This window comes from Anastrepha ludens, chromosome 4 (genome assembly GCF_028408465.1).
Source record: "Anastrepha ludens isolate Willacy chromosome 4, idAnaLude1.1, whole genome shotgun sequence".
Lineage (NCBI taxonomy): Eukaryota > Metazoa > Arthropoda > Insecta > Diptera > Tephritidae > Anastrepha > Anastrepha ludens.
Genome location: NC_071500.1, coordinates 50,682,293 through 50,826,471, shown reverse-complemented (window position 1 = coordinate 50,826,471; position 144,179 = coordinate 50,682,293). Strand labels below are relative to the sequence as shown.

General features: G+C 35.7%; 1 protein-coding gene across 2 annotated transcripts; it reads right to left on the bottom strand.

Moving 5' to 3' along the window:
- Positions 1-36,992: 36,992 nt before the first annotated feature.
- Positions 36,993-132,298, bottom strand: LOC128862263 (LIM/homeobox protein Awh). 2 transcript variants are annotated; one of them, XM_054100795.1, is made up of 6 exons: positions 131,278-132,298; positions 72,745-72,926; positions 68,680-68,897; positions 55,796-56,029; positions 41,397-41,522; positions 36,993-38,586 (listed from the first exon to the last, which is right to left on the bottom strand). In XM_054100795.1, exons 1-6 carry the CDS (start codon positions 131,281-131,283, stop codon positions 38,525-38,527), a joined length of 828 nt encoding a protein of 275 aa, XP_053956770.1. In that variant the 5' UTR covers positions 131,284-132,298; the 3' UTR covers positions 36,993-38,524. The 2 variants fall into 2 exon arrangements, with proteins under 2 accessions (XP_053956770.1, XP_053956772.1); XM_054100797.1 differs by having other exon boundaries at positions 55,808-56,029.
- Between the last annotated feature and the right edge of the window lie 11,881 nt (positions 132,299-144,179).

Below are 144,179 nucleotides of genomic sequence, written 5' to 3'. Positions count from 1 at the left end.
GGATCTTGGCTGTTGAGCTTAAAAGTGTGAATGGCTATAGGTTAGGTGTCCATCGTAAGACTTGTTAAAAGCGATATTTTCCCGGTGCTATGCTGATTTTTATTTTTCAATTTATGTGTTTATTTTTTTTTACTTACATTGTCATTGCTTCTGTTGCCGCCACATTCATATGCTGCAACAATGCTTATGGCATTTGCTCTTAAGTAAAATTTAAGACATTTTATTCTATGCCAAAGTTGCATCTTTTCAACCTTCCATCGCGCGAGCTGTTGCCCATTACTTTTGTTCCGTTGAGTGTGTGTAGTGTTGGTTGTATGCACTTTAAGATGATTCGCTACGCTGTATAATTCATTTATTTGGATTTATGGCAAACAGTAACCGCAGCGTGCCTACATGCTTGTGCTATGGTCTTTAGATATAGTCAAAAAAAAAAAGAAGCTGTACTCGTATATTGCAAGTCGCTCCATATTACTTACCTGAATTTGCATATGTATGTGCATATTTCATTTGTTGCTGTACTTGCTATTGTTGCCGTTTATAAATGGCGAATGCAATAATTTAAGGATTTCAATGATAAACGTCATCTTCGTTGAATGTCAACTCGCGCCAAAGTGCAAAAGCAGCATTGCATACTGGCAAGATAAGCGGCAAGTTATAGGTTGAAGAGAGCTTGTGTTCATCTTTGTTGGCTGAAGGTGGTTAAGGTCAGTGCATTTGAAAGTTTGTACAATTTCAATGGGCTCGGTTGGGCGGATACATTTCGGGTTAGTCCAATTTTAGTTGTGCTATGAGAGAAATGCACTCAAAGGTTTGAAATTACTTAACGAGGCGTGACCACTAAAGGAAAAATCTGCCTCCATAACATAGTAAGTCATGCCCACAGTTGGCATCGAAGTCGGAGCTAACCGAATGGTAGTCACGCATAAACACATTTGGCTGCAACGGCTGCAAACTCAGACTCAAAATACATATATCGGGGTTTTTTTTTAGTTGCATTAGAACTATAGCGGCCAGCTGCTGTAGCCGAATGGGTTGGTGTGTGACTACTATTCGGAATTCGGAGAGAACGAAAGTTCGAATCTCAGTGAAACACCAAAATGAAGTACAATTTTTTTCTAATAGCGGTCGCCCTCGGGAGTCAATGACAAACCTCCGTGTGTATTTCTATTATAGAACTATATTAGGACTATGAATAAGTTCGTTTCGGTTTTACAACAGATGGCGTAACTTGATTATTATTCCATCGATCCACATTTCCAAACATTCATTGGAGAGCTACTGTCGTAAGGCACAAACGTCAGTATAAGTTTTTTATTTGAAGCGTAAACAACAATATTTTTACCACACTTGAAAATGTCGAATTTCGTGCCAAATAATGTGTTTTTGCGGGGAATTCTTCTTCATTATTTTAATATGAAGAAAAAAGCAGCCGAAAGTCATCCTATCTTGGTGGAAGTTTATGGTGAGCATGCTCTATCTGAGCGAACGTGCCAGAAGTGGTTTGCACGCTTTAAAAGTGGTGATTTTGGCTTGGAAGACGAAGAACGCGAGGGTGCGCCGCCAAAGTTCATGGATACCGAATTGGAGGAATTGCTCGATCAAGATCCGGCTCAAACGCAAGAAGAGGTTGCAAAAACTTTGGGAGTTGATCAATCAACCATTTCCAAACGTTTAAAAGCCATGGGAATGATCCGAAAGGTAGGCCATTGGGTGCCGTATGAATTGAAGCCAAGAGACGTTGAACGCCGTTTTATGGCATGCGAACAACTGCTTCAACGGCACAAAAGAAAGGGTTTTTTGCATCGAATTGTGACTGGCGATGAAAAGTGGGTCCATTACGACAATCCAAAACGTCGGGCAACGTATGGATACCCTGGCCATGCTTCAACATCGACGTCGGCGCAGAATATTCATGGCCTGAAGGTTATGCTGTGTATCTGGTGGGACCAGCTGGGTGTTGTGTATTATGAGCTACTGAAACCGAATGAAACGATTACGGGGGATGTCTACCGACGACAATTGATGCGTTTGAGCCGAGCACTGTGAGAAAAACGGCCGCAATACGCCGATAGACACGACAAAGTTATTTTGCAACATGACAATGCTCGGCCACATGTTGCACAAGTGGTCAAAACATACTTAGAAACGCTCAAATGGGATGTCCTACCCCACCCGCCGTATAGTCCAGACCTTGCGCCATCCGATTACTATCTCTTCCGATCGATGCAACATGGCCTGGCTGACCAGCACTTCCGTAATTACGATGAAGTCAAAAAATGGATCGATTCGTGGATTGCGGCAAAACCGACCGAATTTTTCACAAAGGGAATCCGTGAATTGCCAGAAAGATGGGAAAAAGTAGTAGTAAGCGATGGACAATATTTTGAATATTAAATTTGTAACCATTTTACGTCAATAAAGTTTCAAATTTCGAAAAAAAACCGCACGAACTTATTCATAGTCCTTATAGATATCAATAATTATGGTTTGAAATCTGGTAATGACAAACTTTTGAAAAGTCATCATGGATCATTTATCGCCAAAACAACGCTTCCAATTTGTGGAAATTTACTTTCAAGAAAATTGAACCTCTCGCGAAGCTCATGGAGCTCTAGCGGCATATCGGTCCTTATTTTTTTCGAAATGAGGAAAGAGCTGATGTCACTGTGAATGACGAGCACCATCGACCCAAGCTGACTGAATTTTCGTTTCTAATAATCAAACAGCTAAATATCGACGACATTTGGTTCTAACAATGGTAAATACAGCGCGCAATCTGGCCAGCTTTATTGAGAAAGTAGTCAAATATTGGGTTGATCAAATTAACCTGATCTTTAATTAACCTAAACCGCATGTTTTTGCTACTGACTCCCCTGCAGCAACTAATCTTCGTGGTTTTAGTGAATTCTGTATGTCATTGTTTTTCTAAGGACACAAGGCTGAGTGCGTTTACACTGACTTTTGCGTTTACAAAGGCATTTTACAAGTAAGACTTGTTGGAGTATTATCGAAAGCTTTGTTGCTACTTCAGGTGTCTCCAAGGGAACCTCTTAGGACCACTTCTTTTTAATATTTTTATCAAAGACATAAGCAAATGCTGTTCCTTTTCGAATTACTTGCTCTTCGTGGATGATTTAAAAATTTTCTCATCTATTAGCATCTCAGTGGATGCTCTGAAGCTCCTGGGCTTGAACAGTCTTCATAGATGGTGCATGAAGTCGCGTCCGTTTTTGAAAATTAAAAAATGTTTTCATTTCATATTTCAAGCCATCAGTACGTTTTTAACACATTCTGCACCATTTCTAATATTGCACTAAAAAGTGTAACACAGTTTAAGGGTTTTAGAGTTTTATTCGGTACGAAATTTTCCTTCAGTAACCACACCGCTTCCTGGTTTCATTTGCCACAATGCAACTGAATTTTCTGATCCGTATACCTATAAACAGCTGTTTGCGGCTATTGTTCGTTCTTACTGTTATCATTTGGAGAAGATATTTCTAAGCAGGCATTACGTCCCGTACGATTTGAGCCCCCCTTTTCATCCTATGTATAATTCCCGGTTAAAGTTAATTAATCGAGAATCTTTAGAAAAGAGAAGGACAGTCCTTTCACTTTCGTTTACTTTCAGTGATGTTAACGGCATCGTCGACTATCCAGTTCTACTTGAGCGGATAAGCTTTAATATTCTTCAAAGAAGACTTGGCAATTTTTACTATTTTTATGAGGAAAATTTTAAAGCTAAATTTGCGAGTAACCCATTCCTTGCGCATGTAGATACTATGATTTTTTATTCAATTCCTGCCTGATTGATTTCGCTTTATTACTTTATTATAGTTAGTTACTTATTATAATGTTGAATTCATTTTCTTTGCTAATATTTCAGTTTCAAATTTGGCTTCTTTTTCTTTAAATTTTTGTATAGTCTGTACGGTAATTTGAACTGCAGATTATTAAAATAAAATAAATAAACCAATATCAATTACTTCCAATTCCAATGTTCGGCAGAAAAAATATAAACCTTTTGTAATTCTCTGAAAAATTAGTAGTTTATTTCAATAGCCCTTTTCACACAAACAAACAATAGAGGTATCCTTTCTATGCACATAAGAAAAAATAAAAAAACTTTGTAGTAAATTAAAGAACATTTCACACATAAATTATTATTATTAGTAATAATAGTGTATATAATATTTCTTTTTCGAAAATTGAAAAAAAAATTACAATTAATTTTGCTTATAATATAAGACTTGACAATTTGTCATCCGCCATTTTCTTTATATGTACATATAACTATAAATAAAATAACCGATTATTAAACTCTGCTATCAAATAATTTCTATAGCGTAAAGCTGAATACAAAAAAACTAAGTTTTTTCTCCAATTTTCACCGTTTTCTCCATTTAATGTTCTTATAGTTTCTCTTTGTAAACTCAACGAGTACAGGACATCTTCTTCAGAAATGCAGAGGTTGCACATTTTTGACATGTTTCCGAATTTATTTGCACTTAACATAAGCAGCCCATATCGTGTTTTGAAAATCATTGAGATATGTTCAACCCGCATTCCTTTTTTTATATAGGTTGAACCCTTTGTTTGATCTTAGTAGTTGGATATGCGTGTCGCATTTTCGAGTACCTTTTCGCTATGTTCTCTAATTCTGTCAGCAACTGTCTGCAAAAGCTGTTGCACTGCGTTCGTCGAAAGTTAATCTGAATTCTGATCCCAATTCATTTTTCGTATCACATACTGCGACAATTAATGCGGAAGCCTGCTTTCTTTATATTCATATAAAGTTTTAGAAATAACATATATTTCATGTGATGACCCAATGTGAAGAAGTGGCTTTATTCAGCTGCTGTTTCCAGCGCTATTGCATAGTTTAGAATAAATTATTATTATGTCTTTTATATTCATACCACTCGTCATATTTAGTATTCGTGCAATTAATAGAAAACCGTTAGCTGCAACCCATACACTTTGAATTATCATATTCCGAACACTTAAAGCGAGTTCGTTCGTAGCAATTAGCATTTTCAGAATCATTATTATTATATATTTCAACCTCTTTCACTTCAATCCTTTAAAAACTGTGCACTTCTCTTGCAATAAATGTTCGGTCCATTTCCTTTTCAGTCTCCATTTCAGTAATTTCAGAGTTACTGTCACATAAATTTCGTCATCGTGAAACTCATCAGCTTCTTCCAATATTTTGATAATATCCTGTATGCTCCTGTTTTTTAATGTGCTGTTTGTTTTCTATATAAGGCATTGAAAGATTACATAAAAAATACCAAAATGCAAAAAATATCTTCTGAAAGACTGTTTAAAAAAAAAAAAAAAAAAAATTTGTAAATAATCTGATCTATTAAAGATGCACTAATGTGAAGTAATTGTACATTAGTGCATCTTTAATAGATCAGATTATTTACAAATTTTTTTTTTTTTTAAACAGTTTTTCAGAAGATATTCTTCTTCTTCTTGATTGGCGCGATAACCGCTTACGCGACTTTGGTCAATTTTTACAAATCACGCCAGTCGTTTCTTTTTCGTGCTAACCGGCACCTGTTGTAAACATCTAGGGAAGCCAAGCCCTTCCTTCTCCATCTGATCTTCCTCTGCTAGCACCAGCTGGTACTGCATCGAATACTTTCAAAGCGGGAGCGACATGACGCAGCTAACGTAGCCGCTGGATCTTTATTCGTTATGTCTATGTCGTCGTAGATCGCATTTCGAATTACAACGAAACATCGCCGAATTGAACGTTTATATCATATCATTCGCCAAATTTACCGTCGCCGAAAAATCATGGACAGTAACGATGACAAAGAGAAAATTTAATGTATTAGTAAAAGGTGTGAATGTAATGATATTGGCTTTGCAAAACTATCCCGTGTAAACGCCAAGTAAGTAAAAGGTTAATAATTACATTCTGCAAAGTTTGTACTGGATATCTCAATACCAAATATTAGTCTAAAAAATAGTGACTGTTATTGACTTCACAATAAAATCCTCCGATTTGATTTTATTGTACAATATATAATTTGAAAACTTGCTAATGACGAATGATATGCTGATACCCTCCTATGCTAAGAGTAAAATATTAATTTTGCTTACTTTGGCGTGGGAATGTGCTTACCGATAAACATAATTTGTTTTTGTCATAGCGAAGCTAAGATATTTATGAGCCGAAAATGGTTCTAGCAAACGAGTAGTGAACAGTAGAAATCTTCAACATTTGCGAAAACATTCAGCAGCCAGCAATAAATACGCACAAGTAGCATTTATCTTGTTGCAACAACAACTGATTTATAGGCCTTTTGCATTTAGCAAGTGTCGAATTTGCAACGAATGCAGCATACAGAATGAGTGGGCGCTCCACATGTAGCAAGCACCAGCATGAACACTTTCAGAGAACAGAAAAGCTGTTGAAGTTGGCTGAGGGGTCAATTGAGCGGTTAGGTAGCTACATCATGTCAAAAAGGTGTAACACTGGCAGAAATCGAATTGTAATGTCTGCAACAGTTTGTTTAACTGTTTAACTGGATGAGTAGCTGAGCAACTCAGTAACTGGCATGTTGCAATTGTCGGCTGTAGACACAATGACAGGTTGTGGTAACTTAAGTGTGAGTAGCGCAAAGTCCGTGGCATGTCCTTGGTGTTGCTGGTGCCTGCTGTGCCGCTCCAACTGTCGATTGCACGGAACCAGAGTGATCAAAGTGTGTATATAGGCACAGGCACAGGCATAGACATTCGATGGGCCTCTTGTTTTACTGCTAGCAACGATTCTTTTCGCCCTGTGCTAGTTTGTATGCATGCTGATACATACAATATCTGTTCTGTTTATGCGAGTGTGTGTGCAAGTGTATGGATGAGTGATATTTGCGCATCATTCGCATGCATGTCGTTCGCAGTTTGTACGCGTTGACACGCACACGGTGGCAGCAACACCACAAAACAACAGCAACATAAACATCAACAGCAACACTTTAGGCAACAGCTTTCCAACTTCTGATTTTATTCGCTAACTTTTGGTCACTGCATACACTTGCTATGTGCGCAACAATCGCCAGTGCGTCAAAACTAACACCGAAACCGCCGCCACCACCACCACCGCCAGCAACATAAACAGCCAAAGCAACACCAACATTTGCATAATGCTCACATATTGCTGGCAACTTGGCGTAAGAGCAGAGCAAGGTAGTCAACAAGGCAGCAAACAGCGGACAAATAAAATAACAATTTTCATAAACTACGATGCTAAGAGTAACAACTACTCCTACAACAACATCAACGCTGTAAACCGTACATCAACAACAGTAGCAGTGATCATCGCAAGTACATAAACAGCAACCCGAAGGAAGAGCAACCTAGCAACAGCAGGAGTAGGCCCACAGAAGACTTTTAGATGATGAAGGTGAAGTAGTAATGTTTTGAAGGATTTTAACACGAATCAGTTTCTTGTGTCAATTTGACCAAAACATAGGCTCAATTTCGTGTAAAAAATGTGAAGCACAATGAATATTTTTTTCAAATTTTTAATTATTTTTCAATATACGTACTTTGGTTTGTTTTCTATAAGCGTACAGAGCTCTGTTACTCTTCCGTTTTTTATTACTTAAATCTGTTTTTTTTTTTTATGTTGAGTTAAAATCACTTTTTTTGCTAGGGACAGATACGTTTTCAACTTATGAGCTAGAGTGAACTAAAAATAAAGTAATACGTGCAGACATTTGGAAAAATGGTTGTAGCATTGAAATTGGCCATGTTACATTTAGGTGATTTTGTAAACTTTTGGATTCTCAGTAATAATTTTATAGGCCCTCATCTTCAAGCTTTGGGCAACACTCATTTTAAACTTGTCTTGTATGTTTTGTACTTATAGGCTTTGCTTATGCTCTGAAACACTTTGTTGCGTGCAAACTCACGTTTTACGGAATATATTTATGTTGCATAATATTTCATGGTGCCTCTATTGGAAATAAATGAAGTATGGCAGTCCATGTTGGCAGACCGTATGAAATACATATTAGGAGAAGGAATCTTTAGGAGGTCACTCTGGAAAAGTGTGCCCACAATTCGTTTATAATAAGGCAAGCGACAGCTCGGTTTTTCCCTGTTGTTTAAGATCAACTAAGTAAACCTAAGTCCCAATTCTAAGAAAGTGGTAAAACATGTTCTCGAATAAGACACTCGTTAACGATTAACACTTGGTTTGATTGCCTCAACCAGCGTTAAAAATCACAACCGCAAACTGCAATACAACTTACAATGCTACATTATAAAGAAAACAATAAAAATGTGGAAAATCTCACATTACTATTAAATCTAACTCTTAAAGTTTGAAAATCTAAGAATTTTAATGAATTTGAAGTTGCTAAATTATTAACCCCTTGGATACGTTTGACGTCTGAGACACGTCATGAATTTGTTTGGCCTAGGAGTAGATGACGTGTCTTTTGAGTGTAGACAATATTTAACATGCACAGTTCTAAATACAACACTTGCCACTAATATTTTGGAAATGAGTGAATTCTTGCGTAAAATGTACTGCTCTTACATACAACTCCAAGCAACCAAAAATTAAATCCGTTCCACATGCAAATATTTTCTCAAATAAATCTGTCTCCAAAGGGTTAAAACTAAGTTGGTTTGCACAGACACCGCCTCAGTTAATGAAATAATAGGCCTTTTCGATTCGCCAAATGGTATGAATAAACATTTGTTGGTAAGACTGGAAATGAGCTGCCTAAATTTGCATGTGTTCGAAAGCACTTAATGAGTACTAGTAAGACCGCGTTCATACAGGGCAACTTTATTGCTTCAACTCATTGCTTTGGAGTCTGATGCTTTGCCAACATCTTTTGTGTTCGCATTTTACTCAATGCCGATATTGACTATAGACTGAAATTAACAACTATAAGGTGTGAACACGACAGAAACATCAAAAGAGAATTCGAAAAGTTGTATGCACGTCGTCTAATGAAACTCTCTCGAAAGGGAAAATGCGGTGAGTTTTGCTCGATAATTTTGCTGCTTTCACAGCAAATTTGTCGTCAAGTGAGCAGAAACCAGAGACAGCGAGCAGAGAAGTGGCCGATCGAAGTGACCGCGCGATAATATATCAGGTACTAAATAGAAAGCAAATTAAACATTAAGGAAATTCGAGTTGTATTTGCAATAATAGATTGCCATACAATATCCTTGATATACGTTTCGGTAACGCTGCTTCATCTCCCATGTTTGGGAATCGCGAAACTAATGCAGCGCCTTTCTCCTTTTCAGATATCACCAAAGAAGTTTCTACATAAAGCAATTTGTGGACTATTAAAAGTCATTGCGACCAGACTGATCCTGCCGCCGCGCAGGGTAATATGCATAAGTGGCCGCCGTAGTCGAATGGGTTTGTGCTCCCTTTCGGGAGTGCGTAGTTTCGGATGTCCGTGCGTGAAACACTAAAATGATTGGAATAGTTTTTTCTAATAATGGCCATTTCTTGGCAGGTGGTGGCAAACCTTAAAGTGTATTTCTGCCATGAAAAACCTCCTCGCCGTTCGGAATCGCCTTAAAGCTGTAGGTCCTTTCATTTGTGAAACAACATCAAGACGCACACCACAAATAGGAGGAGGAGCTCGGCCAAATACCCAAAAAGGGAGTACGCGCCAATATATATATGTATGCATAGAAAGTAAGTATATTGGTTTCCCATTCATTTTATGTATAGAAAATGTTTCTGTATTTCTTGTATTTTCATGACGTTTTTTAGAATTGCAATAATTTCATAATCTCTTCAAAGCACTTGCATTGTAAAAAATGCTTGAAAGCAATAGTGAGAGAATTTGGAAAAATCCCATGTTATAAAATAATACTATCTGTTCACCTTGCGATGCAAAGTGAAATCCTTTGTTCAATACAAACAAATTTATTAATATTTTTATTTTAGTCTTTTGACTTATACCAATTGGTAATGCAACAAATGTTGCAATGGCTTGTTTGCTGTTGTCCTCTGTGGCTATATTATTGCTGCTGACGTCAAATACTTGGTACTTGAATTTCCTACAACAATTCTTCTTCCTGCCACTGCTTGTTGCCTGGCACATTGACGCCCCGCAAGCATTTGTTTCAACACGAATGCGCAAATGAGACGACATGCAGCGAAGGATTAACAACACGTTGCTGTAAAACAGCTACAGAAACCACAACACCTCTCAGCCGGACTCTTGCTGTACACTTCCAATAACATTTGCGTATGTTTGCGTGTTCGGTTGCACCTACCGTCCCTACAGGAAATGCAGTTTTCACATTACATAAGGAAAGAGATTGTAAATTCATGACAAAAAATGGAAGCTGAAAGGGTTAAGGGCCTCTTCACAGCATGGTACCGATGAAGATTCGCTGTCAGTTAGGTAAAATTTTATAACGTACGAAATACTGTGTGCATTCACTATATCCATAATAGTCGAGATCTCATTACCCAGTCACAATCAGTCTTAAAAGAAATCTTTGTTGAAGCGAGATCGAATTGGAACGGTGGATCGCGAATTGAGTCAAACCGTTTAATGTGGACATTATACAATTTTATCAGACCGTGAATGCCGCTGCTGGCGACCGCCGTAGCCGAAAGGGTTGGTGCGTGACTATCATTCGGAGAACATGGGTTCGAATCTCAAATAGCGGTTGCCACACAACACATCACAATGGAGATTATGGGAAAGACGGTGGAGCTTATGAAAATAGTTCCGGGTGCTGTTGAAAGATTCGGGAATGCAGAATTTACTATATGAAGTTGCTAAGGCTCATCAGGGGAAAATCGAGTTTTCTGAAGTTTTTTTATTTATTTAAATTCACTTAACTTCAGTTGGGTATTAATTAAATATTTCCTTCAGGGCGACACAGTGCGCTTACGTGCATATTTTTACATCCGTATGTGAGTGAGGTACGCAACAAAAATTGCTGATGTGTGAATAACAACTTCACCCGGCAGAATGGTTAGCAATAAAATTAATCGTATAGCGGTAACCACAAGCTACAAGTACATACCTACGTGTTGCAACGTGTGGCACATGCGAAAATTTGTTAGCTACAAGCAATACTATCCAAAATATCTTTAATATGCAGCAATAACTACAAAGGCCTTTGGTGCCTTTTATATTTCATTAAATTTGTATGGACAGTAAATTTTTTATGTATATGCGTCTTTTTAACTGTATTATTTAATAAAATTTCTATATTTCACAAATATGTTTTTGTCGTACTTTTTTTTATGTGCATTGTTTTGCGATCAATAAAGCACGTCGGCACTGGCGACTGAACGCCAACGTCCGCAGCCCTCGACGTACGCATGCTGCAATTTAATTTTAATTAACGCGTGCAGCACACTCCCCAATATGCGCGCCTCCACACAAACAAATGCACCAAGGCTGGAAGTATTTGAGAGGCACAGGAAAAATGTGCCGAACATGTTGCAAGGTGTTAATTGGCGAAATTTCCATGTTACAAACGCAGTCTACAGTAGTCAACAGACAGTGGTCAACCACATATTGGTACAAATGAAATTAAAAAAGCAAAATAAAAACTGCAACAGCAACAAGCACATTTAACCACAAAAACATAAAAAAACCCAATAGCAATAACAGAAAGTTCGGTGGTGTTATTGGTGCTAAATCCTAACTAGTCTTTTTTTGAATAACGCTTTTTGCAATTGTTGTTCTTGCTGTAGTAGCTTTGCACTGTTATTGTTATTTTTTACACTTTCGTGCATTTTTGCTTTCTTGATGTTATTGTTGTTGTTACGTCTGCTGTCACTACTGGTTGTCGCCTGGAATCTTGTCAACAAGATTTGCTTTATTAGGCTCTTTCGGGTGGTTCCATATGTTTCATATGCAGATGCCTCTCCCCCAAGCGATTGGCAAAAGGTAAAAACAAAAATTTAGCTGCCACTACTGCAAAACATCACACCTTTGGTTGTTGCTACTCTTTTATACAATATATTGTTTGCTTCAGCCACTTCTACTACTTCTGCAGTTGTGTGGCATCTTGACTTTTTAGCCTGCTCTTGTCATCCGCTCTTTGGCATTGTTCTTGCTGTTAGCTTGTATTTTGTAAGCAATGGTTGTTGGGCTTCTCTTATTTTTGCATCGTTTTAATGAGTGCCAAAGTTAACCTTCTTTTTGGCAGTTGCAACATGTCGCCACACATCGCCGCGTATCCCACATTAATTGGGTAATTAAACATTCATGCAATTGATACATAGCTAAGGAGTATGTGGGTGCTCATAGTGCTTATGCTTACTTGTATGCTGGCACCTTAGATGTGTGTAATGTGTCGGGTATCAAGCCCCATTCATTTCGTATTTCATCGTAGTTCGACCGATGATGTATTAGCGATTCATGAATTTTGATGATTTTGCATGCACAACTAGTTCACCCGGGACCGACCCGTCGGTTCTGCGTTACCGGAATGACCCGGATGTATATCCGGTCAAGGACTGTTACTTCAGCAGCATTCCCCATATATGTATGTATGGGGAATGTCTATGCTTCTACAACAACAACAACAACTTGCAACATCGCTGCTATACCCATAGGAAGTATAAAATACGTACTAAGATATGAATGCAGAGTATTCATTTTTATTATTGCTACCGATTATATTGAATGGAATACAAAGAGATAATATGGATTATTTAAAAGCCTTGCAAATACCATCTGTCGATTAGTCAGCGCGTACTGCGTACTACATACCGCATGTACGTACATACATGTATTAGCGATTCATGAATTGATGATTATGAGCTGCTATATATTTATACTGTAAAAAAGAATAATTGAGAGGAGACTTTTTTATAAATTTCACAACAATTTTAATTTTTCTAATTCGGTATCTTTTCCTCTAGAGGAATACATCTTCGACAAAATACTACTCATATGCCACCTTTTTGACGTGATAACGTCTTATAATTCGATGTAGCCGGCTACACGCACCAAAAAATGCGGCGTGACATTGCTCATACAGCGTTCCCTTGCTCATGCGGCGGTACCTTGCTTGAACTGCAAGCGAGAGTACGGAACGAACGACAAAGAGGCACAATCGCCCACCGCGTTCGGCAACGTTCGACATCTGGCTCTCTCCTACTTAAGTGAGCATATATATGTATTTATATGCGCATATGTATATAAATTCACATATTTGTATTTGCATATGCCTTCTTCCTGTGTGCATGATAATGAACCCTTTCTCTATGAGGATTATTAATTTGACTTACTTGAAGAATTTAAAATAAAACCAATTATATCATCATCATCCTTACCGAATTTATAATTAGTGACGACTAGTTTTTAATAATAGCTGTTGTTTTAATGTTTTTATTATCAATTTATAGGATAGAATAGGACGATGATAGGGAAAGTAGGAGTTGAAAGGGAGTGTTTCGAGTGTAATGTGTCTTGGAAAAGTCAAATCTGTGATGGTGCCTCTTAATGTTGTTAACTTATTAACGTCTGATGCACAATCGAAATTGAATATATCTTTCATGAATTTGATAAATGTTTCATAATTTTTCACGTTTGTGAAAATGTAACTTGATCAATTCCATTGCAATTCCATTTACCTCCTCCTCTATATCCATACACAATATCTATCAAACAAATAAAATTAAAACTTTGTTTTGAAAATTGCAACCATTCCATCAATATTTTCTTATGACGTTGTCACGTTAAACTATCCTCAGTAAACCGACTTTACAGACAACCTCTTTTTTTTTTTTAATTACACTTTGCAACAATTTGAGGGCCATTTTTAAGGAGCGAAATGATTCCAACGCAGGATGATATATAAAATAAAGCATGCGAATGTTTTTTTTTTTTGCATATTTCCAGGGGATGTGTTTTTTTATTTTCTGTGAACTTCAGGTTTTTTATACAAAGATTTTGTTTCAGAGAAACCCCAAGAGAAATTTTATGAAAAACAAAAACTTTAAACATTGACACTTTCAGAGGTCTGGCTTGCATCGCTTTTACCCAAGAAAAACTGAAAATGTTCCGAATTTACTTATTCTTTACTTCCATTTTTAACAGGGTAACTTTTCTTTAGTGTGAAATATCACCTAAACTTTAAGGTACTTCTCGATACCTTATGATATATCGATCACTACAGCCATATACCTAGAAAATTATGCATTTCTTTTTCTCCAATCAAATATACATATATAATTGGCGCTTACAAAGTTTTTGGGTGTTTGACCTAGCTCCTCCTCCTATTTGTGGCGTGCCTCTTGATGTTGTTCCATTAATGGAGGCACCTACAGCTTTAAGCCGACTACGAGCGGCAGATATTTTGTATGAGGAGCTTTTTCATAGCAGAAATACACTCGGAGGTTTGCCATTGCCGAAGGGCGACCACTATTACAAAAAGCGTTTTCTTCATTTTGTTATCTCTCGAAGAGGTGATCACAATTGCCCACCGAGATCTTGTGATTTAACACCTTGTGACTTTTTTTTTTGGGGCCACGTGAAAGAGAAGGTCTACGTCAACAGCCCAGGGTCGATTCAAGACCTCAAAGATGGAGCTCGTGAGGCTATCGAGGACATAGGGCTGCCACTTTGCAATTCGGTTATGGAAAATTTCATGAAAAGGATATTGTCCTGTAAGCGTGGCCGTGGTGGTCATTTGCCTGATGTTATTTTCCACTATTAATGGCATACCTCCTCTTTATAATGAAATACACATCCGATCATTTATATTAAAAAATAGGATTTTTCTGTGAATATCAAAATAATACCTCTTATTGGAAAACCCTTTATTTCTCAAAACGCTTAGCCATTTTATTTTTTGTTATAAAGGCAAACGCATGTAATACCAAAAATCACAAATATTTGTGTTTAAAATATCATTCACTTGTTATTCATTTTGCAATATTTTACTTTGTATATCATAAAGGTCGAGCTGAGTGCCCTCTCCACTCGTGCAGTCATATATTATAACCTTTTGCGGTCGATGCCGGGACAGTGGCGGTATTCGCAGCAGTCTGGCGACAAGATGACATTAAGAGATTTCCGGGATCAGTAGACTTGAGATCTGTAGAAAGCTGGCCCCTCTGCTTGTCGCCCGCTTTTTTAAATTAAACACAATAAATCAGATTCAACGAACCCTGTGTTTTCTAATATCCTATTAACTCCGAAAAAATCAGAGAAATTTGCCGATCGCAAAGGGTTAAACGTTTAAATACTACGTCATTGTCTTTTCAGGCTAATACCAACCAAGAAAGCTTTCGTTTTCCCTAAAATAAAACTGCGATTTTACAGAAAACGATTGGCAACCATCAATGAACTCTGAGTCACTCGCTTTAAGGTCACCAAAGCGTTAATTTCGAATTTTAACTCTGCATTTATTACATTTTCATTAAGCGACTCCGGCTTAAAATGGTTCTTTCTTGCTCATTTACCTCTTACCTACTCATATTCATTTTGTAGTTGAAGTTATAAGTCATTTAAATAAATGCAAACCTTATTGTATTTGTACAAAAACAAGTAAATTCATATTTTCTTTAAAATTAAAAAAAAAAATAAAATTTCGTTTATCTAAATATAACTGTATAATTCTTGTGTGATTACTGCCTATCACTACCTACCTACCGCAATAGGTCTTGGGATTTGGCTTAGTCACTTTCATCTATTCAGTTTATTATGGTAAACGGTGGAAAAATAATAAATTAGTTATTAAATTCTCGTTTTGTACAAATTTTATAATACACAACTAACAAGGCATTGGTTTCAATAGCTGTCCCTACGTATGAAAAAATAATAATTTATCAAAAAAACACGTAAGCAATATGTAAAGCCCTGCTTTAATTACTCATACCCATATAAGTAAGTTTTTCCCTTTTAAGTAGTACAGAATCATTAAAGTATTAAGAGTTGCTTCGATTAATTTGACATAAATCACTTCTGACAAAGGTCGGACCACACCGCATTGCAAGACAATAATACAACATTGAGCAGAGAGCAACAACAACCGCAACGAAGCGCTAAAGCTGTAGCCATTTCATGTATGCTTGAGCAACTGGCCAAATACAAGTAAAACAAATGTTTAAAAGAGCCGAGGCAACACCTACACTTATCTGAACTTACGCTAACTGCTTAAAGGACGCGCATGCGCATGCGCTTGAATCTTTCGTTGATCGTTTGGTCGGTATTTTTGTAATAAATAGTTAGCTGGCTGTGTGTTTGTATGGGGAATGCGTTAAATGCCGCGTGCGATTCGTGTGCCATCATCAAAGCCCTTTTGTATGCTCGTATTGTAGCTGAGGGTGTTTGCGTGCCAACACTCAACGTGTCAGTCGAAAATTCAATAATTTTTCTTTCAATAAATTTTGCATGCCTATGTAGTGTGTGGTAATATATGAGTTGTTTGATATGAATAAATTCCTATAAAGTGCAAAGTGCTGGCTCCGCTTTGTCTTCTTCACATTGGCTATGCATTTGCGTGTGCGCGCGCCTTTTTCGCGGTGTTGAAAGCATTTTTTCATACTCTTGACCTTATTTCTTAGGCTTTTGTCAGTAGTGGCATTTTGTTTTTCTTGCATTCTCGCCTTTGAGTATTGTTGTAATCGATCATTCGCCATACAAAAGCATTCAATCAATTTTTCAGTTTCGTTTTCGGTATTTGGTACGTAGACATATGAATTTGCACGAACACATACGCATACCCTGCAGTAAATCGGACAATATGAATTCTAGTACAACTAAGAGGTTTGAGACGAAAATATTGAGCAGATGAAGGGTTACGTAGAAATGTTAGCTACGAAACACCTGTCGTAGACCAAAATGAAATCCTCTCTTAATAGCACGATTTAGTTTGATCTTCTCTTGTAGGCCTCGTAGATCAGCACGCACCACTTAATTTAAGCTGGATTTTCCGTATGCAGCAAATTTTATATTAAAGCCTCAACGATGATAGATCCTATACTGTGTATCATACATTTTCCGGAGACATATTTTGCGATCAAATTTTGTCTTTGCTTGTCGACATATCTAACAGACCACGTTTTGGTACAATCTCGACGCCCCTTTTATTAAAATAAAAACTTTTATATGTTTCCGTCTATGTATATACATACCTATCATTTGGAGCTTATGTGAAGAGGAGCCTTCTCTGTTTAGGCATCTTCAACAGTGACCGTCAATAATCCGATAAAATTTAAAGGGAAGGAGCATAAAAATCCAAATTCAGTGTGGAAGGCGCTGAAGTGATCGGGCAACCGAAAGTCACGAGTAAGCTACGAAAGCATGCATCGCCTCCTACTCTGCTATCGAACTTTGAGCCATCCGTGTGTATAGCTAACTGTCACTCAACTCCCCTCTTCTTGGGATTCGTATTTAAAAATTATCAGAGCACAGTGATCTGTGCTGTTTCCAAAAAAGACAAATATTTCAAGTATAAGAGGTGTGACTATTAAATAATGTGACCGACAATGTGAAACAATTAGGTTTATGATTTAGCATATATGTAAGGGGTGATCAATACATTAACAAATTTTTCAGTACTCGTTGACATTCCATCGTGGAAATACTTACACCTCAAAGTAATCTCACAATTGTATTAGGAAAATCGACGTTCTGTGAAAAGTGTTCACCCGAAGTGTTGGGACCCGAATTTTGTTCAGCGATGAGACCAATTTTTGACTTAATGGCTACATCAGCAAGCAATTTGTATTTGGGTGGAAAAGCTGGGGGAATCATCAGTCCATATTTTTTCAGAGACGCTAAGCGTTCTTTTGATGCCTAGATGAATGGCCACTAATCGTCTGATATCAAAGCTTTGAACTTTTACTTGTGGGGGTATATAAAGTCTACGATAAGTTTCTTGTCAATAAACCAGCTTTGATTGAGGCATTGAAAGTTATACAGTTATACCAACTGGGGTCCTCCAGCGAGTCATTCAAAATTGGTGTCTACGGATGGTCCAATAACAGCGCAGTTGCGCCAATATTTGAAAGGAATTATCTTTAAAAAATAAACAAATAAACAATAAAGAAACACAAAAATAATAAAAATTACCCAATTAATTTGAATTTTCGTAGTTTTATTTCATTTTAAAATCCAATACCTCTAAATTTTATATCTTATCAACTTCAGCGTGAACCTCTCCCCTATCCGTGATACTATCCTTCAGAGAACGTGACGCATACTCTTTCACAGCTTCTATGGTCTGAAAACTTGTTTCTTTCCATTTAGATTTGAACTTAAGAAACAGATATATATGGATGTAATGCTACATTTGGGGATAAACGTCTTGGATATAAGAGGCCGGCGGCTTCGACATCGAATTCGTGAAAAACTCATTGCTTTTAGACAACTCGAGGTGTTTTCTTTACTCTTCCAAGGAGATCAGGAGGATCGCCGATTAATAATTTGACTTTCGGGTGCAGCTTAAATAGCATTTTTTTTTATTTATTTGAAAATTCACTACGATTCGTTACTCTAATGTTACACCGTGAAACAAAAACTCTAATGCGAATAAAGCCTACGACAATACTGACAGATTCACTTACCGAATTCAGAAGTTCCGCGGACGAAACAGAAGTTTTCAAGCTAAGTCGCTGGGGTTTGCTGGCTCCACAGGGATGTCTCTTAAGAAAGTGACGTTTAATTACCAACAAACGCTGTCATTTGTCTACTTTTACTTAGGTATATCATTGGCTAATCCTAACTTGTCACTAAACACAAAGCTGGCAATTGTTCCATTCGTCATCCGTTTTGCATTAGTTTGCGTATAGTCACTCTTCTGTAATTTTTGTTACAGGGTACTTGTATTTATGCCTACATACATATATATAGTATACATACATACTCGCTGAGATTTTCGGCGTTTGAATTGCTGTGAAAAATGAAATATGTTGCAGCTTCGACGGCAGTGTAATTCCCAGACATCGCTCATCATAGCTGGTATTGGATGGAACAATGGTTGAGTACATTCCAAAAGCTATCACACAGTTACGACTGACTGTCTTTCCACACTCATTATTGAACTCATCACTCACACAACCAAACCCAAACTCACAAATTGCCTAGCTCATTCGATCACACTACCAGTAAGTTTATTCCGTCCGCAAGTCAGTCAGTCAGTGAGCGACGGTTTGAACAAAAATCATGAATTATGAATCATTGCGTTGATGCAAAGTGTCGGTGATTAAACATACAAATAAGCATAAAGCAAATGCATGTACATATGTATGTTTATATTCGTATATGTATCGTATGTACCATATATATGTGTGTATGTGCATAGCTGGAGCTAAAGCTGCAACAAATCGTTGCGTTTTCTTATGCATTCATGTACGCAATGCACTTCTGAGTTGTACTCACATACTCACTCACGGTAATAGTAATCAACAACTTCATCTGCAACTTCGGCTTCAACATCACCTCCATCTCCATATCCATATCCATTTTCATCTTCATATCTTCATTTGCTTTAGCTTCGCAATTGTTTTTTCTCTTTTTTTTGTGTTGATATTGATCATTGATGGCGTGCCCAGCATTCTCAACAATAACAGCAACAACATCAACATCAATAAGGCAACCAGCAAAAGCAGCAGCAACTGCGGCGGCGGTGGCGGTGGCAGCAATAGTTTGTCTATGTGCAACAGCTTGAAAATCTGTTCGTAAATTGACTGGCATGTATATTGATATTTTCCTTGTTGTTGTTATAGTTGGCATATAAATATTTTCGCTGTGTTATGAATACAACTCAATCGGTTAAGAAAATATTTAACAAGTGTTTGAATGATTTTGAAAAATGATGCACTTCGCGCGTTCACTCTTATTCTCGCTTTATTGAGTTTTGACAACTGTGGAGCAATGACAATTATTTCTAGCAGAAAATTTTTTAGAAAATATAAACGCAGCTGTCACCGAAAATTCAACTATAATTTTGTGCGCAAAAATCATCGTGAGGAAATCAGTGTTGCAGGGTTCTAGAGATGAGGTCACTATATTATGGCCCATACTTAAAGCAGACTAACTTATTCATTAAATTATATTATAATAATCAGTAGTCCTTGACGTTAGTACATTTTATTTATAATATTAATACTTATAGTTATGCTACCAGTAAATACATAAATAAATAAAATAATTCAGATTTACATATAAAAAAACCAAACCAGTTATCTCACAAAATGTCTTAAATTTGATAGATTAAATATTGGGTTCAAATTGTCATCAAAATGTATAGTAGACTGGTGCTTATATATACATATGTATATATATAATTGGCGCGTACACCGTTTTTGGGTGTTTGGCTGAGCTCCTCCTCCTATTGATGCTGTGCGTCTTGATATTGTTCTACAAATTAGGTGCTTACATCCTTGAAATGCCCAACTTCTCTCAAAAGTTCAGGCACTAATCTTGATTTTGGCCTAAAAACAGATAGACTGGAGATATTGAAGTATTACCAAATAAAAGAAACCGATCTTGATAATTAGCTCTAAGGCACAGCCAAAGTGAAATAAGATTAGATGGGAATGCTGCCTTGGTTCAGGAATTGAAACGAGGAACACGAACTTTTTTTGTTTGGCTTTTCCATATATCGTCCCCTTAGTATAACAATAGCCTATGTGCTCATAGGCTATTATTTTTTTATTGAATTTTTGGATTCTCCATCGTCGATTTTATATGTGGTCAAAATTTTGTCAAATTCTAGTTCCGCAGGGTGGGTCAAAACGTTAGTCAAAAAATAATAAATATTTACAGACATAACGAGATTTGAGTGAGAACTACTTTCGACAAAAAGTTTGAAATTCATTTTCTCAAAACATCAAAAAATGTATAGGCTATTTTAATACTAAGGGGACGATATATGCCTGTATGTAGGACGGGCCATTTTATTTGGAACGATTGTTTTTTCTAAGAAAAAAGTTCAATATGAGCCTAGCTCTAAAGCTAATTTCGAGTCCTCTAAACTTTAAAAGAAGCTGTACTTAATTAATGTGAAAATAGAGAGGCGGTTATAACTGTGAAGATAGGCAGTAGAAAAAATTCGGCTCATTTAAAAAAGTAAAAAAATTTCAAACCAAAATTTTCAAACTGTATATACGTTGTTACTTGTAAACAAAAATTATGAACCGAAAAATTACTTTTCAAATAAGTTCTTAAATATTGTAAAACTTAACGAGTGAGCCTTTCGGTTTACCTAGAAAATTACAATAAAAGTGTTATAAAGATGAAATAACAATATTTAATTATAGTGTGAACTTACAGGTACGTTTAATGCTGATCTACTGATATTGTGTTCGCGTTGCATAAAAGGCAAGGTTATGCATTCGTACCGTTCGTTCAGGAGATGTTCATTTGTTAAAATCGTGTGACCAATACGAAGTCGGGTGAAAGTTAGTGTGCTGTGTCAGGAACATGTATCAGGATAGATTGGTTTAATATTTTCCAAATTGAAAGCTGCATAATAATAACTTTGGGGTTGTAACCAAGAATTTTTTCTTTGTGGTATTCGTGAGCTATGTGGAATATATCCGATTTATCCAAACATGGGTTAAAATGAAGGAGTTCGAGCTAATCTGTCCCTGGTATCTGTTTCTTGGTTTCCAGGTAAACCGACGTGGCCTGGTGCCTACATAATTTTAATTTGGCGCTCCTTTTGGATTAGTAAATCTCTTATAGATGAGATAATGATATTACTATTAAGTATTTACATTTTTAATGGTTGAGATTGCCGACTTACTATCTGTGCAGATAAGGCACTTACAGTTACTTTTAGCTGCGAATGTAACTGCTTCGACAACTAGAAATTTTCATTTTATAATATTAAAGAATTCCATATAATTCGACTTGTAGTGCCATCTTGGTTTTCTTCAAATAAAAAATAGATGTGAAACATAAATTCTTCACTCCACCAGTTCCCAAATTTGTATTAAAAAACAAGATTAATAATTTTTTAATACTAATAATATTAATAATAGGATAGTTTTTTTTTAATTTGGGTGGCTCGAAACTAACTTTGGAGTTATCTTTAAATGAACTTTTCTCGGAATTCTTGAATCTGTTAGAAACGATGTCGGAAAAAAATTTGATCGCCCTAATACAAGGTGGCGAAAACTTAATCATCCGATCTGGTTTTTGAATAACTTTTTACTGAATAAAAAAAGGAAATCTTTATTTTGACCTTTACGTGCTCCAGCTGTCTACTTATAGTAGTTCACAAGTGTCAAATATGATTGACGTACGACGCCACTGGCAAGAATTATAAATCTTCCGATAGGTATTTAGTTTTGCGTCACTGACATTAATATAACTATAGCTATCGAGGCAAGTACAGTAGGGAATGCTATTCATTTAGAACGCTAATGAGTATTAGTGGGCACTTATGAGGCCGATGCGTTTGTAGATGAAGCATCATGAGAAATATTATTTCCTATCATTGAGTTTGGGCTAGGTTTCTTAGGGGGCGGTTGAGATGTTAATAAGATAATTTATTTATCTACACTAATATTATAAAGAGGAAAACTTTGTTTGTTTGTTTGGTTGTAATGAATAGGCTCAAAAACTACTGGACCGATTTTAAAAATTCTTTCACCATTCGATAGCTACTTTATCCACGAGTAACATAGATTATATTTTATTTTGGAAAAAATAGGGTTCCGTAAGATATTCGGATTTTTCGGACACAAACTGAAAAAAATCGTATATTATATAAAATAAAGTCAACTTTTTGTGTGTGTTCGCTAACCGGCCGTGTCTTTGCACCGATTAAACCAAACTTACACACATTGTTAAGAAGGTATTGAAGATGGTTTCCGTATAGTTTGGATACCTATTGGTGGACAGGGTTCGAGATATAGGTCAAAACGTGGACCCGGGTAACCTTCGGATGCGTATGTACAATATGGGTATCAAATGGAAGCTGTTGGTGAATGCTTTTGTTCAGAGTATTTTTCATGCCGCTCCGTCACTAGGGTCTCGAGATAGAGACCAAAACGTGGACGCTCCGTGACTGGGGTCTCGAGATATAGGTCAAAACGTGGACCCGGGTAACCTTTGGTTGTGTATGTACAATATGGGTATCAAATGAAAGCTGTTGATAAGTGCTTTAATACGGGGTAATTTTCATACCTATTGATGACTATGGTCTCGAAATATATGCCAAAACGTGGACCCACCGTGTCTTTGCACCGAATTAAACCAAACTTACGCACATTGTTGAGTAAGTATTGAAAATGGGTTTCGTAAAGTTTGGTTGTAATTCGGAGCACTGGCAACGGGTACAGCGTTCTTTTGAACCAGCCATAATGTCGCTTACTTTTTTAACGCTTGGGGCGGAACTGAACTGTCAAATTGACAGTGTGAGTTACAATGTGTCAATATTTTTTTTTTCTGATTTGGATGCCAAAAGGAAAAAACGTAAGTGCAACATGTAAAAATTGTTTGTGAATTTTTTTGGAGTGGATTTTGGAACAGTGAATAATTTCTTACGAAATTTGAGAATTTAATGTGAAATCCGTATGTTCAAATGAAATTATGTGATTTTTTTGAAAAATATAAATGGATAATGGTTATAAAAGCTCCAATGCTTAATAAAACATATAAATTGAAACGAAAAATTCATGGATGATCAGGAAAAAAGACGATTGTTTCTTAGTTATTCATTTGCGTTGATTTGAAATTTAAAAACAATCTTTTTTGACGTGATAACGTCTTATAATTCGATTTAACAGGCTGCACGCACGAAAAAATGTGTCGTTACCTTGCTCATATGTAGTTACCTTGCTCATTAGTGTTACCTTGCTCATATTAGTGTTACCTTGCTCATTGCCGTTACCTTGCTCATTGCATTGAATGAACTGCAAGCGAAAGGGCGGAACGAACGACAAAGCAAACAAAGCAAACGAACGGCAACGTTCGACATCTTGCTCTCTCCTACTTAAGTGAGCGTATATATGTATGTATGTATATGCGCAAATGTACATATATAAATTCACGTATTTGTATTTGCATATGCCTTCTTATTGATTATTATTAATTTGATTCACTTGAAGAATTTAAAATAAAACCAAGTTTGTTAATAATACCTGTTGTTTTAATGTTATAATTATTAATTTTTTTATTATATATGAAGGAAAAAATGTATGGTAATATTTACCATATACCTTATAAGATATGTTGTCTATACTAATATTATAAAGAGGAAAACTTTGTTTGTTTGTAATGAATAGGCTCAAAACTACTGGACCGATTTTAAAAATTCTTTCACCATTCGAAAGCTACATCATCCACGAGTAACATGGATTATATTTTATTTTGGAAATAGGGCTCGAGATATAGGTCAAAACGTGGACCCGGGTAACTTTCGGATGTGTATGTACAATATGGGTATCAAATGGAAGCTGTTGGTGAATGCTTTAGTCCAGAGTATTTTTCATGCTACTCCGTGACTAGGGTCTCGAGATAGAGACCAAAACGTGGACCCTAGAATGTGTTTGTACAATATGGATATCAAATTGAAGCTGTTGGTGAATGCTTTAGTACAGAGTATTTTTCATGCCGCTCCGTGACTGGGGTCTCGAGATATAGGTCAAAACGTGGACCCGGGTAACCTTTGGTTGTGTATGTACAATATGGGTATCAAATGAAAGCTGTTGATAAGTGCTTTAATACGGGGTAGTTTTCATACCTATTGATGACTAGGGTCTCGAAATATATGTCAAAACGTGGACCCGCCGTGTCTTTGAACCGAATTAAACCAAACTTACACACATTGTTAAGTAGGTATTGAAGATGATTTCCATATAGTTTGAATACCTATTGGTAGATAGGGTCTCAAGATATAGGTCAAAACGTGGACCCGGGTAACCTTCGGACGTGTATGTACAATATGGGTATCAAATGAAAGCTGTTGGTGAATGCTTTAGTACAGAGTATTTTTCATGCCGCTCCGTGACTGGGGTCTCGAGATATAGGTCAAAACGTGGACCCGGCTAACCTTTGGTTGTGTATGTACAATATGGGTATCAAATGAAAGCTGTTGATAAGTGTTTTAATACGGGGTAATTTGTTATGTTATGTTATGTAATGTAATGTTATGTTATGTTATGTAATGTTATGTTATGTAATGTAATGTAATGTAATGTTATGTTATGTTATGTTATGTTATGTTATGTTATGTTATGTTATGTTATGTTATGTTATGTTATGTTATGTTATGTTATGTTATGTTATGTTATGTTATGTTATGTTATGTTATGTTATGTTATGTTATGTTATGTTATGTTATGTTATGTTATGTTATGTTATGTTATGTTATGTTATGTTATGTTATGTTATGTTATGTTATGTTATGTTATGTTATGTTATGTTATGTTATGTTATGTTATGTTATGTTATGTTATGTTATGTTATGTTATGTTATGTTATGTTGTGTTGTGTTATGTTATGTTATGTTATGTTATGTTATGTTATGTTATGTTATGTTATGTTATGTTGTGTTGTGTTGTATTGTGTTGTGTTGTGTTGTGTTGTGTTGTGTTGTGTTGTGTTGTGTTGTGTTGTGTTGTGTTGTGTTGTGTTGTGTTGTGTTGTGTTGTGTTGTGTTGTGTTGTGTTGTGTTGTGTTGTGTTGTGTTGTGTTGTGTTGTGTTGTGTTGTGTTGTGTTGTGTTGTGTTGTGTTGTGTTGTGTTGTGTTGTGTTGTGTTGTGTTGTGTTGTGTTGTGTTGTGTTGTGTTGTGTTATGTTATGTTAAAGTATATTATGTTATGTTATGTTATGTTATGTTATGTTATGTTGTGTTATGTTATGTTATGTTATGTTATGTTATGTTGTGTTGTGTTGTGTTGTGTTGTGTTGTGTTGTGTTGTGTTGTGTTGTGTTGTGTTGTGTTGTGTTGTGTTGTGTTGTGTTGTGTTGTGTTGTGTTGTGTTGTGTTGTGTTGTGTTGTGTTGTGTTGTGTTGTGTTGTGTTGTGTTGTGTTGTGTTGTGTTGTGTTGTGTTGTGTTGTGTTGTGTTGTGTTGTGTTGTGTTGTGTTGTGTTGTGTTGTGTTGTGTTGTGTTGTGTTGTGTTGTGTTGTGTTGTGTTATGTTATGTTAAAGTAATATATATTATGTTATGTTAATGTTAACTCATTCTCTATATCCATACAAAATATCTATCAAACAAATAAAATTAAAATTTTCTTTTGAAAATGCAACCATTCAATCAGTATTTTCTTATGACGTTATCACGTTAAACTATCGTCAGTAAACCGACTTTACAGACAACCTCTTTTTTTCCTGATTTTCAATTTATATTTTATATTTCCTCAAAAACAAATAGAAAACAGAAAATATTGTTTATGCCAAAGCGCTTGAATAAAGAATAAAGAAATAAATAATATGAAAACCATATATTTTCTGTTCTAAACCATATCTATTCTATTTTAGTGTGCCCAGCGAAGGGGGACGGGTTTGCTAGTATTTATATATCTGGCATGCAAGCAACGACGTGCTGTAGAGATGAACGAATGAGGATTCCATCCTATGGCAAATCAAACACAGAAAGTGACGATGGATAGGTCACTTGCTTAGAAAACCCCCAGATAGCATCACGAGAATGGTACTGGACTGGAATCCCCAAGGGAGCATAGGTCGCGGCCGGCCAAAGATCCCTTCTCGAAGGTCGATCTTGCGCGAACTAGAAGGTGCTGTCATCACATGCGACGGCGCAAAAACAACAGCCCAGAACCCTGTACGATGGAATAGGTGAAAATATAACTGAAGAGCTTTAGAGCGTTCCTACGAAAAAATTTTAAGAGATAAAAAAGTAAACTCGACCTCTGTAGCCGAGTGGCTTCGGGCGTGACTAACATTCGGGAGTGCGTAGATTCGAACCTTCGTGCATGAAACAGCAAAATGATAAAAAAGTTTTTTTCCAGTGTATTTCTGCTGTAAAAAAGCTCCTCATAAAAATTATCTGCCGTTCGGAGTCGACTTAAAACTGTAGGTCCCTCCATTTGTGGAACAACATCAAGACGCACACCACAAATAGGAACAGGAGTATATGCGCCAATTATTTATTTATTTTTTAAAACTTACAATTTTAAGTTTTTGAAAGTTCTCACAATACGTCCCCTTAGTATTAAAATAGCCTATACATTTTTTGATGTTTTGAGAAAATGAATTTCAAACTTTTTGTCGAAAGTAGTTCTCACTCAAATCTCGTTATGTCTGTAAATATTTATTATTTTTTGACTGACGTTTTGACCCACTTTGTGGAACTAGGATTTGACAAAATTTTGACCACATATAAAATCGACGATGGAGAATCCAAAAATTCAATAAAAAAATAATAGCCTATGAGCACATAGGCTATTGTTATACTAAGGGGACGAATAGATCTTTAAGTTACATTGCAATAAGTTGAAAATGTTCTGTCCATTCTATATTCTTAAACAATTATTGATATTTACAATGCACAAAATTTGCTTGGTTAAAAGAGTACCACGTAGTCATAAGGGAACTTTAGCGTTAATGGATCTATAATATTGTGATTCCGGTTAAATATTCTTTCTGGTCTACCTCCGTAAAGTTACTTTTTAAGAGTTAATACAGATTAAGCAAGCAAGGAGCTGAAAACATAACGTTTTATGCCACATGCCCGATAAAAAAATATTGTACTATTTCAGTATTGAACAAATTTAGCATTTATATTGCCTTAACTTGACTAGGTTTGCAAAAATATGCACAAACAAATTTTGAGATGTCAAGTTAGTAGTAAGCGGATAAGATTTAACATATCAATTAAATTTAATTATATACTCTTATAAACAACATTAATTTTCAAATAATTTATATAAATTTGAGACCAAATTAGGAGAACTTCAATACAATATAAAATAAGTTTTGACATTCAGGGACAAAATGACAGGTGACCCAAAATTCGACAGCTCTTTTTTTTATATTTACTATATCGCAGTGTTGACTTTTTATGGCTGCTTTGCAGTGTAATTATAGTATAGTTTTAAGTAAGAGAAATTGTTGTAGTTATTCCATATATAAATCTATATTACTTCAAACAAAAGTCTTGCTTGCACCACTGTCTCTCCAACGCAAGTGATCACTCATTTTGGGGGCGACCGAAAACAGCAGAAAGGTGGACAGGTCTTCTCGCAAAGATGTGAAGTAAATAGAAGCAACAGAAGAAGGAAGGAGTTAAAATGTAGCGCTTTGACATGCAAATAAAAATACAGATGTTGATATGGAGTCACGGGAATGTCGCGTTCTCGTGGCCGTAAACATACATACATACATGCAATTGGCAAATATAACACATCATTCATAATTCTTAAACTGCAAGGTCCACAAGCATGATTTTTATTAAATTGAGACTACTTTTGCAACAACAATAATCCATCAAAAATATGTGCACATACGAGTACATACATAATAATGTGGCAAGATCAATTATCGTGGCAACATTAACTGGAAGAAGAATTATTTGCGATCTAAATAAACATAGAGTACATACATACTATATGGTTTGTATGCAGCAAAAAAGTTAGTGCGGTGCTGGGCATTTTCCGTTGATAAACTAACAATTCTGACTGATGGTGCAAGTGAGAATATTGTCATGCTTTGCTGGCGATTATTAATGATGACGATTTGTTGATGTTTGTATAAGCTCGGAATATTGGTATGTATGTATGTAGGTATGCGTACTGCAGAGGTTTAAAAAAAGTTGAGCGGTGCGGTGCAAATTTGTATACGGACGCGTTTAAATCAATATTTTTGAAATGCAATGAAACGTTACGTGTCCACATGGTTAAGAAATGGGGGAAATAAGAATGAAATAGAAAAAAAAGAACCAAAATTGAAGCAACAACGATGAGCAAATATTAAATAAACTTGTGAAATCAGAAATGGCAAAGTCTTCTATATTACCTAAGCTCTGTGAATAAACAGTGACATTGATGGAAATCCGGCATATTGAATTGAAAATAAAGCTTGTGGATAAATACGCAAAAGTTTTTACACATGCGTGCGTCTTGATAAAAGGAAGGAACTCATATCACAATTGAAAATTATCTAACCTAATCTCCGTCAGCAGAAAAAAACTTGCTCCAGACGACATCCGCCTACATACATATGATCGATTATCACTTACATGACCGTCATTTCAGAGCTTTCTCGGTGCTACGAGGCTTTGTGTTAATTCTTCCCTCAAATACGCCTCCACTTTCAGATATTGCTGTGCAGGCTTGAATATGGTCGCAAATCTGGTGGTCTCAAATGGTAGGAAAATATGCTGTGGAGCGAATTTTGAGTCTTAATTCGATTAGGCTAGCTAGGTTGCTTGTCTAAGACATGACACTCGGTCGTCCTAAGGCCTATTTTGATACCTACATTTAATTTCCATCCCCTAACTAAGTTTCTTAAACCACTCAGATCATTTTAAGAAAGTAACTAGTCCCTTCAGTGAGATATTTTGCAAATTTCCCATGTATTTAAAGAAATAATCGGCAAGATATTTAACACGCCTTTTTTGAAGTGCAGTACATTCACAGAGGAGGTGTTGTACCAGCTCAATTTCTTCATCATCTTCATAGCTCCTGCAGTAGTCATTGTGAGGTACACCCATTCTACTGGTTAGGGCGCCAATAGTGCAATGACCCGTTATAACACCTATGAGAACGCTGGAAGTTCATCTGTTGAATCGAAGCAGACGTTTTATCCTCTTAAGAGCGCCAAGGGTACCAAGGAGAACCGACAGTTCGTAGTCAGAGGCCACCTTCTATTGGTTTCCGTGATTACGCTCAAGTCAGTCGCAGTGTATGATTCGTTTAGAAGACGCTCTACCCCTCGCTGAAGGTCCAGATCAAAGCCTTTCCTTGCACACTCCTCCGCTCTTCCATTTCCCTCTACTCCAGAGTGGCTGGGGTCCAACAAAGTGTGGTGTTGTGTTATTGGATAAGCGAGAGCGACCTCAGTTGAGGCCAGTGCCTTGATCACTGCTTGACTATTAACAAAAATGGTAAGATTTGCCGGAGGTAAGTCCATTATTCTTACAGCTCTTGCTACTTTATCTTATCACAACGGATGAATATTGAATATTTGTCCAAGTGTGCCCCATGGTAGGGCAGCCACTTAACCTAACCAGCTACTTTATCTATAGCGTCGATCTCAGCTCGGAAGTATTTGATTAGAAAGCAAATTAATTTTGCCGTCGGCCGCCCAAAAACCCTTGGTAAACTTGCATTTCTTGTCGGCTTTATAGTAATTGCTGCTTTTCTATCACCAGCGATCTCTTTATTAGCAGCTTTGGGCTTAATACCACCTCTCTAAGTCTACCTAAATGCTTACAAGACTTACCTATACGGACCTGTGTTATATCCACTCACTAGAAGCAAAGCAACAATAAAGCAATACCATTTTTACGTAAGTCACAAAAAAACTTAATATATTGTAGTAAATATGTTGGGTGCCATTCATTTTGATGGAAATGTTTGAATGTGCTGGCCTAAGCGATGCTGCAATAAGTAACAATTTCATTTGTTGGTATTTACGGTCAGGTGAAGCTGCACAAGTAAGTGGTCGGTCAGCCATCCAGCCAGCCAGCCAAGCTGGCTGCTCGCTTGGTTAAACACCAGATGATATCAAGCGCATGTCCTGTCCGACACGGTTGCAACGCATGCAACGTGTCACGCGATGTAGCGAGAGGTAGCACAGCGACATGGATATCGCTACTTATCTGCTGCGCACTTTATTTATACCTTTCTCGACATATTATTTAAAAGATATTTTCTAGAAAGTAACTATAATATGGTTGATACAATTTTTCCATTGCAATAGTTAAGGACTCTACAATATTCCCAAGTTTCATGATAATAAATACATATGCCCTTATATATACATATGTATAGGAAGAACTAGGCTTACATATGTCTGATACTTCTAAGTGCAACTGATTTAATTAAAAGGGTGAGAAAATATAGAGCACCTCCAGATCAACATAGGTACTTATTGCTGCTATAGGTTCTGTTTTAAGTTAAGTTCGTTATTAGATGTGAAATTATAATACCTTTTTTTAATGATGTTAGTTTTGTTTAGTCATGTGAGTAATAAAAAAAAAAAACTTTAAATTTTCTTCCGAAGTGGTCGCCAGTGAAGATCATATCTAATTAGTCTTGACATGGATCTGGTCGATAAATTCCTTTCTCTGGACATGATTTTCTGCTTTCTAAGGGGATTTCTGTGAGTTCTTTCTCGAACGGCTTTTATGGCTGCACTGGTTCGAAACACGCGAGGACGACCACATCTTTATCTATTTGTCTTTTGGGAATAAAGATTGATCGTGCGGTAAACAACAATTATCGTAATATTAAAATTTTCAGCAGTTCGTACATTTCGCTTGCCATTTTACCGAACTTATGAAATGCAATCACTGCAATGCGATTTTCCCTAGCTCCCCACTCCATTATAACGAAATTTGCCACGAGCTTGATTATAATTTATGATTAGACGAACAGAAGAAAAACAACGGAACTTTTTTCTGCGAGTTTTTTCTCGCCTTCTGAATTCGTTGAAGAACGTCTCAAATCACTTTTGAAGGAAAATGGTAGCCAAAACAGTAATGAATTGACGGCGAAAAAAATAAACTGCGATAATAAAACGATTTTCAAACACCTCCATTCAATGGCATTTACCGAAAAAATGGGAGCCTGGGTACCTCACGAGCTCAATGAAAAAAAAAACAAAGAAAGTCGCTTTCAAATTGTTTCTCAGCATCTCACCCGCTATCGAGCAACCCGCGGTCATAAACCACGCTTTTTGTACCGAATCGACACTGGAGCGGAAAAATGGTGCCTATACATCTATATGAAGCAAAGAAAGGAGTGGGTGGTTCCAGGAGACATGCCAAAGCCGAGAGTCAAGCCGGATCTTCATCATAGAAGGTCATGATATGTGTTTGGTGAGACTGGGAGGGCATGGTGCACTGGGAAATACTTGAAAAGAATGTCACTGTCAATAAGGAGCTCTACGTTGCCCAGCGCCACCGAGTGAATGAGGTTATTCGACTAAAAAGACCTGATCCACATGGTCAAACCATACTCATTCACGACAGCGCCGGGCACTCTAAGAGCTAGAATGGGAGGTCCCTCAGCATGTGCCACATTCTTCGAACCTTGCACCGACCGGTATCCATCTTTTCCGTTCTCTGTAAAACCATATGAAGGGCGTTACCATCGATAACGAAGAGGTCCTTAAAAACTGGCCCAATTTCTTCTTTAACACCAGACCAGAACACCAGAACTGCATCAACTAATTGGTTGAGAGGTAGGAAGAGGATGGAAACAGCAACAGCGACTTATTGATATAATTATTATTTTTTGTTTATATAAAAGTTTACGTTAAAAACGCAAGACATAACTGGTAAAATTACATAAGTTATGCAGGGTATTAAATGCGTCACCACTCACCAGAGTCACCATTGCTGTTTCTGCTATACACCCCGTATACAGGTATTGCAATCCGTTGACTGTCCCGGCAGTCGTACTCGTCTGCGTTGTTGCGCGCAATGATCAATGATCAATAATATTGAAGTTGATGATTGTGCGATTGTGTTGTTTATTCACAAATTGATTCCCAAACATCCAGAATGCCCATCTACCCAATACTTATGTATTGTTGCTTTTTTACCATTTTTTACACAACATGGAAACGTATTTCCTTTATGTTATAAAGAGTGTATGTAAGTTTGTACGCATTTATGTATGCACATATTTATGCCTCGACATGTTGCCGCAGTTGTCGACTTCATATAGTTGCAGTTGTTGAAAATCACTTGGCACAACAGACATGATCGTCAAGCGTCGAGGTAGTTTGTCTTTGTACTCTGCTCCTTCTCACCACTTCTATATTTCACATATACATATGTATGTATATGAGCATGTAACGTTCACAGATGCACTTTGCTTTTCATAGCCACGCCGTTGAGCAGACAGCAGGAAATCTTCGCATAATCTAGGCTTATAATTCAATTAAAATAAAATAAATACCGACCTCCACTGTTGCTGTTGCTTGCCGTTGTGAGTGCAGGTCTCGTGGTTGAAAATTTCCGCTTGTTGTTGAGTGAATTAGAATTCATCCGCATGACTTGCAATTTAAGAGATACTTTTGTTTAATACTGCAACTTTTGTAAACTGGTAAAGAAGACACCAAGTCTGCGATATTTAATGGGTGCAGTACAATGGCTGTGGTATTTATTGTTATTGTTTTTGTTGAATAGTGATGATGACTTAATAAAAAAAAATATAGTGTGTACGTGTATGTATGTACATATATTTGACCGGAAATGAGCTGACTTGTATTTCAAATGCCAACGAAGCGAGCGATGCACGAAACTTGTCTTTTAGGGCCAATTGGCTTACAAATGTCGCAACTCAATTCATTAATTTGATTGATAATAGTAATCAAATAAGTAAATTCGGTTCGGAGCAAACTTCATATATTTATACACACCCGTGCAAATTATAATGAAATTTAATTTCGGCTGGCGGTTAATTTTTACGGAAACGGACGCAAATTTAGTCTTAACATATAAGAAGCGGGCGTGGTTTTCATCCGATCTAAATAATATTTTTTCCCGTCAAGAATGTTTCTCTCGTCGTATTAAGTTTTTTTTAGTAATTTTGATTCCTTTATGGCAGAGAAATCACGTGAGTTTCTTTCTTGAAAATTACCATTATGTAGGCTTGGCTTACAGTGGCAACATATAATGCATTTGCCTATCAGATACGACATATGTAGTTTAAAGGCAGACTTATATGAGCTAAAAGAGCCTGTGGACCAGCATGCAATAATTACTTGTAAAGACGAAATATTAGCGGCAGAAGAGTTTAACTCCAAACTGGCATTTTTTGGCCACTCCCTAACTCAGAGTGATCAAAAAATGTCCAATAACGATGGTAGCGAAAGAAATGAATTGGATGTGCTAATCGGTTGATTTTGTTGAAGGGCAGTGCACTCTTTAGAATTTGTGTAGCCATTTGCAGCCATTTACTTGAAAAAAACAACAGAGTACGTCGTGAATACTTTGGTGGGTGATGCGCCTTTAGATAATGTGTCCGAGGATTAAATGGTGACGGAATATGGTACAGCATCGTTCTATTCACTACTGCTGCATCTTGCTAATTCGATTGGCAAGCAAAGCCTTAAGGATTTGGTGGTCTAGAGCTAGAAAATTTAGGGTATTTTCAAGATTTTTTTTGCAATAAAAAAAATTGAAAAACGATATTTAAATTCTTTAGGCTTTTTATTGAACTTCTTTTACATACAAAAAAAGAAAAAAGAAATTTTAATTTTAATAATTTTAAAAACGAAAAATTGTTGTTTATTATGGCTCTTCTATGAAATACAAACCCTAAAAAAATTACTAATTAGTATGACTGTAGCTATGTCCCATACTAAATAGATTAAAAAAAGAATTGTCAAAATGGCGCGGTTTTGAATTTGCAGACGGTTAAATAGTTTTTTTTTTGACACCACCAGGCCGAAAAAGCAGTTTTGAGATAATTGAGTTTAAATGTTTTAGTGTGGATATTTTCCATTGATGCCGCCGCGTGACGAATCTGACTCTACCTGCTAAAACGGCTATAGAATCGAAAATATAGGGAATATCCTTCAAAAAATTTGACAGTGTAGGTCTGACAGTTAAAGGTCTATACTTTCGAAATATTAAAAAAAAATTGATTTTTTTGAAAATTCTAGACCACCACCTTAAACCGTGAAGGCTGAAGTTTACTACTCCTCTGTTGACTTTATAAGGTTCTCAACATGCTCGTCCTGACGCATGGCGCAGAAGCAGTTCTGTTCATCACCAGAATGACTGCACTTACCGTAGGTATCCATCCGTTTGAAGACAACAGGTGCATGTGAATCGGACTTCTCCTCTGGCATGCAATTTATGGTCAAATGCTGCACCAAAAAGAAATGTAGGAATCTAACACAATGTAGAGAATAAAAATATATCCACAACATGAAGGAATCAGCTGATATTAAGTGAGTTGACAGCGGTTTGTTTACAAACTGGCCAAAACTGGGTTTGTGTTAGTCATATAAGAAAAAATCACGGTGGATAGAATTTAGGTTTCAATAAAATATAAAAGTTAAAAGGATAAAATGGGGTAGCTTTTAGTAGCTTTTTTTATTAAAACCTTATGTACTGTTATGAAATAATATTCAGCTATATCTGACAGAAAAAAATAGAGGTAAAATTTTAAACTCCAATTCATTAAGCATCCCATTACTAAATATATACAAATGTTAAATAAGTAAATTCTTTTCGACTGCCTTTTTGACTTGAAATATTGAAAATAACTACAGTTCTCGATCCCTGCTCCTGCATGACTGGATATTTCCGTTGGAACTATAACTTCTAAATCCTTATCGTTCTGTAGGACCGCAATCATTAAAAGAAAAATTTAATACAAAATATCCCGAAGCCCGGAAATTGATTAGAGCGAAAGAAAGGTATTCCAAAGTCAATATTTGGATGCCTTTCTGCTAAACGAAGCTTGCTGATAAGGTTGTGATCTACTGACAATTCAGCACTATTTGCCGCACTAGTATTTCGAAATGTTATATTACTTGGTGGTAATTATCACCATATTCGCATATACAAACTTAAATAAACATTCTACAAGTTTAAAATTATTAAAATTACTAATTATTTTCTATCAATAAATCATATTCACTTCGTATTCACCTAACACATAAATGACACTAGTTTCATTGCATTCACCCCTTTTCCAGTTAGTAGCACCCTTAGAAATATAGCAGTTAAAATTTTATGATATTTTATTCATTAGTTCGTGAGTTATTGTGTTAAGAGTGAGTGAGACACCGACGCACACCGCACTGGACGTCCAAATGAGGCGCTAACACCAGAAAACATCGAAAAAAAAAATCCACAGAATCGTTTTCAATGATCGAAAAGTAAAGCTGACATTGTAAACAAATCAAAAGAACGTGTTGGCTTTATATTGCATGAGCGTTTAACTATGAGAAAGCTCTGTTCAAAGTGGGTGCCACGTTTGTTTACTGTTTTGTTTCATCAAGACAACGCACCGAGTCACAAGCCAATCAAAACAATGACAAAACTACATGAATTAAACATCGAATTCCTCCCACACCCACCGTATTTGGCCACCAGAGTTGGCTCCCAGTGACTACTGGCTGTTCGCAGACCTAAAAAGAATGTTCGCCGGTACGAAATTTTGCAATGAAGAGACCTATTTTGAGGCAAAAGATAACTCGTTCTACGAAAGTCCGTTGAACTTTATAAAAACTAAGAATTTTTTTTTCATGAAATACAAAATAATTATAAACAAACAAATTGAAAAAAAAAAAACAACAACAAAAAGAAGTTTGGTTGCATTTAGGTATATATACGTTTTATGTTTCGGCATTGTGTGGTATCATATATTCTCTAGATCGCTTAGCCATCGGGCGTAGGATAAAATATAAAATGGTTCCTCTGGCAGATACCCTGAAACACTGAATCGAAGAATTGAAATTCGTTCTGACTCTACCGTCGTCTCACATCGTAAGTTTACATTATTAAGAAGATAAAACTTCTTTGCTAATGGCTCCTAATGCCTTTGAATGAAAACGTGACTCCTTTACTATACCTATGCGTACCTTTTCGCTCAGAACGACAGACGTCGCTACGCACTAATTTGAGCGGCTAAATGCCGACGCACGTCCCCAAAGCGTTAATATTATATGCGTTCATAAACACACTACGTTATAGACTACCTCGAAACTATTGATTTGTAAGAGTTGGAGCGCAGCAAAGTAATGATTTTTCGAAATAAAACAAGGCATATTTCAATATTTCATTTAAAAATTGTTTTAATATTTTTTTCGTTATTTCATTTTTTTCATAATTTGTGTTAACTAGATTTTAGATTCGTTACAATTTGTTTAAGTTCATTTTAGTTTTAATGTTGGCAAGTATATTCTATTTACATTTCATATTTCTAATACATATTGGATACTTTTTTATGCAGTATAACTGAAATATAATTTAGAGCATTTTTATTTGTTTACAAATTTAAAAAACAAGAAATAAACAATAACAATTTTTATATTATAATTAGTTCACATAAATATGTATGTATGTGTTTAGTTAAATATTTTACAATAGCTTATGGTAGTTTATTTAAAAGGCGATAAGAAGTGAAGGTTGATACACGCGTACATACGCCTGTACATATTTATACATACAATAATAGGTTGGCTTAGTGAAGAGGTTACGAATGAAGTACGTACATATACCTATGGACACATATGAGATTTAAAAAGAAAATCGGCCTTATCGTGAGCTCCATACGATTAAATCGGTGCCAAAAATTTCAATGCAAAAGCAGAATAATGTGGCAAAATATGTTCCCAAGTTTTTTTGCAATTTATGGGAATATTGGAATTCAGGATAAGTCCGAATGCTGAGAAAAATTAAAATTTACACTTAGAAGCGAAAAAAAATTAGCCAGTATTACGCAAAAAAATAGCGCATCTTTGTATTTATGTACAAACTTAAATTTACCCAGGTAAGGAATGTGTCCGTGTGTGTGTAATTTTTTTAATGAAAATGTGTTTTAGGTGCGAGCAGAATCTTATATACAGGGGCATACATATATAAATTTTGTATATGTACACATGCTTTTACCAATACATATATGAATGTATGTATATATGCAATCTTTGTGGGCTGAATTGCTTGTTTTGCTAAACTTAACAACTAAAATTGATTTAACGTAAATTCTAATAAAATCTTAAGTCATTAAAGGAGTGTTGAACTTAGCTAATTTTTGAAATAAATGCAGCCGCTGCCCGGCGCATGCGCATGGACTACTACACTTTGAGAGTAGATATTTTGATGGGTACCAAAAGCATTCAGTTGAATTGTTTACGTGCAGTTTACTTTTAAGTGTTATTATAATTTTTTTAGCTGTTATTATGAAGAATTTTTTCTAAGCCTAAAATTATAATTGATTTGAGTTGCTCTTGTAATTTGTATACTGTCTTGTTATCTAAGCGTTTTATATATATTTTTTAAAGAAGTGCAGTGTTCTAATTACAAAAAAAAATCATAAAATTTTTTTCACTAACACCTCTGCAGGAAAATTATTTCGGATTGCGTTTCGAGATAAGTTTAGGGCAATTTAGGTGTTCGCTTTGCTTACCAATTTCTTGTAAAATTTAACATTTTTGGACGTTTTCCTTTTGCACTCACGGGCACATATGTATGTATGCACAAATGTGTAGTTAATTTGATTACAGTTTGTTTTATAATTTTGACTAGGGTAGGACGTTTTTTTCCGTTAAATTTGTTTTTATCTTTACTGGGTTTTAGTTTCCACTGCGTGGGGTTTTTATACACAAATATTGCCCTGTGTACGTCAAGTATGCGCATGTGTGTGTGTGCTTCCGATTCCACCAATATATGTAGACATGGGTCCGCTTCAATGGTGGTTCAAATGCCCCAGTCACACTTCACTTTGCATGCAATGTACGCTGGAGTCCTGTGAGAGCTCATCCATGGAAGACTCTGAAATGAGACAAAAATAAAAAAGGCGCTGAATTAGAAATTTAAAGAAGCTTTATTAACATTTTTTAAAAAAGGTGTATAAATTATGCCAAGTGTTTTTTATTTTTAATTTTGAACATAGTTTTTGGCGAAATTCGATCAACTTATTTTATTAATACAATCGTGAAAGGTCTTGAATTTCAACCAAAATTATGTATATAAAGTATATAATTGACGCTTACACCTTTTAGTGGGCTGTTCCTCCTATTTGTGGTGTGCTTCTTGATGTTGTTGCACGAATTAAGGAATCTACAGTTTTAAGTTGTTTCGGAACGGCAGCTGTTTCTTTATGGGGATATTTTTTATGGCAGAAATACACTCGGAGGTTTGCCATTGCCTGCTGAGGAGCGTCCGCTATTAGAAAAAAACTTTTTCTAACATTTTCTGCCTCATATACGGAGAAGCAAACCTGTGTATATCCGGATCGTAGTCTCGCACCAACCCATTCGGCTACGACGGGCGCTCAGCGAAAATTCCATATCTAATTTATTTGCTGAGTAAAATGTTATTCAACCTTGGTGGAAAAAATTTAAATTTCAAAAGCTTGGGCTAATCAAATTTATAATTTTGGGTCAAATTATACCAGTTATATAAATTGAAACAATCTTTCCATAAATCTATGTATATTTTTAAAACATTTATTCATCTCTCTAAGACAGCCGCTATATCGGAATTGGTGTGTACGTTTTTACCAGTAGGTAGGTAGGCCCCAGATTCAATACCCACCATGGGGATCCAACATCAAATGATGTCCTATGCTAACATATATGTAATACAAATACATACATTGATCTTCCTATGCAAGCCGACAATTATCTCTCAAATCGTGCGACTGATCGCAAGACATGAGTGAAAAGAGACTGGGAGTAGTTAGGAGATCAGAAACACATTTGTATAGGCAGATGAGTCTAAGGAGGTAGGAATTGTAGGTGACGGTATTTATGCGGAATATTTAGAAGTATCATTTCGTTAGGTACGTCAGATTACTAGATTACTTTAGCTATCTTAAATGTGGCATATCTTGTAAAAAGATATGGCCACAAGCTATGAAATCGGTATGCTTATTGATCACGGACCGCCTATAAAACCTGGAAAAAAACAATGCGGACCTCAGAGATGGCTCTAAGATGCAGTCGATGTCATAACGAGTTCGATTAAAGGATTTGCGTGATTGTGGAGAAGAACGGCTTTAAGATTTTTCTTTTAAATACAATACCAACAGTAAGCCAATTAGTACAGCCTTTGTTCGCAGAATTCTGTTTTGTTTCCAAAAAATTATAGAGTAACGAATTGTTGTTTAATTTCGCTTGAAATTTGGAAACGCTGCATCTGAAACCCTTAATTTAGTTTTAATTGGCTTAAGCGTTTTTAAAATAGCCTAGAGGACGTCGAAGGTTATTCACGTCCATCCATGCCAAAAACGGAAATACAATGGTATTCTGGCTCGATCTGGCCGACGCGTTGGTTAAATATTTGTAGGTTGAGTCCACAGAAGAACGCGTGTGTAAAATTTTACGTAACAATTTTAACACACAAAAAGTTTGCCAATAAACTCATTGTTTGTAAAGCGGTTTCTACCGGTAGAATAGTTGCGTTATCCTGCATTACTGGACTTCTATCTGTTTCATAAGATAAAATGTGCACCAAATCTGTTAAAGCTGTGAGAGAGGAACTGCAACTGTCCTGAAGGAGCAAACAGAAGACGATTTTCAGCACTGCTTGAAATAGTAGAAGATACGAATGAATCATTGTGGAGAGAAGCGACACTAAGTAAATAAAATAACAATTAACAGTTTTACAGCGGCAGGGCCATTATTTAATAGCCGCACCTTTAAATAAAGCAGAAGTCTATCTTTAACTTTAAGTCCATAACACTCAATCCTTGTGTAGCATCGAAAAAAAATACATATTAGTTATGGCGGGGCGGCTCAGCACTACATATAAGAACAGCTAATTAGTACACCCTACGGCAAGAAAACATATGGAATACGATTCCTCTCATCTTGTCCATAATTGACTGCACCTGGGCGACTGCTTCCTTCACACAGTGCAACAGGTAACAGTAATCTTTCGAATTTAAAATTGAACTGTAGACGAGCCTCTGCTAATAGATGATTCTCTATCAATCCCTCTTCATATACAGCAAAACCTCCCTGACAGTCAATGCTGGCTTGCTTTCCGCTTACGCCATTCAAGGACGACTATTTTCGGTTCGCTTGTCGTAAGCGATTCTCTTCTTATTTCCAATCATCATTCGTTAAATAAGTAAGTAACAATTCGCAAACGGAAATGTGGTTAATGAGGCTTTTTGCACCCATATATCGAGATTTCTTTTTTTCCAAGACCATTGAGTGGTTTCAAACGGTTTTTGTTTTTCATACGAATTGGAAGAAATTCCCACGTGAGAGGCGGATTTGACGATTTCCGTTAGTTTGGTGGGAAGTTTTTGACATCGAGATTTCCAGAGCAGCATCGCCCAAAAATGAGTATGATTTCGTGTTATAGTATTAAGACCATAAGGAAAAATATAGCTTGGCAGGTTTTCTTTGCTTTGGAGTCATGCAATCAGAAAAAATTACTTGAGGTAGCCTTATTTTGCTAAAGACTTAGTACGATTAACTTGACACTGTCCTCATGATAGACGGGTTTGCTCGTCTGCGTTCTTTGTATCCATTTTATCCTTAGACAATCTAATCTAAGTTTACATATAATTGAGTACAAGTAACTTGACAAAATTAACAAATTCATTCAAATTCTCTATAGTAACTCACCATGCGTTGGATATAATCCCTTTGAGTTGCCATTCAAGTGCATGGGATTCTGGGCGTTATTCTGAAATGAATACGTTAACTGCAGGTTAATATGGCGGGCAAATGAGCTTCCTTCGGGTTCACGCACTGCAGGTGAGTAATAGAAAATATTTGAAATTTTTTAGTTTTAATGTATACAGTGAAAGTTATTTATGAAATAAGCAATTTCAAGACTATAGTCAAATGAGTTGTTACGTGCACTAAAGTACTAGTAAAGTATATTACAAATAATGAATTGAGGCAAAGCTACATATAAAAACGTGTACAAAATCCTGCAATATATTATTTAGTAAAAGTGGAAATCGAGCTGCTTTCTCAATTTGGGATGTGCTTCATAATATTTGCCTATAAATGAGAATATGAAATCTCTTGCCACCTTCGAATAACAGTCGGTTTTCATGAAAAATTTCTTTATGGTAGAAATACTCTTAGAGGTATGGGGTTGCTTTTTTGATGTCAGTTTGATGTCAAATGTCTGAAGTACTTTTTTCAACTCATTCGTCCGTCATTCGATCCAAAAGTAGGTGTCACATTATTAGAGCATATTTCGGCATAAGTTTGTGTACGAACCCTTTTACCGATATTGCAAAGTTTCTACGCGTATTTCATTGAAAGGAGAGTCCACTTGGATTGTTTGCAATCGAAGTTATATATACGAGTAGATTTCGAGATATTGGCAAGTCTTCTAAAAGGGAGCATTACCATGTCCCCTAGCAAAAAATTGCATTACGTGTAGTAAAGGATATACCACATTTTCCATGGCATAATGGCGGCCATCGTAGCCGAATGGTTGGTGCGTGACTACGATTCGGAAATGCGAAAGTTCGAATATCCGTGCATCAAATACCAAATCATAGAAAGTTGTTCTAATAGAGAGTATTAGGTCATGTAAAAGCTCATCATATCTGGCGTTCGGAGTGAGCTTAAACTGTAGATCCCTCACAAAAGCTGGAGGAGCTCGGCCAAACATCCAAAAAAGGGTATAAGTGCCAGTTATATCACTACATATGTATTATAAAACAAAGTCGCTTTTTCTGTCCCTATGTCTTCTTATACGCTTAAATCTTTAAAACTACGCAACGAATTTTGATGCGGTTTTTTTAAAGATAGATTGATTGAAGAGGAAGGTTTATATCTACATATATAATGTGAAGAAATATATAAAGGGGACGGGCAATCGGTCAAAATGTGGCAAAAAAACATAATTTTTTTGTTTTCACGGCCATAAATCATAAACGAATCAACCAATTAAAATGAAACTTTCTTGAAGTTTAACTTTGAAATATTTATTTCGTTCTGCATCAAAAAAAAAAAATTGATTTATTTGTTATTTAACCAACATTGTTTAAACAAAAGCAGCTCTTTTTCCAAAAAAGCTGTTTGTGTGTGTGTTCGCTGTCAACCGAATGAAGCAACAGGCGTTAAGCGATAATCTCACCACACCTCATTAATGTTGAATTACATCGTATGGTGACGTATGTATGTATGTATTTACGAATCGCTCGCATTATTTCATTTCGGACATATGTACATATGTATCTATGTATGTACTGAATTCCATGTAATTATATGTACATACAATTTTACAGCGAAATAAAACGCTATTTTCAGGTTCTATATTAGTAAATCGCACATAATTATTGTAAAATACAGTTTTTATTGATTCGGAGCGCGTTTAGTTTGCTATCAATTCCATACAATAACATTTTTTGTCAAGAATGATAGAAATAAGATTGCGCCCATCAGTGCGTACGTGACGTCACGTTTGCTGAGTTGTGCAGTATTGCCAACCATTTGCTCTTCGCAATAAATTTAGTGCTTTTTTATACCGAAAATGCGAAAATTTTGAAGTTTCGTGTTTGTTTCTTTTTGCGTTTAATTTAAAGCTACCGAAACTGTAAGTTAAAAAAAACTGTATTATTAAAGAAAGAATGTTATAAAAGGTCACTCTGAGAAGGTTTTAGTGCTAATGAAAATTAGTTGATTCTTATAAAATTTAGTATTTTGAAAAAAATGGTGGGGAAAATCTTAAATATTTTGCAATTCATATTAAATTGTTCAACCAAGTCGTGGATCTGCACATTTTATAGTGTCTAATATTGTTGCACAGCCGCTGATAAGATTGAACAATGTGTGAATGTGGATTTTAATAGTGCTGATGGAGTTGCGCCAGGAGAAGTGCCTTGAACGGATGGTGCCACTGGATGGATGGCGGAGGCAGTGTACTCAGTCCGTGGATCGGTGCTCAGTTACTATTCCTATAGATATTTTAAAACATTTAACTTTAATTTAATGAAATATTATAAACATATGTATGTATGCTTTATTGAGGTTCTTACTAGCACAATTTTTCACTGCACATTTCATGTTTTCTTATTTTTCACTTATACGAGTACACTTTCACGAATTATCTTATTTTTGCGTAAATATTCACTAAAACGTTTGTTACCGTTTCTTCTTATTAACGCACATTTCAAAGAAGAAACGAATATTCATAAACATCAACAATAACCGCAATCATTGGCAATGTGACCAGATTTCTGAGAAGACTTTAGTGCTAATGAAAATTTTTTTACTCTTATAAAATTTGATAATTTGAAAGTGCAAATTTAATTTTTGGCTCCATTTAAGGTTATGCAAAAATATTAAATGCCCCTCTCTCAACTCTTCTTAAGATTGAAAGCCTTTTTACACATTTTAAAAATCGTTTGAATATTTATTGAATGCGAATTAAAACCATAGAGGTGTAATCGTTTCTTCCGGTCATCAATCCTTAGTGAGACATAGGGCATTAAGAGTTATATTCATTGTAAAAATAAACAACAAAATACCAGAAAATACTAAAGAAACCATACTGACATTTTTACAAAGAGAGTACCTTATCTAGTTAATTACATAACTTCAAATATAGCAAAAAAGTCGTTCCCTTAACAAAAGAGTCTCGCTTAAAAAAACCTCATAAATTAAATTGTACATAAGCTTGACACATTTATTTAAAAAAACGCACATTTTAAAGACAATTTGTCTCGCATACAAAGTTCTTTAAGTGATTCAATAAAAATTTGTTGGTTTATTTTCTTTGAATAGGCATTTTAATGCGTTTTTATATCCAAAGCTAGGCAACACTGCAGTAGCGAGAGAGAGATTTGACTGCCGAAAGCAGAAGAACACCAACAACACCTGCACTCGCGGGCAATGCCACCAGATGTTAAAAAAAAGTAAAGCTAAATAAAACTGTGTGAATTGTTTAAATAATTATTAAAAAATGTATATTTTACAAAATTATAAACATGACATTTTAATTAATATAGAACAACTAGAAAAATGTCATGAAGAAAGAACTAAAACTCCGAGACACAAAATAATAAAAATAACAAAAAAAAAAAAATGATAAATCGAGTTACGAAAATGGTAATCTGGCCATACTGGAGCTAAAATCACGTAACTAGTTGTCAAATTCGCTGAGCGCAAAGTAACGGGACCACGATGGGCGCCATCTCATTATTCTTTGCATCATGATTTTTTGTCATTTACTTTTTACGACAACTAATAGCTTATTTTCGAAGCGATTTCAACAAATGGGTACAACATTAATCCTTATCCAATTAAATACCTTAAATACATTGTTGTTTTCATACATATGTATACACATGGTAGAAAAAGTCTGCGTTCACCCAGTGTTATAAAGTATTAAAATAATTTAACGTGTTTATCTTAAAACTCTCAGTTATTTCTTTTCACTTATTTCCAAGAAAATTATTCGTAGAGGGTATGAACAAACTTTTTTGGAGTTTGAGCTGCGTCGTGTTCAGATAACGGGATTGTAGTACAGTTACTTAAATAGGCTGAGCAGAAAAAGTGTGCGTTCATTTCGAATAGTGACGATTGTTTGCATGGCAATTACGTTAAATTTAATTTTAAATTATTCATGTAGTTGACGCGGTTAAGAACAAATCTAAAGAGGGTAAAATTGATATTAGAAATACATTTTTTGTTACTATGGACCAAAGGCGAAAAGAAATAGATATTGGTAAAAGGAAAATCATTATAAGTTTGTGGCAAAATAGTAAGAGCTATCGTGAAATCGCGAAAATTGTTGGGAGGCAATACTCCTCGGTCCAAAGAGTGATAAACAACTTCAAGCAAACGAATTGTTTGGAGTCTAAGCCTCGTTCAGGGCCTCCAAAAAAACTGACGGAAAGAGAAGAACGCATCATAACTATTCTTGTGAAGTCTAATCCACGACTAACAGCAAGCCAAATTTCAAAAGACATAGAAGTACATAAAATACCAAAAGAAAGTACATCCAGATACAGTAAGAAAAATTCTAAAAAGAATCGGATTTCACGGCAAGGTGACCCGAAAAAAACCCTTCATATCGCGAGTAAATCGACTTAAGCGGATGGCTTTCGCCAAGGAATACGTAAACAAGCCACCTGAGTTTTGGAATAGTGTGATTTTTTCAGATGAGAGCAAGTTTTGCATTTTCGGAATAAAAGGTCGTAAATTTATTTGGAGGAAAAACGGAACGGCACTTGGAAAGCAAAATCTGGTACCTACGGTAAAGCATGGGGAGGAGGTGCCATGATATGGGGGTGTATGGCTAGTTCGGGCGTTGGAAATATACAGTTTATTGAGTCGATAATGAACAGACATGATTATCTCGATATTTTAAAAACGAATTTGAGAGAAAGTGCAATCAAACTGGGACTCGGTGAAAGATTTGTTTTCCAACAGGACAACGACCCGAAACACAAAGCAGAGATTGTTAGATTGTGGTTGTTGTATAATGTTCCACAACAACTTCGCCCACCCTCACAATCACCTGACTTGACCCCATTGAGCACTTATGGGACGTTTTAGAAAAAAAAAAAAAAATACGAGAGCGTACAATAACTAGCAAGGAAATGCTTAAGAACGCGCTTAAAGAGGAATGGGAAGCCATAAGTCCAGAAATAACAGCCAAACTATTTGGATCAATGAAAAGACGCCTTCTAGAAGTCATAAAAAGGCGTGGATATCCAACTAGCTATTAATTTTAAAACATTTCTATGATCTTAAGCCTTTTATTTTATTATTATTGAAGTGAACGCAAACTTCTTCCGTTTAGTTTGAATGGCCTTTTAAATTTTATGTGATCTCATTTTAAATTTGATTTTGTTATTGGTAGCAAAATATGTGTGATAGTTACGTTTAAGTGAACTAAATAAAACTCATTAAAAAAAAATTCTGAAATATTTATTGTTTTGAACTTTTTCTAATGCAAAGAATATTTGTATAGGTGAACGCAGACTTTTTCTACTATGTGTAGATCTATGTATATGGCTCTTTACAGCATATAATTAAAAACAATATTTTTCAAGATATTACAGTAATTAGTAATTGAGATCTACCGGAATAATTGCGTTAGCTGTTGCGTCATCCGGCATTGCCGCTACTCTTTTGGAAAGAGTCTTTTGGAAAGAGGCCGAACCACACACTCTACAATGAAGCACCCGCTGAAAATCGCCACCGATGATGATAACAGCGTCTGTAGTGTTTCTAGACAGAGCAATACAGGAAAATTGATGCGTGACTGCTCATTAATAGTCTGGGACGAAGCTACCATGTCAAACAAGACGTCTGTGGAAGCACTGGATAGGACAATGCGCGATTTGCGCAACAAAAATGCACCTATGGGTGGACGTACAATTCTGTTCTCAGGAGATTTCCGTCAAATCCTACCAGTTGTGACTCGAGGAACACGTGCTGACGAAATAAATGCTTCGCTAAAAAGATCCCACCTTTGGTCGCATGTCAATAAATTAGAGCTTAAAACTAATATGAGGATTTCGTCATCTTCACGTGAGAACAGGCTATTTCCAGAGATGCTGGTAAAAGTTGGCAATGGAGAATTAACACAAAGTGAAGGAAGGATTAACCTAGAAAACCTTTGTGTTTTGATAGACAATATCCAAGAGTTAGTCAACAATGTCTATCCAGACATTGATAACATAAGTTATAAGACAATATCTTGGTTTAAAAAAAGAGCTATTCTGTCACCAACTAACGAACAAGTAGATAAAGTAAATAACTTGATTATTTCAAAGATTGATGCGCCGACGAAAATATACTACTCGGTCGATACTGTTCTCGATTTGGAAGAAGCTGTTCAATCTCCTACAGAATTTCTAAATTCTTTGAAACCGTCTGGACTCCCTCCTCACAAAATGGAGCTGAAAATAGGTTGTCCTGTTATTTTATTAAGAAACCTAAGTCCACCTAAACTTTGCAATGGCACGCGTTTGCTGGTAAAATCACTGAAAACTTTCATAATAGAGTGCACAATACTCACAGGATGTGGTACCGGAGAAGATGTATTGATTCCCCGAATCCCTCTGATACCATCGGATCTACCATTCCAATTTAAACGCTTACAATTTCCGGTAAAGACATCTTTTGCAATGACCATTAATAAATCTCAGGGTCAAACCTTCAACGTTGCAGGCTTAGATTTGAGTGTTGACTGTTTTTCACATGGCCAACTGTATGTCGCTCTTTCAAGAGTAACCTCTAGAGAAAACATGTTTGTATTGTCTAATGACAAGAAGGCTATGAACGTTGTATATAAAGACATTCTGTAATATAGTAATTGTTGTAAAAATAAAATAAATACATATGTAAAAATGTAGGGTATGAATTTAGATATCCCAAAGATAGCAGGAAATCTTCATACTATAAAGAAAGGAGAATTGTTTTACTCCAAATTTAACGCGTGCGGGCCACGGGCAATAATGAATAAGCCAAAACTACTGGATCGATTTTAATCATTTTTTCAGTGAGTGACATAGGGTATATATTTTATACCCGTGCGAAGCTGGGCGGGTTGCTAGTATAATATGTATATAAGTATACTTATATATGTATGACCATGCTAAACCTTGTGCGCTAATGTTTTTATAAAAATATAGTTTTTACTATGATACATAAATTTTTGATTTTAATGTAGTTTCATTTTTTCTTTTTAACCGCCATGTTAGCTATCTGATGGAAACCAAGTCTTGCATTTTTCGTGCTCCCAATTTATTAAAACAAATAACATATTTTTTTTAATCGGAATAAAAACAAAGCAAAGCCAAACATATGAGTTAGACATTTTTTAAAATAATTTTCTTCATAAGAAAATAAAAAACAACTAAGGAAGACTAAATTCAGTCTGGAGTAACCTTTACATTTGCGCGCGCACATTTTAGTAAACTTTGATTTGGATTGCCTAGAATCAGAATTATGGACTTATAGACAATGACAGATATTGAGGTTTTTGTTTTTTTGTCAGGATAACTAGCAAGTACAGCACTCAGGAAACAATAAGTCCATTGTACCCTTGCCCTTGTCCCGGTACCATTGTTCAGCCTGGATTTACAGGTCTCAACTAGCCTTGAAGTGGTTGGAGCGCTGAGCCCTTTGCTGTGGCTGCAGACACATACAGATCTGCCCCTCCACCGGTCGTGTTTTTGGAAAAGAGATTATTTGGAGTGATGGAAGTTTTTATTTCGACCTTTATTTATTTACTGCTTATCTGTTTGTACACCGTAGCTATCTAATTCACAAGTGTCAAATGTGATTGACGTACGACACCATTTGCAAAAGCATAAATCTTTCGATAGGGTGATTAATTTTGCGCCAACTTGTGTATAGATATTTACATGTTCATTTAAAATATATCTGAAATAATAAGTGAAAGTCTCAATTTCAGTATTGGCAACTTCACAGAGATGGTTTCTTTAAAAAACTTTGAAGTGGAATTATATACCTTCTGGTTGTCACTATAAAAAAACCTTTGTAAATCAAAACTACAAACTTTTTGATCAAAATTTTTAGAAAATTTTCGGATATACGATTTTGTAGCTCGTTAAACTTCAGTATACTTAAACTTGTTATCTGCTCCAGCAGCATATGTATATCTGTGCGTGATGCGTGTGCATATATCTGTTCTAAGAAATATTCATACTAAAAATTTCAGCTGAAGATTGCAGAAGAAATTCTACAAATTGTTAATATTCCTGAATACCCAAAACTCCGAAGGAACTCCATTGCACATGGCACATCATTGCATCATTGCAGATATTTTCCAAAAAAAATTCCTCCTACACAAAGTAAATAAAAGCTTCAACGAAGATGTCAGGTATGCGCGAAAGAAATTAAACGTAGTGAAATTGTATGGGAATGAAAGAAATGTCTTGCTGCATTGAACATTCCTGATTGTTCTTAAATATACTCTTATCTGTACACTGTACAAAATTATTAATAAAATCCTTTAAAATATTATTAATTTTATTTATATTCATTTAAATATCGTGACTATATGCATTCAATAGAAATTATTCCAAGCAAGAGCGCTTTAACCCACATTGCAGAAGGATACTTTTGAGTACTTTCTCTGTAAATGTCAGGGTTTGGCAGCCAGACTATTAACCCTCTAGTGCCCAAATTTTATTTTTGAATGAAAAAAATTGTTTTGGGTAGGGATTATGGTAAAATTATAGGTTCTTTATCAAGAAAGTGAAATTTTGTTCCCTGATCGATTATATAGGGATAAAACCTTACCCCGCCTGCAGGCGGCTTTGGGAAAGAACGCCAAAAAAAAATCTAAATGAAAAACTTGCAAATTCAGTGTATTACGTTCTTTTATTGGACAAAACACAAAGTTTTTAACAGAAATCAATACAAAACAAACAGTCAGTCTTATTTCAAATAGTTTTAGAAAAATGTCTACAAAAGAAAGGCATGCTTTTGGGCATAAATAGGTAGTTGGTGCAAATTATTTATGGTGAAAATTGTGAAAGCAGTTCTTTTGCTGGGAAAAACAAAGATTCAGATTACATTTTCGGCACACGATTTGAGTTTCGGAGGTGCAGCAAGGATATTTGCACCTTTTTTTACCGGTGCGTGATAAAAACTTTGCAAAATGTCCAACTCCGTCGTAGCGAACGTCGTCAGGAGGTAAGTAAGTTTTTCTTCCAGTAAATTTTACTTGAGGAGTTTGTCATGGACGACCTGGAGCTCTTGGTATTGAAGAATATTGTTGTTTGCATAGTACGTATGCGATCTCTGCCCGGAAGTTCGGCAGTTGGTACTGCCTAGCATGCGGGTCAATCTTGTTAATTCTTCTGAACAAAACATAAGCGTATATCATGGCCATATAAAGCAGGTGATTAAAAAGTCGGTTTGTGTACTTATTGCTCTTTACTGGAATCTTATATCGCCCAATTAGTCCATCCATGAGGTCGACGCCCCCCATATATGACTATTATATTCACGGACTCCATCGACATCAACAAATTTTTTTTCTGAGTGGACGAACCGCGACACCTTATTTATAACATTTGTTTCATTCCGGAAGGGCTTTTCGCCTGCGTAACCCGATGCGAGTCACACTATTTTATTGTCCTTCCAAACTGATAAAGAAATGTCAACTCCTAAAGCAGATCCACAAAATTCAGTTGAATATCCACGGGGTTGTTTCCTGAGATCAAGATCTGTCGGAAGTTGGCAATTCGGAATTCGATTTGAACGAATAGTTCCCAGCTCATGTATTCCGCGTGATTTTAGATAACCCAGAAGTGGCAGTCACGTTTAATAGTTGCCGAAATATGTTATATGGTTTTTAAAATCTGGAATATTACGGGAAAATCGGACCACCACATTCGCTGATGCCCCAAGATCTGGTGTATCAGTCAGAACAGCATTGTCTCCTGCGCCGCAATATATTTCGAAGTTATAACAAAATCCGAAGGAGTCACACAAAACGAAGAGTTTTATACCCCATTTATGTGGTTTATCTGGCAGATATTGTCGAAGGAAAGTCCTCATCTTCGGTGCGCACATTTGTTCATCGTCACATAAACGTTGAGTCGTCGGAATGGACTGAAACCTGTTATTGAAATGATCAACGAGACATAAATTGACAACATGTACATAAATTGACACACACTTCTGATTCCTGCATAGAATCTGACAAATTTACCGCCCTGTTAATCACCTCGTCAATTCCAGTGTCGATAGGTAATTCTGCATCGTCCACATTTTCGTCTAAAAGATCTTCGAAATCTTCTTCCACGTCTGTATCATCGTCGATTTCTAGTAAATCCAAAAATGTTGCAATATCTTCATCATTGAGGGATGATAATTTAGACTTTTGTCGTTGATTCATTTCTAAAAAACCAAAACTTTAAGCTTAGCCCCCTCTAAAAATATCAAAATTTCAAACTTACCGCATAGTGTTATTTATTCCGAGTTATCCCAGGACCGCCTCTAGACGGGCTGTCTTCAAAGGTTTATAAAATACAGGAAACACTTTTTTTGTTATTATTTTTAACTTTCGTATTTTGAACACAACCAGCAACACTATGATAATTTTTATTATAAGCTAAATACACTTCTAATATTTTTATTTAATTTTTAAAATACACCACTTTTGCAGAATAATTAATTTGAGCGCTTTTCACTATTTTCCGACTTCAAATGACTATGACGGCTGATTAAAAAACAAGACGCTGCTGCAAATGCACCAGTAATAATTTTGGGACTTTCCGAAATTAGAAAGAGTTTAAAAAGTAACGAAATGGTATTTTAAAAGGGAATAAGCGTGAAATAAACTTAGGCCGTCTACAGGCGGTCTTGGGTACTAGAGGGTTAAGGTCACTGGGTGCTCCTTTCTTCGACAGTCTGGGGCAGTGCGCCTAAATCTCATCAATCTTCTCCGTTACAATAACAGCTCTGGCTGGCTGTAGACATCTGCCTGTTGGAGGTCTCGTAATGGTATCAAAACAGGGCCTTAGTGCTACTAGGGGAGTGCCAGACTGGTACCTCCACCATTTCACCTATCTACTTACTTACCTAAGAGCTCGTTAGAAATTGGTTTACGTGATACCGGTACCTTTTGAAATTAATTTACAGCGCAAGAGGTTGAAGATAGGTTTGATGTGCCTAAGGACGGGTTGGATTTTTGCTTTTCTTTATGGATTATTGTTTTTTTGCTGCCGAAATGATTTTCATGTGAAAGAAAATATGCAGACACTTAGCAGAAAAATTACCAAAAATTACAGGGAAAATTTACATTTTATTGCATAAAATTAATTGATCTGCAAAACTGTATACTGAAATTTCGATTAGAAAATTTGACAATTTTTTTAATTTTGTAGGTATTTAAACTAAGATTTGTATCGTTTATGTTGTTGAATGAGCTACTTTTTATAAAAATATAACGAAAATATTTAGCATTTCTTGTGGATATTTTAGAAAGAAAGTCTGCATTCAGGGCAGGTTTTTTCTGCTTAGTGTAAATCGTATACGCTTGTTTTCAAAATCCACTAATATTTAGGAAATTTCATTAAATTATTTGACTGAAATTTTAGTTGAAGTTGTAGCGTCAAATTTAAAATGCTGCATACGGTTCTAGCTACGTATTATATGCTACAATATGCTGTAAGTATACAAGTATTTGTAGTCATATTGGCTCTTGATTTCTGACGTGATTTTTGATTTTTCTCACTAGCAGCCACTCCAACCTGAGTTGTATGTAGTAGCACAGTGAGAATAGAAATAAGAAAATTTGTGTTACTCTTACTCTTACTAGTACTGTTCTTTCCCCGTAGTGCCTTAACAAGATTACATAATTTGCGATGATAGGTGGGTCATTGTCATCACAGGCTTCTACTTACGTTAGCATAAAATTAACTTAACTGTTACAACCAACCTAGTCGCAGCATGAGAAAATGCGGCAAAGTTAGACTTTTATATTATCCAATGTATTCGATAATCAATACGCCTGGCGCCACACGGTTTTAAGCGGAAACTTTAAAGCGAATAAGAATTACCAGTCTTCACCAAATGTAAGGTGAATGCAGATAATGTTAGCAAATGCCCAGCAGGGAAAGGTTTAAGTGCTAAACTGACTGCTAACAGTCGTGATATTTGAATTACAATTGTACTTATTTCAGGCCAATTAATAAGTTCGTTCTTGCATTCAAATTTCTTTGAATTTCATAGCATTCGATATAAGAATGGCAAATATCGGAAAAAATTTAAGAGGAAAAAGTATGTAATTGAAAAACTCAAAACGAGTGGAAATTATAATACAAATCGATGCAAGTTGATTCTTAGTAGAGATTTGGTTTAAGATTTGGTTTCTTTGTGAGACCTACTTCAATTTAAAATGAATATTGAAATTTTACAAAACGTTTTGCGAAAATTAAAAACATAATCTAGATTTTAAAAACTAAACCAAAACAAGTTATTAAAAGTTGTATAAAAAATATTTTCAATTTTTTTTATTTTTTTACATTTCGAACAGCTGAAATTTAAAAAGTGGAACAAATGAATGCAGAATACCGGGTAACTACAGATTTTTCGGGGATTAAACAAATAGAAAATTTGATGAAATAATAAATAAAGAATTGGAGCCTACACTTCTGTTAGGTGATTGGCCAAGTTCCTTCTCCTAGTTCCTTGATGTTGTTCCACAAATGGAGTGACCTATACTTTTAAGCCGACTCTAAACGGCAAATGGTTTTTACGAGGAGCTTTTCCATGGCAGAAATACAATCAGAGGTTGAGCATGGCCTGCCGAGAGGCGACCGCTAATAGAAACAACTTTTCCTATTATTTGATGCTCACGGGGATTCGAAACTACGAATTCCCGTATGGTAGTTATGCACCAACCCACTCGGCTGCGTTGGCCACACGGCAAGATATAGGTTAACTAAAAATTATAGATTAAAAAATTATAGATAGAGGTTAATTAAAAAATCTTATTGGCTGGCATTTATTTTGCACATAGTCAAAATTACTATTCGTGTAGAAAGTGTAAATTTTTAATTCTCAAATATCACCATTGGGTTACAGCTGGTGCTGTTTGACGAGTTCAACAAAGTTATTCTTTTCGCTCATCGCAACTGACGAGGCCATAATGCATCAACATTGAAAGTATTCAACGGCTTATCTGCTGATGGTGTCAGGAAAAATGAAAAAGGCCATTGTGCGAAGCGAATAAGGACTCAGCTTTATTTGTTATCACAAGTAGTGGCTTTGACATGATTGTAAAGAGTATAATGGATTAAATGCCGAAAAATTAAAGATATCAATTTTTAAATCTCCATAATCACGGCATCACAGTTGGGCTTTTAAATATATGCACATACATATATTCATATATAATTGGCGCTTGCACCCTTTTTGGGTATTTGGCCGATCTCCTTCTTCAATTTGTGGCGTGCGTTATAAGCCGACTCCGAACGGCAAATGGTTTTTTATTACAAACTTCGTCATGGCAGAAATACACTCGGAGATTGCCATTGCCTGCCGAGGGGCGACCGCTATTAGAAAAAAACGTTTTCTTTATTTTGGTGTTTCACGGAGATTTGAACTTACATCCGTTCTCTTCGAATTCCGAATGTTAGTCACGCACCAACCCATTCGGCTACTTTGCCCGATACTTTAGCATACATTTTTACAAATTTCAATCAAATTTTACATTCCATTACTGATTTATGACTGCGAAACAAATACTTCACTAATACGGGATGTCTCAATAAGTCACTAAAAAATTAAGGATGGACTTCTATATTTGGGGGGGGGGGGGGGGGGACGTTTTATTTTTCTACACAATCTGCTTTTGGCTCCGTATATTTCATCGAACGATTGTTTTGATTGCCTTCAAAAATTATAAAAAAACGAGACATTTATTTCGCCGATGAGCTCTTCACTCCATTCAAATTTGCTTTCATCGGCCCATTTCTTTATATTTGGTAACATGAAATACTATCATGGACTTAATTTGGAGAATATGCTAGACAAATTCGTAACGCAATTTACGCATTTTTGAAATTGCGACCACTTCATTGCACGCGCGCGCGTTTCCCTTGAGTAGGAGAACTTTTTTCTCGACGTCGAATGGATACAACAGCTTTACATAAGAGTGCTGGAGATAATTTAATTTTTCAAGCTACAATATTCGGGGGCCACAAAGGTCTATTGAGATGCCCAGAGAAGTTTTTAGTAAGTTTTTAGAAATATTGAAACGAGATCAAATTGGTCAATGTTCGGAATTTACTACAGGGCGTTAGTGTGAAGTGAGTGAAATTTCCCGGATATAATCGAAAAGAGTCTAATAAAAAGTCTGCAGAACTTACAAAATATACCCAGTCCAGTACATGCTTACAAACATACGTACATACATACGCAATGCATTTATAAACATTAAGCCGTCTGTTAGCCATTCTATGCTAAGTGCTTTGCTTAAGCGCATGCTCGCAACTCTTCTAAGCGCACTAACTACACTATAGTGCCTTGCAACAACTACAACTACAACAACTACTTACTTTTATTCTTACCAGCATGAATATGTTTTTTCTGTCGCGCTCGCGAATTTTGAAACCAAACTTGCGTTACACGCTTACTAAGACCGGTCACCGATGCGATGCGCTCCAAATCCTGCCCATCCGGATTACTGTCGATCTGAAAGTTGGCCTGCAGCACCTGCAATTGTTCCTCGGTGAAGGTGGTACGCACACGTTTCGTTTTACTCTTGTGATAACCATCACCATCACAGCCGTCTAATAGGTGTGTTGCATTTGCATTGGTGTCGTGGCATGCATGCAGATATAGAATGTAGCGCCAGCAGAATATAATCAAGGCAATCAATGGGGCAGTTATCAGCAGCAGTAGTGTCATCATCAGCAATGTTGAATGCCGAAAGTGGCAGTGACCGAGTGCGGATTAACGGTAAAAGAAATAAGAAATAACATATAATTGTTATTAGTGCTATTGGTTGATTGCAAATATTCGCTAAAGGTGAATTAAAATATTTTCGAATTATTATTTTTTGTTGCCTTTCTTCACTGAGCGAGGAGTATTACAACTATAGAGGCGCCATGTGAGTACGAGTTTAAAAAGCGGCATGCCCCATAAAGTTATGAGTAGATATGCACTTATAGATGCATAAGCATACATATGTATAGTACAATATATTGTTGTTTTTGTTTTCTTTTTGAGATTTAATGATAGGCGATATTTAATCTACTGCTTAAATTACCATAGGAAATAAAAATTCTAGATCACATGTTTATTGACCGTTTGTTGTAGCACAAGTAAAAGGAAAACTAAGTGGATTAAACAAAATATTTGATCCCTAGGAAAGTTTTCTTTACCTCATAAATAATATACATACAGGTACTTATATATGAATGGCGCTTTCACACTTTATTGGGTGTTTAGTTGAACTCGTCCTCCAATTTGTGGGTCTACAACTGCCTGCCGAGGAGCTGCCGCTATTAGAAAAAAATGTCTATCATTGGCGGCCAAATAAATATTAGTTTAAGTCATTTCGTTTTCAGTAACCGTCGATAAGTATAAAAGGTTGATTAGAAAACACAGTGGCTGTACTGCGGTAATATAAAAAAAATTGCAAAGGGTAGACCACCAGCTGGCCAAAAATAAGATGAACGCTCAATTTAACATCTCTCTAACTCAAAATACTGAAAAATTGCTTCCAAAGTGGAAACTTTGTTGTGAATTAAAAGAAAAAGTCTTAAGTCGAAATAATGTACCTGTTTTGTCAAAACTATTCTCGTTCTCGTCTAGTCACCAAACCAAGCTTATTGCTTCTGATGTCGATAGTGTGCCCATTAGGCGGTACCACCTTGCACGTCAAAATATTCGCCGATCACTCCTGAGTCTTAAGTATTTTTGCAAGATAATTTCGATTCCTTTATTATCCCTCTCTAAATGCCGGAGATATGAACAAAGTTTTTAAATTTCGTTCACTTCCGCAATAAATTCTGTTTTAAGTCTTCTTCAACCAACAAAAGTTTAATAATTTTCGACGATGTTCAATTTACTGGTAAAAAGGTGGACGTTAGGGTGGAATGAACTGAAATCTAGTCGGTAAATAACGAATTTTTATCTTCTTAAGGCAATAACGTCGATATATCATACTTAATGATCAGACTGTAAATGCCGAAGATATAACTTACAAAGGCCCCTACACTGTAGATCTCACAAATTCAAAATGGCCACAGTAGCAGAGAGGAGAATTAAAAACATCAAATGTGTGGCTACGTTAACACAAAATTACTGTATTGTGGCCAAAAGTCTAAGAGTTCTGCCCAGACAGATGGAAGTACTAATTCTCAATTAATAAGAAAGTCTTATCATTTAATACACAAATCATTTAAAATATTGAAGTGCAGGTTTATTTATCTTACTTTATTTTTAAACCTAAGTCTAATATTATCGCGGCCGCCGTAGCCGAATGGGTTGGTGCATGATAACCATTCACAGAGAGAACGTTGGTTCGAATCTCGGTGAAATACCAAAATTAAGAAAAACATTTATCTAATAGCGGTCGCCCCTCGGCAGGCAATGGCAAACCTCCGAGTGTATTTCTGCCATGAAAAATCTCCTTATAAAAATATCTGCCGTTCGGAGTCGGCTTGAAACTGTAGGTCCCTCCATTTGTGGAACAATATCAAGACGCACACCACAAATAGGGGGGGAGCTCGGCCAAACACCCAAAAAGGGTGTACGCGCCAATTATATATACATATGTATATGTATATAGGTCTAATACGAATTGTGTGTTTTTCATAGCAATTTTCATAAAAACCCAGACGAAATCCAGTTACTTATTTATACTTGCTGTCCCTTGTATTGTATAATCATTGCTATCATATACCGAATAAAGTTGTGGTAGACGAAATCTCAGAGAATGAATGAACTTGAATGCGCTTTAAACTGTAATGGAAACTAAATTATTGTGTTTGACTACTTTTTTGGAGTGTTCGCTCGAATCGAATGAAGGCCGAACGGAATGAAGGTTTGATAAGCGTAAAGTCCCTGCAATGCTGTAGAGCTCTTAGCAACGGCTATTTTTCTATTCATCTCTAATATTTATAAAAATATATACATAAATATATGCCGTAGAGAAGGTTATCGTGGAACTATCGTTACAAAGAAAATTAGATAGGGAAGTTGGAAATGAGTGCGAAATGAAGACCGAATGACTAACGAAAGCCCGAACGGCTACAGCCACAAATCCTGAAAAAGCTGTTTTTCTATTCTAGAGAAAAATCAGAAAACATAAATTTGAGATTTTGGGACTTGTTTTTAGGTGCAAAATCATGTGAAAAATATTCATTTACATTCAGTAATTATTGCCAAACCTAACCAAGAGTTTTGTGGTAGACAATTTTTTTGTTCTTCCGCCTTCAGCAAAGCAAATAATTTTTTTGATTACCCGGTTCGTGAGCATTCAAACTATAACGAACCATGTGAAGATTACCGATTTTCTAAATTTAATTTGCTCAGTTGAACTGATGGTCTTGTTAATTGTCATAAAGAAGGCAAGGCGAATGGGGAACTGGAATTGTTTGAAATCTAATGACAGGTCCGTGGGAATAATGGGACTGCGTGGAATAAGCACATCTTCTCTTTTCGACTCTTCATTAAGAATAGTTGTCTCGATGGCATTCTCATAATTTGCTACTAAGCGAATCTTGTTGTATTGCACAATTAGGGGCGATTAATGTCCCTTAGGCGAATAAATGCCAAATTTAAGTAACACTTCATGTGCCCCAGGAAGTAGATCTTCGAATTTTAAAACTCATTAAGATAATTTACAATTTCGCCATTTGTCATAAAGAAGGCAAGGCGAATGGGGAACTTCAATTGTTTGAAATCTAATGACAGGTCCGTGGGAATAATGGGACTGCGTGGAATAAGCACATCTTCTATTTTCGACTCTTCATTAAGAATAGTTGTCTCGATGGCATTCTTATAATTTGCTACTAAGCGAATCTTGTTGTATTGCACAATTAAGGGCGATTAATGTCCCTTAGGCGAATAAATGCCAAATTTAAGTAACACTTCATGTGCCCCAGGAAGTAGATCTTCGAATTTTAAAACTCATTAAGATAATTTACAATTTCGCCCGCATTCCTGAAGCTTCGGTGCATTTAATCATACATCTATACATCTTTAAATCTGAGCCACTTCAAGCGATCTTCGTCCCTATTCAAGCGATATTCGTCCCAAATTTGCTTTTTTTCTGCATAGAAATGCAAAGAATATGAATCGGTTTGGTTTATATGTAAATATAGAAGATACCAATAACCTAAGAATGGCGCCACAAAATAGTTGCGGTTTTGTTTCCGTTTTTGACATCAGAACTTTTCAAGTTACGAATATGAATGATAAATATAGAAATGGTCAATAAGTTCAGCAAATTTCATCGCAACGGATGGCAGCCATAAGGTACGGAAAAAACAAAAATCCATTAATTTTTATAAAGGGTGGTTAAATTTCAAGGGCCGATGTTGAATGTGAACCACACCTAAACATCAACGACACCGTTAGTCTTCTTTCTTTGGGGTTATTTGAAAGAAAAGGTGTATGTCGATAAGCCATCAACAAATCAAGAGCTAAAAGATGAGATAATTCGGCACATTAACGGCATAGAACCTCAGTTATGCCTCAGCGTCATCGAAAATTTGGACCATCGGATGGAGATGTGTCGCCGAGGCCGCGGCGGACATTTGGCTCATATTTTGCTCCATACGTAATTGTGTTATACCAATATTATCATAATAAGGAGAAATGATAATAATTTAAACAAAAAATTGTATTTTATTTAAAATCAACACCGCCCTTAAAACTTAACCACCCTTTAGATAAGGAACTATTTGCATTTGGTGGTCTTTGGAGGTGTGCCGCCAAGGCCGCGGGGGCTATTTGGCCCATATTTTATTCGATACGTAGTTGAGCTGTACTAATATTATCATAGTAAAGGGAAGTGATAATAATTTCCTAAAAAAATTGTATTTTATTCAAAATCAAAACCGGCCCTTGATACTTAACCAGCCTTTATGTAAGATATTTGCGCTTACATAGCTTATAAAGAGTATGGTCGAGCTTCTCCTGCAATTTGTGGTATGTGAACAATTTTATTTCGGCGATGAACGGTAGATAATTTTTATGAAAAACTTTTACTGGCAGAACTACTCTGGGAGAGTTACCATCTCCTACCAAGACGCGATCGCTATTTGTAACAAAATTGACGTTTATAAAAATAAATCGGATTTGCCATTGATCTGCATGCTTCGTAATGCTCGCATTGAGAGAAACCCTATTATTATTTTTTTATGTATTTTAAAATGTTCATAGTTTCGACGCTAAGCAGAATATTGAATCCTGAAATTACCATAAAACAGTCTAGTCGCCTTAGAGCATTTAATCATCAAGAGTCACATAAAGTGTTTAAGCCCAAAATGATTACTAAGCCATTAAACTTACTATCGAAGATGACACCGAATCAAGTGACATAAAGCCAACACTTTCTGACTTTTGTAGACCTCAATGTGGGCCTTTTACAGCAATGCTACGCTAATATTATACACTCATATGGCAGATGATATTATGCCGGGCTACTAAGTAGGCATGCATACTCTTATTTAAGTATGTAAAGCTTTGAATGGCTGAAAATCACACAAAATGAACAAATGCTTGGAAAAGTGACACAAACTTCAAGCCCTGTATAAGTAACGCTACCAACAATATTTTTCTTTTGGCCGCTACATGTTTGTGTTACTTTTGTTTTTGCTTGCCTAAAAGCCATGCAATCGCATGCGATTTAGGGCTTAAAAGTGAATAGCGCGCAAACGTAGAAGTGTGTCAAGATACAGAGAAAAGGTAAATACAGTAAGTTGGTTGGCTATGATGACAGACTAAGTGGCATAAAACACCACCAGCGCCTTGCTGCTCTTATAACAACAGTGAAACGCATGGTTAGTGGATTCGGTTGCTGTGCTTGAACTAAGGCAGGCAACGCATTTGACATAAGTACCTATGTATACATATACGTGTAGGTACAGATGTATGCATGCTCGAAAATTCATATTCTTCGTACGTATGTATATGAAAATTTGTACATTTGTAACCGTAGGTTTGTTTATGACGTTACATTTAGCACGGGCTCTTTTGACACGGTTTTTGCAATCTATCAAGTAGACGATACCAATATACTATTGAATGAACCAACATACAATACCTGGTTTATACTATATCTGCTTATGTACACATTTATAAATACAAGGGTGTTCAAAAAGCTAAGGGGACCTTTTACTTATCTCGAAAAATATTTATTTATTCATCAATATCTATTTCGTCCCCTTCAAAGTTATACCTCTTAGTAAGAATACATTTGTGATAACGCTTTTTCCAATCCTCGAGCCACCTCTGACTAACATTTTATTTTCTGTCTTGGGAACAAGTAAAAGTCACAGAGGATCCGATCAGTAGGGTGGTTGAGGCTATACATAGTGTTATTTTTGGGAAAAAATTTCAGATTTTTTTATTCATATTTTTCGATAGCAGAAAATTGCCGAGCACAACAAAACACGTCTAACAAAACAGCCTCTGTATCTATCAAAATGTGCCATATATGTAGTTGCAACTGTAAATATGTATATGTTCACGCCATGTGTAGCAAGCAACACTACAAAAAAATTGAAAATCGAATGTACTTTACCCGCGAAATTTGAAAAGTCACCTTATTTTTGGAACACACCTCGTACAGCTGTACCATATGGGCACATTTTGCACCTAAATACGTAAGCGGTTTGTAGTCTCACAGTCATGAATTCTAAATAGCGATGAGAGCTACTGATGTTACGCTTCTACAATATTTGCATGTAGTCTAAATGTTCGAATGCTTTTATGCCGGCATCACTGCCACCCACCTAACTATCCATCTACTGTTCAAACAGTTTTTGAGTTGTTGCCAGTTTCTATCTATCCGGTGGCAATTGCTATTCAAAGCATTTAAACCAAATTCGTCACGGTTACCGTTTGCGATTTTCGAATTGTTTCATTTGCTGCTTCTCTGAGTTGAACTGACTTTGTCCGTTTATATTTGCATAAATGTATGTAGTTCTGTTTGCACTGAAGTTATGTATTGCAGTCTGCACTTTTGTCATTGCAACACAAAGTCCGGCCTAAATAATCGTTGCATGAATTGCTGACTACAATGACAAGTTGTCCTCTTTGCAGTTCTAAGTCTTAAAGTGAGTGGCAACTGAATGACATCTACGTCGCTTATTCATTGCAACTGTTCTAAGACAGATTTTCTTCTGTGTTCAAGTGCATTCGCTTGCTTTACTTTAATAATACATTAGGGTGATACAATCTTGAGAGTAATTAGAAATTTCTATGTATTGTTCTTTGGTTAATAAGCAAATCAAGTGCCTTTTAAAATATAAAATAGACGAATCTTCAGCTTCTTGTGACTTTACTTGAAAAAAATTAGTTCTTCTTAAACACGATTTCATACATGTCAAGATAATTTTTTAAGGCCTTTTTGATGAATTCTATCTATCTCCATTCTACGAGTTGCTTGTACGATATTAGTTTTAATGTCTAGATGCACATCATAATTGTTATCGGATTTAAATTGTAGCTCGCGGCGAGCCAACAAAAATTGCACTATCGCCTATCTTAGTGAGTAAAAGACCAATTGTTCATTGGGTTATTTTGCTATTCACAAAAAGTAATTAATTACGGTTCTGAATTTTTGGAAAAAACGCGCCAACATACTACGAGCTCAAATTTTCGGCAAATTTTCATTGTAGTCCTGTTGTACGAGTATAGTCTAATAATATAACGAACTAATTATATTTCGAAAAACAGTTTTGGATTAATAATTTGCATGGAGGGAGGAACATTAAGGGGTTATATACCTTGTGTTTTTCAAAAAAATCAAAATAAATTTTATTTCTTTATCGTAAAGTACAATCCCTTGAGAACATTTTCCAAAAATTTCATAGAGATCTGAGCAATAGATCGAAAGTTACTGCGTTTTAAATTGTGCGTCGTCACGTCCTGAGCGTACGGCCTCATGCGGCGCTTGAAACTTTAAACGCGATTATCTCAAAAACGTGTTTTTCCAAAAATGCTTTTGCGGTGGACGCGATTGCAAAAAAAGTATTCAACCGATTTTTATAATTTTTTTTTTAAATTGTTCGTAATTGATGTCGCCTCTTAGTGAACGATCAACTTTTTATGTATAAATTTTTATTTTGCAGATATGAATTTTTTAATGCCAATTTTAGGACTGTAGAAGTGGAGTTTTTTAAAAACATGTTCCTATTTTCACAAAAATCAAAATATTTAATATATTGATCGTTCACTAAGAAGATATAACCCTATACTAATGAAATCTTTTCGATTTTTTGATTTCAGTTGACTTGGTGGACTTGAATCGCGTCCACCGCAAGCCTCTTCCAAAAAAAGGGTCTTTGGGGAAAACGCCATAACTCCGCCATTTTTAAATATTTTTACACAAACAAAGCCTTTTTTTTTTCTTTAAACATTGTAATATCCAATAATAAAAACTTTTATACAATAAAATTATTGCTACATATCTTTAAAAAAAACCCAACTTTCGCTAATTTCACCGGACCACAAGGTATATAACCCCTTAAGGTGGTCGAAAAAATGTAAAAAACCTTTGACTGCAATTACTGAAAAGGTAATTAGTTTCGAAAACATTTGCCCCGAATCTAATTGTTTATGTAAAACTTTTAATCAATATCGAAAGCGATGCGAAACTTTGAAGTGTTCAAAAAACAATCCTAACTATTAACCAATGCAAATGTAAGTATTTAAATAAAGGGTTTTCCAATAAGAGGTGTTATTTTGAAACTTTTCCCGTAAAATATCAATGGTTTCAATGCTTGTGTGGCACGTAGTGCCGTCTTGTTCAAAATAAATGTTGCCCGGATCAATACTATCCTATTTCGGCCATAAAAAATCGTTAATCAACTCTCGATAGCGCAATCCGTTCACCGTTACTGTTGCTCCAGCTTCATTCTCGAAAAAGTAAAAACCAATGACTCCACCGACCATAAACCGCACCAAACATTCACACGTTGAGGATAGAGAGGCTTTTCAACAATAACTCTAGGATTTTCTAAGCCTCAGATCTGACAATTTTGCTTGTTGACGAAGCCACCGAGGTGGAAATTGGCCTCATCACTCAAGATGAGTTTTCGATGGAATTGCGTATCAGTTTCATGCATTTCACCGACCCAGACGCGACGTTGTTCATGATCGACTGGCTTGAGTTCTTGTGTTTACTGGATTTTATAAGCCTTAAGACCCAAATCTATATGCCAAATACGGTGTAATGACCAAAGAACGACGAGGAATGGACCAACCTGGGTTTTTTCAACACTTTCGGCTACAACAGCAATATTTTCGGCTGTTCTTGAGCGACGTGCACGAATTTTATTCTTCATTTTTAAAAAATGTCTGTATTGCGGTCCGACAAAGTGCTTCACGATGACCCAAATATGCTCGAGTTTTACGAACCGTCTCTGCCAAATTTTCACCCTTTTTATAGTGAATTTTAATGATTTCAATGCGTTGTTTAAGCGTGTACCGTTCCATTTTTATTAATGGCGTAGTTTCTACTTGTCAAATATCAAAAAATGACAGCTTCAAAAGTGACATCTACCGCAATAGCAGGCTATTCAAAATAACATTTGTTATTGGAAAAACCTTTACTTATCAAATGAGAAATACAGAAGTGGTCAGTAACCAGCAGTCAAAACAGCTACCTTCTTAACAATGTTTTCATATTTGCTTTCGATGAGGAACATTTACTGCTATAAAAAATTCCCCTCAGTTTCCTATTATAAAACGATCCTCAGTCAATGAGGAATACATATAAACGAGTGTTAGGAATAAACCCGTGATGGAAAGAATAATGAGATGGCGCCTATCGTGGTGCCGTTACTTTGCTCTCAGCGAATTTAACATTGAATTACGTCGTATTAGCACCAGTATGGCCAGATTACCATTTTCGTAACTTGATTTAGCATTTTGTTTTTGTTATTTAGTCTCGGAGTTTTAGTGCTTTCTTCATAACATTTTTCTAGCCTGTTCTAATTAAAAGTAATGTTTATAATTTTGTAAAATATAAATTTTTTAAAAGTTAGTTCAATAATTCACTAAGTTTTAGCTTTACTTTTTTAACGTCTGGTCGCATTACCCGCGATTGCAGTTGTTGTTGGTGTTCTTCTGCTTTCAGCAGTCAAATCTCTCTCTCACTACTGCAGTGTTGTCTAGCGTTGGATATAAAAACGCCCTAAAATGCCCATGTAAAGGAAATTAAACACCAAATTTTTATTGAATTACTTAAAGAACTTTGTATGCGTGGCAAATTGTCTTTATATTGTGCGTTTTTTATTTTTAATAAATATGTTATAGTTATATACAATTTAATTTATGAGTTTGTTTTTGTTAAGAGAAACTCTTTTGCTAAGGGAACGACTTTCCTGCTATATTTGAGGTTATATAACAAGATAAGGTACTCTTTTTGTAAAAATGCCGTTATAGTTTCTTCAGTAGTATTTTCTTGCTTATTTTTACTAAGACTACACCTCTTGATGCCCTCGGCCCTATTAAGGATTGAGGACCGTAAGAAACGATTACACCTCTATGAGTTTAACTCGCATTCAGTAAATTCAAACGCTTTTTAAAACTATGCAAACTTCAATGTTAAGAAGAGTTGAGAGAGGGACATGTAGTATTCTTTCATAGCCTTAAAAAGAGCAAAAAATTAAATTAAATAAATTAATTAGCACTAAAATCTTCTCAGAGTGGCCTTTTTTAACAATCTTTTGTTTAATAATACAGTTTTTTTTAACTTACAGTTTCGGTAGCTTTAAATTAAAAATAAGAAACAAAGACCAAACTTAAAAAATTTCCCATTTTGGGTATAAAAAAGAACTAAATTTATTGTGAAGAGCAAATGGTTGGCAACATTACACAACTTGGCAAAAGTGACGTCACACACTCTCTGATGGGCGCAATCTTGTTTCTATCATTCTTGGGAAGAAACCGTCTTCGCTGTACACACATACATACATAAGTGAGCACAGTTAGTATGTATTTTTGCTGCATACAAATCTGATATGTTGAGTACCGCCAACATTCCGTATAAGCAATTCGTTAGTTGACTACGAAAATAGCGCACTTTTATTTAACGTTCATGACCTACGTAACTATAAGTTAACTAAGTATGTACAATACAATGCAGAATTTCTCCAAAATCACATTTTGTGCATTGAATTTGTTATTTTTCACATGTATTCTTATGAATGTTTAGAGAGCATTTGACTGTTGTGTGTTTATTTCATTACTATTTTCATTGTGAAAAGAGCTCTAGTTCTCAGTTTCGTGCTTGCACTTAAGTAAGCTTTAAGAGTGTAAGTAAATTAGAAATGGTGGAAAATCAAAAAATCTCTCTTTAAATATTGTAACTGCTTTTAATTTCTAATTAGTTTAGTTAAACTAAAATGAGAGGTGGAAGCAAAAAACATTTAAAAAGAAAAAATATTTATATTCAAATAAATAAATTTCATAAAATACCGATGCGCATAAAATGAAAACCACACTGAAAATGTTAGTATTAGCAATGGTTTTTTTCCTTTCGATGTAATAAAAAAATATTAAAAGAAAAAAATTGTGATTAGTATTTTAAAAATATGTAAACTAGAGTGTTCTTGGAAATGTTATTACATATTTTAATAAAGCCTAACTAAGTAATATTAGCTCATTTATAGCTGACTTAAATAAATACAACTTCTTACGGAATGCAATAAGTAAATATCTAACTATAAATAACATAACTTTTAGCTAACTTCTAAGCAACTAATTTTGAGTCAGTTGAAAAGTCCTACAGAGTCGGACAATTTGCAATTACTTAGGACATCGCAATGTTAAAATAGTTATTTCGCCGCTTTAAAAATTATCCAAGTATAAATCATCTCTAATTGCGAAGTATTTAGATCAAAGTGTATTAGTTAGCTGAGTTGCCGGCAGGGTTATTTTCTTTTCATAATAAGTAAAATAAGTAACCTTAGAATTAAGTCCCCTAGGTAGTATGGCGCAGGAGCGTGGACGATGACAACATCCGATGAAGCGACACTTGAAGTGTTTGAGAGAAAGATTCTGCGTAAGATTTTTGGACCTTTGCACGTTGGCAAAGGCGAATATCGCAGGCGATGGAACGATGAGCTGTGTAAGCTTTACAATGATATAGACATAGCGCAGCGAATAAAGATCCAGCGGCTACGTTGGAATGGATACAAACGCTCCGAATGGATACAAACGCTCCGGCTTTGAAACTATTCGATGCGGTACCAGCTGGTCGTAGCAGAGGAAAGATCAGGTGGAGAAGGACTTGACTTCACTTGGTGTGTCCAACTGGCGCCAGTTAGCACGAGAACTAAAAGACTGGCGTGCTTTGTTAAACTCGGCCAAAATGTCGTAAGCTGTTATCGCGCCAATTAAGAAGAAGAAGAAGGTAAGTATTAGAGACGGGGATAAAAAAAATAATTGGCGCTTACACTTTGTTAGGTCGAGCCGCCTCCTTCAATTTGTAGCGTACATCTTGACTTCGAATGGCAAATGGTTTTTTATGTGGAGCGTTTTCATGGCAAAAATACACTTGCAGGATTTCCTGCCGAGTGGCGATCGCTATTGTAAAAAAACTTTTCTATAGTTTTCCTGCTTTTTTCAATTTTTCTATAAAATTCATGCATTTGAACCTACGCACTCTCGAACGGTAGTTACCCCAACCCATTTGGCTACGGCCGCCGCCAAGTGGCGAAGATATATTTCTTGAATTTAAATATAAATCTCTATCACCAATCGTACTAATACGCGTAACTGTATATCTCGCTGCGCACTGCGATAAACATGTGAGATAAATCGAAATGATTATTGGTTCTTTTCGAGCTTTTCGTCAAAACTTTTTTTTTGCTTTTTTGTATTATTTTTTTTTTTAATTTCAAGTTTTTACGCAACCGTAGCAGACGGGAATGCAAAATAGTTCTTTAAAACGACTTGTCTGAACTATCATAATCACTCCACACTTTAGTTCTAAAAATCACCTTTTTTATTAAAAATTAAAGTAACCGCACATTTTTTAAATATTTATTTCTTGTTCTTTATCCACATTTTTTCTTTGGCTTGAAACGTCACATCTAAGCGGCTGACTGTCAAACTCAAATTAAAAAAAGTAGAGAAGGGCAAGCTTTCTTTCTATCATGCTCTTTTAAAATCCCGCATACACATATGTAGGGTGCAAGGAAAAAGGTATCCAACAATTTTTCCAAAAACATAAAAAAACAAAGTTACTTACCGTCACTTGAAGTGGTGCCACCTTCAACCGTTTCCAGGTAATGCGCCTTACACAGCACCCGATCATCGATCAGAGCAAATTGTTCGCCGGTGGAGAGTTGTCGCCCGCACTGATCGCACGCAAAACATGCCAAGTGGAAGACAAGGTCACGCGCGCGACGCACCCAATCTGAGGCGGATATGCCACGACAACATTTTGAGCATTTTGCGCCGAAGTGTCTAAAAGTAGAAGCAGATCAAAACAAAAATTTATACAAAAAGCACGTCAAAGTAAAAAAAGAGCACATAGAAAGAGAGAAAAAAACTTGAATAACATATTGAGTGCAGCCTACATTAAGGCGTTAAGGCCACGATTAAATTCAATGTTTATTTGCGAACATTGTGTGTTATTTGGGTTTAAAAGTTGAAGTGTTCAGCTGACGTTTTCAGCAGCATTGCAACGCTCAAGTGCATATGCATGTATATTTTTATGTGTGTATGTGTGTACGTGTTCATATTTCTTGTTTCACAGATCCACATGAGTTTGCGTGTATGAGTATTTGAAAAGCGGCAAATCAAGTCACAGCATTCAAATCAGGGCAAGGGACGCGCAAAGTGCGCGCACTTGTCGCCGGAAATGGTGTGAGTGAGCGTATGTGTTTGTGTTGACACTTTAGCTTACGGGCGCACATAAGTCCATACATACAAACATAAGCATCTGCTTATTGATTTTTGCCTATATCAATGTGTTTGTTTTTGCCTTTGTACGCCTCGTCAGACATGACACTTTTTTAAATGAGTCTGCATTTTATAATGTGCCGATCCCGATTGAATCGAATACCTCATCTGGTATTGGATACATTTAAAGGTAGTAAGAGTATTCATTCGCATTGGCGACATGTGCACCAACGAATCTGATGTGTATCTTACAGATATAAAACCATGAAAAATAAAAAATAAAAATAAAAACAAAAAAGGAGACTAACAATATTTATATTGCTGTGTTATTCTTAGTTGTTCGCTTATTTAGTGTGGTTGGCACGTTTATGTTTCCACAACAACACCGACGCTATCAGCAGTAAGTAATAACGATAACAACAGTCAACTTCAAATTCTTAGCTTGAAAAATAAATATTTTTACAACAGCATCAGTCATTTTCATTACTTCGTTTTCAAACAACAACAACTAATATAGCGATGCGAAGGCTTTGAATGCTGCTTCGGCCCTTTGCTTCAGTCACCTTTGCTAGTCATCTACGTATGTGCATACCATATATTATATACATATGTACATAGGTATGTATGCATACGACTGGCGTGGTTCGACCGTAACCAACTGGCCCATGGGGACATTGCTGCTGTAAACGCAACAACAGAGGCACTGCTGACTTTGGGGACACCTTCCGCGACTGGATTGTACCAACTCATGCCACTCAATGGAATTGAAAATTCAAAGTGACAGTAGATAGATAGTGTGTGAAAAAACATGAAAAATAAAGTTAAGTAAACACTTTTAAATAACACAAAAAGAAAAAAATGCAGCTAAACAAGTGGAGGCAAATCGAAGCGAAAATCTACTTTATGGACATTTCTAACATTGCATTTATTTTTTGTTTTTTCTCTACGTGTATTTATGTATCATACACGTACATACACACATATCGTGCATATTGATCGGCTTTAAATTTTTTGTGTACTTGTTTATTATTTTATACTTTCGCGTTTTTATTTACTTTTAAGCTTAATATGTTGAATCAAATGCCTCAAGCTGTGTTACATTGAAAAAAGTTTAGAAAATAATTTCCTATCGAATGTCTTGCTTCAATTGTATATTAGGGAGTGTGGGAAAATATTTATCCGACAGCTGAGTATATACTTACATAGCTTTTTACGGTGACATAAATACAACTGCATCAAGCAATTTCAGACAATGTATCAGTTTTGTTACTGTTGATGTATTTTCTTCACAAATTATGCTTACTGCATACTTCTGTATGTACGCGTGTAGATATGTGTGTGAAAAGCTACAAGTACGCAAGCTGTTAACTATTCGAATATGTGCTTGGAAAGTTTTAAGTAAACAAGTGCTTGCAGCAAACAATTTAATTAAGCGTAGATATTGTAAATATTTTATTACAGATATTCCAAATATACGGTCTTTACAAAAAAAGGAAGGAAGTCTAAATTTGATTCGGACCGAACTTTATATTCCCGCGCACATTTCAGTAGACAATGAGTGTTATTGCTTATAACATCAGAGGAACGAAAGGAAGTTTAGTCTTAACATAATACAAACTGAACCGAGAACTAGAAATACCAAACTATCTTGGACAAAGAGTAATATGTGCCAGAAGTAAATGCGTTCTACCTAAGCTAAAAGGAGTCACAATCCAGCTATCCAAAAAATCAAATATCATGGAGAAATCCTCGATAGTAAACTTCTTTGGAAGTCACACGATGAAATAAAGACATTTAAAGCACTGGAAGTGTAGCCTTCTGGAAGTGCAAAGGTATCTTCGGAAAAACGTGGAATTTTTCTCCTTGCAAGATCCTATGGATCTACATAGCTACGATAAGACCTATTATCATCTATTCATCAGTGGGCTGGGTGAGTAGACTCTCTCTCGTGGAAGTCAGGAGGACCTTATCGAGACTACCACGCACTGTGACCATCTTTCTGACTACTTCAGGCCCGACATTAGATACTCTAGTTAGTCTACCACCACTTGCTGTTTTCATCCAAGGAGAGACCTTGAAGACCATCTGCAGGCTGAAACACAATGAGAATCTTAACGGCCCATGTCCTCCATTGGACTTCGATCCAACGATCCTCTCCATCCCCTTGACTCCATGCCATTCAAGAGTCATACTCGAAAAGAGATACAGAGTGGTGTTGCCAGAGACTCAATTGTGGTCAAATTCAGAAAATGAGCCCGCCAAACACTGTTTTCATATTTTCACGGGTGGCCCCAGAAGCAGGCACGGCTTTGGCTCTGGTGTATAGGTGGAATACTGGCTTGGCAGGCTGAGAGAGGCTGCAGATGGACAAAACTGATGCTATCTGTATTGTCCAACCGACTGTCGCAGATCTTCCTGTCATTAAGCAGAAGGAACTGTAAGCAGCTGGTTGGACTGATGATGGGCCAATTGCTATGGGCGAAGCACAATGGAAAGTTAGGATCTGAGACTCTGTCGAACAAGTGGAGAGGAGGAAGAGATAGTGGACCACTTTCTGTGTGTTTGCCCGGCTTTCGCTCGTATCAAGCTTAAGGTCTTTGGCGCTGATGGGTTAAGTAGCGACCACCTTGGCACCACAAAATCTATTAAGATTTCTTCGGAGGTCGGGCAGGTTTAAAGAAAATGTAAAAGGAAACCGCAGTTTGAGTGCTGTACCTGCTAGTTTGTCTTGACACAAAACAAAATACAAAAACAAAAAACAAAAATTATCAGTATGCAAACTGCATTTGGGGATAAAGGGGGAGCGTCATGGATGAATTGCCGTCTTTCAGCCCCCTATAAGCACCATCCTAACCAACACTCCAAACAGGGTACAAAGTGGTGTATCGAACCAGAGGGCGAGTATATTTATTTATAAGAAATATATACGAATTCTTTCTACTTCTAAGAAGTTCAGTAGAATGGAATTTTGCGGATTTTCGATTTGATTTTGATTTGGTGCTGATGTTTTACGGTTTTTTGTTTTGAGGACTTTGAGCTTTGAAGAAATACACTCATAGGCTTGCCATAGCAAACGGCTTTGCTTCAATTTGATTTTTCATGCCCAGGGTTTCGAACCCGAACACCAGCGAATAGAAATTGCGCAACAACCCATACACCGACGGCGGCCGGGAAACTAAATGCATACTGCAAAATTTATTGAATATCCTCTTTTTATTCGATCCCAGAGTACTGAGCATCTGAAACTAACTTCGCTGTAGTACCAATCATACAAGCAATTTATGTACTTTCTATATGTCTTAATCTAGAATACTTAGTTTTAATTATTTTAACTAATGCAAAAAAATTATTAAGATATTTATAAATGCCACATTCTCATACGAATACATCACATAAATAATTTACTTACTTGCCATAATCCGCCTTGCAATAGACTTGTCGTTCGCGGATGAAACACGATTGTTGTCTGTCGAGCGGACACTGGCAGATGCAACACCGCAAGCAGGTGGCATGCCATGAGCAACCGCCAACCTCAAGAAAAAACCTATCCGAGATTGGCTCCCCACACGCCGCGCATGAACGCAGCTCAGTCTAAAAGAGAATAGAGAAATTAATACTCAAATAATTTAGTACTAAAATAAAACTTCAGACTATTTGGAGATATGTGTAGTATGTAAAGGTATATATGTACAAGTAAATAATTATGTATATGCAAGTGGATGATTATGAGTACGCATGCAAGGGCGGATATGGTAGTGGAATTTCGCAGGCTTACTAGAACTTTATAAGGTTTGCCAGATTTTCAATGAAAGATATTATAAAAGCATCTTCTCTGCATGCAACCAAAGTAACTTTTTTGTATACTACAGACTTTTAGTAATATAATTTGAACTTTGTTATGTATATTGCTGGCTTGTTCGTATTGTCAAAACATCCTCTTCTTTCAAGGCACATTTCCAATTACTATTGGGCGAACAACCCACAGCCGATATCGAAAAATGGCAGTTTTGATGGGTACCCAGACCAACCAAATCAACATCTCGCGACTTTTATTTGTGAAATAACTTGAAGGCCATGCTATTTATATCCAACAAGCCAACAATAAATGATTTTCGGTAAAGATTCAACAATATAAGTTTCCAAAAATTTGCAAAGACGAATGTTATACTAAACAAATATTACGTATTATGAGAAAGTAATCCGATTTGATAAAATAAAGGGAAAAACAATGGAGAAATAAAGGAGATGTTTAAATGTAAATCTTTGAGAATTATGAATGTGAAATTATTGCCTGATAATAAGAAAGTGCCACAATTATCATCAACAACGAGAGAACTCACAAGCCCTCTGACTTAGTGAAATAGTGAGAAACCAATCAAAAATTTTCGAATTTTACGCTTCGCAAGCAAAACACCGGATAAAAAAGTGGTCAACATCGATCTTAAAATCTTGTTTTTAAATGAAACACAGAACACTTATTGAGTTTTTTTCAATAAACTCGCTGTTTGTACTACACACCATTGACTTTGGAAATAAGTTTGCAATACGAATATTTCCCAACGTTGTTCAAGTGAAAAGCGATTCACTTCGTTCCGCAACACTTTGATATTGACTTTCTGTCAGGAGTTCCAGGAGTATATGATAAAAAACAATCACTATATTGGCCACCCTGTATATATATATGTACATGCATGGCACTCGTACTACAGCATAAATAAATATGAGTTCTTATAAAGCATTCCGGGAAAAGTCTTAAAAATGAAAGAAACAAGGATATACCCGAATTGTATGTTAAACGTTATGTCATGAATTCTGTGTATTAAGCCAGAACAATAAAAACTAGTTGAATAGAGTCTCAAAGGTAACTATCGAACAACTAAGAAGCCTCTGCATATTTATTAGAATGTTGGCTCTTAGAAGCCGACGCCGATGTTGATGAGCGGTTTTGTGGCATGGTGGAGGTGCCTACTTGGTTAATCAGTTAGATGGTAACTGTTGTTATTGTATGCGCTCTCATGTGAAATAGTTTCGTTAGTCGCTGGCGCTTTAGAGCGTTGTGAATATTTATGAACCGGCTAAATCTTGCACAAACTCGGCTGCCAAATGATGTTTAATAAAATGCTAATATTATTCTAAATATACCTATGTACATTCTGACATTTGGGCAGATATGTTTGTAGATTCGCCTACATACATACAATATATAGATATGTACTTGTGCGTGTAAGAGTATAAAGTGGCGTATATAAATTATGATTATAATAATGTTGCTGTGTTTTTGGCTCCTGGGTAAGTAGATGAACAAAAATGGATAACGCACGAAGTTCAACTAAGCAAAAAAATCTGTTACAAATTAGTGAGATTTCTACATTCATATATAAATAATTGGCGCTAACGCTCTTTTTTGTATGTTTGGCTGAGCTTCTCCTTCTATTTGTGACGTACGTTTTGATGTTGTTCCACAAATGGGGGACCTATTTTTTTTTAAGCCGACTCGGAACGGCAAATGGTTTTTTTTATCAGGAACTTTGTCATGGCAAAAATGCACTCGGAGGTTTGCTATTGCCCTCCTGGATTTTTACGATAAACAATTTTACTGAATGACAATGTCGATCATAGTTTCTCCAAACATAAGCGAACTGGCTTCGAATATAATAAAAAAAACTTTAAAGGTCACAAAAAACTAGGTGTTCACGTATTTACAACTAAATATTTAATCTTAACGTTTTAATTACCCGCTCTGTGCTATAAAGAAAAAAATAAGAAAAACGAAGCATCTACAAATACACATATTTTATAAATCAACACTTTTGCAATGCGCTGGTAGCTTCACAAATTTCATTAAATTCGAATTAAAACATAAATAAAATTTTTTTTATGTAAATTATATTGAAAAAGTTGTTGACTTTTGGTGCGGCCGCTTCGCTCGTTTTAGAGTATATGATATATACAAAGTAATATTTTATACTTTAATCTCCAGATTTTGGTCGAAATATTCAAATTTTTATGTGTTTTGGATTTGTTTATGTGCGCCGCTTTAGTACCCGTGCGCACTTGAGGAGGTCGACCAAAAACACAAAGAAAAAAGGTGTTAGCGCAATTATGTATTGTATGTAATAGCATAAAGAAATCGAGGTTGATATAGACGTATATTGCACAATTGTGTGTACATACTTATATACCAAAAGGCTTAGAATGACACTCGGTACACCTATGTATAAGTAGTGCCTCTTTTTTCAAATATATGTTTTTATTTACTTAATCACTTATGAGTTAACTTAAGTCCAGTATTCAGGTTCTAAATATTAATCTAATTTAATTGTTTGTTAGTCCGTTGAATGTACTCTCTGTTTTTCACTTATCCCCATTTAACGCGGTGTGATCTCTCTGTTCTAGACAAGAGTATTCGGGTGGTCCTTCAATTTTGAGAGATATTTTTCGCTGCTAATTTAGAATTCGTCATTTACCATGGGTCTTTCGAACAGGCAGCTAAATTAAATTTTCCTAAAATGTGTGTAGGCATATAAAGTTCGGCCCGGGCTGAATTTAGTACTTCCTTACTTGTGTGTCCTCGGTTATTTACGCTCGTTTGCCAATTTGCTAAATCGGGTTTAAATATTTTGTTATATTTTTATTATTTTTTATTTAACCGATTCAGCAGACTCTAATTTAAGTTCTGCGTAGGAACCTATAAATAACAACTTATCTGGCTGAAGATTTTAATTCTATTTCAATAAATTATGACCTTGCAAAGAAAAACTAACTAACTGTGTAACAATATTTTGTGGGAGTACTCTACTGAATATAAATCAAACTCTCGTATTTATAAAAAAACAAAATACGTATTTAAAAAATTACAAACACTTAAAAAAAATAATTAAAAATCCATGAGTAACCGACGCTGGTTTTCACAAGAAACCTGGCAATGCATGTTATCTGCAAATCCATATTTCTTTCAAAGAATGAAATGATTGTGAAAATTAATAAAAGTTGAGCATAAGCCAAAGATTGTTTTGTAAAACATCCTAGAAGTAACTAAAAGTGAACATTAAAACAAACAACATATCAAACAAATTGTTTTAAATTGTTTGTTTGATGAACCGGAACGCTGTCTAAAACCGAAGATATTAACTTTGTAGAATATATGAGGACGACCTGGGCAAGGAATATTGCTGGCATAGACCTCACCAACGAGTGCAACGATACTTCGCTAAGCAAAGGGCTGCTTCACTTGGTGGAACGTATGACCTTTCGCGAAAATAAAACGAGTTATAAGGAGTGAGTTTTATCTTCATATTTTGAAAACAAATTTACCGGCCTTTGTTGATATGAGTGCTTATCCAGAAGAGAAGGGTGTGTTCCAACAAGACAACGAACGATCCCAAGCACTCTGCCAAAATTGTGAAAAAATTGCTGGCAGAACGAAAAATTCAGTTGTTGGAGGGGCCGCTGCAAACTCTGGATCTAAGTCCATTTCAGAATTTGTAGCTCATATCAAATGATGATTGACAGTGCGTGAATGTGGTTAACGTGCATACGGTTTTGTTTCCAAAAGTTCTTTTTTCAAATTCGCAGGTAAATTTTTAAGGAATCTGTTAATTAATTAATCTGTAGATTTGCATTGAAAGTGACATCTGATTATTTATTTTTGAACTTCAATCACCTTCTATATAACAAGAATGCCTTAAATTGAATTGAGATACTTTTTACTTAAAATCACGAAATACCAATTTCCATTAATAAGTATTAAATGAATTTTTAGTAGCCAAATATGAAAATTACAAAAATGACCACTGCGCGTTCTTCACGTTCACAAATTCCTGAAGCAACTGAGAGTGGTATTAGACGCTTCGATGCTAGAAACTTATGCACTAGACTAAAATGTTAGAGTGGAAAGGTAAAATTTTAAAACATCATAGACAACAATAAAATAAAATTAAGGGAAGCAACAAGAATTGAACAAACATCAGGCGAACACACCTCGACAATTGACAGTAAAAAAACGATGAGTATAGCAAGGCCAAGCTGGATTACCGGAACGTGCGTGAGAATCCGATTCGCGTGTGGACTTGTGTACAGAACTGCTATACGAGTTGATGCTCTCCATGCTCACGAGTGCCGGTGAACTTATCGTATATTTTATTTGTGATCTTTGTCTTTTCATTGCCATTTTTTGTTTGTTTGCATTTTTTAATAAGTTACAGCGCCGATCTTTTGATTTCGTATGCAAAAGCTTAGGGAGCTCATGTAGCCCTCCAATGCACAAATACCTTAAATTTATGGAGAAATACAGACATATTATACCAGAACACTCGCAATCATTCGGTGAGTGGACTTAGCCATGTCTGTTCGCCCGCCCTTCTGTCTGCGTGCTTGATAACTCGATAACAAAAATTAGTATTTTATCCCAGGTAGTTTGGTTTTGAAAATAAGCGAAATTGGTCAATAACCACACCCATGTAAAACATACCAGTGATTCAAGATAACACAAATTTGGTACAAATGATGAATCCAAAAAAAAAATATGACGCAAGTTTTTGACAAATACTCCACTTTTGAGTAAAAGCGCCTAACTCGAAAATGCCTTAATAAATCTCACCCACTCTCAGTGCACATATTGTATTGGATTTGACTTCAAACCAATTGAAAATAGATATAATACATTTTTAAATTAAATATATTTGAAGGCGATTTTTTCAAACTGTTTAACCATACGGCCGCCGTAGAAAAATGGGTTGCTGTGTGACTGCCATTAGGAATTCGGAGTACGTATGATCGAATCTCCGTGAAACATCAAAATGAAGAAAAAGTTTTTTCTAATAGCGGTCGCCCCTCAGCAAGCAGTGACCAACCTCCGACTATATTTCTGCCACGGAAAAGCTCCTCATAAAAAAATTTCCGCCGTTCGGAATCGGCACAGAACGATAGCTATGATATCGCCATGAAAAATAAGTCAGTTTATTTACAGGGAATAGAGTGAGAATTTCCATTAGTTGTTACTGATAAACAAATACCTGATACACCACTTTTATATTAATTGTTTTTCCTGCAGGGTACTTATAATATTTTATCACACGCACACATGCATTGCTGCCCACAAGCAACTCGTTGTCGTTGTCACTGTCACGTTACTGCTCTCACTGTAGCCACAGTTGTGTTGACTTGCTTCCTTCCGCCCTTCCTACTTCCCCTGCTTTATTCTAAGAGACATTAAAGCGCCAGCAAGGCTGTTGGAATTGTAGGATTTTTATTGCTTTTGTTTTTTCTTTCGTTTGTTTTATTTCGTTTTTGAAGGGTCGCCTCAAATGGTTTGGGTTTGATGTAATAAATAATTTTGACATGTTTTGTGGGCATAGAAGCATGACTTTTGCATTGCCAACGGCATTGTCTGCATCGCCATTTGCCAGAATGTGGCCTGTTTGCGTATACGGGGATATTTATGAATATATGTGGGCATGTATATGAGAACTTTTGCCTGTTTCTTTAGTTTATTTTTATGGCTGCCATGCGTATGCGCACTAATGGCGTCTAACAATGAGGCGCTTTAGTGTGTTCGTAGTACTAATTGAAAAACCATTTTGTATATGACAATTCGTAAATTGCTACTGTGTTGTTGTTGGTCTTTTTTTTGTACTTTATTATCCTGCGTGTAAACATGAACGATTTGCTGTGGTCGCTGGTTGCGGTGAGTTTGAACCCCTGACTTTTTCGTATGTGTATACCTATGTATGCATAGATACATACATTTGGCATGAAAGTAAAAATTATCCATATATTCCTGTATTGTGATGCTAAATATCTTATGTATTTGTCAAGGACCTTCACCGTATTGTTGCTGTCAAAAAAGATTTGTGCAAAAAAATAAAGAAAAAAAAAACCTAAACAGTATACATACACGTATGTATCTACATACATATATATGAAATGAGTTTCTCTTCATCCCTTGGCAAAAGGTTAAATCGGGAAAAACATTTCATCCCAGTTAGGTAAGTTGTTTTCACTACACTTCTAACGCCCAACTATTCAGCTGCGGTCTTAAAAGTCATCTCATGTTTTGTCTGACATTATCATCAATTTCCCCGCTTCATTTCCTTCAACTCACTCTAATCCAGCATATTTGGATTCGTTGCGCTACGGAGCCATTTCATACATATTTAACACATTTTTTTTTTTTTTTGTAATCAACTTTTTTCAAAGCCGCAAGTAGTATCTATTAAGTAAGTCGTATTTGTCGTTGCTATTGCCGACATCATCGTCGCTGTTTTGAAAAAAAACGATATTTTTGATCTTTGCCGCTTACCATTGTTTACATTTGTATTTATTCACGTCCGATGGTAAACAGTAAAAATTTGTCGGTTTAACAACAAATACGAGAACTAAGTAACTAAAATTGTTTGCTACTTAGGCGGAAATTTTCGAGTATCTTAGTATTAAGCTTTCCTCTCTCGTGTTTGTACTGTATTGAACTAGTTCTACTTATGCACACATACGTATTTGCTTGTCGCTGTCTCAGCCACGCTGTGCCTCTGAAGTAGCTAGCGAATATACTCTTAGAGATACACGTATTAACTCACGGTTCATATATATGAGTAAACAGGGTGAGCCATCTAACATTTGAAATAGCTTTAATTAAGAAACGAAGGATTTTTTATAAATATGGGTTTTTAATTATCTTAGTTATGAAACAGTATTTCATGCAATGGACATCCCCGGCTGGCGTTGCAGTAGCCGATATGACAAACTTAATTTTTCAGCAGATTTTTGAGGCGATGCTGAAACTGGCCATGTAAAAGTGCTATTGTTTCATTGCATGTGTGGCACTGCGCACCATTTTGCTGAAATCAAATGTTGTGGAAGTCCATTCCACACCTAATAGCCCACAGATATCCTGTATTTAATAGGAATCCTTCCACGCTGACGTGCCACAAATCGATGCACAAATTGCACTGAGGTGATTCTCTTCTACCGAATTTAGAACGTAATTTCCTTACAGTTCCATAAGGTGATTGAGCATTAGAAAATATTCGAAACTTTTGTTTTTTTGTTCCGTGCACTTCCGAATGGTAATCACGCACCAACCCGTCCAACCTATTCGGCTACTTCGGCCGCAGTTTTATTACCTGTGTATTTTAACTAACACATTAAAAACAATATGTAGTTCAGATATAAATCATTGGCCCACTCTTTATTTTTGGGTAAGTATGTGCTTCTGTAGTATTGAAATACCTATTTGAAGATTTTGATATTGAACATATAAAATGATGTGTAAAGGGGATTTTTCTGCTGCTCTTACTTTCAATTAGTACCAACTGACGGTGTTTATATATTTTTATATGTTTTAAAACCACTCTGTAGCAAATGAGATTAGTTCGGAACTAACGCAGAACTAACTCATTTGGGTAAGATATTAGTTCTCGATCTGTTCCCAGGCAACGCTTTGAATATTCGTTTTTTATTTATTGGGTATGGGAATAAGTTTGCGCCCTCGTAAAAGAGGTGTCACTGCTGATCCTATTTGAGTTGCTGATCTAATGAGTTGGATGTGGACAGAACAACTGTCGGTAAAGTGTAGGTCCCTCCACTTGCGAAACAACATCAAAACGCATGCCACAATTAGGAAGATGATCTCAACCAAACACCCGAAAAGGGTGTAAGCGCCAATTACATATAAGTATTTATAGGAAATTCATAGCAAGATTAGGCTAACCTAACCTCATAGAAAGATAGTTTTCGTAAAATGGAACTCAAATTAAAAAATGTACAAAACTTAAATATAACAAGTTTGTTTGAACGTCGAAATCACTCAGCCCGAAATGGCATGGAAAAAGTTCCGGGCGAGTTTGTGAAAACTGTCAAAAGATCTGTGTAAGAAGAAGGGGAATTAAGAACAGCGTCAAACAACAAGATGACATTTCGTTCTTACACTCATTTGTCCAAGACTTGCCCGAAATTCAAAAAAAAAAAAAAAAAAAAATATTTTTTGAAATTCCTTGAACTCGTACTTCGTACAAATATAAAACTTTATACATAACATAGAAGTGTTACACATGCATTTCAAGGAAAGCATCAATACAACATTGCTAAACATAAAATTTTTTATTAGTCATCTCGAACAAGTATTTACTCGCATGTTGCTTCAAATTATACAGTAACATTTTTTTATATTTTATAGCCGAAATAAATTTTATACATCGACCTTGAACTTCTGACGCTCGAATGTATGTATGTATATGTCGGTATCAATGGGAAAAATTTAAAAACAAAAAAATTCTAAAGCAAATCCAAAGAGTACCACGCAGCCAATAACATCTATAAATATCTGTGAATATATAAATTTTGCACCTTGCAAGCTACCCTCCTCTCATATTTGAATCGCTATTCTGATAGGTGTGCATAAATCTACTTTCTCGCACTTCAATAAAATTGAATTTGCTTAGGTAAAACTAATAAGATAAATATACCGAAGTCTCCATAAAATTGACAAGTCATAAAAGATTTTCTTGGTACAAAGAAATCAATAAAAAAATTCTTCACAACTTTATTGTGTATGTAATAAAATGAAATGTTATAAATGTTGTTGAAGAATTGTGAAAAAAGCAATGAATACGATTAAAAAAGAATAACAATAAATAGAAACAATAAAAAAACATTCCTAAGAAAGCAATAAACGCATAAAAAATAAATATTTACATACTAGAATTATATAAATCCACGGTTTTATTGTCTAATAAAATTTGAAATAACACACTAAAAATAATGTAGATAAATAATGGTGGTAGCATAAATAAAATGAAATATAGAAAAGCACAGAAAAGGTGAATACATACTTAATTCATAGCGATGATAATCATAGTTTTGCATGTACCTATACAAGTGATACATTTTTAGGCCGAGCTCATCCCACAAATATTGCTATTTATTGTGGCCGAATCTGAGTGATAGATGTTTACTGTTTCTCAAAATTTTTCATAGGAAAATTGTTAATGGCAGCCAAGTGACAATCGCTATTAGAGTAATTACTTCTGTTTTTGGTTCCAGCAACCGGTACACTACCTATTAAGTTGACTCCCGCACGTCGTGAGCCAGAGAACTTCGTTAAGTACATTTTCGATCCCCAGTACTTCGAAATTAAACTCACGACCACTGATCACTGCCAGACAAATTTTTTATGCTTTAGTCTAAATATATATTATTTAAAAAAAAACATACTGTGATATTTTGTCATTTATTTCTCAATGTACACCGATTGGCATTGTTCTTTGACTGTTCATTGTTATTTCACTAAAGCACGTAATAATTCAGAGTAAGAAGCTAGAGAATTTAATACTTTTTTCATTCAGTAGTCCCACCATAAAAGCGCCCATGACCAATAGAAATTTCACTGAAAAATAAAAACGGAATTAGTGTCGCTGCTTTGTTACGCACTCTCGAGCCTACCGATTTCCTTTCTGTTCCGCCTATTTTCAATAGTTTCATAAGCTGTTTGCTCTTATTTCAAACAAACTCAATAGCAAGTAATAAAACTTAGTGTATTTGTAGGTATATGTACTTACATATCTATATATAGAAGCTATTTTTAAATGAAGGATTGATTATACATATATACATACATACATATGTATGTAAATATTATGTGTATATGGTATATAACACATGAACCATGGAAGCTCATAAGTCTTTTAGCCGTTTGGAATTGATACCATCACCATCAACCGACATATCATTGCGCAAATTGAGTGATCATCAATAATAACAAAGCGATTCGTCATCAATATTCAGCGCTGTCACGCAGTTAAAATACGAGACAGTGGCAGTAATTTCAAATTGGTTGAGACAGTTGTGAAAAGAAATCTCTTTGTGGTGTATCATGAGTGCTGAAATTCATGCACCATGCGATGTTCAGTCGACGCGATCACTTCATTTTCAATAAACGATTGCCAGTCTGATACGTTGGATGTCTTAGTTACATTTATGTATATCAACTGTTCGCAAGTAAGTGTGTCTCACCCAAATCAGACAATCAGATTTTTCCGTTGTCAATCGCAGATTGTCAACGCGACAGTAAATGTACTCGTATTTGGTATTTTTGGAGTACAGTAAATACTAGCAATTGACAAAGCGTGAGAACATGGTTTGTTTGATATAAAAAAATAAAATAAATTAAGCAAAAATAAAAAGGTTTTTTTTTTGCGTAGGTATTGAGGTTCTAAGATGCAGAAAAAATTAATAGAAAAATGCGTGTAATTATAGAGAATTTTATATGACACATGCAAATGGAAGTAAATTGCAAAAATAGCTAAAATCTATTATTATTTTATATTTACTTTGACCTCATGATGGTCGAGGTACCAAAATTTGTATCCTGATCCCGAACAAGCCAATTTTTTACCCGATTCTCAAGCATGATGATGTTATTCAAGATAACTAACTAACAAACTATAAAAATACTGTTGTTTCTGTGTCAGTAAAACTACACGTACATTCTCAACAATCCGCTGCCAGTGTCTTTTTAAGTTTCTATGTTTTTCCTAAAAAGTAATATTAATGGAAAACAGATCTTGAAACATTTTGAAATCAAAAAAAAAGTCGAGCGAAGAAGCAATGAGAGGTTTGGTACCTCCTAAACCACACAGGCTAAGAAGCCCATTTAAAGCTCTGAAAAGTAAAAGGGTAGCTAGCGAAGGAGGAAAAGAAAGAAGTAAGCGAAAGAAAGATACAGGATAGAATAGAGACATAGAGGTAGCTAGATCTGTGAGAATTTTCCAGATTCCTTGGCAAATTGAAAATATCCTCCAGTTTGAGAGAACGAATATTGCACATTCTCAAGGCATTGGAACCCAAAATTCGCAGCCTTTCTATAATAAAGGCAGGACTCTCACAGAGAAAATGCTCAATGCTATCCACCTCCTCTAAGCAAGGCAGACAAACTGGGTCCTCAATTATGGTTATATGCTGACCTTAAGGAATGTGTTCTTTAATAATACCGACTATCAACTGTACGTGTTGTTCTCCAAGTTTTAGAAGAAAGTTCGACAGTTTTTTGTTCGGGTTTGTCACAAAACACATTGAAATTCTGCGGCGTTCCAAACCATACCGTGGCTCTTTAAAAGAGCTTTAAGTACAAGTATTTAAAATTATCTTAGGAGATGTTAAGGTAAGAGTTGGTATGAAAGGAAAAATGTTTGAAATTAAAAAAAATGCTTCCTAATTATCTCGAACGCTTAAATCTGCCACTTCGTGTACTAATGGCTTCCGAATTATGTGAGATTTTGTTATTAGTAAAACTACTAAGCTAAATAAAAAAAATGCAGGTATAAACACAGATATTTTTTGGAAACAGATGTCAATACTTGGAAGCAAAAAGAGAGCTACATTTCTAAGAAATTCATTGTAACAAAATTATTAGTTGTAAATAGTAGTGCAAAAAGTGGCGTAGCACTCATTACTCGATTTAATACAATGTTAATCCATCAAGAACACCAAAAAAGTGTATATTGCATTCATAGACCATACATTGGAGCATGCATTAGTTAGTTCTTATGTTTTTTTTATTTTAAAATCCGAAACAACGACGCTCAAAATTAAATTTACATTAAAATGACAGAAATGCAAACGAACCACAAAACAGTTTGTAGATATTTAGTTTCTCGAACAAATAATTGAAACGAATTATACCAAAATTACCTATAATAAAGTATCTGATATGTAAATTGAAAATTAGTATTTCTTTTATTTTTTATTTACCGAAATACGAAATTTACTTAAATATGAAATAAGTGCTTTCAAAAGCTATTTTCATGCCATATTAAGTTCACTAAACAGAACTTAACGGCATAAGAATGAATTATCAGAGATTTTGCTGATAATTTTTTTTTTAAATTTCCAAAGTGGCTTAAAAAAATATACAGAATGTTTTTCGTGCATTCACCTATGAAAGCTATCAGCCATTACTGTGGTTGGGCAGACCAACTTGCAAGAGAAGCTACCTGTATGCCAGACATAAGTAATTTTATGGAGATTCCTCTCGCAACTTGTAAGCTTCTCATTAAGGACGCACTAATCAATTCTGCAAATCAGATATGGATTAGCGCTAACACCTGCGAAATTGCTAGGCAAACATGACCAAGGCTAAATTTACGTCTGTCCAAGAGTAGTAGACTTCAAATCAGGACCTTAGTAGGGGCCCTCACAGGACATTGTCTCATAGGAAATCATGCATGGAGATTAGGCGTTTACACGCATGATTTCTGTCGTAGCTGCAGAAATGAGGAGGAATTGGAAACAATTCAACACCTTTTTTGCACATGCCCGGCACTAGCCAGAAGCAGAAACCGATTTTTAAAATCATACTTCTTAAGGAATATAGATAATCTATACTCTGTAGGTATCAACAACCTTTTACGCTTTGTCAAAAGCTCAGGATGGTTCAATATGGAGAGGGAAATGTAGCCCAGCCCCCGCGGCTCACAACGGACCCATTCCGTGGTCTAAGTGGCATCGTAGTTCCGCCTATAAAATTTGTATAAGCAATATCAATTATTTAGAAATAATAATATTGTTAGAATATTACAGAAGACATAGAAATGAACAAAGTGGCAGAGTTTAATTGCATCAGATATTGATAAGGAAATACAATAAAATCTCATTCGGATCCATGGGACTCGATCGGTAGATAAAGTGTAAACGCCGCTCGATTATTTACCAGCCGCACACTCTCTGGCCTATGCAGGCAAATCACAGATGATTGTAATGCTGAAGGTCAACATAACCCAAGTGCTTTATGAAATTATGTCCGATTTATGGGAATTAATAATTCCTTTTATTCCCAAAAATATTGCAAATTTGTGTCATGCCTTTATGGGCTTTGTCCAAAAATCCAGTTTCAACATTTGGTACAAAAAGTAATTTCTCATATTATACAAAAGGATTTTTTATTATTTCAAAAATGAGTTCTGCTTTTTTATAACATTTATATAAATATTACATTTTTCTTTCAATAATATTTGACCTTCACTGTATTTTTTTACTTTTGATTGTAGAAAATCCAAAAAGCGTAAGCAGACCAGATCTATAACAGATATTAAGACGGACTACTATTGTATAATACGGTAAAAACGTCATATAACTGGTAACAATTATTAAATGAAGCGTCAATGATGCTTTGATGGACAGATCGTTTTTTTTTAGAGCTGGAGGCCTCTTTCTTATTAACGCCTGCAGACATTTTTCGTAATACTTTCGATTCATTTTTCTTTGAATTGACTTAATTCGCTTATTTCAGATATTCGTATGCACGCGTTTGCTGGCTAGTATACTTTTTGCTGATTTTAATTTTATTTGACTGTTTTATTCGGACCACTGAGCTTAGGTGATATTTTTTTTATTTCCAATTTTCTGCAAGTATTTACCCACTGATTTGGTGGAAATAAGAAAAATCATTCAATTAGTTATACTTATTTTCTGCGATACATTTGAAATTTGTATCAAAGTTGAGAGTTTTTCACAAATTTAGTGCAAACTCTCAATCGCTTACAAATTCACTCACTAAATCAAAAAAACCTGCTCACTGGTAATGCAAACGGTCAATATTGATTTATTATTAATAATGCGTTTAGGTTTTTTTGTTAACTTTAATCTAACTGGATTTTTGTTTATTTTTTTTCATTTAGACCAATGCATTAATTATGTTTTGTAGAGTGAGTAAAAATATTTTGATAATTTAATTTAGCAAATATTTGTGTGATAAATTGATTGCCAGAGGCGGTTGACAATGTGACAATGCCACAATGCGCCAGTCAACATCTAAACACCTCTTGACCAATCGCAATTCAGTAACAACTGTTGTTTTTATTGTAGTTGTTGTCACGCGATGGAGTTCATCGGCGAATCAGTTGTGTATTTGAAGCTTGGCAAAATCTTTGAAGTATTTTGCTCTTTAAACTATAAAGTTTTCAATTCCCAGAAATTAATTTATAAATATAATTTTTCTGCTAACCTTCCGGCGTTGTAGGATTCGCGATATTAAACGATACGTCAGGAGTGAATTAATGCAATATTTATTTCCATTTTGTTTTATTCAAGATAGCGGGTAATAATTTCCTTCTGGTACGCTACTAAGTTTGCTTCCGTTTCAATAATTTATTGCCATTAATAAATTTTATTTAATTGATCTAAACCGAGCTGGTGGGTATGCCACTTTTTTAATATTAATTTGCACTGCCTCATAAAACTGCTGCTCGTCATTTGACCGCCCGAATATTGTACGCTGTCACAGGCGAATAAAGTTTTATAAATTCTCTGGAAAATCATTAACTCGAAACTTTTGAAACTAATATATTTTTTTAATTATTTGAAATATTAAAAAAAATTAGGGACTTTTTCATACATTAATTGGCCGTCAATTAAGTATTTTGTTTTTTTAATTTTTTAAATAATTTCAGTAGGTCCATTAAAAGCATGAAGTGTAGTACTAATATACATAAATACTTTTTCATATGATGGGGAATAAATTCTTTTTTTTTATATTTTTGTTCACTTAATTTTACCAACTTTCCATAAATATAAAAACTAAATAAATAATTAGCGCTTACACCCTTCTTGGGCATTTGGCCGAGCTCCTATTTGTGGCGTACGTTTTGGTGTTGCTCTACAAACGGAGAATCTTCTGTTTTAAGCCGACTAGGAACGGCAGATATTTTTTGTGAGGAACTTTTTCATGGCAGAAATACACTCGGAGGTTTGCCATTGTTTGCCAAGAGACAATTCCTATTGGAAAAACTTGTTTTATCATTTGGTGTTTGACGCACGGACATTCGAACCTGTGCGCTTTCGAATTGTCGCGACTACCACCCATTCGGCTAATTCGACCGCAATACAATTATGCAAAATTTCTGCATTATAGGTAATATTGAGTAGATCGCCTAAAGAAAATTAAAATGCAATGGCAATAAAAAGTCCTTTAAAAATATGTCCTACAATTTTCCTTCGTGCCCCGTGACATTCCATACCGACTGTGGAAAATACATAAGACCAAACCGACGGTGTGTGCGTTCAGCTTCTTGATAATTTAGCTGTTTCGGCTTCAAATTTTCTAATTTATAAACTTCAATATCCGATTGAATGAAAGTTGATTGGCCATCGGCACAGCCGAAGACAGGAGCGCTCTTACTTGGTTCCTTTGTGGTGGCAACTTCTGCAGGCCAACACGTAAATAAGTATGAAATAATATAAAAAATTAATGCCAGCAATTCAGAAAAGGCATAAAAGCGATAAAGAAGTTAGACTGTTGAAAGAAAAGGATAAAAAAGTATTCCTTTTTATTTTTTGCATCTGACGGACAGAAGAAAAGAGCCAAATAAACATTGTAGAAGCAAAAGCGCTGCTGAAAAGGAATAGTTACAAAGCGTATAGGAACTGCTTAATTACCGATTAATGTCAAAGTGTGCAACATGTTTTCGCAAAATTTATCTGCGATATTAATTTTTATCGCTAAAAACGCAGCAGCTACGCGTTGCGAGTGTTGTGTGGCGATCGAGATATGAGTGCAAAGGGAAACTGCATATTCGAGCATACAGACCAACTGGATGCGAAAAGTTAGTATTTTCAAAAGTAGTATACTACTACTACTATTTGCATATTTTTACGGCACAGTCGGGGTTTAGTTGACAGGTTTAGGGAAATGAATTTCACACATGCCTACTTAGGCAAACATCGCGTTGGCCTGTGGGCAAATATTATGATGGCAGTCTGTCGTACGAAATGGGCTATCATCGATAGTACAAAACAAAAATAGAAGGTTGCTTATGCCTAAGGCAAGAAGTGTAAGAGAAGTGGTAGCATGGATGCAGTTACTGCAACTTTGGACGAATGGCACATAAAAATATTTTACTGTTTTCTTCGCCGACAGACATCACAAACTAACTGCATTTGACAACGGACACTAAGCTGCGATTTCGACAGCAACGAGCCGTTGCCAACTTCTTTTCTTTAAAGCTTTCAACAAGTGATTCTAGAAATCATTTTGTAAGCAAATTTATGTTACGATCAGTGAAATAAAAAAAACGCACACACACTACTGAAACAATTGTCGAGGCGTAACGCGAAAATTTTGATGCGCATGCGCATACGCAACCGCTTGTGCATTCACTCATGCGCTCGCAATTTTATGATCACCACTGCTACCACCACATTGACTACTTATGGCATATTGACCACTACTTCACTTTTATACAACATTCAAATGGCGTTGAAACAGAAACTTGTTTGGCAAAAAATGTAAATGCTATGCAAAAATTTGTTGCACCAATTCTCGGCACTGTGTCGATCGTCGTCTAAAGTAGCAGCATCGTATAAAAAGGCGAGAACAAAGCATGTGAAGGAAAAGAAGAAAAACAAAAAAAGGAAACATACAAAAAATAATAATAATACCGGCGATTGTTTGACGCTTTCGCCTTCGCTTTCTACCCGCCATATGCCGCTTGACCACTCTCTTGACGGCCACTCACTCACCAATCGTCGGCGATTGCTCCTCATACGAATCGACATTAAATTAAAATGTAAATTATTTTTGGTTTAGCAACGCGCGTTAAGATAAATTTTACGACTATTACACTCGCTCCCGGTCACCTCTCGAAAACTTGCATTGCGTTCACACCCATTATACTTGTACATATGTATGCATACTACTCGTGCTTATACATACAAGTATACGAGTACGTTGGCGTGTCAATGCAGCTTAGCTTGATCGCAGTAGTATCTCAACGATTGCCGCTCGTATCTTTTGTAATTTATAACAGTGTCAGCAAGTAGACGCTGAAAGTGTCAAAAGCAGAGACAGTAACAAAAAAAGCAAAATTTAACAATATCTTTAGCGGCCACCACAACAATGCAGTCTAGGAGGATAATTACACATAGGCACTAAAATCGCAAAACAGAAACAGAAGGTAGGAGCTTGGACATTTTAATGGACACATTGGTCGACTGTGTTGACATGTTATGGCCCCCACAAAGAATACTGATCCTTAAGCGGTGACGATACTGCCGTTGCCCACAGTTTACACTCTGCTCGGGAGGCACTTAAAAAATATTATACATATTTATGTGTCTTCTTTCGTATACAAGTGCGTTGCATTATTGCTCACTTTAGTGATACAGTGTAACCCCCAGCAGATAAGCACAATTCATGCACACACTCAAATCCATTCCATTGAAATGATCACGGCATCTCCGCATTCAGCGAATGGGCTTTGCTATCCAAGCGCCTGCGCTGTGTCATTCACAGAATGCCGTGTTTTTTTCATTAGACTGTAACCTATCCTTTTTTTAGTGCTTCTTATTTTTTAATTCAACAAGCGATACTTTCAAGCCATTCTTAGCTTTCGAAATTAACATATTTTCAGTTGTTCTCGTGATATTTTCCCACCAAGCTTCCAGTTTGCGCCAGCTGTTTGGTTTATATCTTAAAACCGGCGAAGATGGAGTAATTGCTGTTATTGTTGTTGCTGACGCCGTTGATACCACTTTTATTGCGGCTGATCGATTTAGTAGCCATGTTTTGGATAAACGCAACCACTTTTCATTGTACAAAACTACAAAATATTGTATATATGAATGTCACTGCGCTGCACAATTGCCACCGCGTGCGCAGACTCATCCATAGGTTCTGTACACCAATTCTCCAATGTCCGGTGTACGTTCACCTTTGCGCAAGCAGGTGGCAACTCTCATTTGCATAAACAACTTTTCGATATTAAATTTCAAGTAGATTATAGATTTTCTCTTTTATTTATGCATCTCAAAATCAGTGTTTCTAATCTCTGCCCTCTTCTATTTCATAGTTGATGCTTTTTTATCTTTGAGTTATAGTTAGGGGCGGTAGCGTCATTGAAGTCGATAAGCCAAAAATTCAAGCTGAAAAATTAATATGCATGTATGTATGTATGTATGCAAGTAGTTAAGGCATATATTAAAACCACTAAAGCAGAGATTTTTACATTTTCGAACTACTGTTAAACTACCTTTTATTTTAAATATATTTCTGGTATGTAAATGTTTTACGTTTTTTTGTTTAATTTTTTTTTTTTTTTGTTTTTTTTTTTTTGTTTTGATGCTTTTGGCCTGATAAATGTTTTTGATTTGCGTTGGTTTTTACTATCACCACTCTCAAGCATCTTTGTTTTACTTGTTTTTTTATCTCTGATACGATAAATATGATTAGATTAAAATATAGTTAACAATAATTTACACAACATTCATGAGTGTGTGCGACTATTTTGAATAATGCAATAAATAAAGTATTTTTCGATGAATATTGACTGTCGCTAGCCGGTGGCTTGTCGTTTGTCATTTAAGTTGGATATTTTGCTGCTACCTACTGGCGAGCTCTTTCTTAGTTTTAGTCGAATCGGTTCTTATTATAAAAATATATTTAAAAAAAAAAAAAATAAAGTATGTATTTAAATAGATACATATGTGGGTTGAGAAAAGATGCCGATCGGAAAATGTTAAGAAACATTTTACATTCGAACCAACGACTTTTATTTCGGTCAAGTTAAGAAGAGGTCACCAATAAAGACGAACTGATGTTGACTGCATGGGGCGGCCATGTTGTGTCCACTTAATCTGCCAAATCTGTTGTTTATTATTAAGGCACTGACATCAAATTATTAGTGTAAGTTACACGATTAAGCAGCAAATGATAAAACTTTATTTTCAGACTTGCCCGAAGCTTATTTATATTCATTCTGATCTAAAAATTTCTTTAGCGCCGACTCTGAATTTTGAAAGAATGATTATGTTAAGAATAAAATTGCTGTATATGGGACGATTTGAAACCATACTAAGGTCCCCAGATGATAATGCGTCCACAATTGGAAACGATGGTAGTGACTGGGCCAAATTTAATGAAAAAGCATGATCGATAAGTGGTTCTACGCCCTACTTGCCACACAGTGAACACTGCAATGAAAATTTTTCATTTTGGAAATTGCAGTAGCGATTTTAGCGATGTCATATTCCAAGTTTTATAGTGTAAATGGTTCTTCTAAACAAAACAAAATAAATCAAAAGAAAATGAAACTCCCTAACACCTCACACAAAGTTTTTTTATTCCATTCAAACTCCCACCTACTCTTATTTGGAAAATTCTTCACACATAAAATAAAGAGAAAAGCCAAAATTGCGATATATTTGATTTTAAAATACCAAAAAATATAAAATATAACTTAGGCCCTTAACTTCATTTAAGGTGGCATTGCAATGGCCACTGGTTTTTATATAATATTAAGATGAGACAAAGTGCATACATTTTGACAGGTTTAGATTCTGACAAACTAGATGTCTTCTTTAAGGGGTTAGGGGTAGCCAGAGGCCCGAAAAAATTATGATTTTCAATATTTTTTTTTTTTTTGCTAGTGAATTGCTTATTGCATTTATTTTTTTAATATGAAACCCACATATGTCCGCTGCGGCTGTAAGTTACATGGTTCATTGGGTCAGTCCAATTTTTCAAATGAACCTGACCGTATAACGTCAATGGTGGCTTGCATATTGCACTAAATCAGTTTTAAAACGTGCTGTATGGCAAGCTGCGCGTTCGTGTTAGAACCAAATGCCGTCGATGTTTAGCTAATTAATTTGTGGAAACAAAAATTTAGTCAGCATGGCTCGGTAGTAGCACCGCAATGGCAGTTTCTTACTCATTTCAAAAGATATAAGGACCGATGTTGCCACCAGAACTCTAACTCTCTTTTTTTTTCAAAGTAAATTTTCACAATTTGGAAACGTTGTTTTGGAGTTAAACGATTCATGATGACATAGTGGCATTGTGACATAGCAGACATCCCCAATGTACTCGTGCAACACAAAACCATTTTTCACATTTTACATATACTCCCATAATCTTTATTTATTGTTAAAAGGCTGGGTTTGCTTTGGGTGTGCATCTTATTACTTTTCCGAAAATAGTGGCCCACAGTTTTATACCGCCTCCAAACGGCAGATGGTTTTCTTGAGGAGCTTTTTCTAGGCAGATATACCATCGAAGGCTTGACACATCCTGTTGAGGGACGACTGCTATTATAGAAAACTGTTCTATTAATTGATGGCTCTTGGACAGGGTTTCGAACCCATGCACTAACGAATGGTAGTCACGTGTGCTACGACCGACGCCGGTAATTGGTGCATTAAAAAGGTTCGTACATACATACTCGTATATCTAAAGAGAAAACTTTAAAAATTTACCCCTCTTACATTTTTTCAATTTTGAAAATTATTCGTTGCTAATTTTCTTTAAACAACAGTAGAGTTTTCTTTCATGTGCAACTTGCAATAGGGTGTATAATTATATTAGCATTTTATACCTTCTCTATCATCTTAATATTTTTCGTTTTAGATACTCATTACACCGATTTTAACAAATGAAAAACCAGAAATTTGTGCAAAGATAATTTGAAATTTTGACGTACAAATTATAAAATTCAACCTATGCATACAGAGGGCCTAAAAACTCCATTCCATACTAGGTGTTCATAATGTATCTATTTCAAATGAGTAAGCATTAGCTTGAACTAAGTTTCCTTATGCATTTATCCCGTACGAGTTTTCCATATTCGGTGACCCCTAGTAAATTTGTCTGCTTAAAGTTCTCATACCAAATTTAAAACTTGTAATTGTCTTTGTAATAGCCGTTCAAGTTTTGAGAACGGCTAAAAAATGCCTATTTAAGTAGGAGTTTGAGGATTGAAATCTTAAAAAACAAGTTGCTTGTCAAATTCTAATGTGGAAGTCTAAAGACAGAAATTTTATTTGAAGTCTTTCCATACATGATATTTTCGATATATTGATTTCACTTTCTGCAAAATGTTGAAACTTTAACATTCTAGGAGACCTCTAAGGTAGCCATAAAATGCGGCACATCATTCAACGATACTCAAAAGTAATATGGTTTCCTATTTCTATATGGACATCAAGAGGGATTGCATGCCAGATGAACCAGCGAAAATTGGCGCCAAGCTGACTGATACGCACACAGGCAACGACATAAGTATTTCCTTACAGACATATATTTAGTTTAAAAAAATGGAAGAAATGGATGGCGTAACGAACTCACATGCAGAATAGCCGAACAATCGTGCTCGAATCTCAATGTTAAACCCACAGAATCTCTGCTAAGCCAAAATAGGCATACTTATTACTTACTTAGCACACTAATTTCCGTTTTAACGGCACTGTCTAATAGGCTGACACGTTCAGAGAGTGGGCGTGCAGACACATACCTTCTGCAGAAACTGCTCTATGTCCATTGTCCTGTTCCATTCAGACGCAGATTTAGAATTTTTAAGTATACGTCTTTTCAATGAGTAGGAAGATCTCAACTCATTAAAAATCAGGGGCCTTCTAAAGTTTCTGGGTGGTTCACATTGGTTTGTGAAGAGATAAGAACCAGTTGCCCGCGCGACATCACCATAGACTATGAGCTTGTGTACCTCATAAGGGACAACCCCTATAAGCTATACTAACCTATTCGAACATTCCGCGAAAAAAAATCCGATTATCTGGACTGTCACTGTCCTCATCAAAGTTGAGATGGAAGATATTCTCTTTCATAATTATTAGCGTTTGTTCGTACTGTGTCACCGCTGTTGGACAGTACTATCCACAGCTGGGTGCCTTATTAGACGGAAAAACAAAATTCTCCTATTCGGCTACAGTGTAATTTTAAGTGTTTAGTTATTAAAGTTAGAAAAAAGACTCAAGCGATTTTGCCACTTTCAATATAACCAAGAAAACTCACTTAGTCAATGCATTAATTACTAGATGCTCATACTATTTATTTACAATACAAAAAAATTCTGGCCGTTTAACAATCGAAGTTTGCGTCACAGCTGCTGATTTACGAGTACTAATAATCCGATTGTGTTTTCGCTCTCTTTGAAATGTTCCAATATATTTGAAGCGGCAATTCCTATGCGCATAAATTTAAATTGCAAATACAATTTAAATTGCAAAAAATATCATCTCACAAAAATAAAGAGAATAAAAAAATGAAAACATATAATCCACATACAAACTATGTATGTACATACATACACACATATGCGTGAAGATACAGAAATATTATACTTAAAATGTCTCGATATTCAAAAGCAAATCATTTCAAATAAATTTCACCAAAATATACATAAATAAAGGCTACAACAAGTCAGAGACGAACGAAATTGGGCTATAAAACTGACTTTTGCATTTAAATTCAATAAAACCAAGGTGACTGGCTCGTGTTGAGCGAAGTCTTATATCAACAGGCGAACTGTTTGTTTGAATTGTTTCAAAAATGGTCATTGTTTTTCAACAAACAAAAAAGGTGAAAAATTATAATTGGGAATCTGTAAGTCGCTTTTATTTCCTATAAAAAATGCACTGAGCGATAAAACTCATCGTTTACATAAAATTACTAAAAATACAATACAAACTCCGAACTTGTTTTGTTATAGTTTTTATCAATAAATTTTGCAAACAAAGGGCATAAAAGTTATTCATACTTTTTTATTGCTATTATTAGTCAAAGTTGAACAGCTGTTTAAGCTGTTTATGTCGGGAATTTTATTATTTATTTACCCAAAGTTATCCGCCTGGAAATGCAGAAATGTACATACTATACAGATGCATATATATATTAAATATTTAAGTAGCTGCATTGTAAATAAATCGCGCATCTTGTGCACATGCACTTGTGCATATATTAACATTATTTCTGGGAAAAGTTTGCTGTAATAAAATAATAGAGGGATGGTTAAGCATGCAAGGACGTTACTATGTGTCGATCACTTCAGTACGTAACATAATTGTTATGGGGGTTAACGACCAGGTTATTTTAAAATACGGTTTTAACTAACTTTTCGTAGTTTTTACTATTCCATTACAACCTCTTTTGTTGTTTGCTCAGATGTCTCTAATGGAATTAGACCGAGGAAATTAAAATTGTCTCAAAGTCGCGTTGTAGGGGTGTAAGCGTCAGGTGGTGGGCCGTCCAGAGATTTATAAACCCATTACCTTTCAGCCAACTGCCTTATTAATAAGAGTTACAAATGCTTTGAAAACATTGAAATATTGGTTTATACTTGAGCAAAATTTCATTTTGAAGAAGTTTTTAATTAACACAACGACAAAATCTATACTAAAACTTCTAAAGATGCAAAAAATGTAGTTCCAAAAGTTCAGCGTAATCACCATCCAGTCTCCGTAATAGTTTGGTGGGCAGTGTCTTGTAAAGGGGTAACCCCTTTCATTCTGCAAAAAAAGGGCTAAGACCGGAGCAAAAGTGTACCAGGAGGATGTTTAGAAGGCGTGGTGAAGCAGTGGAGCAGTACTCTCTTCAACGAGGAGCGTTGGATCTTCCAGCAAGATTCCGCTCCAGACCATGAGGCCAAAACGACCCAGCAGTGGCTAAAAACCTATATTCTTGGGTTCGTAGCCATAGAAGATTGGTTGTTTGGAAGTCCAGATCTGAATATATTGGATTGCAGCTTGTAGGCACAATTGGAAGACCTGTGAAAGACCTCGTAAAAATTTGGACAATCTCAAGCAGTCTTTGGTTCGAGCAACAACGTTAATATCCATGGAAATCGTACGTGCTGCAAAAGCTGAATGACCTAATCGTTTGAAGCCTTGATTACATGATTAAATAAATCTTATATAGGCTAATTGACATGGTTAAATAAAGCTTATATATGTGTATATGTATATATAATTGGCGCGTACACCCTTTTTGTGCTTACACTCGACTTCGAACGGTAATATTTTTATGAGGAGCTTTTTCATTGCAGAAATATATACACTCGGAGGTTTGCCATTGCCTGCCGAGGGGCGACCGCTATTAGAAAAATATTTTTCTTAATTTGGGGTGGGTAGTCGAGAGATTTATAAACCCATTACCTTTAAATTGGCTGCCATTATAATAATAGCTATAAGGGGTGATTTTTTTAGAGCTATAGGAAAGTTTTTCAAAAAAAAAACACACGTAAAACTCAGAAAAATGCATGACATTTTTATTTAAATCGATAGTAAAGTCCATATACATAGTTTAATGTTTGAAGATTATTTCATGCAAATGTTGACCGCGACTGAGCTTCAAATGGTCCATCCGCTTAGTCCAATTTTGGCATACTTTTTCCAATGTTTCGGCCGGTATCTCACATATAAATGCTTTAATGTTGTCTTGCAATGCGTTCATTGAAGCAGGCTTGTCTGAATAGACATGAGCTTTAACATAGCCCCACAAAAAATAATCTAAAGACGTTATATCGCTCGAACTGGGTGGCCAATTGACAGGTCCCGAACGTGAAACAACAACAAGTCCATTGTTACGCGTTCTGTGTGGCATGTGGCACCGTCTTGCTGAAACCACATGTCATGCAAGTCAAGCTCTGGCATAAATTATAGACCAAACTGAAGATGTTTGACAGTGAAACAAAACACGAAACGTGCATCAGCTGTTTAAACGAACTGTTTAAAAAGATAATAGCTAAAAAATCACCTCTTAGAAGTGTTTGTGAAAACATTGGAATATTTTTTTATATATGCAACCATACTATGATACTTTCAGCATTTACATACTTATGTACTCGTATATAAAAATTAAATATTTCCCTAGTATCTTCAATTAATATCTCTCAGTTCCTGTTGAGTTTTATTTAAATGTATTTTTTGTCTTCGCCACCTCCAAAATAAACTTCTAAACTGCTATTTAATGTGAGCTAATAAATCAAGATTCATAATTTTTCAATAGCCCATGCGGTGTGGTGTCATTTTTCGTCGCCCATATTTCTTATATACTTATACATTTTGTATTTTTAAGAAGTTGGTATTAAAAGCCGCGGCACTTCTTTGATTTAATATAAAAATTTATGTTTTTTGTTTGTATCGATTTTTTTCTTTCATCTCGCTGCTACATACAAATACATTGGATTTTCGTTGGTCCGACTGAAGCGGTGTATTTGGTTGACTTCAATAAAGATTACATGGCATCATAACTGGTTAAACTGATTGAATTGCAAATACTCTTAGCCCTTTAGCACATTTCAATATAATCAAAGGTGACCGACATTATCTTCAGCTATATGCAGATCTCTTAAACATATTTAATGCATGCGCAGAACTATTTTAAAGTTGAAATGGAATGCTTAACAAATTTAAACTAATTTTAAAGTATAAATTTACTTATATATGGAGAAAAATATTTATGCTTGTAAAGAGGCAGAGAGTTGTTACAGTTCAAGAATGGAATATTTGATTTCAGGTTTTGTGTTTAAGTCTTTAGTTTAGACGTGTTGACTTTATTGTGTAAAAATGTTTGGAAGCTATGCTCGCATTTTAGATAAAAAATAACTAATTAAAAATGTTTACAATATATTCGAATATATTTATAGTATTCCTACTAGAGTCCAACATATTTTTCATAGTCTTTATATTTATTTATTGAAATAAAAATTAGTCAACATAAACAAATTGTCTCATAGACTAACACAGATGGTTAAACAAATAACATAATAATAAAAAAAAAAAATAATCCGTAAGAAAAAACTAATTAAGAAGTTTAATGGAATTTAATGAAGGAGTCTCTAGAAGAAGCGATGTCAATATCAATACATTTCTCTCTTGACGGATGCATTTCTTGCATGCAGAGTTCTTATAAAGCCAATATGGAAACAATCATCATTACGAAGCGCTCTAAATGGAGTGCTAGATTAGATTCGCTCAAGAAGGAGGAGGTAATCCACAACACTTTGAATAATATCAAGCACGAAAGATGAAGAAAAATAGATTGCCGAAACTGCAGAGCTTTCAAATTGATAAGTAGATATCTAGAGTAATATCAGGGCGTGGGTCAGGAAAACCTAGAGAGCGTAAAGCAAAACCAGCGAAAAGTTTTTGGATACGATCAATTGAAGTCATGCTACGAACATAGCAGTCAAAATTATATTAAATAAGCTGTTACGAATGAAATGTTATTCATTTATAAAGGTATCGATTTTTTTACATATAAAATTAATATACAAAATTTTAATTCCTAATTTTTTTTTTTAATTTTTTTTTTTTGAAATTTATATATTTTTATTTTTAAATTTATAATATAATAATCCAAATTTAAATTATATACAGTCTGTGTCAGAAAAAAGAAACCGCGATTATTCATGCAGTATATAAGATATATATTTCAATTTTTTTACATGAGAGTATATACAAAACTACAAGTCCCAATTACTCAATAAGCCGTGTAGTCTTCATCGTTGTCGAGTATAGCCTGGCATCTTCTTCATGCTTTGAACCAGCTTTTCTGCGTAGCTTGTCGACAAGCAGGACTAGATTTTGCGAACTTGACGCAACTCACATCTATTCCCTTTTTAGCAAGAACTGATGGTGCTTGGCATAGCCACAAAGAAGGGTCCCGCTTAAAAAGTTGGATAATCATTTTATCCTGCTTTTTTGGCGTCACTCGCTTTAAGTTGCGCTCGGAAAAGACATCAACATTTGCAGTCGCGGCATAGATAATTTCGGTCCTTTGGAATGCGTGCATAAAAATATCGCCTCAAAACGAGTTAGTATGGCGTCGTAGCCCTAGAATAGGACTATTATACAGCAAAACACAGAACGAAATATATCTTGAAGTTATAAGAAAAAATCCGGTTCTTGCCTTCTGGCACAGACTGTCATTAAATGACTAGTCAAAGTGATATTTGCGTCAAAAATATACCTAAGTCCAATATTTCACTGAGACAGCAATTAGAGATAAGTTAAAATATCTTCAAAGGGAGAAAAACTCTTGACGAAAGTAATTTGATAGCATTTCGAAATAATTAAGAATCGTTGATTTCTAGTACATCAAGAAAGAACTTAATCGAGCTCATTTTATGCCAGAATATATCGTCCCCTTAGTATAACAATTGCCTATGTGCTCATAGGCTATTATTTTTTTTATTGAATTTTTGGATTCTCCATCGTCGATTTTATAAGTGGTCAAAATTTTGTCAAATTCTAGTTCCACAAAGTGGGTCAAAACGTCAGTCAAAAAATAATTAATATTTACAGACATAACGAGATTTGAGTGAGAGCTACTTTCGACAAAAAGTTTGAAATTCATTTTCTCAAAACATCAAAAAATTTATAGGCTATTTTAATACTAAGGGGACGATATGTTAATCAATTGAATAATAAAATTTTGATTTGCACCCTTTGTTTTTGGAATCATTCATCATTATTCTTAAGTTCATAGCCATTGGCAGACCATAGCTTTCGCAGCTACATTCCTCTATTTAACTCGATCACTAGCTCCTTCCAATTGGCAACGCTCATTGTCCTTAGATCTCATTTACTGCAGAATCCAGCCCCATTTTCCGCGGTCTTCCACTGCTTCTTTTTTCCATCGGTGTTCTATGATACGCTATGCTAGGAGCTCTATTTTTTTGTTTTTTTCTTTTTTGCATTATGATTTGTAATATGGCCATTTTATTCGTTGACTTTTTTACATCTTTCTGCATTTTCTCTTTCTATAAGTATATCGAGCTTTTTCGTTATATCTTACTCGATACCCGCTGTCTGCTATGCAAAGCGGATCATATATTTTTCTGAGAATTTTCCTTTCAAATGTTAATATTATATTTGTGTAACGTCTGATGCTGTAAGGGTCCATACCTCGCAACCGTACGTAAATATTGACCTAATTAACGACTTCTACTCGTAGAATGCTTTGTTCGCTGAGTATATGCGATCACTTATGGCCACAGATGTGTCGGCATTGCTGTTAATGATTATGCCTAGGTATTTGAATTGATCGGGTGGTCGATGCATTCGTTAGCGATAGTTAAGGAATTTCTCGGTATCAGATTCTTTGTAAGGCGCAGACACTTTATGTTTATGCGACCCCTCTAAATAGCTGTGGCATTCATTTTAATAATCATTAAATGCATTTCAGCTTATTTATTATTAGACACAACATTTTTAAATCCACTCACAAGAGTGTAGGTTATGTAAGAATCGTTTTTTCAATTGTTTAAGTTTTCTATTACAACTGTTTCTTGAAGTGCTTCCAACTATAGAAATATGTACAATACATAAGTACATAACTCACTTCCCTTTGGTTTCTATCAAACCGTTGCTAATTGACACATAAATTAATTTAGGATTTTGACAACTTAGTTGATTGTCAATGACAGTTATGATATGCTTCTAATTTAATGGCATTATACATTATTAAAGGCTTATAATTTCGAAAGTGCATTTTTAATTAGGCCTTCCCCACTTTCATGAAATTTCAACATAAGTGTTAAATTAAGTTATAAACAGAGCATGTTATGTAATATTTTTCTTAACGTGCAGCGAGGTGCAGAAATGTGTTTGACTATAATTGTAATAAGCAATTTGTTTGATTATAATATATATTTTATTTGATTAAAATTGATTAAATTAAAAATTAAATTAAATCTGATTAAATTAAAAAAATGTATTTTACTTAATTACAATTCATAGGTATATATTAAGGAACAAAATCAAAATTACTACTTTATTTTTGTGAAATAATAAAAATTCACTAATTTAAACACAAATCATAATAGGCTCATCTTTGCACCGGGAAATATTTTATGAAATTTATTTTTTTGTCCAATATCATTTGGCTTTTTTGGGCATTGAGTAGTACATATTAAATATTGGCATAACATATTGGTAACCAACAGGTTTCTGTGCCAACCACTTTCTGACTTCAAATTATTTGATACTTATCTATTCCTTTAGAACTTTCACCGGGTGCTTGGGGTCATTATCATGTTGGAATATGGCCACACGATGACACTCGGCCACTTTTTTTAATTGCAGCGGGAATATTATGAAGAAAATAAGCAAATAACCCTCTTCATGCATCCATTTGGAGCAATAAACCTAAAAACTACTAAGAACCGCCATCTCTGGAACCACATCAACACGCACACCACAAATAGGAGGAGGAGCTCGGCCAAACACCCAAAAAGGGTGTACGCGCCAATTATATTATATGTATATATATATATACTAAGAACCGCCAATATGCTTCACTGTAAGTCATACGAATGGGTTTAAAAGATTTCGGTTCTTTTGTCGTCCATCCGATTGAAACCAATTTATTTTGGTCTCTGCCGATCAAATTACATAAACTTCAGTAAACAGAGTGAGCAAAGTAAAAAGTATACGAAATTGTTTTCTAAGCATAAATGATTGTAATTTTTTACCACGAAGAACAATACTTTTTAATGCCTAGTGGGAAGCTCTTCGAAAGGGCTATAATATCACTAAACTGGGGAGGGTGCAAAGGACTGTATGCATTGGCATCACCGGTGCATGTAAAACTTGCCCCAGTGCTGCCCAGAATGGCCTTTTGCACTTACTTCCCATCGACTTTTTCGTTATTTTCATCGCAGCTCAAAATGCAATCAGGTTAAAGGAGGTTGACCTCTGGAAGCAATCTCTTAAGGTACATGGTAGCATTTGCGGGCGTTTCGTATTTCTCCGAACTTCGAACAGATCTCTCTATCCGCAAACTAGACTTCGAGGGTCGTTCTAGGACAATCTTTCCAAATAGGCAGGATTGGATCTAGGGGAAAATCTGCACCGAAGCTTGCACCTCGGTCTTCACTGACGGTTCCAAAATGGAATCGGGAGTCGGAGCAGGGGTTTGATCTAAATCAGCCAATTTATCTATCTTCTTTAAACTGCCGAACACTGCTAGTGTTTTTCAAGCAGAAGTCTTTGCGATCCTGCAGGCATGCAAAATGCTTAGGGAACGCAGGAGCAAGGGAGATATTAACGTTTTCTCCGATAGTCAAGCCGTGATTAAGGCTCTGACGACGCCATCATGTAGAACGAAATGGAGCACCTAAATTCAATCAATCTCCTCCATTATATCTACAGCTCTGGCTGGCTGTATGTATCTGCCTGTTGAAGGTCTCATAATGGTATCAAAACGGCGTTTTTGTGCTACTTGAGGAGTGCCAGACTGGCACTTCAACCATTTCACCTACGTACCTACAATACTTTTTAGCCTTTTTCCATCAGAGCTGCATCTACGTGGTAAGTTGGAAAATGTAATAAAGAAAGCCTGTTTCATATTAGACAAAAACTTGCAAAATATATCCGCTATTTTATAAAATAAGAGCAGCAACGCGTCCTACTCGTAGTTATATGTATTTTCAAGCCCATGTCAAGCACCTCAGTTCGGAACTATTCGATTATTCTTCTGTATACATACATACATATACGTATATGTATTCTATCATTGTCGCACATTCATATGTATGCGTACAAACACATTTGCAGTTGGCTAAGTTTGTGGTTTTCGCTGACATATACAGATTTGCACACAACCGAATAAATCGTTTCGTAGGATAGGGGACGGACGAGTAGTTTTGGGATGCGTGTTTTTTTTTTTGTTGTTTTTGTAAGTTCCCTTATTCATAACAATTCTATTCAGTTTTGGTTTTCTCTTGCGGATGACTTTCTCGCATTGCATGCATCATTTGTATCCCATCTAAGTATCCTTAAAGGCTACTTTGCGGATTTTCATACTTCACTACGCACATCGCACAACTACCAAATGCATAAACTGATAGATTCATATATCTATATACATACAAATATAGGTATATGTAAGTACATATTTGCCTATGAATTTGCTGCACGCACAAAAAACCACTTCAAAATGTCCTTTGTGTGCAATCGCAGAGTCACACGCACTCGAGCCGCAGTGAGTGAGAGTGTGAATTGTTATACAATATATGTATGTATGTATATGCATGTGTACATGAACATACAGATGTGTGCCTCTATATTTACAAGGGTTTGCGGTGGGTTTGATTTCGGTTACCAATGCTTTTATTTCCATTGTTGTTGTTACCACTGTTCCCTCATGTGTTGTGCTGTTTCACATCTTATTTCCCCTTGTAACTGATGATATTGTTGTAGTTGTTGTTTTTTTTTATTTCATTAGATTTTTGTGGAAATTTCACAATTACCTGCTAAAAATCATGCTGACTTTGAAGATGCGCCCCAGTGCGCCGGAGGCAACCCAACCATACAGCCAGCCGTTCACTTCTACTTTGGTCCATCTGCGCTTACATATTTGTTTTTGTTTTTTATGAGTGCCATTGTTGTTGGTACACTACAAACACACTGTGTATTCGTTCAATATTTGTTTGTTGTATTTATTTTAGCTGCAGCATAGCACACAAATTGAAGGCGCATGCGCAACCAAGTATGCGCCTGACTGACCGATCACACGACTCAGTCACATTGACAGCCACCGAAACAAAGGTGTGATTTTTCTTGCCTTTTATCGATATTGCCAATTGACTTCAGATAAGATGTTTGTTTGTCTTTTCATTACTACACTGATCCACGCTTTACAGGATATTCACATTCATACCAGTAACATACCATATTTTCGAGAGCTCCTTTATTCTTTTGTTTGGTTTAGTTTGGTCCAGCCTTTGTGTGCGTTTGCACATAAAAGATTTGGAGAATCCGTTGAAAATTAGAAAATGTGCCCTTAGTATCAGTGCTGCAGAAGGCGATTGTTGGTTCACGGCTGCTATTTACCTCAATGGTGCATTTCGAGTGGCTGTGCTTCAATTACGAAAGAAGTTTGTTTTCCTTTGTTTAAAAATCGGATTATTAACTGTTTGTGGAGACGTAAACGACATCTGGACAAGCTGTTATGCGAATGCCCATGTATGGATGTGTGTGCTTCGGCGTGAAAATGTGTAAATGTCATTAAATGGAATCGGATGGCCGATGGTGGCACGCGCAGCACATTGAAATTGCCTCCACGATAGAGGCGTTAGTTTTGTTCACAACAATGTGAGATGTCTCTTTGAAACTAAACCAAATATTGGTGTGAAGAAACTAATTTTGCATCTGTTGAGAGGTTTGCCAATGCCGTAGGACTATTGGCGCCAGCACATTTTTTAAAAAATACTATTTGCTTCAGAACTAAAATCCGAGAAACAAAAACTCATTTAACCACAATATGCCGTGTGCAGTAGCTTGAAAGTGTAACATCCTGGCTCGTGCGTTTCGGATTTGACTTTTACGTTTTCCATCTGATAAATATCGGTTGAATGCGCAGTGCAACAAAGCGAAAAAATTTGTAATCGCTTGGTCCCATAATATTTTTTCTGATGTCATAGATGCTATGGAAAATAAGAAGACGCTTTACTAAATATTTGTATCATTTATTTATTTTTTCTCTTTTTATACCACCTAAAAGTTTGCAGTTTTCATTTTATTTGAAATTCTGATATATTATAACAAAAAGCATATCTGAAACAATCTAAAACTATTTCAAAATTTTAAAATCTTATTTATTGCTTATGCCCTTGCCATTGAGAATTCGTTTAATAGTTTTTGTTTGATAAGAAAAATTATAAAAATGTTGCTATATTTTCACTTGGTTGCACTGTGCTGTACAATATTACTACAGCATGTATATACTTCAAACACTATGAAATGTACTTCAGAAGTTATAAAATATATTTCATAATAGTCAGTTGTAATTCATAAACCGTAAACTGTGTTGAAAAATAGTCAAATGTACTAAAAAAACTATAAAATGTACTTCAGAAATTGTAAAATGTATTTCAGAAACCATGAAATGTACTTCAGATAACGCAAATAAATACACATTGTAATTATTTAGATTGTACAAATTAAAAAAAGTAGTTTTTTTTTATTTTTTTAATATATTTTCCAAATTACAAGTGCATAGAAGAAACTTGTGTACAATCTCTTTTTAAGAATTAAAAAATTAGTTAATTAGAAGAATTAAATTATCTACCAACTGACATATGTAACAAAGATTGCGTATCTGGATGAAAAGTGGTAGAATTGTATATAATAATGATTTAAGAAATTCTTGATATTTTCTATATAATATTTCGTATACTATAAAACGGTCCTCATTCCTTTGATATGCCTACCATATAACTATTTAAGAATTAACAACGATGTTAGCAAGCAAATTAGTTTAGGCTGGCTTTGAGGGAAGAGCTCCAGTGGCTTATGATTATGTCAACAAATCTTTATTTAAGTAAATTGAAAATATTTTTTCAACTTTTTCAATGAGTTAAATAAACCAAATTGATTAGTTTTCGACATTTTTAGAAGTCTTGAGGTTTTTGGTTTAGGTTTTTAGGCGGCCACGGCGGGTTGAATAGGTTGGTGCGTGATTACCATTCGGGATTCAGAGAGAGAACGTCGGTTCGAATTTCGGTGAAAGATCAAAAATTAAGAAAAAAGTTGTTTCTAATAGTGGCCCCTCGGCAGGCAATGGCAAACCTCCGAGTGTATTTCTGCCATGGAAAAGCTTCTCATAAAAAATATCTGCCGTTCGGAGTCGGCTTGAAACTGTAGGTCTCTCCATTTGTGGAACAACATCAAGACGCACACCACAAATAGGAGGAGGAGCTCGGCCAAACACCCAAAAAGGGTGTATGTGCCATTATATATATATATATATATAGGTTTTTGATTACATAAAAGTATAACGTCAAGTTTCATCATCATCATCATCATTGTTTCCTTGAAATCCTAGTGGGGCATAGAGCACCTATGATGAGTATATATGGTGAGTGTATCAAAACTTCCTCACCAAACTCTTTCAGCTTCAGTCGGATTACATGTTCATGATTACAGAGAAACTAAGTAATTTGTTGAGGATCCACTACTATAATACGCTTACCTAATTAAGCAACGCTTCGAGTATTTTTCTCTTCAAAGAATAATCATTTTTTTCGTATTTGAAAAAAAAATTGAATTTTCTGATAATCAATAACAATTCACACGAGATACCTTTAGCTCCGAGTATAGCAATTTGGCCTAAAATTGGAAGAGGGGTGGGTGCCATCTCCGCTAAGGTCTAGAGATAAGTCTAATGCAGAAATGTGGTGACCTCTGGTAATTTAGCTGCCAGTCCTACCGCTTTGAAATATTACAGTTTTTCTGCTTTCTCACAAAATTTAATTCTGGGAATCTCTGTGTCTTGTAAAACCCTGCATAAATGGCACAAATTGTGAAACAACCACATAACCACAAAACCCATGCAAGAAAAAATTGCCCGTTGCCATTTGCCCTATACCTTGCAGCATTCTCGTATTCGTGCATATTTTAAAATAAAATTTTTGCATTTCAAGCTGTTGTGCAAGTATGCAAGACAGAAAATTTCGCTATTGTAAATAAGCCATCTTAATAATAACGGGTCTTTCAAAAATAACGCCTAGATGTCAGTAGAGAATAATTTCTACACGGCACATTTAGTTATGTTTATGCCATCTTTGACATTCCTCAAGTAGACAGTTTTCACATAGAATAACGCGTTAAAATCATAGAAATCATTGGTGATTTTTTTTATAGAAATAATCCTTCGAATGCGTCGACACTTCAAAGGCTGGTGCAAAAATCTGAAGAAACTTGTTCTGTCGAGCATAGAAAAAGGATTAGCAAACCAGATTGGGATTTCTTGAAAAGTAAAGTCTTTGTGAATAAGAAAATAAGAATTCTAGAGCTGAAACTCAATATTCGAATCGAGATTGTTTAACTTAATTAATTAATTTTCAATATTTGTAGGCCAGCCCGTAGAGATGGTATTTTCACATATAATTGGCAAAGGCCGCATTTCGAATAAAAATAGTGTAACCTAAATGAACCTAAATGTTTACATACTTTGTTTGAAAGCAATATCTGGGCACTTATTTCGATATACCCTTTATTTATACAAGGTTTTAAGTTTTTACGTTAGGGTACTTTGGACTAGCCCGTAGTCTTCGGATTCCATCTTTCCTAAAAACGTTGCAAGTTTTTAATAATAATTTACAAAATATTAAAATGAAATAATTTCTTAAAGGGCTCTTATTGACTCAAGGTAAAAAACAGTGATTTACGAACTTCATTACATGAAAATAAAATATTCTTAAATTATTCAAATGCCAACTGGTGAACCGATCTTTATGAGCTCACTGCCCAGAAATTTCGATTTTTAACGTTAAGTAACGCCCAATTCAAAAATATTTAAAGTTCATATATTATTATGGCCGACATGTCGCCATATTTTCATTAATAAATAAATAAACAAATGTATATTTATAAGCAAAGCGTCCAATACTGCTTGATCGAAACTTGGTACGGCCGCTACGGCAATTTCACTCCGTAAATGAGTATGTCAACGCCTCCAAAAAAGTGCTCCCAACAACTACCTTTTACTTGTATGAGCCATATCAAATCGATGAAAAATATGCATAAATGCACGATTAAATGTAGATATATTTGAATATAATATATGTATGAATGGATACGCATATACATACTTATGCATACATTATATGACCACCATTAAATTTGTTAATTTCAAAACACTAATTTGTGTTGGATATTTAGTGTGCGTTACAAATTTGAGATCCACATTTCTTCTTAAATAACAACATGCCAAATAAATTTCGCCTTTTGCTTAGCAATTATCAGCCCACTCCTCAGTGAACTGGTAGCACAACCGACAAATGAATGAGGAGCAAGCACTCAGACGTATGTGGGCCTTCGGACAAATTTACATACACACATACGTATGTGCATACTACATGTGGATAGCGTGCTGACTATTGGGTACGTGAATATATGTATGTATGTATATGGGGATATGCTCATTGATGCAAATATTTGGAAACAGCAGCAAGTCACACCTATGAGCAACAGTTGTTGGCATGACCAGATTGTGGCCGTAATGGTGCTGCATATGCCGATGTACTGTATATTTAAATTTTATGTAAGTACGCATAGCAAGCTTTTGCTCCTACTAAATTCGGTGCAGGTATGGCGTTGCTGACATCTAAAACGAATTTGCCCGAACACTCGAATTTCTACTAATAAATTGAACACACAAATTTACCCTTAAATGACAAAACTGTTCCACATTCGGCTAGAAAAGAGTTTAAAAATTGTCTATCAGCCCCTCTAAAGTTAGTCAATTCGTATCTACTTACGACTTGTGCGTGTATTTGTACAAATGCAGTCATATGACGCCATGGTTAATAAAATATTTATGAATTTATTAATTGATATTCAAGAGCAAAAACAGCAGCAATCAAAAAGCAGTGACTATGTCAACAGCAGCAAAGAGCATTTTCTCTGCCTTGTTGCCAAAACGCGATGAAGCAATAAAATTGACTTTGGGTCCTCCACACACTTCCCACGTGTATTCTAACATGCTTATGTACAAATGCATTTAATTTTCAAGTTGACTACAAAGTCAAGCCCAAACAGAATCACACAAAGAACAGTCGTTCACAGAAACTGTGCGTGCCACAGGCGTAAACACTTGCTTTCGGCAGTGGCGCACATTCATTTCTCAACTCTTGGCTGTAATAAGAATGGCTTAGAATAATAATTGCTTAAAACAACCTCGCACCAATGCCGATCATGGCGGTGCTGTTGGCTACAGACATCCTAAATGAGTGGTTTCCAGCTGGGTTATAGCCGGGTTTAAAGTTGGCGCATGCAATGAACTTTGAAATATATAGTTTCCGTATTTCGAGTTCAGAGCTGCTATAAGTTCTTAAGCACATACATATTCACACTTTTATACATTTATATAAACAGGGTGGCCCTTCTAGCGTTCCGCATTCGTACCATCGGTTTTTGGCTTTGACAGAAATTTAGTTTCTGGTCGGAGATTTACATAATGGAAGCATTAAAAGCATTTTTCCAAAGTGATGAGTAATTGACATGCATTTTTACTGAAACAGTGTTTTCAAATAAGACTAATTTTGAGATGAGACTAATTTTCATCTCGGTGGAGCAGAAGCTGATCCATCCAAAGGGTGATCAGATTGGAGCTACTTTTTCCAAGAGGACTTTTTTGGCAGATGACGTGTAACTACTATCAAATAAAGTACATAATTTTTCAGTATTCATTGGCATTTTGTCAGCGGAAGACTTACATCTCAACAACGTTTACAAATCATAAAATAGTATTACGAAAATCGACACTCTGTGAGAGGTGTTCATCACACGCACAGGCCAACTTTTGTGGTGCAGCGATGAGGCCCATTTTTGGCTTAATGGCTACGTAAGTAAGCAAAATTACCATAATTTGGCTGAAGAGAAGTCCGAAGCCATTCAAGAACAGTCATTACATCCATTGTCTATGCGCAAAAATGAAGAGGCTGACAACCTTACGTTCATTCTTTCACGCACTGTCTTTGAATATCGAATAATCAGCCGAAACGGTGAGTCAATGGACGCACTGAAAGTGCAATTTGGCTCGGTTATAATATGGTTTTCGTGAGTCGATGTTAGTGATCATGTTTAGTTACTTTTCAGTAAAAAAAAATCTTGAATAACCGATTTAATTTCTAATCATAAGATGAACCACCCTTTTCTTTAATGTACGAGTATCTGTAAGATTACTATTATTTGCCTATTTATGCTCAAACATACTTATTGAAATAAAAAACTAAATATGCTAGATGAAACCTGTCAAGGCAGCCCGCGGTAAATAAAAATTCCTTATATACCATCTTGTTCGAACAGACGTAGTAGGCGGCTCACATAAACATTTGAAATAAACGGAGCGAATGAGCAAAATGATATGAGAATAAATTGCGTATAACTTCAACATATGAAGTTTGAGACTGAGGCTTTAAATTGAAATTGAGTAGTAGCAAATGAAATTATGAAGTGTGTGGTACGATTTTAGAGAAAATTCTAAAAGGGGTAATGTTTACTAAGTGTTAATGTCTAACGAGTTCCAATTAGAGTTCAGACCATAGCTACAGCGGGACATTATTCAGTTCGTCCTCGTTTCTGCAGCCGGGCACAATTCTTTTTATTAAAACATGCATTTTTATGAGGCAAAGTCCGTTTATTACTCCACGGACTCCTTGCTCAAGATAGATGATTGATTTAGACTTATTTTCATTAGTGATTGGCCCGCATTGTCCGGTTACCTTAGCTAACAGAGTTAATTAAGAGTAATTCGATCCTTTTTCCTACTAGAGCAGCGCTATGACAGGGAACGCTCCTGTGACCAATAACTCATTCAACGATTTTGATACTCTTATATCGTGACCAGCTCGTTCAGAGGTTTCGTACATCCAATCCACTGGAGTATTATTTTATCATACATATTTAATAGTAGCCAAAATGAATTGTAGAATACCGCCTTGCCCTGGAAGAATCTGTGAGTCAGAAAACGGTTTCGTTTATTGCTTTCAGTTTAGCGTGAAAGACGCTGCAGTCTGGGCTTATTGGAAATTATGTCAGAGGAATGCCTTTCAGTGCTAAGCTTGTCGTTGCAAATTGTCTGGCGTTTGACAAAAAGACTCACTGGAAGAAGGATTAGTGAAAGATCAATTGTGGAAGGCAGAGCTGCTGTAAGAAGTATAAGAGCAGCATAATATAATATATAATATATATATAATTGGCGCGTACACCCTTTTTGAGTGTTTGGCCGAGCTCCTCCTCCTATTTGTGGTGTGTGTCTTGATGTTGTTCCACAAATGGAGCCACCTACAGTTTCAAGCCGACTCCGAACGGCAAATATTTTTACGAGGAGCTTTTTCATGGCAGAAATACACTCGGAAGTTTGCCAATGCCTGCCGAGGGGCGACCGCTATTAGAAAAATGTTTTTCTTAATTTTGGTATTTCACCGAGATTCGAACCTACGTTCTCTCTGTGAATTCCGAATGGTAATCACGCACCAGCCCATTCAGCTACGGGGGCCGCCGCTTAATATACTATACATTTATATCGCAAGAGCAATTCATGGTACCACAGCAATCATAGTAAGCTATACCACAATTTTTGGCTTGGGTACCCTCAGGTGAATCCCAGTACGGACGGTTGTTCGCTTATGGTTGAATTCCGGCCGTACGAATTTGATAATTCCGAGGCCGAGGTCATAATGGAATTTCTATCTAACTAATCGAAACAATTTATTCTGAACATATTTAAAATACTTCAAAATTCGCTAGAGTTTGTTATGTTCGAAAAATTATTGTTTTATTTATTAATTTATTTTTATGCGAGCACAACATTTGAATAAATGATTCTTAAATGCTAGTTACAACATGGGTATATCTATATATCCAATAAATACAATTAAATCTACTAATCGCGTTTTTCGTATTTCACAATTCATTGAGAAAAAGTTAAGAGAAATAATTTCTAAATAAATTCTAAATCTTTTTCACATATTTGAAAACTTTGTCGCTTAGAACTATCATACTTTATTTAACTTTTAAAGTTATTAGTTGAATTTAAGTCGAGGTGAAGCTATACAGGGAGAATTTATTAGAGCAACAAACATTTTTGTATCTATTTTATTTTTATAATTTGATGGCTTGAATGCGAAAATTTCAGTCATAAGTAAACAAACAAATGAAACAATAACAAAAAAGCAGGTCACTTTGACGTTGAAACCACCAAATTGCAAATCAAAAAACAAAGCAGCGGATCTAGTAACAACACTTTGTATAGATCCGCCTTGAGTTAAATGCTCTAGCCTTCAATTTTCTGGGTACTGCCTTTTTCTTCTTCATTAGTGACACTATCTAACTTGTCTATGTCGGTGTTGATCAATAAAGTTAGGCATACTACCCTAAGTACCATTGCCAAACGTCTCTAAAAATATTTTGACCCAAAAATATTTAATCGATATTAGTGAATTGATATTGAGTTGATTTCCAATGGTAGACATACGTAAGTAAAAAATAAAAACACTAAAATATTGCAACAAACACACACTCAAAAATCTTAATACAATTATAATCATAAAACGGCAACATGAAAACGATATCGAAAATTTGTTTATGAAAATTGTCTACCCGCTGAGCGAACATACAGACAGGGCAAGCAGTCTGCGTTCAAACGCGACGGGATGTGCAATACCTACACGCGCCAGCGCAGATGCATATGAAATAGCCCAAAGAGAAAAATTGGCTTCACTAAAATTTTCTACATATAGTTTTAGATATTTTTACTGCAAATGCTAACCACTTAGTTTAAAAGTGATTAGCCATATTTTGAAGGAAAATAGTAAAATCTGAAAGAATCCTAATTTTTACGTGATTTATTTTAGAAAAACATATAGGCCCTTTATAAGTATGTTGCGTAGAGTCCAGCAAACATAGAATGCCGATTGTCCATTCAGCTATGCCTCTGGCCTTTCAGTGCCTCATTAAATGCGCTTTTACCGTAACCATCAGTAGAACTTTTGGAAGGTGTTATAAACCATGTTTCTAGTGGATAGGCAGATATCATAAAACAGAGTATATAAAAGAATACATGTCTCATTTTTCAATGATTAATATGCCTAATCTTACCAGGAAGCCAGAAAAGCAATGGAAGTTAATAGTTTCCAAAACCTAATAAAATGTATCCTTGCTGAGACTAAACCTCTTGATGAATATAAAATTAAAATCTAAATGGGGAACACAGGAGAAAACATAGATTGATTTTGTTCCTCGATCTGCTTATATTCTTATAAAATGTGGTTCATTGCCGTCGTTTTCCTCAGAAGAACTTTCAAAATGAAACAACTCAGCATCCATTATTATTATATTACTTTCGGATTTTTTCTTTAAAAAAACTTAAACGATACGTGAAATGTAATTTTTTTGACAGTATTTTATTACAAATAGTTTCGAATCTATTACATGACGAAATATACATCGCATATCCCAAAATGTAATGCAACCATTCGTCCGATACGTCATGCGATTTATTTTAATACGATTGCCAACTCGTTCGCGTAACACAAAAATCGACCTTTATTTCTTAAAACACCAATCTACCGTTTGCAGGATAACATTACTTAGCACCTGAAAAATATTGTTTTAACCAATTTTTTCCAACTAAGTTTAATTTTATCGAATATCGAGGAAATGATGCAGCAGCGGTTTGCTTTACTTTTTTTAGGGCACACCTATTCAGTTAATGCTAATATGAGTAATAGCAAGAACGCAAACTAGTCATAGCTCAGAATATACTAGTATGAGGACACTGGTTCAGATGCAGTACATCGAAGTAAGGTAGGTTTTTCCCTACTGGGAAGCCAAGTATGCATACATCTATTTAGTTTTTTATGTAAACCCGGGCAGGGCGTTGAAATACATGAAAATAATATTCGGCGTATATGTGTATGTGTATGTATGTACAAGAAGGATCAACCTACCGCTCAAAGAAGAAGATGATGACTGGACAGCTTTAATACCATGATTTAGCTGAAGTGGAGTAAAATGCAGTATTACTCAGCTGCGTCGTTGACGCCTGCTCAATTTAATTGTTCACTTGGTAACTTTGAAGCTTTTTTGGTACAATAGAAGATGCCGCCAAATTCAAACACAGATGGCAGTGACGACAGCCTGTTGACGGAATAAAAAAATGAGCATTTACAAAAGCTCAATGCCAGAGTGCGGGTGAAAGGGAAGTGTTTATGGTATGAGCGGAAAAGCTTGAATATGTGCATATAAATACATAGATGAATTTGCATACATGGAGGAACTACTACACACTAACAGAAATCGAAAAAATCGCACTTATATTTTTTTGTAAAATGCTTTTATGCAAGCATACGCTATGCTATGGAGGACCCCCTTAGTTCAATTGTTTTATTATTTATATTTTTTTTCGAATTGAGAGCCATTTACTTTCCGACCATTTGGTTATAGGTAAAAACGGATGATGCGGCATTTATTCCCACACAGCTTAATGCTAGATTCGAAAATTCAAACGCCCAATTCATTCAAAAAATCTAACAAATCCATTTGCATGCCACGCTTCAAATTTTCCACCCAATTGTCCCTCAACCCTTCTCATCGCCACCTTTTGCAGCAATTATAAAGCGTATAATATTTCACGCATAATCTGTACATATGTATCCAACAAATGATTCAATAAGTATTAAAAAAAAAAAGAATTATCAAAAATTTTGTATGGATTTCGTGCGTTTAATCGATTTTCTTGTTCGATGATATTTTCGCTTAAATACATCGGTATCCCGCTGCGCCATTTCTGTTGTTTTTCGTTTTCGGTTTTGTAGTACATTGTCGATTTTTTACGCTCAGCTCTGAGCATATTTCAACTTTTGCTTTTTTGAGATCTGAGTTGTTTTTTTTTAATACGATTGTGTTGGTTTTTATATCGAAGCCTTACAATGTTTTCATGTCATTGCTGTTGTTGGCTGCCACCCACAATAAAAAATAGTTTCCATTTGTTTTGCCTAAATGCTTGGTATTACTTTGTGTAGTTATCGCTGATATAAAATATTCAACAAAGCGGGTATTTACGAGATTTACGAGTTCGCACGGGAGTTGAGCTGGAGTTAGCCGCCGTTATGGAATTACATTTGGTATTAGAGTAAGAGTCATGCGGTGTGTATTGGACTGGTTGCCCGCTCGGTTGGCATCTATTGTTAGACAGCTTTTCGAATATTTCATTACCATAGCAAATTAGGCGAGGTGCTGACGGCTATTTGCGGGCTATAAAAGGGTTGCCCAAACTATAAATTAACTTTTATTTTAGGAATTTATGTAGGAGAAATGAATACATAAAAAAATTGATCATTGATATATGTAAGTATGTGCATACACAGTGTATATGTATATGTTTTATGTACATACAAAAATGTTTGAGTTTCATTTGTGTTGTAGTTTCATTGATAAATTGTTTTTAGCAAAATGTATTTAACAAAGTGTGACTGACTCTGAGATTCCTCTTGTAGGAAATATACCCTGATAAAAATATAATAAGATGGAACCACTGAGAAGCACTTTGAGTGTTTTTAAGTTTTGCGTGCCATTTAGTCTCACACTTTCATTCCCATTGACTATTTTGATTGTTTTTTTTTTAATAAATTAGAAATTAAAAAGCTTTTTTATAATAATAATTATTTCACGCATAAAAGTTGGATAAAATGATATTAATATATCGATTTTAGTCCTCAGATTTTAATTACATGTAAATGGATATATAAAGTTGTGCAAGTACCGCCGAACTATATTATTTTCCCACATCTTAACTCCAAAGTATGAATACTCGAATATTCACCTCTAAAAGGATCCTAATCAGTTCCAAATTAGACCACTGGACTACTTGAATAGAGTTTTTGTGCGCTTATATTAATGTACCTCAAAATTCGTTCGTAACACGTTCATTCCTGTCCCCCAATAGTAAGTATCCTTTGTAAACCAAAACAATTTTTATGTGATGATTTTCTTAATTTTTTATTTCACGTGATATTTTAGCATCCCTTAAACTACGCCATGTAAGTAATTTTCTATTTTTTTTTTTTTTTTTTTTGAAAGAACATCTATACATAAATCATCATTATTGTTGGCTGGACAGCCTTGGTCTTTGCTTGCTACAGCCTAGGTCTCAAATTACCTCAGTTTCTCTGTGTCTTCGTCAATCCATCTGAGTAGCGGGTGGCTCCTTCTTCTATGTCTGTGGCACTTTCCAAAGAGTATTTGTTGGGGTGGGTAATCGGTATTAAACCGTAATATGTGATCAGCCCATCTCAGTCTGTTGATCATTATTGTGATTATTACAAACGGGTGTCCCTATAGTTTTTCGACTTCATAATTGTAGCGCTTCTGCCATTCGCCTTTATCACATATCCCGCAAAAAAAAATTATTTTCTCAGAACTCTCCTTTCAAAGATCAGCAGCTTCCACCGCTGTATAGCAAGGTGGAAATAATAATTGAGCGATACAGTGAAATGTTCGTTCTCCTTTCTGAAGGCGGCTCTTTAGGCGATTGCACAAAGAGAAGTAGCAGCGGTTCGCACCAAGATTCTGTGAGCAATTCCTGCAGAAATTTTGTTGTCATTTTTGGCCCAATGCCAAATACGCGGTTTTTCTATTTGAACGAAGATATGTACATATGTGGTATAGATGGTTGATCATTCATGAATAATATTTTACAAATTTCTCTCGTTGTTATTTATCCCATACGTAAATGTTTTGGGTAAAATTGTTGATCACATTTGATTGTTTCATTTTTGTTAAAATCACATTTCGTCAATATTTTTATTATTAAAATTAAATACAAAAACTATGAGAAATATCGTATTTTCTTTCATTCATTAAAATTAATTAAACTATAATAAAGCGTGGTTTAATTTTAAGGGCCGATGTTGAATGTGAACCTCATCTGAACGTCAACGACACCGTTGGACTTCTTTTTTGGGGTTATTTGAAAGAAAAGGGGTACGTCGATAAGATAGCAACAATTCAAGAGCTAAAGGATGAGATAATTTGGCACATTAACGGTATAGAACCTCAATTATGCCTCCGCGTCATCGAAAAATTGGACCATCGGGTGGAGGTGTGCCGCCGAGGCCGCGGCGGCTTTTTGGCCAATATTTTGTTCCATACGTAATTGAGCCATACCAGTATTATCATAATAAGGAGAAATGACAATAATTTCTTAAACAAATTGTATTTTATTCAAAATCAACACCAGCCCTTGAAACTTAACCACCCTTTATTTAATTTATTTTTGACTGAATTATTTAGCATTAATCTGTTTTCATAGTCTATAAGAATTACATCATTTTTAGATTATTAAGTGAATAAATAAATAACAAATGATAAAAATTAATAAAATAATAATATTCAAGGGGTTCCCTCAGAGCAGCGATATTTTCATTTGAATGGACGAACATGGACTGAGGTTTTTATGTCTTGTACTCGCACCAAGCCAATCGACTCAAACTTTCGATTGACTTTTGTATTCCGGGTCTTGTTGGACGATTGTAATGGCCACAATTACCTAGAATTTTACAATATTGTGAATTTTAACCGATTCTCGATTTTAGAATTAGATTTAAATTATTTTCAAATTCGTCTAGAGAAAAATTGAGCTAATTTTAGGGATTTTGTACTTAAGGGCAGAAACCTGTAAACGGCCAAATTTTCCCTGATTTTCATTAAAATTATTTAAAACGAAGAAGTCAATATATTTTTTTCAAAATTGGCATACAGTTCATTTATACATTAAAATAATATAAATATATATTATTTTTTTTAATTTTAATAATTTAAAGGGCGGATGTCCACTCATTTCGTCCAGGAAGGTCGCAGCGGGTCTTCTCAATCAGCGGGCATTCTAGCATCGGCGTCAGTGACCTGAATACAAAACAAACCAAACATTTTTTTGTTTACTAATGTCATAATTTCTATATGAATTTAAACAAAGTGGAAAAAAAAAAAATCGCGGAATAAAATGCTTAAAAAAATTTAATTTTGGGTCAATTTTCCTACTATTTTTGCTTCGAAAAAATTATTTTTTCGAAAAATTTTCGAAAACTTGAAACACATAGAAAGTAATATCATAAAAAAGATGTGTGCAAAATTTCACGGAGGTCGGTCAATAATTTTTCGAGTTATCGTGTACGCCAATTCGAAAAATATAGTTTTGAGAAAAACGCGTCTAAAGTTTGGATGCATAACTATACCTCACCCAGTGCTTGAACGCAAAGAATAGAGTCGTCACGGTTGACGATCTATAAAATAAGAAATATTTCAATTTATGTTCTAAAAATTTTTTGACATATTCTTAAAGGATTATATTAATAATACCAAAATTAAGAAAAACATTTTTCTAATAGCGGTCGCCCCTCGGCAGGCAATGGCAAACCTCCGAGTGTGTTTCGGAGTCGGCTTGAAACTGTAGGTCCCTCCATTTGTGGAACAACATCAAGACGCACACCACAAATAAGAGGAGGAGCTCGGCCAACCCAAATAAGAGCGTAAGCGCCAATTATATACATATATATACATACATATACCTATATTAATATTTTGTTAAAAAAATTTTTTTTTTCGAAATTTTACATGTATCTGTCCCCTTAATAACTGTCAAAAGATATGCGAACACTGCTAAAAGAAAACCAGTACTTGAATGGCTTTGTACGTAGATGGCACAAAGATTTAGAAGGCTATATTTGAGCATTGGATATAAGGAAGCTAACAATATAATGAAATTTTAAATCTAAACCTTATTTATAAGACGGGTTCATTTGAAATACAAGGGGAGAGAAAAAATGAAATAGTAAGGATGAAAAAATTAAGCTGATGGGGAGAGAGACCAAAGACTGAAAATAATACTTTTCATTTCGTAAAATATTGCCGAAGATCGTGTCTAAAACACAGTGAGTTTTTAAAATTTTTCAATTTGTGTGGGTGACTTTTCCAAAGACGAATAGTGGAAACAAAAATTTGATAAAAGAATCAGATATTGATGATTTAAATTTAATAGGTAAAATCTGAGGTGTTCTTATTGACTTGATGTGATGTAGTCTTGACATACTGAGGTTCGTTTTAAATCAATATTATTTTATTTTAAGAAATTTCAATTATATTAAAATTTCAAAAATCAGAGTTAATTAAAATGTCCTAGCTTATTCAGCTAGCGACTAATTCACAATAATATAATAAATTTGGTATGAAATAAGCTTTGGCTGGGAGTAATCTAGTTCTATTCAGAGTATATATTCAATATACCAAATAGACTGAAGTATTCCATATACTTTATCTAAGGCATTAATTATGTATATAAAGTGTCCTGTTCGAATGACAATTCACCGGAATTTACTTAGGTTTAAGACAATGACAACGCTTAGATCTTTAATTAAATTACAATTACCATACTTGTATCAATTGAATGAAAGGGGTAAGATGAAATTAGACGTCATCGGCATAGACATGAATATCACAGAGCTAAAATATCTTAGAGAGGTCATTATTATATAATACAAACAACAGAGAATTTCTACGATAACCCTTCGCAAAAAGAAGAGAAATTTATGTAGTTGATCTCAGCACAAGCCAAGAGAAAGACAGTTTTTTTTCGAAAATGTAAAGATGGCTCTGTTGATTGCGAAATTATATATTTATTACATCCGAAGTCTCGCGTTTCCGCTTTAGAATTTTTAGTGCGAGGGTTGGCCTTTATATTTTGCGTCTTTGAGCTATAATTCGATATCGAAATAGATTCATCGAAATTTAGTATTTTTCACCATAGACTTACATATAAGGTTTTCACTTACGAGCATTAATTGTTCTTTTTTGAGAGTTTCAGTATTCATCTCACCTAAGAGATGGAATTAACTCGTGAAAATTTTCGTGCAATGATTTATTACGATTTCTGACGTGTTTCTATAAATCATCGAGTGCAAAATACCATACTTAGCTACTGAAAAAGTTTGGTACAACGAGTGCCAATGTGGTCATCGATCCTTGCAGGATGAATTTCGAAAAGGCCGTCCAAGAACGGTTGTTGTGTCAGAAACAATCGATGCTGTGTGTTGATTGATAGCGTAAAATCAGCACGTGACATATCGGGAGATAAAGGTATTCTTTGGAATTAGCGGGAGCAGCATACGTTCAATATTGCATGAAGATTTGGTTGTTTGGATATTTGTTACAAAAAGGTATCGTGACGATTGGTTCAAAGCAATGTCGAAGAAATTCAGTCACGGATGTACAGAGTCTCTATCTATGGCATCGTAACAGGTGACGAATAGCGCATCTATTCATATAACTAGAGAAAAGACAGCAATCGGGAGTATGGGTGTTCGAAGACGAATGTAATCCAACAAAAGTTGCTCGCACCCCAAAGAAAATGGTCGGTGAGCTGTCACCTGTTTCTTGGGAATATCTGGGGATGTCGCAATTATACAACTAAAGAAACTTAAAACAGTCAATTCTAAGTGGTACACAACCATTTGTTTACCAGAAGTTTTCGAGCAATCAAGGAAAACCAATCGTCAAAGACCCATCATTATTCACCAAACCAATGCGAGCTCTCACGTATTGGCGCGTACAAGAGAGTTTTGAGCTCACAAAATATCGAATTAATGCGTTATCCGCCTTTCAGCCCTGATTGGTTTCTGTTCCCGAACATCTAAAATAAAATACGAAGTCAAAGTTTTTCAATGCTTGCAGAAGGTGTTGAAGTCTTTAAACAGCTCCTTTGTATGTAGGTTTGCCTTCACTTCTGAATGGTAAAAGCGGTTTGAAAATTCGTTCAAGCGAATGCGGAAAAAGGAGGATATTTTGAAAAACAATAAAGCCATTCCCATTACCATTTTACTGTGTTTTCATTATACCGCGCAAAATATAAAAGGCAAGCTCGTATGTAGTTCTTTTAATCAACCCATCGATTAAAATGTAAAAACATTTACTATTTCCACTTTGCATTTATTAATTTAATGTATTTTACAAATTTACTTCTTTACGTTGAGTTTCTTCAACTATCTACGTCAAGCCTTTCGCGAAAAATATTAAATCAAAAAATTCCAGATAAAATCCCTGCAAAAACCTGTCTTGCCCATAAATCATTTTTTATGCGCATGATACACTTATTGTTTTGAAAAAAATATGATAATTCAAAATGAAAAATTTAGCCTAAACCTGGTATTAGAGTATCGCAGTCCATATTCGAGAGAAACAGATTAGACATAATAGGAAAAGTAAAACAATTTATTTATTTTTATTTATTCATTTATAACAATTTATACAATAATATATCACAGTATAAATTATATAAGTGACACCATCTACGAAGCTTTCTTTTTATTACAATAATTTTCATTTTACTTGAGTTCAGTGATATGAAGGAGCAAATAAACGGTGTTAACATAAAAATAAATTACAAATATTGAGCAAATTACATTAGATTTGATTTAAGATATTCGATATAAGATAATGCTGGGTTTGGGTTGATTTTCTCAGAGCACTAGAATTCGATTATTTTCGGGTATTGAGTGATGAGGTGTCGTACTGTGTTTGGCCTGCCTCAAAAGGGCAGCAGGATGGGCTTTTTATAGTTGGCAGATAAGACTGAGTAAATATCGGGTGGCCTAGGCTTAATCGAACATATGGCTTTTTGATGTTTGGAGACAAATTTGTGGGTAGCATTGGGACAATCTGTTCGGGTTTAAATTGTAGCAATGATGACCTTGCGTTTTCCAATCGTCTAATTCTGCAAGGGTTCTTTCTTTTTTTCTTTTAATGCAGTTGTAGAGATCAGCTCTGCTAAAACACTTAAGCAAAACAATTTATTTAGTAAAATTGTTAGTAAAATTAGTTAGTAAAATTTTCGAGCTTTGCATACATGTTATGATAAAATACTCTAAACAACAGAGGGAATCGCAATCTAATGAAGAAACCCAAACTTAAAGTACATCAATTTATGAAATTGTTATTTTTGCCCTGCAGTATGCCTCGACTCTGCCTTATATTTGAGTTCAACTGTAGTATAGTTAAAAATATAGCTATACTTACATATATTTCATACAATTTTTTTCTCAATTCTATTTTATCTAAAGGAAAACAATGTATTATTTACACCTCAATAATTTCATATAGTATTGTAATATTTTTCTCTCTGAACAGCACATTTCATAAAGGCATAGAAGCATATCTGTTGTTACTCAAACAACTATTACCGTTTACCTTGCGTAAAATACATACATCCATTTTTTTCCTTTTTTGTTTGCAATGACATGACAATACGCCCCAACAACGTTTACAAATCGTACAATTGTATTACGTAAGTCGACACTCTGTAAAAAGAGTTCATCATGCACTCAGCCCAACTTATGGTGTACAGCGATGAGTCCTATTTTTTGTTTAATGGCTACGTCAATAAGCGAAATTGCCGTATTTGGGCTAAAGAGCAGCCCAAAACCATTCAAGAACCACCATTACATCCATTGCAAATAACCGTTTGGTGTGGCCTATGGGCTGGAGGAATCATCGGCTCATATTTCTTCAAAGACGAGGTTGGCGCCAATGTAACAGTGATTGGCGAATGCCATCGCGCCATGATAAACGACTTTTTAATGCCGAAAGTTGAAGCCCGTGATCTCCACAACATTTGGTTCCAACAAGACGGCTCTACTTGCCATCCAGCCTGTGAAACAATGGATTTACTGCGTCGTCGTTCCGGTGAGTAATTTGTTTATCGTCCCGGACCAGTGGATTGTCTACCAAGATCGTGTGATATCATAACTTTGGACTTTTATTTGTTCCCCACAAATATGTAAAGTCTAAATGCTTTGTGATAAACCAGCTTCGATTGAGGAATTGGAAGCAAATATTACTAAAGTTATTCCCGAGCAACCGACCGACCGACCAAAGTCCTACAGCAAGTCATTCGAAATTAGTGTTTACGGATGGCCGAATTACGAAAGGTACTGTCTTTAAAAAATAAATGTCATGCATGGTTCGACACAAAAATAATAAAGATTTCCCAATCAATTTGAATTTTCGTTGGTTTCATTGAACTTATTATATATAATAAATCCAATGCCTCTGTTTTGATGACCTTTTATAAGTAATAATAAAAACCGACACAACTTACCACCCACACTGCAAGCTCGTCACTGTATGCCCCTAAATGTCTCCAAATACACCAGATTTGAGTTATCTTAAAAGGTTATGAATTCGTTTTGAAATGAATAAAAAGAGTTTTTTTGTTTTATTGGCGGTGAGGTTGGCTTAAAAATGTCTTAAAGCTTATTATGCCTCCCATACAATCATATGTAGGAACCAGTATTTCTTAAAAAATAATCATATTATTCTAAATTTATGTATATTAATGAATATAATAATATGCCTTTCATGCAAATCTGCAAAAGTATTGTTATTGGTATTTGGAATGTCATTTAACAAGACTTTCAGCAAAATCTAAATTCTACAGACTGCTAATCTTTCATAAATTGTATGCGAAACATATCCGAAATGCATTCAACATATCATTATCTGACAGTTTAAAATGCATGCAAAGTCCTTCAGACCCTACCAGTAACCAAAAGGGAGCTGTGGCATGTCTAAATGTACCCATGCATGTACGTACGTACAGTGACACACATACATGCAGGGATGCACCCCACAGTAGTTGAGGACAAGTATGATATTTATGTACTTATATATGTATATGCGGCTATAACTTCACGAAACCGTTATTATTCTTTTTTTTTCCATTTTTCAAATAAGACATGTGGGACTACAACTTAACTAACGGTGATGCAAAATTTTTTGCAAAACGCAAAAAACACAAGGAACGTTCTGACATTGTCCGCTCAGTAGAATTTATTCAATAGTTGCCAGTGAGCATTGACGAGGATCCTTCAAAATCAATCAGAGTCCTTGCGAGGGAGCTTAATGTTTCTGAGAGTCTTATCCATCGAGTTGTGCATGAAGATCTCTGGTATAAATCCTACGATCGTTTATGTCGTAGCAAGCAACAGCGAGTTATTCTATCAAAACGGCTACTAAAAAAAATAAAACATTATGAAGCGCCTGAGATGTTAGCATTTTTTTCTGAAGAATAATATTTTCACCAAGACCAAAAGACCAACCGCAGAAATGATGGATGACTATGGTTCAATCCTGTTATAGTTTTATGTGTTGTGAGAAAGGACATGTTGATTGAATTCTCCTGCATATATCGAGGTTCTAGAGACAGTAGTGAAACCCTGGATTTATAGTGTACGCGGTGGTAGTTAAGCGTGCATGGGACGTAGTTAAGCGTGAAACCAATAACCATCCTCACAACAACAGTTCTTCTCTGAAGGCTTCAATTAATACGGTTATGGTAAATATGAATAAGGAACATTTGAATCGGGCATGCAATCATTTCTGGATCCGAATTGAAGAGGTTATTGATGCTAATTAATTTTATTGTATGGTTTTATAGATATATAATAAGTTAATGTTGTGTAAAAAACTCGTGAAGTTTCATTCAATTTTTTTCAAAATGAAAGCTTATTAGTTTTACTCTCAAGTTGTCCTCAAATACCGTACGCACCCTGTACATAAGTACATGTAGTTTGCATGTAAAAACAATTAAGTACATTTTTTAACTTTTGTATTTTGTATATTTATTTGGAAAATATTTTCACAAGTTATAAATATTAACGGCTTATGGATGTACATATAGTTGGGTTTTTGGGTGAACTCCTCCACCTATTTGTGGCGTCTGACATAATGTTGTTCACAAATAGAGGAACCTACAATTCAAGCTGACTCCGAACTGCAAAAATTTTTATGAAAAATTTTTCATGGCAGAAATACACTCAGAAGTTTGCCATTTCCTGCCGAGAGGCCACCGCTTTTAGAAAAAACTGTCTATTATTTTGGCAATTCATGCACGGAGCTTCGAACCTATGCCCTCCAGAATGGTAGTCACTAGCCCATTCGGCTACGGCGACTGTCATTTGTACTACATATATAATTCAGTAGAACTTAGTAATGGTTGTTCATTTTTCAGATAAACTTAAAAATATGTAAAAAAATCCGAATTCATTGATAGCTGTGTATAAATATATAAGTACCTATATACTAAATGCAAGCTAATTAATTTTTCGAATTGTAACCGTTACTTTAGGAAAAAGCCTCTCAGGGTTTTGACACAGATTCCTAAAATTTAAATTAGATAGATAGTTGGTGATGATTTTCTATAAGATTCCCGTCAGGGTCACGGAGGTGTTTGAAAATGCTTTGCATGGGGAATTATTCATATTTCAGCATCATACAATGTATGAATGTTTGGAATCGATATCATATTGGAATAAAAACTCGTTCCTTGACATACTCAATTTTTCTGCTCTGAAATATAAATATTCCTTGAGAATGGACAAGTAAAGATGCTTACCGACCGTGCCATTTATAAAAAGTAGTTTGCCGACTACTTGAGCGGGTATACAAAAAGCTTTTTATTTGCCCTCTGATATAACATACAGCGACCATTCGATCCAAAAATGTTGGACTTGCTTTTGTCCCTTGAAATTACGGTTTTTCGAAACTGAGTACTCAGCGCTCTCATCGGATGCTTGGGTGTGAAATTCCTACTTCGTTACATCAACCAACTCTGGATGTCTTTAGATATCTACTCGTTGGATGTCTCATATCAAAAAGGCCTTTTAGTGCTATTTAAAGACCTACCTAACGGTTTCAAAACCAAAAAGCAAAATACTTCTGTGAGCCAGAGTACATCATTTTGCGAAATGAAAATCAAAGGTTGAATTTTATGTTTTTTCAAGCACTTAACCTTTTAGCATACAATGAAGCAAATGATATTTTGCACACTTATTTCTGGGATAGAAGGTCTGTCAAAGGCGTTTAAAAAATAAAAAAATTCACTTCACCCTCATATGGTGCGTATGGCATAATAATGAATATCTCTCTAAGCAAAAATTTATTTATATTAATTAATATCCCAGAAATAGCAAGACCAAAAGTTATTTAGTTGAAGTTCTTATGCACATTCAATTCAAGATTTTATGAAATTGGTGAACGCTGAGCATATGCAAAAATGCACATTATAAAAGGAAATAGTTCTTAATGGGCGATCAAATTATGCGATCTTTATAACAGGGGATTTTTAATCTCTGAACCCTCTCCGGGGATGTTTCAGGCATGTATCAAAATAAAAAATGGAATGAACAAAAAAAAAATGTTATCAAAATGAATAAAATTCCGTAACCCAATACTCAAATATGATAGTTGAATTTTTATGAGTACGAATACCAATAATGCACCATCGTCTAGCTATATTATGATAATCCTTCCTTGAATATCTTTAAAAATAGTTCACGACATTTGAGTATTATTGAAGCGGGATTTCAAGACAAACTGGCTTTATGTGTATGAGTGTGTGTTAGAGATTGTACTAATCCCCCGAAAAAAAAAATTTAGACCAGGAGATTTTACTGGATACCTCAATATCTTGAACAGGGTTCAACATGTAGTATGCATAACCCAGGCGAATGGACACACAGAACCCGTACTCAATTTTATAAAGAGATACAAGACGGGAATAGGGGAACACTTACCCAACATGGATAAATGATGACTAGCAAAAATGGTACGCAGATGGTTCCAAGACGTTCCAAGGAGTAGGAGTAGGAATAGTGCGACCTGGAACACACAAGTCCCTTACACTAAGTACAGATGCCACATTTTTCCATTCGGAGCTCGTAGTCATAATGAAAACAGTGGAAATCATATCCAAAAGAGGGTTCGAGAAAGTAAATATTAAAATACTTTCGGAAGCCAATCGGTTCTCAAAGCCTTGAATAGCTTCACTTTCAAGTCAAAAGTCTTAATAGAGTGTAACAATGCAGTCAACAAACTGGACAATCATAATCAGGTCTCACAGATTTGGGTAAAAGGACATGAGGGATACGAAGGAAACGAGAAGGCAGACTTGTATGCCAAAAAAGCGACAGAAGGCTATTTATTGGGCCAACCCCATTTTTCGACTTTAACAAAAATAATATAAAACAGGAAACCAAAAAAAATGGATCAAAACTAAAATCAGGGAACACTAGAACGGTACAAGCGGCCTTAATCACTCCAAAAGTTTTTGAACTTTAATGCTAACAGAGCAAACTCTGCTCTAACCCTAGATAAAAAGGGCCTCAGATTACTCTGTGGAGCACTTAAGGTCACTTTGCCTGTAATAAACACTTTAACACAATAGGATTATTTGGGGCAAAATTACGCAGGTTCTGCTGTAATGGAGAGGAACACTTAATCACCAACTGTGAAGCATTAAGCCACAGGAGGCACAGAATCCCGGGCTCGTACCTACTAGAGGAGCAAGACCTACAATTACTCCCTCCTAAGGAGCTGGTTCGATCACTTGGTATACTAAATAATTATAATTAAGTAATAAGGGGTGCACATTAGATCAATCTGGGTGCAGTGCATTCAGGCTTTAGCCTAACTCGTACAACCATAACCATTACCGATACCCCGAATCCAGGGACTTTCATTGTTTAAAAAGAGTGTATTTTTTTGGGGGGTACGAGGAAAACATATTTTATTAAAAATTAAACACAAATGCTATTTTTAAAAATGTTTAAGTTTTGAAAAGATTTAACAGCAAAGTTATAAAAAAAGAAATTCCTTGCCCTATGATTAGATTGAAATGAAAAGAAATAAATAAAATGAACAGACTAAGCAAAAAATTAAGTTACATAAGCTGTCCAAAGTGTCATTTCCAAGCACGTACGATGTCTTTATCTCATCGAAACCTGCTCTTAGCTGCAGCAAAGCTATTTAGAGGACTGCAACAGACCACTTACTTTGAGGTATCCTCAAAAACAGTTATCCAAAGAGTTGAAATCAGGTCGTCTTGAGGGTCATACTAAAGGTTCACCCCTAGTAATCCATCTATGCGGAAAACGTTGGTATAAAAAGGCTCTCTAGGTAAAGTTATGGTGGCTGACCCTTCCCATGAAGATATAGAGGAGCCCACTTAGGCTTGGAGGCCCACTGTGAAGCCATTTGTTTTGGGTACAAGTACCCTCCTCTAATTATCGGTGTGCTTCAGCATAAAGACTTCGCGCTTCGCTGGTAATCGATTAAGTCTGTTGTTGGTTGGAGAAAAAGATATCCCTCTCGGTAGATGGCTGTAGTGATCGATATATCGTAAAGTATACATCAAGCAATTTAAAGTTCATGCTCGTTGTCAAGGTGACATTTCACACTAAAAAAAATTGTTTCGCTGTTTTTGATTGTTCCATTCAGTTGTGAGTTACAGGGTGTTAGCAATGGAAGCCAACAAAGAGAAAATTCGATACATTTTATAGTTTTTCTTTGACAAAAACGAAAACGTCGATTCCGTTCATGCATTTTTGATGTTAAAAAATGTCTATAATGTCGAAATTGGCGATAAAATCACAGAAATACCCTATGATCAAAAAGCACCGGGAAGGAGATGTTGACTGTTTTCTTCGATTGCCAAGGCTTAGTGCACTATGAGTACCTTCCATCGATCCAGACAGTCAATCAAGAATATTATTTACCCATTTTGAAGTGTTTGAGAGATGCTGTACGTCGCAAACAGCCGGAAATTTGGGCAAACAATTCTTGGATTTTGCATGATGATAACGCGCCATCGCACCGAGCCCAAATTGTGCTGGATTATTTGACCAAACACCAAGTAAATACCATCGTGCAAGCACCGTATTCACGTGATATGGCTCCGTGCGACTTCTTTACGTTTCCCAAGTTGAAGTTACCACTTCGTGGAAGGAGATTTCAGTCGATAGAGGAGATCAAAGAGAATGCGACGAATGAGCTGAAGGCCATCCCTTCGTCGGGTAATATTTTGAAGAAGATAAAATAAAACTGCTTGAAATGTAACTCTGTTTTATTTTATTTAAACATTCCCGGTATTTTCTGATCATAGGGTAATCAGATTTGACCGACAAGAATAGATTTACATTCATACATAAAGGCCCTTACACACCGTTCGGATGTATGTTTCGCGATCTTCCTCTTATTTGTGGTATGTGTCTTGATGATGTTCCACAAATGGAGGGACCTACAATTTAAGCCTACTCCGGGGTGCATGCTTTTTTTCATGGCAGAAATACAGAAGTTGCCTTGTCTGTCGATAGGCGCTCGCTATTAGAAATACTCTCTAACAATTGGTGCTTGAAGTTTCGAACCTATGCACTTCCGAATGGTAGTCATGCACCAACACATTCGGCTACGGCGTCCATGATGAGGATACCTAAGTAAAAAAGGTGTAATAAACACATGGAAGTAACAAAGGAGTTAGAAAAAGGAGTCCATGTTTATTAGAACATTTTTGAATGTGGCGGCCGCCGTAGCCGAATGGGTTGGTGCGTGATTACCATTCGGAATTCACAGAGAGATCGTTGGCTAGAATCTCGGTGAAAGCAAAATTAATAAAAACATTTTTCTAATAGCGGTCGCCCCTCGGCAGGCAATGGCAAACCTCCGAGTGTATTTCTGCCATGAAAAAGCTCCTCATAAAAATATCTGCCGTTCAGAGTCGGCTTGAAACTGTAGGTCCCTCCATTTGTGGAACAACATCAAGACGCACACCACTAATAGGAGGAGGAGCTCGGCCAAGCACCTAACAGAAGTGTATGCGCCAATTATTTTTTTTTAATAGCCTTCTTAAATAATTTCTATTCATATTTTTTTTAATACGCAGAACAAATAATTTTTTATTTTAAATCTGTGTGCGATTGGGGAGGAAGTTTGGGAGGTAGACGTATTGAGTGATAGGCTTTGTCAGGTCCTTCTGAATCTAGTAAAATATTTAAAAGCGCCTTTTGCTTGACAAGATATGTGGGAAATGCTGAACCCGAGGTTATTTATTAATATCCATATGTGTGTGTACATGTCTCGCGACCACTTTCTCTAAGTTTTTACTAAGAATTGCGATTGATTTTTAGCACAAATTAATTAAATATTGGGTCAAAATAAGTAACTGAAAATCTTATTTGCGAATTTTTGCAAACTTCAACAAAAATTTGTATAATCCACTCATAGACTTTTGCTTCGTTTGAGTTTGGGACACATTTTTATATACAAATAACAAATTCACAGCTTCTCCTGGAATTTATGTTTTGCATTTTGCTGTTTTTGCAATAAATGGGGCAGATATACCTTAACATCAGATGTTGTTTTTTGGGCAGCTTTTTCATAGCAATCGGCGGTGATCCACCACTATCAGAACCCATTTTTAATATAATTTTTATATCGTGTTTACATCGTGACCGCATTAGTATTGAAAACAGACGCCCGTTCATATGTAAGCAGTTGCAAGATTAGCCGACGGGATTTAAAAACCTGTTAAGTAGGTATTCGTATAGAGCCGACGGCATAACATTTTTATATGTACCCATATTTGTATCAAATTTTTACACCTGTAGATTTGGGAACGGGAATGCCAGCATATAGCCGTAGATCCACCAATTACTATGAGCTTTTTCGCTCATTATATTCATAAAATATTTTTTTTGTCTACGATTACGAACTTGCGACTTCTAGCTCTTGACTTGGTGGTTAGTGGCTAGCGACTCGGTGCTTTGCTTACCTTCATTTTAAGTGCCTCCACAATTTTGGCGGTTTTTAATCCCAGCGTGAGAAAGAAATAAAAATTCCTGCCCACAACAATTTCGCGAAGTGTCTGCGAATGTGTAATTGTTATGGCTTTGGGCGTAAGTTCTGTGTGTTGTGGGTATCAACTCACACATATACAGTTTAGTTGTATGTTTCGCTTTTGTTTCAATTCTTTAAAATAAATTGTTTGATAATTTTATTAAATTCTTGGTTGGTTTTTGCAATACATGTATGTATGTACATATATGCATAATAGCTTCATTAATGTGTTTTATTAAAAACATTTACTAGCTCATTTTGGAGCATTCATTTACACAGTACTGAGGTTTAACATTTTCAATATTTTTTTATTTTTAAATGACAGCAATACAGGCCAAATAAGCGAATGCATGAAATTCGCTAAAGTAATTTTAGTTGTTGCGCTATTTATGTAAATCTGCTGTTATTAACTACTTTTGGCTGGTAGTCACTTAAAAACACACATATCCTCACATAGGAACTTTAATGAAAAAAATATCCGATGCTTACGAGTGCTAAATTTTAAACACTGCTCATGAATAAACGTGCAGTTTTATTTGCTTGATAGGCGCGCACACGTACATATCCGTTTACCACAGTTATCAACAAAACACAATTGATAAGCGATCATTACATTTTTCCGTCGGTAAGCAGGTGAAATACGAGATGCTTACATATGTTTGGTATAAAGTAAGCATGTAAACGAATAGTGAAAAAATTGATGTTATTCGATGTGTTGATGACGCGCAGCGCCGTACATAATCCGAGCACATTCAGTAAGCACTAAACGAAACACCTCATTGAAGGCGTCAATATCAGCAGCCAACAGCAAATCGGCTCAAGACGTCATTACACCGCAAGACCGCACGATAAACTGATGTGATGCCGCTGCGGTAAACGTATTGAGTGACGCAAAGCTGAACTGTTGCCGCCGAAGCAGATCGAGTTCCCATACGTGTTCTTGAGTGTGGCTCTGCTGAAGCAATAGAGCGGAGCGCACAGTCGGCGGCGAGGCAATCACCACGGTACGTATACGTTTGCAAGTAGCAGGCCAGTCAGTTAATCAGTCCGTACACACCAATGTCGTGTGGCGGCTATACATCCATACACTCACACGGACACACACATATGCATAAGAGTACAAAAGGCATAAGCGCAGTTTGCTATATTTGAACGCGCTAAGCCAATTGTGCCAACCATTCATATAAGGGATCGAAAAATTTAAGAAAAAATACGAACTGTAAACCGGCTGTAAGTCATACCAACACAGCTTCCACCATTGCAACTACAACCACCACAACGACCACTGTTACAGCCAGTACCTTCAGTACGGAATAGCAACATACAAATTGTAACTCGCTGCATGTACATTTGTATGGATGTGTGCCGCTGCAACCCTTTATTTTTTATTTCTGACTCATTTGCCCACTTCGGCCAACTGGTTTTAATTGAGTTGCATTGCCCTTAGCACCCTGTATTGCTCTGACAACCGGTTCTGGGGTATGGTGATTGGTTGCCATGGCGGCCAACTCTGGTAACGCCCATCCAAATAAGCAATTGCATGCGTGTGTGTATGTTTCGAGGCTGAGCGTTTCCGCTTGATTCAGTTTATCCAGTTTTTTTCTCTTTTGAGTGGATGCACTGTGCGCATGGCATTGCGTTTCTGCTCTCTATTGTAGATGCAAGCGTGTGTGTGTGCGAATGAAACAAGTTTTCCCCCATTTTGAGTTTGAGTAGATATACAAGAAACTCAATCGGCACATATGAGCGCGGGTAAGTGTGTGTGTGTGTGAGATGAGTATTGTTTACGCGCCGACGCGTGCCAACTGGCACTCCAGACCATAGCAACAACAATGGTAACAGCAGCAGGTGGCGCTCAGCAGCTCAACCGCATCGCGTCCATGTGTGGGTGGATAATGGTGTTTAAAAACGCCCTCCTTCCAAGTTTCCGGTTGTGTGAAAAGTCACGCTGGCTGGCTCCATTCACTATCGCTCAATCGGTGAGTGTTACACGTTAGCGCGTGCTGGAGTGAGCCAGCATTATTGGCAATAATGATAAGAGTATGAAATATTATCTGCAAATGCTTAGTGAGGCGAAAAAAACGCACACAGCAATGGAGTCTGAACAGCGCAGATACATCGACTTAGCGCAAACTCAGCGATGGCGCGCTTCTTCATTTGCTCAGATACTTTTGTATCTGCTTCGGCGACGGTCGGCCGTATACGTGAAACTACTGTTTATTTTGTGTGCAGAATTTTTCATATTTCATCGATATACGTTGCTCCCATTTTCATTTTAAATATTCTTTTTGCATCTAAATTAATTTGTTATTCTCATCACTGCTGGAATTTTACGCTTCGCGAACTACTTTGGCTTAAATGTATATTTGTGCAAATACGCATATAAGTACGTGTGTGGGTCGGTTTAGCACCGCCCAACTAACAACTGCCCACTTTTTCACTCCAACTCTCTGCAGCATACAACCTCAAATACATACAAGTATAATAGTATAACTCTAGAGCCCCTTCTCTAAACCCTAACAGTTGATTTCTTAAAGAAAATATTTAATTTTTGTTTTTTATTTTTGTTACATTTTTTTGTCAAGCCTCACTTCATTGTTCCTTGTCGTGTGAGTGAGTTAGCTGGTGATATTTCTTTGTTTATTGCTCACACTCTACTATTGGCGTGAAAGGGTTAAAAAAGTAGCACTTGTCCACATGCATATCGAAATACATACATACATATGCAATAACACAACACACGAAATGCGAAATACCCAGCCACGAGCGCTTAGCCAAACAATGGAGACTGCGCCTTCGCACAGCTCACACTTTGCCGAGCGGATACTTTTTTATACTTATCCGTCACTTTACATGACTTAAAGTGGCGATTTGCGTGACTTTTTATTGTTGTTGGTGTTGTTGTTGTTGTTGTTTCTTTACGAGCCAGTAGTAAGACCTCTAAAATTATAGGATTAACCACAGCTATTTTGTATATTTGTGTGCAGATACGCGTATTCAAACGTACTTCCGAATATCCTTGCAAGTCAATATTACTTTTAAGTGCGCGTTTTGCATGCGTAGATACATATCGCTCGTATGCATGTACCTCTATATACATATGTAAGTTTATTTGAGTCTAGTAACGTAGATTTTTATTTATAAAGGGTTTTCCAATAATGTTATTTTGAATAGCCTGCTATTTCGGTCTATGCAACTTTTGAAGCTGTCATTTGTTGATATTTGACAGTAGAAACTACGCCATTAATAAAAATGAAACGATACACGCTTAAACAATGCAATGAAATTATTAAAATTCACTATAAAAATGGTGAACATTTGGCAGAGACGGTTTGTAAAACTCGAACATTTTTGGGTCATCGTGAAGCACCTTATCGGACCGCAATACAGAAAATGGTGGAAAAATTCGAGCTGTTGGGACAAGTTAGTGATGTGAAGAATAAAACCCTTGCACGTCGCTCAAGAACAGCCGAAAATATTGCTGTTGTAGCCGAAAGTGTTGAAGAAAACCAGGGTTTGTAGATTCCTTCGTTCTTTGGAAATAGGCATTCCACAAATGTCATTACACCGTATTTTGTATAAAGATTTGGGTCCTAAGGCTTATAAAGTCCAGTTAACACAAGAACTCAAGCTGGCCGATTATTAACAACGTCGTGTCTTTGCTGATTGGGTCGTTGAAATGCATGAAACTGATACGAAATTCCATCGAAAAATCATCTTGAGTGATGAGGCCAATTTCTGCCTCGGTGGCTTCGTCAATAAGCAAAATTGTCGGATCTGGGACTCAGAAACTCCAAGAGTTATTGTTGAAAAGCCTCTCTATCCTCAACGTGTGACTGTTTGGGCAGTTTATGGTCCGATGGAGTCATTGGACCTTACTTTTTTCGAAAATGAAGCTGGAGCAACAGTTACGGTGAATGGATTGCGCTATCGAAAGATGATTAACGATTTGGAACTGGATGGTATTGATGTGGACAGCGTTTATTTTCAACAAGACGGCGCTACGTGCCACACAAGCAACGAAACCATTGATATTTTACGGGAATAACACCTCTTATTGGAAAACCATTTATTTGATGTCTTAGATGGTTCGTTTCCGAAAATAATGGCGTGCTCGTTATTGTTTTTGAATTGTTTTTTTTCTGTAAAATGATAAATAAAATAAAGTCAGTTCTTTTAGTATTCAAAAATACATCCATATCCGTCTTTCAGAAATACTGGTTTAAGTAACAATTTAACAAAAGCTTAATTTTTTTAATACTTCCCTACGAATATTTCAATGCTGTTTTGCTGAGGTTTACTAGCACTTTCATTTTGCTTTTACAAAATAGTTTAATCCACAGTAATATAACCCAAATCAGTTTAAATTTATAAAGCTTTTTTTTGTAAGCGAAATTTATCCTAAAAAGAGTTTAGGAAGGCACCGACTTCTTCTGGTGTTAAATAAAATAGTATCCGAGCTTCTACATACAGCCTCTAAGGGGTTTTAAAACTTCAAGCTCTGCATATTACTTGTAGCCAATCCAAATGTTTTCTAAAAATTTCGATCTATCACTAAAACAGCCGCACACTTAGCACCTCAGTTTGCTAAACTCATTGCAAAAACAAAAAACAAATTGTCTAGCTTTTGGGATATGAATTTGAATTCCATTAAATTGTTGATAGAAAAATTTAGCAATTCGCGTTAATCTTCAGTTTCCATATAAAATTCGTGTTCTGACCAGTTTAAAATAAAGGAGCTAAGTATTACTCACTCTAAGGGAGATCTCATCGGATATTGTTATCGTCCAAGCTTCTGCGTCATACGTTAGGGTGGGCAGTGTGCAAGTTTTGTTCGTCGAGAGAGCACTTTACTACACAATTGCCTACTTAGTCCAAAGTAGCACTTGCTGCATAGAGAGATTCTCCATTGGATTTCAAGGTTGACATCAGCTGCCCATAAAAAAACTGAACTCAATTTTCATATTGTAAAAATACTTTAATAATACCAAAATTCTATAACAGCATACTGTGCTTGTGAACGTAATATCAACTATTAATATATTTATATGTATACTTATATGTATATTCATGTCTCCCATACTCCTCGGAAAAGTTTGTCTAAATCTTTAGAGTGCATCCTTGAACTACGAAATTATAATTATTTGTTTTCTTGTCTGCTTCATTTTTATTGAGTTCTTTAATTATTTGAATAAAAATGGTTGTATCAAGGCATAAATGTAAAACTACTAGATTGGAAACGATTCGTGAGAGCGGAAATCTAAATTTATTACGCTAAATCCGACAAATACCGAAATCAGTAGCCAAACCAATGACTACTGATTTCTTTTAATCCAATCATATAAATGACTATCAAAATGAATAATGTGCACATGTTTAGTGACATTTAAAATTTATGCGAGAAACTTTTATTTAAGACTCATTTGCATTTACAACAGTTTAAAATACAGGTCGGCAAAGAAGAAAAAATGAATGGACTCACATAAGTAAAAGGTAAGAGGTGGCAACGAGTGAACTAGAGTGAGCTGGAGGAGAGAGAGCATAAAACAAAAAATAAGAATGAATGCCAATGTCAAAGGCAAAGACCTACAGCATAGGTAATCTACATACACACATGCCTACAAATATACAAGTAAGTATAAAAATATCAACATATGCAGTACCTGTCCAAGGACCAACGAATAGCAAGAGCGTTATACGGGTATAAAATTGATGAATTTTGAAGAAATAAAACTGAAACTATTGTAGAATATTTGATGTGGGCTTAACTGCATTAGTAATATGACTTAACGTTTACATTAGGGCCCATCTGCACTTTGAGGGCCGACAAGGCTGCCAAACGTCAGTGACAAATTCAAAACCGCGCCATTTTATCAAATCTGTTTTTCTGGTAGCGGGACATCGCTAAAGTCTTTTTTTATTTATTTTAAAAGAGCCAAAATAGATAACACCGTCCAGGTCCAATTTTGTATGTAAAAGAAGTTAAATAAAATGCCTAAAAAATTTAAATATCGTTTTTAATTTTTTTATTGTAATTAATATCGACAACAAACTCCATGAATATGTATGCAGTTTTTTATTTACAGTTAGTTTTATGCGAGTGATAAGCAAACGCAAATGACTAGTTGTTTTTCGTTTCATTACAGAAACAACGTTCTTTCGTACAGTAAACAAAAGTTCGATCGAAGATATCAAAATCTTAGTGACGCGAAGGCAGATCAACTGGATGCCTAATGCATTAAAATTTGGAAGTTCCCTGCAGAATTTTCGATCCATCTATATTTGCCACCTTCAGTAATCATTTGGGGCACATTTCCGAAAAAATACTTGGAGCAATACGTTTCCGGTGGTGCAAAATACCTATTGTGGTACCAAACTTAAATTATACCGAACATCTCACACACAATTTTCGTACAAGGCAATGTGCAATGTACACAGGCATAGCAAGCATTAACCGCCTCAATGAGCTAAGTAAATTTGAGGTAGCCGACGCGCCCCGAAAACTCGTCAAACATAACTCTGATTAGAAATATGTTAAGCATACCTTAAAACTAAGGTATAGCAGCGGAAAAATTATAGTCTAAGATTAAAAATGCAATTCTACTCGTACGTAGATGCTAGTCCTGTCCTGAATGTGGATTAATCACAATTTGTAAGTTTATCTTTATTTATGCTTACTCGGTAGTCGTAGTCGAATGGTTTGTTGCGTGACTACCTCCGAGTGTTTTCTGCCGCGAAAAAGTTCCTCAGAAAAACCCTATAGCATTCAAGACGCACACCACAAATAAAAGGAAGGCCTGAGCCGAACACTCAAAAAAGGGGGTGAGCGAAAATTATATATATGTATGTTTGTATAAAATTTTATTTTCTTATGTTGTTATTGCAACTTGGTATATATTTGTATATTAAAAACAAAATTCAAACAGTGTTATAAAAAAACAGTATCTATCATGAGTTTGGTATGGCGCACAAATTCTAGTATGGAGTGTGTATGCAGCAGGAATCTGCATAAACCCCCATTTAGTTTAAGTTATAGAAAATACTTTGTATTATTCCTACAGGCATTCTTTCTTTGTTATACCTACAGGCATTCCTTATAAAATAACATTAGAAACATCCGATTTCTGTAACCGTACCAAAAATTAGCATGTATGTACATACATATAATATTGTAATCTATCTGTATTTTTCGTTAAGCTAACAGTGCCTGCTTTGCAGATTTGATACTATAAATAAGATTGCGAAAATACATTGCACCCTCTTCTACTTGGTGCGTGAACAAATCCACACATTGTTTTTCACTCGGAAAAAATAATTAACAGGATTAAGAAAATACTTAATTCCTCAAAACAGAGTGCATCCAAACACCTAATGATTTTATGAAACTTTTTTCGTGAAAGCAACACCAACTGGTTGCTTACTTTGGTAATTACCGTTAAGGAAGTAAATATTTACTCCGATAGGCAAGCGGCAATTAGAGCCTTGGGCTCGCTGTTTGTGCGTTCGAGATTGGTCGGTGAATGTCTGGCTTCTCTCTCGATTGCATCCGAATACTTCGTCATCAGGCTCATTTGGGTTCCCGGTCACAGCGGCATAGCAGTTTCGTCGCGAAATGAGAGAATTGGGGTTCCCCTAAGAACTTGTGGTCTGCTTCTGGAAAGATGAGCCTCGAGTCAACTCAGCGAGCGCTGGGCTAGTGCGCAAACGTTCAAGGTCGCGAGATCCTTACCGGACATTGTTCGTTAGGTGTTCATGCCGTGAGATTTGGGATTGCCACAAGTCCGTTCTGCAGAACCTGCCTGGAGGACGAGGTGGATTCATCTCAACACCTTCTTCTCAGCTGCCCAGCTCTCGTCTAGTAAAGACTTAGACAGCTGAGCTCTCACTTTTTCGCTACGCCTGCGGATATAGCCGGTGTAAATATCATAAATTTGGTGAAGTTCATCAGTAGCTTGTTGCGGCTAACTACGAACGCAAATCAGCCACCGTCGGCGTCGTCGTAAAATGTATGGCCATCATCGTCTCTAATCCCAAGGCTCCATCTTCCTTCCCTTCTCCTTTCTCCTCTCCCATGTATGGCACCACAATGGATGAATTTTCAATATTTGTCCAAGTGTGACCTTAGATAGGGCAGCCATTAAACCCAACCTAACACCAACTTGAAGTTTAATTTTGACAGCATAAAATAATATTTTTAATAATTTGATATTTTATGCCAGCCATGGAGAACTAGCTCACGACATACGAATACACACTTGGCTATAGCGGCTAGAAATAAAGGCATTCCCGTCTCTGCTTAAAGCATCTGTTCTTTGAAGCATGTCTTGGATTTGATAAAATAGTAGTTCTACCTGCATAAAGTGGAAAATTGAAAGGGATATGATAAATAGAATTATAAATTGAATAATTGAAATGAATAGGCAATGAAAGGTGAATAAAAAGAACTGAATTGCATTTAGATGCCATAATTTAGGGAAAAGTGTCACTATGTCACAATTTAAGAGTTTCATTGCTGTCTCGTTGTACCACTACAACGCACAAGTGTACAAGGAATCCTTTATATGTACACATATGTACTACATACTCATGTATGTATGTATATGTTTCAAATTTATAGCCGAGGTAGGCGTAAACCCGCATTGTCTGCGCTGGTTTTTACCGACAAGGGGACAGACAATTTATCTAACTGGCTGACGGTTTATGCGGGACACTTGTTGCTGCTACTGCTTGTTGCTTACTGACCGACTGGCGCACTTGATCCTTCATCTAACTATTACCCTAAACAAATAGGGGGGAAACGGTGTCGATTGACCCAAAGCAGCAGTCGTTGTTAGATCTGCTGTGGATGCGCCTATTTTTTTTTGTTTTCTTTTTGTTCTTAGTTCGTGTGCGGCTTGAGGTGCTGAAGGCATTTTTGGGTAGCCCTCTTAACATCTCTTTATACACCTTCTTATCATTGCTACATAGGTACGTATTGCTGTGGTTGCGGCTTTTCTGTGTCAGATTCATACATATGCACGAATGTTGGTTGAAGGGTCAGCAAGTTCAACTAGACATAAGTTAATATACATAAATGGATATACATACAGGTACAAGTATACGTCTTACAGCTCACATCAAACACCAAACGCATGTGCCAGTGCATACACACACATAACTGATGCATGCACAGATGTAACATACATATGTACGTATCCATGTGTGCAGACAAGTTTTAACATCACAGCATGCGCAGCAATTTTTCTTTTAAGGCGCAGTGTACCTGCAGTTTATAGGCCACATTTTATTCCCTTTTACTCTTTAACACCAACGTTCAATAGGTATTTTTTATTATGTATGGTCTTCCTTGCTCATTTTCTTCCACTTCTTGCAATTGTACATGCAATCAGCGAATAAATTAAGCCATCATTTTCTAGCTAACGGCGCTTCCTTAACCACAAGGGGTATCGGTCAATGGCGAATTTTGACTACAGCTATACATTTTTGTATTTTTATTTACTGTATTTGTGTATGTGTGTGCTATTAATTTAAGTGTGTTTCATAAAGAGTTATGCGATTAGCTCTAAGTTCTTATGGCCATAAAAAATTAAGAAAAAAAAAAATTTATGAAATTTATGGCTTTTCAAGTTTGCTTAGAGGCGAACTTTGTGGTAGTGGCCTTACTTAGGAATTACTCAAATTTATATAGTCCCTCTATAGAGCGTGAAATAGATTTTTCTATTTCCTGATATGAAAATGAAATGAAATTTTGACATGTTGATTTATGTGAAACCAATTTATTTGACATCTTCATACAAAAACATACATACCCATATACACAGTATGTCTAATAGAAGCCATACCATCATAACCTAGACACTGTGTGGCCGAATCGATTCTTACAAGCTGCATTATATGGGCTTACAATATTTATTATACACCACATATTCACGGAATATTCGCGACCGCCGTAGCAGAATGGATTGGTGCGCCACTACCATTCGGTAGTCGAACCTTCATGAAATTAACCGTCCATATTTGTTTTCCTTTGTATTTTGCTTAGTTATTACCCAAACTTTTTCAGTAGGTTCGGCATACCATATATATATATGTATCGACAGCCAAGCTGCGCTCATGGCCTTAGACAGCCCCCAAACCACTTCAAGGATAGTCGAGTCCTGTAAATCCAGGCTGAACTACGTCGGTAGACACAACAGCCTAATGATATCATGGGTCCCGGGACACGTGGGTATCGCGGGTAACGATATCTCTGACTCATTAGCCAGAATGAGCTCTGAGGCCAACTTTCTTGGCCTGAAGCCCGTTCTGCCACTCCCTTCTGCAGCCATCAAAGCCACCGTTATCAAACGGGTTACTCTAACCCACAAGCAAGCTTGGCAGGCTAAGAGAGGTTGCAGATGGACAAAACTGATGTTACCTGTCATGTCCGACCGACAGCATGGGCATCTCAAACAGTGCACTCTGCCCAGCATGTGGAGAGGAGGAGGAGATGGCGGACCACTTTTTTTGTGTCTGCCCCGCCTTTGCTCGAATCAGGCTTGAGGCCTTTGGCACTGATGTGCTCCTTGGCACCACAATATCCACTCAGCGATATTTGGGATCGTTGTCCTCTTGTAAAATGCAAGGTTGGCTATTTCTTCCAAACATCTTCACAGCTGACGTTAAATATACTTTTTGATAAACTCTGTTCATCAAACAGCATTCAAATTGGCGGTAAACCCAAATAAATACACAAATAAACGGCCAAATCCTTTTGCGGATAAGAATCCTTAAACATGAACCTTAATTGGATGCTTAACATTTCGTTGAAGTTGTCGAATACCAGCGGTACGATACATGTAACTATTCGCCCAAAAAGAAGATGCATTCGTGAATATCACGCTTGTCAAATTCCGTTCTGAATTTGCCTTACCCCATGCGAGTCTTTTTTTTTACTGTGATAACAAGAGCAGGGTTTTTTTTTTTTCAAAGTGCTCCGGCATTTGAGGTCTTCAACATTTAAACGTTCGCGTATCGTGTCTTTGGATATTTCAACACCCAAGAGAGATATATATTTTTTTTTGGCTTCGTCCAGGGAAGTCGTCAACGTTTTTAAATTCGGTATGCCGTTGCGCCCATTTCTTTATATATGACACATATTTTTCTACAGTTGCATGTAACAGTGTTGAACCTGTCGGGTGTGTGCATTGCTTCAAATGGTTTTCATAACCAACGTACGCTTTATAAATTTCTCACAAAACTAACAATTTGCACAACACGTATTGCGAAAAGGATACGAATATTTAGCAACATTAAATTCATTTTATAACGGACTTTTAATTTTTTTTCACGTTTCTATCAGGCATACCATACCTACATATGTACATACATATGGCTGGATGCCAATGCTAATAGAAAATATTTATTTATATAGAAACCCAATCGACACTCAAGTGGCGTCGTTAAGAGGAGTATCTTGCAAAGCTAGTGTCTGCCGAATAAGGAGTAACTCTACATTGTCGAATAGCTTTGAAAATTACATGTTTTTGAGTAATGAATGCTTAGTACTATTTGACTTTTTGCCTTTTTCGCGTTCATGTATGTGGCAGTTTAGATTTTTATTCTTGTACTTTTTTGTTCTTAAGCTTGATTTGTTTTTAAAATCGTCTAATTGCTGGAATCGAGCCAGCCAATTAGACAATACCACTAGATTTTTGGTCTGTGAAAATATGGATTTCATAAAAACTCAAATACCCTTATTGTGTAAATGATTTCGAAATGCACTGTTTGGTGAGAGAGCAATCAGGTGACATGATTCTATGGAACTATCCAAAATCCTACTATAAAATCTACGATACTACGATACGGAAGGGTAGTGATTTTTCATTTATATGGGACTCTCATTAGTTTCATTGTATTAGCTGACTTGCCCCTGCGTTTACTTTGGAGACTGTATGCACCATTATTCATGTCTGTTTAAAAAGAAAAATTGTTTAAAAATACTTTAATGTAAGACGTGAATACGCCAAACAAGTGATCATCCGCTGCGCTAAGAATTATTGCGTTAGGACAAAGCTAAGAGCACTTCAAATTCTTGACAAATAGAGTATTTTACCTAAGTCCCTCGACTTAAAAGTAATAGAAACATGCATCTCCCATACTTGGGGCGCCTATGCGCTCTTGCACAACAAGAAAAATAATGACAGAGAAATAACGTTTGCTGTGACACTTGTAATTTGCGAATGTGGGGAAATAAGAAAACAACAGAATGTGATGGGTTACCATTGCAACTTTTCGCAGCACTCACGCTGGTTTTTTTGATTTTTCATTTTGTATTTGCCATAATTCTACCTCCTTTTTTAGGCGCGCAATTAACTGCATTATTAATTTCTAGCTCGAGCTTTTTTTTTCGCCGATGTGCACACTTCAAACATCAACGCAAAATGAGACAGTTGTTTTTGTTTTCAATGCACTCCACAAGCGACGAAAGAGTTTGCGAACCTCTCACAGAAAATCACTTTTCTTTGATTAATGATGATGCGCATCGCGAGCATATTCGTCGTCTGTAGCCTACTGAACTAAGTTAATCAACTAAGATCGTGGTACGTGAGTTCATTGAGTAAACAGTGCTATTTATTCGGAATATCAAGGTCGGTCGGTATCTACTCTTCGAACAGAAGGTAGACATAACATCATCTTAAATATTTCACATTACATTTTTAACGTCCAATATTTAAAATATATTTGTACAAGTCCCACCATCTGCCTCCAACTGGGAATTTCACTCATTCCATAGGTGAATAATCACATTTTCATTAGAAAATGGTTCTAAATTCTCGAAAAAATCGTGAACAGAAT

What these genes read in the sequence shown, in the direction of transcription:
- LOC128862263 (XM_054100795.1), bottom strand. An exon ending in TCATGCTGGTAAGAATAAAA is followed by an intron (nt 41,523 to 55,795) that starts GTAAGTAGTTGT and finishes ACTCACCTGCAG; the next exon opens with TGCGTGAACCCGAAGGAAGC. An exon ending in GGGATTATATCCAACGCATG is followed by an intron (nt 38,587 to 41,396) that starts GTGAGTTACTAT and finishes GTCTCATTTCAG; the next exon opens with AGTCTTCCATGGATGAGCTC.